A 144,179-nucleotide genomic window follows, 5' to 3' on the forward strand; every position below is an offset into this window, starting at 1 on the left:
ACTGAGCTTGTTGGGGAGGTATCAAAGGGGCGGTATTAATAGTGTGATCTGAGTACATTTTACTGAGAATGGGAGATTTGATCAAAGACTTAAAAATGAAGGAATGATCTGGGTGGAGGCAGGGAATATTTAAGGGAAGACCAAAGAAACATCTTAAGCTAAGGCCCTAAGAGGAGACAGTATAGGACATGCTTTAGGAACACTAAAGTAGGTCTGTACTTTGGTGAGGAATTAGTGAAGAGGAGAGTTGTTAAGGACAAGGTCAGAGAGAGGACCAAAGACCAGATGATGTTGAGCTTATAAACTTTATAAGAATCTCAGCTTTTACTCAGAATGAAATCATGTTTCATTTCAGGATTCTGAGCAGAGAAGTGATGTGATCTTATATTTTATGGGGATCTCCCTGGTTTCTGTTAATAGACTGTTTAGATGCAAGATTTCTGTCAGTCTTTCTGTAGGTTTTAGATTTAGGTAAGCTTCTTTTGTGTTTAGTGTAGACATAAGTATTGCTCAGAGCTACATGCGTCAGTTAAATACCTTTGTGCCCATCCACAAACATAAATTACAAACATAAATTCCATACTTATTGACTCACCTTTGAACCAGTCCCTGGATTCAATGGAGTGCCAAGCTTTGATTGACTTTAGGTCTATATTACCAGAAATTATTGTGATAGAAGGCAAAAGATTACATTAATTAGTCCCCTCAGGGAGGGGGGAAAGAGGGTCATACCTACCCAAATCCCATGGCTACTCAACAAGAGAAGAATAGAATGAACATTAAGCTGCCAATCACAATACCCTCCACAATTGTTCCTAGTATTATTATTTTCCTAACTGTTATTCTAACTCAACATAATCAGTGGGCAAAATTTGAATAGAGCTCAGTGGGCCTATGGTATCTTTAAATAAATATTTTAATATCATTGACAAAGTTTAATATTTTAATTGTTTTGGGTCAGTTGCTCATGACTTCTTCACAGGGACTGCAACCAACGCAAGCATTTCCTTTCATGTAGGATATTTTTGCTGCTGAAGTTTTTAAACTAAATGAGTCTATATATTTATATTCCTTTTTAATAGCATTTTGTCTGCTGATTCTATCTTCTCAGTATGCTATCCATCATTTGCAAAATTTGTTAAGCATATTTTATTGTAAATATTAAATAAGAACAAAATCACATTCCCTTCTGTCTTAAAAGGATATTTTATTTCTGTAGTTGAAAATGGATATAGAGGATGAGGAGATCATATATTGAAGTGAATCTATTGATGTCCTGAACAGAGACATCTATTACAAAACAAGAGACAACCAAATCAGAAGTATTTCCTATCTCATTTCTCAGTTCATCATTGCCATTGCTAAGGATTTGAACTTCTTTGAAGACTCCAATATATTCAAAGACTTTCAAAAGGCTAATGGCTTCCATTTGTTATGTGGTTCCTTTATTTCTAAAGTTGTCAAAGAACTTAGCTTGGAAGAGTTACTCATGCCAGGTATATGTTTAAACTTATATGGTGACTGAAATTGCAGTATTTTTGTTTACAAATCACATGTCCTTAGTTTTCACTTATATGGCTGTTTGCATAAAGCCACAGACATTATGATGTGGATTTTTGTAATATTTTTATTTCACAATGTTTAATATTATGAAGCAAAATGATGTTGTTTCCTTTGTATTAACCTTCCCCCCCCCATCTTTTACTTTTCTGTGTCTCTTTACTTTTCTCATTCTCTCCCCACTATAAGTCTTTATGTATGATCATTCTAAAAACTGCTGATCTACTCAAAACTATTGTGTTCTCCTCCAAGAATAATCTTCATTATGTGCGCAGTATAGAAAGGACAGCCAGCTATGCTGAGCTTTTTTCAGTAAACATGTAGATAAGCAGTCACTATTGCTGAATACAAAAGAGGCGATGTTTGTGCTAAAAATGTCCTTTGCTCCCTGCCATCTAATCCCATCTCTTTTTTAATGTAAAATTTATTTTTATCAAAGGAAAACATGCACAGTTTAAAAAGTAAAGAATTCTGCAAGATTTATCACGAAATAAAATCCCAGACTACACTCTTCTATCTCATTCTTTCTCATCCACAAGTCTCATGTCCCAGAAGCAACCACTTTTAATTCTCCTTTGATTCTCAGGCCACTGAATAATAAGTTCATCTGCTATCTTCTCATCTATCAATTATAGACCCTATCTGCTGACTTCCTACTCTGGAAGATAAAAATGTATAACCCCATTTCACATACATATACACACATTCATACTTCCCTTCTATCCTACTAAATGATTCACAATCTTAATTTTATTAATATTTAGTGGTTATATTTTTATAAAGATATAGCTTTTAAACAACTGAATCACAGGTATGACTATGATTATGACTATATTTCCAACTACTTTTTATTTGTTCTAGAGCTATTATATTTTTTAAAAAATCTAAAATTTTTAAATTAATGCTTTTCCTAAGCTTACCAATAGTCCTATAAACCTCTGTTCAATATATTTAGTGTTTTTTTTTTTTTTTAATCTGTATGTTCCATGTTTTTCCTGAAGATATCTTTCATGGAGCCCGCTAGCCCCACATTCCACAGGAACACAGGGCCTGCTATATGGCTCTTGGCTTAGGGCTTCTTTTACCAACATCCAATTTCCTTTTCCTCTCCTACATGTTGGATCTCAGATTTTCTTGGATCTTGTGATTGATAAACTTTTTTAAAAATTTAAATGTATTCTACCTAGTAATTTTGTTTATAGCATTTCTCCAGCAGATCTTTATGTGGAAAATTACTTAGAAATGAGATTATTCATTACAAAATCATTTGTAAAAAACAGGATTAGAGGCAACCTAAATTTCCATCAATATCATCTAGTTAAACAAATTCTGACTGACTAACTCAGTGGAATATTATGCAGCCATATATTAAAAAATAGGGTAGTTCTAAATATACAGATAAGGAAAAATCTCCAAGATACTTATTTCAAGATTACAAAATATATTGCAGAACAGTGTGCATAGTAGTGACCACTTTTTAATGAAAATAATAAATATATTTATGAACTATATAAATGGTAGAATATCTCCAAAAGGATATGCAGTAAGCTGATAAAATGGATTACTTCTGGAATAAGAAACTCAGTAGTTGGAGGGCAGGAGTACAAAGCTTATGCCTTTCCTTTTTGTAACAACTTTATTAATATATAATTTATATACTTTAAAATTCACAAATATTATGTGATTAATTCAATGAATTTGAATATATTTAAGTTACATAACTTCAATAGAATCTAGGTTTGGGTCATTTACATCATCCTATAAAAAAAATCTTTGTGTAAATTTACTTTTATTTCCACTCCCACTCCAAGTCCTAGGCAATCACTTAATTTACTTTCTGTCTCTACATTTTTACTTTTTCAGGATATTTTGTACACATTTATATTTTTTAAATTTGTTTTTCTCAATTTTGAAATTATACCACCTATTTGAAAATAAAACATTATTTAATTGACCCTGTTATTATTCCCTCTACTCATAAGAAGAAACTGACTCATGAAAAAAGTGATATATTTAGTACTATAAGCAGACAAGAGGCGGGGCTAGGAATTAAATTAGAGCATTATGAACATGATCCCATTTCCTATTTTTACTGCCTCAATATTAGACTTCACTTTGGCTTAGCATAAACTGAAATTTAGATTTAATCATTGTTCACATAAGTGTAAATCTCTGTAAAAGGTCAAAACATTTACCATTCAAATGGGAAAGAACAAATCATTGTGCTGAAAAAAGATATGGGTATGAAAATAATATTGCTTAAGCACTTCACTTTTTATTGCCTTATTTTGTTAGGAATCCATAAACACTAATATAATCTTGTCATCTATTAAAAAAGGTTGGCCATCTGCTAATGTTGAGATTAATAATCTACCCCATGGTTAACTCATAAAATCATACAAATTTAGATTCAAATGGGACTTCAGAAATTTATCTATGACATTTCCCCAGATTTATTCCTCTAGATACCAGCCAATCTAATTACTTTAGTGACATGTTTAACCTTTGTGAAAATCTTTATATAGATTTATTTATATGAACATTACTGACTGTTAAAATCTAAGAAGCAAATTTGTGGTTCATTCCTTCTCCAGTGAATAGTAATAGCAATAACAAAATAATAAGGATGATTGATAGCATCCTATATTAAGTAATTACTGTGGCCAGTCATTGAGCTTTGGGAGGTGCTTTACATATATTAAGTCATGTAGACCTTGAAACCATCTAGGATAAAGAACTTATTTTTAACCCCATTTTCAGTAAGGATACTTTTTCCTATGGAGGTTAAAGAAGATGCCTAATGTGTCATAGCTACTAAATGAAAGATCTCAAATGTGAATCCAGGATTTAATTAACAAGTTTTTGTAGTGCCCCTATCCACAGGGAATGTGTTCCAAGACCCTCAGCAAATGCCTGAAACTGTAGGTGGTACCAACCTCTCTATGTGTTGTTTCTCCTGGTACACCCACACCTATATTAAAATTTAGCTTACATATTAGGCACAATAAGAGATTAACAGCAATATTTTTAAAAGAACAATGGTAACAACATACTATAATGAAAGTTATATAAATGTTGTATCTCTCTCAAAATACTTCAACTATACTTTCATCTTTTTTATTCAAAGAAGCACTTTTTGGCTTCTCTTCGGCATCTGAATTGCCAGCATTACTACTCTTGGATTTGGGGGCCATTATTGAATAAAACAAGTATTATTCAAATAAAAAAGAACTGAGATTACATGATGATCAAATTGATTAGAGAGACAATGCTAAGTGATTGGTGGAGGGTAGAATGTATAACTTATATATATTGGACAAAGAGATGATTCACATCCTAGGTGAGATAGAGGCATGGCAAAGATTTCATCATCCCTTACTCGGAATGGGCACAATTTAAAACTTATAAATTGTTTATTTCTAAATTTTCCATTTAAAATTTCAAGATGTTTGTTAACCATCAAAACTGAAACCTTGGATAAGAGAGGGAAGGGATAATACTGCTGTATATTGCTGCATTCGCCTCATTCCTGACTCATGTTTGTTTTGTCTTAATTCTTAGTTCATTTTTTTAACCTAGTACTTTATGTTAGCTCAACTTGTAAACTACCTTAAATCCTTTCTAGAAAATGTTTGCTTAAATAATTAAGCCTATTGACTATTGTTTATTTGCCATCTTGTACTTTATTAGGAAGAAAAAGAAATTCTGTACCCCCTCATGGAAGAGTTTGTCTTAACAATATAAAGCAAGAACAAATTAATCAATATTGATTGAGCCAATGTGGGGAACTTAGAGAACTAATGTGATAGGTCTTGTCCCTTGGGAGCATATGTATTTAATTATTAAGTGAAAATGCATGTATAAAACCACAAATGTATGAAAAGTGATTATGAATTGCACTGATAATAGGTCCTTAATCATAAGTCAATGATTAAGGAGAAGAGGAGAAGATTGAAGAAATTAAATTCTAAGAAATTAAGAAATTAATTAAATAATAAATTCTAATAAATTAAAAATAATTCTTATAAATAAGATTAATTTCTAAGGAATTAAATTTTATTTTGTTTAGAAATGAAAATTCCTTAATGAAATCAAGACTATTTAAACATTCCAGTATTCTGAAGAGTTTTATGACAATAATTTTGTTTCTGTTTTGAAGCAGAGTCTAAGTTGCCCAGGCTGGTTTGGAACTCCTGGGCTTGAGTGATCTTCCTGCTCAAACTCTCTGGTAGGTGAGACTACAGGCATGAACTGCGCCATGACCAGTTCATGGTATTTGGATAAGATGCTCTATAAGGTTCTGTCCTATTTAAATAGTAATATTATTATTATTATTATTACTAAGTAGTAATAAAAATAATACAGAAATTACCATTTACTTAATATAGTGAATGAAATTCCAGTTAGTAAATGACATGAGGTTTTCTTGAAGGAGATATGGGAAAACCTAGAGTGAGTATTTACAGTAATTGGTGAAACGTAGGGAATATTTGTTATTCCCCAAGATGGTTGGTGTGTGTTGGGAGTTGGGGTGAATGGTGAGAGAAGATGGCTGGCAAAGGAGTCACCATTGACCAAATTTTCCAAATATGAGTGCCTTTTCAAACTCTGTTGGTTGTCTGATAAGAGTAAGTTAAATGAAATTGCCCACTGTGCCTTTTACAATTAAAATTTGAGACCATCCTGCAAATCTGGAGGCTGAAGCAGGAAGATTGCAAGGTCCAAGCCAACCAAGGCAACTTAGCAAGGGCTAAGTCGTTAAAAAAAGCTAGGGAAGTAGCACAGTGGTAAAGTTGCCCTGGATTCAGTCACCAGTGTAATACGTATGTTGTATATACCATACATGATAATTATCCATACTTATTACAACATACCATACATAATAAGTATGGATAATTATTATGTATGGTATATACATAATATACCAGGTGTGAGACACCTGGAAAACAATGTTTCTATCCTCTCTAACCAAAAGTGAATGAAGACTCATTTGTCCCTACTTACATCTCTACTTTCCCGTTTACACCCCCAAACGTTAGACCCTAACGATTGGTGGCATTTTTATACAAACACTAAGACTTGGCTCAACCTGTGTTTTCTACTCAGGACACTGATCATTTTCCACAGGTGCACGCTAATTATCAACTGAAATGAGAATCACTTGATGTGATTGATACCAGTTTTGCAAGTAACAGCTTCTAATGAGTTACTTGCTTTCGAAGTATTGCTTTTACTAAACAATGGTCTTGGTTCAGTGGAGTGAATTTTTGTTTCAGAGGATGAAGAGAGTCTGTAAATAAAAGATGGCATAGGAGGCAAGCAATAACATATTTTCCCGTTGGCCCGCAAAGGTAGAGGGTAGCCCAGCTGGAACTGGGATCAGAGGAAACATTGGAGGTAGTCCTGCAGCCCAGGGCCATCCTAGGGCAGATGGTACCGAGGGCCGGGAGGTGGCCGGTTCACACCGCCCAGGGAAGAAGCCAAGACGCTAAGCCCCGCAGCAGCAGCAGCAGCAGGCCAGGTCCCGGTGGGCGGAGGGAGCCCGGCGCGCGGCGTCGCGAAGGAGGCGACGGCTGCGGCGCCCACTCCCCCTTGTCCCCGCGCCGGGCCGCTCGTCTCCAGCGGCGGGGCGCCGGCGCGCTCGGCTCTTTCCGCCGCTGCCGCTGCCGCGCGCTGCCCGGTGCGCTCCGGCACCTTCGGCAATTTCCGTCGGGCTCTGGCCGCCATTTTCTCGCCGCTTGTGTGGCTCGCTGGCTGCGTGGCTCGGTTCTTGTGAGCGAAGCTTTGTCCGGTTCGGCAATGGACGGGTATGTAATGGGGTCGGTGAAAAGATGTGTGCGAGAGAGGAGTTGGACCGTCCTTCGGCCGGTGTCCGGGGTCGGGGAGAAACCCTCGGGCGGCCCCTCCCAGGGCTGGGCTGCCGTTACCCAACCCCCGCCCCATCGCACACACCCCTCCCCTTGCTTCCCCCGGCGGGTTCTGGTCGAGAAAATGGGAAGAAAGCGGGCTCCGAGGCCGGGGAAGCATTGGGGCGACGGCGGGGGGGCGGCCCCGGGGAGGGGGGCGGGCACCGGCGTGGCGGCGGGGGATGGGGAGGGAACCCCGGGACGTCGCACCCGCCCCTGCCCCCTCTAGGAGCCATTTCGATCGGTACCCCGGGACCCGAGCCCTGGGCTAGGGGTTCCCGTAGGAGCCAACGGCGTGGGCAGAGACGGGTCCGTGGTGCGGGATTCATGGGCATTCGAGAGGCACTCGCCGTGGACCTGGCCATCCCCGGCCTCCCCGGCCTCGCCCGCCCTGGCCGGGAGAGATGCCGGTGGCGGGAGCTCCGGGGAAAGCCGAGTGGGAGCCGCTGGGGAAGGGGGGAGGGCGTGCGGCGGAGGGGGAGGGCAGATGTCATACTCCTTTGTTTTCATCCGAGTCTGGGAGCGGGGGCAGGAGGCATTAAAAAAAAATGCCTTTTTGTGGGGCCTAAGAACATTCAAGGCTTGGCAAAAGGGCCTAGAAATTAAATCATGCAAAAAAAAAAAAACAAAAAACAAAACCCCGAAGTGTTTGAGGTCGACATCAGTCACATGGGCAAAGGCCAACAGCCATGGCAGAAACAAGAGCAGGTAGTCAACATTGGGCCACCTTTTTAGCTACTTGGGCTAGTTTCCGGAAAAAACAGAAACTACCAAAAGCTAGAACCGCGCTGCATCTTTGAGAGCCTAAGAGTGAAGATAGAATGGTGAGAGGTGAGAAACGGGCGGGCTTTGGGAAATGATATGGACCACTGTCTCTCTGGTACTAATAAGGCTCCACATCTGAAATGACTCAGTTTAATTCATTGTTAAAATGGGGGCAAAAATATAGCAGTCCACAGCCCCTTTGGCTGTGAAAAACCAGTGTCAATTAGCAGGTACATTTATTAAAATCAGTGACAGCGTCTGAAGAGTCAAAAGTAAAAACCTTAATTTATTTTGGTTAAGTGTAAGTTTCTAGAGTTTCATGTTTTTAAAGATACTAAATGAAAATCATGAGAGCTAACAGGCCCTGGAGCTTAAATCATCCAAGAAGTTATTTTAAAGATGATTTTCTAGATCAAACAGATGCAAAGAAGTACATTATTCACCCCCCTCTCCCCCAATCACCATGGGAAATTGATGGCAAAACTTGTGCTGGAATTCATGTTTTACAATTCCCAGATTCTACCTAGTATACTAAAAAGTTTTAAGAGTTAAATTATTAATATAGGACTGGCATTATAGTGTTTTTTGTTTTGGATTTTTTTCTTTGCTATTGAAAGTGTTGTTAAAAAATACCTTATATTTACTAAAGTGTGTCTTATGTTTGAAAGTTATTTGTAGATAACAGTTTAATAATATTATAAAGAAGTTTCATTGACCATCAGTCTATTTGTTTTCCATCTATATTATAAGTGTCTTGAGGAATTATGAATGATGAATTACTCTGAAAAGTTTGAGAGTCAAATGATGATCATTAGAAGAATAACAAGAAGTTGAAATTATTTATTTTTTTCTTACAGAATTGTCACTGAGGTTGCTGTTGGTGTGAAGGTAGGAGAAGATTGTTTGAAACTAACTTGAAAAATAGAGGATTTTTGAATCTACTATTATTGCAATTAATGGAGAATTTCATTTAGCTTTGAAAACTAAGACACAGCTAAAAAAAAAAAAAAAACCCAAGCGTAAAATTAATTTGTAAAGTCAGATTGTATGAATAATCAACCACCATAAAGTTGGTTAATCTTAATAAATAACCATATGCTTTTCTTGAACTGGAAGTTTGTAAGAATACAAACTTTCTTTTGTCTTATGAAAATATTTTTTATCAATAGTAAGACACACTAGAAATGAGTTGTCCTGACCCTTAAAAGGAAAGTTTTTAGGCAATTAGCTTTAAATTTGAGTCACATTTAAATTTGTCTATTAAAGGAAATTGAACTTCCTCACTTTTTGGCTAAAAATAATACTCATCTTTTATGCTTTGGTACTAATGGTTAGGTCTTTTTATTCTTTCAGTGATTAAACTTTCAAATGTCTTGGTGTTTTTGTTTCTAAACCTGTTAGGGCATGATTCTTGTCTTTTATTTATTTATTTTTCCTTTGGTCTTGGGTATTGAACCCAGGGCCTTGTACACACTAGTGTTCCTACTACTGAGATGTTCCCCTAGCCTAATCCTTGTTTTTTAACTTTATTTTCCCAAGCCTGGCACAATAATGAGATTCCCCCTACCCCTTCAACCACTGCCCTTGCCAGTGTGAGTAGTCTTGGGAATGCTGTTTAGTCCTTTGAAACTGACTGTTTATTATGTTTTTTGGAATTCTTAGAATTGCATCCACACAGTGTGATTTTTTTTTTTTTTTTTGTAGTTGTAAATGGACAGCATGTCTTTAATTTATTTATTTTTATGTGGTGCTGATGATCGAACCCAGTGCCTCACATGTGCTAGGCAACTTTTAACTCTGCCACTGAGCTACAGCCCCAGTCCAGTGTGATAATTCTTTAGAATATTTTTGCAGATGTTGCTCTTGTTTTTTAGTGAACTAGATATTTGTCCATGCCTTAATATTTAGGCTTATTTCTTGAGTTCATATTATATAGATTGGGGGAGAAATAATGAACTTGCATATTTAATTTGGATAATGATTTTTTCAAAATTGAAAGTTATGGGATTTAAAATAGGGAATAACTCAAAGAGTTCAAAATGTAGTTGTTGGAGTTAATATTCAACTAAATTTCTAATGTGAATTTTGTGAAATAATAAATGACACAAGTTTCTTTTGTAAAAAAATAAATTAATACAAGTGTGAGTTTTTCATCATTAGTGAAAGAGAAAAGAAAATTATAGACAAGACCTAGAATGAAAAGGAAGAAAAATGATATTTGGAATAGGATGTCCATATATGATGTATTGGTTATGTCAGTTTTTTTATATTAGTGATTTGAGGAGGAAACATTACAAAATGATATAAAAATAGTTACTAACAATTAAAACAGTTTTATATAAAAGTTGGAATAACTAAAGTTAGTTTTCTAGGATTATGGTTAAAAGACTTTTTGCTTTGATGTCAGACTGTACAATTAGGTTTCTTTAAAAAAAGTTCTTTAAAAAAATTTTTTTGGTAGTTGTAGATGGACAGCATGCCTTTATTATTTATTTTTATGTGGTGCTAAGGATTGAACCTAGTGCCTCATGGGTGTGAGGCAAGCACTCTGCTACTGAGCTATAGTTCCAGCCCTAAAAAAGTTATTTTTAAAGTAACACGTGCTTATTTTTTAAAAATGTAAAGTGAAACATTTCTTCCTGATTGAGTTCTTTTCTTTCGTTAGGTAATTATTTTAATTTTTTTTCCTGAAATTATTGATTTATATATTACTATGGCTATCTTTGTATACACAGATGGATTAAAAGTAGTACATGTTTTGGTCCACATCTTGCCTTTAAAAAAAATAACTTTATTGAGATGTAATTTAACATAAACCAACCCGTATCTACAGTGTATAATGCTTTCACGTGTATATGTGAAATCAGCAAGATAGTATCTATTGCTTTGAGAAATATCTTGCCCCTTTGTAATCCTCCCTTCTTCTTTTCTTCTCCCAAGTAGCCACTATTTTGCTGTCACTATAGTTTGCAGTTTTTAGACTTAAATAAATGGAATCATGCAATATGTATCTTTTTTTATGTGTGTGACTATTCCACACATCATAAATAATTTGAGATTTACTTGTGTATCAGTAGTCCATTTTTTTTTTTTTCTGTTGCTTAGTGGCATCCTGTATGGCTATATGGCAGTTTGTTTATTTAACTTTTTTTTTTTTTTTTGGCGGTACAAGGGCTTGAACCCAGGGATGCTCTACTACTAAGCGACGTCACCTACATCTCTACCCCTTTTTATTTTGGGATAGGTTCTTGCTTAGTTGTCCAGTCTGGCCTCAAACTGGGGACCCTTCTACCTCAGCCTGCTGTGTGGCTAGGATTGCAGGCATGCATCTCTGCTATTGATTAATTTCTGAGTGGACATTTGTGTTTCAAGTTTGGGGCTACTATAAATAAAGTTGTAAGCTTTCCTGTATGTCTTTGTGTGACTATATGCCCCCCCCCCCCCCATTGGCGCCCATAATCAAAATGGATAGGTCATATGATAGGCATATCTTTAAGAAAATGCATACTGTTTTCCATGGTGGTTGTACCGTTTTATAGTGCCGTCTGTAGGGTATGAGATTTCCAGTTTATTTTTTGATCATAGATATTCTAATGTCTACGAAGTGATAGTTACAGTTTAGTTTGTATTCCATATGATGTTGAACATCTTTTCGTCGGCTATTATGATCTTCTGTGAAGTGTCTGTTTAAATCTTTTGCCCAACTTTTAAAATTTTGATTATTTATTTTATGAGTTTTGAGAAGCCTTTACTCTAGATGAAAGTCCTTTATCAATTAATATGATTCACAAACATTTTCTGCTACTTTTCATTCTCTAAACGTATTTTGAAGAGCAGCAGTTACTAACTGACGAACTCCATTCAGTTTATTAGTTTATTCTTTTATGGACAGTGCTTTTTTGCTGTCATGAATCAGTCATCTTTTTTCTTTTTTTGTACTGTAGATTGAATCCAGAGAACACTTAACCACTGAGCCATTTCACAGCTCTTTATTTTTTATTTTGAGACAGGGTCTTGCTAAGTTGCTTAGAACCTCACTAAGTTGTTAAGGCTTACTTTGTACTTGGAGGATCCTCCTTCCTCAGCCTCCCAAGCCACTGGGATTACGAGTGTGCACTACTTTGTCCATCTATCAGTCAAATCTTTACCTAACTTTAAAAAATACTTTATTTGCTAACGGATATTTGATATTTTGGTTTAAAACTGATAATTTGAGTTAATTTTTTGAATATAGTACTAAGTATGGGTCAAGTTTTTGGATTTGGATGTGCCCATCCAGTTTTTCTGTTGCAAGTTGTTGAAAAGACTTTTTTTCTCCATTGAATTGGCTTTGTAGCTTTGTCAAAAATCAATTATCTATGTATGTGTGATTCTATTTCTGTACTCTGCTTTTTTCCATTGACCCATTTTTGTCTATCCAGATTCCAAAAACGTTGTCTTAATCGCTAGCTATGTATTGAGACTTGAAATTGGGTAGTCTTGGTCCTCCAACTTTGTTCTTTTTGAAAGTTGTTTTGGCTCTTCTGGATCACAGAAAATATGCTGAGATTTTACTGAATTTGAGTTGAATTTGTAGAGCAGTTCAGAGAAAATTGACATCTAAAGGTTTCATCCTTTGTACCCTCTTTGTTTACATAATATTTATAATTCAGTATTGTTTTTAGTTTTGAGTTTGCAGAATTTCTACATCTTTTGTTAGAGTCATCCTTAAATATTTCATATCTTTTGATGTTATTATAAATGATGTTTTTAAAAATGCAACTTCCAGGTGTTTGGTGCTAGTGTTTAGATACACAAATGATTATTGCATGATGCTGTTGTATCCAACACCTTGCTAAACTAATATCATTGATCTGATAGATTAAAAAATTTTTTTTTTTAGTTGAGGATGGACACAATACCTTTGTTTTACTCATTTATCTTTATGTGGTGCTGAGGATTGAACCCAGTGCCTCAGGTGCTAGGCAAGCACTCTACCACTACGCCACAACCCTAGCCTTTTATGTACGTTTTGTTGGATGTTCTGTATAGACTATTTACTTCCAATTGTTGGTAGACAGTTTTCTCCCTTTCCTATCTGGGTGTTTTTCTGCCTCCTTTTTCCCTTATGATGCCTAGTACAGTGTTCAAAAAAAGCAATGAGAGTGGGCATTTACTCACTTTACCTTGTTCATCATATTAGGGTGAATGCTCCACTTTGTATTCTTTCTTTCTTATCTTCCTTAACCATGACTGTGAAATGTGCAAACAGTTAAGGAAGGAATAATACCATTTTTAGTAATGTGAAAGTGAACTACATAGGCTTGTTTGTGGGGAAATTTTAAAATTATATATTCAAGGCTCTTCAGGTTACCTCGTTTTTCTTGGGTGAGCTTTAGTAAATTATGTATATAATGAGTCCATTTCCTCTAAGTTGCTGAATGATTATTTACATAGAGTTTATTATTTTGTATAGAATTGTATATATGATTGAATGCCTTTTGAATCTGTAGTGATATCAACATTCTCATTCCTATTAGTGATTATTTATAGGCTTTTTTCTCCCTTATCAGTCTTTATAGAAGTTTATTGGTTTTTATTAATCTTCTCCAAAAGATCAGCTGTTGGTTTCATTGGGTTTTTTTTTTTTGTTGTTGTTGTTGTTTCCTATTTTATTGATGGCTGTTTCTATTTTTTGTTTTATGTTTTTGCTGTTTTTTCTACTTAATTTTAACTTTGAAGCTAATGTCATTGACATGATATCTTTCTAATGTTGGGGTTCAGTGCTGTATATTTTTAGATAGTGCTTTCATAGCATTCCTCAAATTTTGATATGTATATGTTTTTCATTCATTTCAATTTTCTAAGAATTTAAAAAATTTCTTTGCTTTATGGCTACTCAGTATAATCAAATGTTGACTTTTTAGAGAAAGATTTTAAAAGTATGGTGAAATTTGTAGCAGTTCTTTTAATAAGTTGACTAAATCAAGATGTTGTAATTGGATAACTAATGAAGTATACCTATTTCTTAAAATAAGTTGGGTTTTTACTAGTATTTTGAAAGCACTGATTTTAAATTGCTCAACTTGCAATTTAAGTTGTAGTATTGGTTTGCTTAGATACTTGCAGCTAAGTAATACTGAATAATAATAATATTAAATAATATTTAACATGATTTTTTAATAATAGTTGAATATGACTGCTTTTTTATAATAGATATGGTTTTCAAAACTTTGTTGTTTGGATTTTTCTTAAAATGTTTTTCTTAAATGCTCCATAATTTGTGCTAATTATTTTTATTAAAATTTCAGTATATGAATATTAGCAATGTGTCTACTAAATGACAGCACTGTGTTAGTAACTAGTTTATTAAAAAAAATTGGAGCTAGAATATATGTTCCTTGAGGGCAGAGACCTTAAGTTTTTTGTTCCTCCATTATTTATTGTGCTATTTGAATAGTTTATTCTATTTAATGACTCTAGAAGTGTCTGGACTTCAATATGAATATAATCTGTGAGCCATTTATCAATAGGAAGGTAAACACTAATTGTGTTGCACTATATTCCTTTCATTGGAGATCCAAAAGAGACTCACTCTTTTAGGAGAACCTCCTCTAGTTGGAGAGATAAATAACCCAGGGTTTTAAGTAAGTGTCCTATAGCCACGGTAAGAGAGATTACTTTTGGTTGAGAGTATTAGAGGAGGTTTCATTTATTAGGCTAAGACCTGTACCTTGTAGATAGGTTGAAATAGGAGAGGGAGTAGAGATCAAAACATGTTGTGCCTGTAGGCTGTCATAAATTTACAGCCATTGAATAGTGAGTTGAATAATTTGCCTTTGTTTTCTTTTGGGGGGATGAATATTAACACTTTAAAAAAATGGAAAAAAGAATACTGATCAACTTTTTTTTTTTGCACAAAATCATGCTTAGCATAAATAAGGTGAAGCAGAAATACAAAAAATGTTCTTGGGAATAAACATTGCACATTTAACATCAGATACCAAGTTTTATAGTGTCAAAACGCACTACCACTTATAAAGTAGTATTATCAAAAAAACAAAACAAAAACAAAGAGTGTGATCAAGTCTTTGGATCCAACTGAATTTACTGGGAGACTATGTTAAACTACATCATCAGAATACTCTCTGTGAGCAAATCTGTAAAACCGAAAACCAGTTCTTTGCAACAAATAAAAAAAAAAAAATGGAAAAATGGGGGAAGAGTGGAGAAAGAACTTGTAAGTTGAAAGGTATTGAAAAGACAAAATTGACCAGTCCAGCGTTTTGCATTAGATTCTAATCCTCTCCCCAACTAATACACCCTGTAAAAATACTATGACTTTTATAAGAAGTAAGAAATTTTTACACAAATTTGATATTTGATAATAGTAAATAATTATTAAGATTTTTGGTTGCCTAATAGTATTATAGAAAGAGTTCTTATCTTTTAAGGATGTCCACTGAAATATGAAACAATATGGATATCTGGAATTTGTCACAGTAACAGGAAGAGAAAATTTATGGGTGACTGTTGGAACTGATTGATAGATGCATAATGGTTTGATATTATTGTATCTAAATTTTGCTACAATAGTTATACAAAAAGGAATAGCTGCTCAAAAATATCTTGTGATAACTAGTGATACTTAACTGCTTTAAAGTAAAAATATTACTTAACCACCTTATTTCCTAATGTAGTATGTTTAAAACTAAATTAAGAATGCTCTTACAGTTTAGCTACACAAATAGACCAACAGTTTTGTTCACTTTAAATTGATCTTGAACTCTTTTTATGTTCTTGTTAAAAATGTATTAAAAGGATAATCTAATGGAAAAACAAAAGACCCAGAATAGTAAAAGCAATTCTAAGCAGGAAGTGTGAATCTGGAGATATAGCGATACCAGATTTCAAACTGTACTACAGAGCAATAGTAACAAAAACAGCATGGTACTGGTACCAAAACAGGCAGGTGGACCAATGGTACAGAATAGAGGACACAGAGACCAATCCACAAAATTACAACTTTCTTATATTTGATAAAGGGGCTAAAAGCATGCAATGGAGAAAGGATAGCATCTTCAACAAATGGTGCTGGGAAAACTGGAAATCCATATGCAACAAAATGAAGCTGAACCCCTTTCTCTCCCCATGCACAAAAGTTAATTCAAAATGGATCAAAGAGCTTGATATCAAATCAGAGACTCTGCGCCTGATAGAAGAAAAAGTTGGCTCCGATCTACATAATGTGGGGTCGGGCTCCAAATTCCTTAATAGGACACCCATAGCCCAAGAGTTAACAACAAGAATAAACAAATGGGACTTACTTAAACTAAAAAGTTTTTTCTCAGCAAGAGAAACAATAAGAGAGGTAAATAAGGAACCTACATCCTGGGAACAAATTTTTACTCCTCACACTTCAGATAGAGCCCTAATATCCAGAATATACAAAGAACTCAAAAAATTAAACAACAAGATAACAAATAACCCTATCAACAAATGGGCCAAGGACCTGAACAGACACTTCTCAGAGGAGGACATACAATCAGTCAATAAGTACATGAAAAAATGCTCACCATCTCTAGCAGTCAGAGAAATGCAAATCAAAACCACCCTAAGATACCATCTCACTCCAGTAAGATTGGCAGCCATTATGAAGTCAAACAACAATAAGTGCTGGCGAGGATGTGGGGAAAAGGTTACACTTGTACATTGCTGGTGGGACTGCAAACTGGTGCGGCCAATTTGGAAAGCAGTATGGAGATTCCTGGGAAAGCTGGGAATGGAACCACCATTTGACCCAGCTATTGTTGTATTCCCTGAGGACCTTAAAAGAGCATACTATAGGGATACTGCCACATCAATGATCATAGAAGCACAATTCACAATAGCTAGACTGTGGAACCAACCCAGATGCCCTTCAATAGATGAATGGATAAAAAAAATGTGGCATTTATACACAATGGAGTATTACGCAGCACTAAAAAAACGACAAAATCATGGATTTTGCAGGTAAATGGATGGCATTAGAGCAGATTATGCTAAGTGAAGCTAGCCAATCCTTAAAAAACAAATGCCAAATGTCTTCTTTGATATAAAGAGAGCAACTAAGAACAGAACAGGGAAGAAGAGCATGAGGAAAAGATTAACATTAAACAGAGACGAGTGGGGGGAGAGAAAGGGAGAGAGAAGGGAAACTGTATGGAAATGGAAGGAGACCCTCATTGTTATACAAAATTACATATAAGAGTTTGTGAGGGGAAAGGGGAAAAAAAAACAAGGGAGAGAATTGAATAACAGCAGATGAGTTAGGGAAGATGAGCGGGAAGGGGAGGGGAGATAGTAGGGGATAGAAAAGGTAGCAGAATACAACAGTCACTAATATGGTATTACGTAAAAATGTGGATGTGTAACTGATGTGATTCTGCAACTTGTATTTGGGGTAAAAATGGGAGTTCATAACCCACTTGAATCAAATGTATGAAAGATGATATGTCATGAGTTTTGTAATGTTTTGAACAACCAATTTAAAAAAAAGAAGAAGAAGAATCTATTGATAGTTTTCAAAGAATAATCTATTGGTAGTTTTGGCAATAAATTTTGACTTTGAGAATCTTTTATTTTTTTAAATTTCATTATAAAAGCTGTAATATGTTTCAAAAATAGAGGGAATGTTGTATTACACTTCTTTTTCTTTTTTTGTTGGAGAGAATGTTAAAGCATATCTCAGATCATTTCTTATCCTCCCCAGATACCGAGTACATATCTTCCAGATATACTCTCTCTCTTAATGGTGACATTGATGCCAATACAATACCTGGTAAAATGTAGAATAATTTCTTTAATATAATCGTCTAATCGCCAACAGTATTCAAAAATACTTTTTCCCCCTTTCATATCAGGAACCAAGGAAAGTTAATATGTTCATTTGGTTAATGTCTAAAATCTCTTAATCAGTAAATGACTTTACCTTACCCCTCCTCTTTTCTTTGCTTATTTATTTATTTATTTATTTGTTATTGTTGTTAGAGAAATTGGGTCACCTGGACAATTTCAATTTTCTGAATTTTTCTGATTATACCTTGTTTCATGTCACATGTTCTTCATATCCTTTCCATTTTCTGTAAATTTATAGTTAGATGAACCTTGGTCAGATACAGGTTTAATTTTTAGCAGGAATATTTTGTAGATGTGCTTTATGTAATTCCTGTTGTATTACTGCAAGAGGAACAGAACAGAATGTCTGGTTATCTTTGTGACGTTGACATTCATCAGTAGGTTGAGTTTCTGTAAGCTTGAGGCATCCAATGAAGAGTGTTCTCATTATCCTTTTATTTTATTTTTTTTAAGACAGAGCCTCAGGAAGTTGCTTAGGACCTAAGTTGCTGAGACTGGCCCCAAACTTTGAATCCTGCCTTAGCCTGCAAGCCACTTCACCTGTCAAAAATGATGAAATTCTTTTCTCTCCAAATACTAGATAGAATTCCGCCATTAAAAACTTTGTCCATGAAATAGTTGGTCACATTGAAGTACCCTTTTTATAAGAAAAGCAGGATAGATTTTGACTTAAAAAATATTTTTCCTGATGAGTTTGTACTCTTTTAAATGTAAAATTTTCCACTCTTTTGCAGTCATCATTCTTTAAAATACTTAAATTATTTCATTTTGAGCCAGGTAGAGCTTATAATACCAATTATTTTGATACTTGCTTGAAGTAGCATTTCTTGCTTCTGATCTTTAATCAGTCACTGATTTCTTTAAAAAATCCTGGTTCCTATGAATGGAAGATGATCCTTAGAAACCACAATAATGTGCCTGCCAGGGTGTGAATTGCTTTTAGATGTTAATGCTTAGGGCCCTTTCAGTGGACAAAGACAGCATTTTTTTTTTTCCTTTCTGAGCAACATCAGTATTGCATTAACATTATTGAATGTAATTTTTTGTAATCATTTTTGTCTTTTTGAGTATATTCCACAGAGAATGTATAGTACAATCATATAATGGTAAAGTTTATTGAAATAATTCTCTTTGTGGTTTTACCACCAGTTGGTTTTAATTTTTAGGAATTTTTTCCCCACTTTTAACTGAATTTCCAAAATCAAAACTAATATTACTTACATTGAGAGAAGTCTAGCCAAACACTCTTATCTAGTCTGCTTTGTTTTTTCTCTCCACTTTTAGGTATTTGTTTTAATCAGTTTTTCGTTTATCACTTTTTTGATACTGTAAACAAATGTGAACTTTTTCCTACCTTCTTTATGCAGTAGATAAAAGGTAGCATAGTATACAATGTTTTATATTTTGACTTTTAAACTTAATGGTAAATACATCCTGGAGATCACTCCATGTTATATATGGAAAAAAAAATTTTTCTTTATATTGTTTCATAGCTTTGTAGACTAATAGATATTTGGGTGTTTTCCTCCGGTCTTTTAGTATTACAGATTATGTTATAGTGAATAGCTTCATGTATATATACTCTTCCAGTATATTAAAAAAAAAAAAAAAGCCAGAATGTTTTTTCAGAGTAGCTCCTAGATGTGAATTGCTGGGTCAGTGTGTAAATACAAATGTAATATTGCTAGATATTGCTGAATTACTTTTAGTGTAGAGTTGTATTTTGTTATACGAAAAGTGTAAGTGGCTGTTTCCCATAACTTGCCCAACAGAGTGTATAGTCAAAAGTTGCGAGTTTTTCCATTCTAATAGGTGAAATGGCACCTAAATGTAGTATTAATTTGGATTTGTCTTACTGTAAGCAAGATTTTAAATCTAAGCATAATTTCTACTTCCTATACTGAGAACTTGTCTTATTTCTGTTAACCCCTTTTCTGTAACTGGTTTTGCCATTTCTGTTTCAGGTTTTATAATTCTGAATTTGAAGTTTAGATTCCCTTTTTGATCCAGTTATTTAAAAAAACTTATTTCAAAATTTAATTTGATTAAACTTGCTGTATTTGACCCAATATGATGGATTTTACTGAGGTATTCGTTATATAAGATCTGCTTTTGTGATTTTTATAGACATTTAAATAAAAATGAGTTACCAAAATATACTGCAATATGTGATTTTAAAGACTGGCATAGCAAAATTAGTAGAGTATTAGCTGGGCATGGTGGCACTCGCCTGTAATCCCAGCAGCTCAGGAGACTGAAGCAGGAGGATCCCAAATTCAAAGCTAGCTTCAGCAATTTAGCAAGACCCTCAAGCAATTTAGTGTGATTCTGTCTCAAAATAAATAAAGGGGTCTAGGGGTTTGGCTCCATGGTTAAGTGCCTCTGGGTTCATCCACCTCCCCCCCCCCCCAAAATAATATATGTATGTGTATGTATTAGTGAAATGTTGTTCAGCTGTTGAGAGAATAAAGCAGATTTTCATGTGCTGATTTTTTTGTTTGTTTGTTTTAAAAGAGAACAATGCTAGTCAGCTTGTGTGATGTGATCTGTTTTTGATTTCTTTTTGTCTGAATTTTTTAGAGAAAGAATTATAGAAAATTTACGGATAGTAGATTTTGAAGTAGGGGAAAACTTTCACTTGATATTTTCTATTTTTTTAAAATTTGAATTTCCTAAGTTAAAAAGTTTGAAAATTTAAAAAAGAATTTTTGTTTTTAACTTCAACAGAGTTATCTGACCAGAAAGATCATGGTCCATGTTTTCTTCCTGTGTATGTCTATATTTTAAAAATGCAGTGTATGTATTTTTAAAAGCTTTACTTGGTATTGGAGAGATGGCCAAAATATGAGACAAAATTTTTTAATGAGTTTTTTAGGTCTCATATTTTGGTCAGTGAAGATTAGAAAGAGAAAGCACATTTAGGGGTGGCTTTACTTGTGGGAGATGTCATGTAGTCTTCCCTGGTTCAGTAAATATTAAGTCATTTTTATATACTTAGTGTCTTCAGTTTATTACCCTTATTCTCACTGTTTTTTGTTTACATTGCTTATAAAATAATTTGTATGTTATATTAATCTTCCATTCTGATTGTAGTTTAATTAAATTCTTCCACTATTTATATCTGATAGTGAGGCCTTCATAATTATTAAATTTTGATAAATGTGAGTAATATAACACACATGTGATGTTTTACTTGAGGGTCTTATTTAAACGTTTTGATTGTTTGTTACTCTTTCTTGCTTAGATTTCTTATTGTTTATATTTTCTTTCATTGAAGTGTCCCATTTCTGGTGATAAAATATATTGTCACCCTGTCCTAATTTGTTATTTTCCCCTAGAATCTTTTATTATTCAAGATTTATTTTTGAGAATATTATTAACAACATGAATATGCCACTTAAAAAAAAAACAGCTTGAATGTTACCAGTATTGTTATACATATCCATGTGCTCCTTTTTTTATCCCCCTCCTTACCCTGACACAGATATGTACTACTGCAAATTTTTTTCTTCCCCTTTCCATTATGGCCTGTATATGTGTGTGTGTGGGGGGGTGTGAGAGAGAGAGAGAGAGAGAGAGAGAGAGAGAAAGAAAGAAAGAAAGAAAGAAATACGCTTCAGCTCTCCCAATCCATGGGTTCTGCATCCAGTCAACCTCAGAATGAAACTATTTGTGAAAACAATTGCTTCTGTACTGTGGGCAGACTTCCTTTTCTTACTATTCCCTAAACAATGCAATGTAACAACTATTTACATACCATTTACATTGTGTGAAGTATTGTAAGTAATTTAGTGATGATTTAAAATATGGTGAAGGATGTTCCTAGTTTATATGCAAATATCCCATTTTATACAGGAGACTTAGTGATCATGCAGTTTTTGTTAGCCCTAGGAATTCTAAAACCAGCCCCCCTCATACTGAAGGAGTATTTTTTTTTAATTTTATGAAAATAATATACCCATGTAATGTTTTATGATGTGTTTTAATTAAATAAGGATTTTAATAGCCATATTTTTGTATGTATTTGTATAATACCCATTGCTGGGAACAACTCTTGGTAAAAATTTCTCTCTTTTTCTGGATATTTCAGTTGGTAGATGTTTGGATTAAGGTTTTTGACTTTAAGAACAATGTTGCTCTGAACCTTTTTGTGTTTGTTTTCTAGTTCATTTATATTAAAGCTTTCGAGAGTATATATCTAAGGATATATATTGCTAGGGGGTAGAGTACAGTAAATTTGATAAGATATTACTAGATTATTTTCCCATACATTGTTCTAACTTATGCCTCACCAGTAGAGCATGTGTTCTTTTTTTAAAAATATTTTATTAGTTGTTGATGGGCCTTTATTTATTTATATGTGGTCCTGAGACTCGAACCCAGTGCTTCACACACTCTAGGCAAGTGCTCTACCACTGATCCACAACCCCAGCCCTGCATGTGTTCTTATGTGTTCTTACTGTTTCAAATTGTTACCAGCTGTTAAGTATTTAATTTCTTGATTTTTGACACTGTGGTATGTTAAATCTTTGGTCTTTGTATTTCCCTAATTATTAAAGAGGTATACATGTTTTTCATTTTATGGTCATTAGTGTTTCTTTTATGAAATTGTATGAGATGCCTATGTATCTTTTGCTCAATAAAATTTTGTATTTAATTTTGTATATTTTAAAGAATACATTGTGGCTACTGATTGTTGATTGTGTGTGTTGCTAATATTTTTTCCCAGTTTGTAGCTAGCCTTGTCATTTGCTTATACTGTCTTGGTGACTAGAAGTTACTAATTTTATTAGTATGTCACAGATTCCCTTAGAATTCTTAAAAAAAAAAAAAAACAAACCTATATGATCCTAATTCCAGACGTTTTAAGTTTTTTCCTGTTTGTCTGGATGTCGTCTGTTGATAAGATAGAAACTTAAAACAATTTTGTTGGGAAAAACAAACTGCTTTTCCTCTTTCTTACACATACCCCACAACTTTCAACAAGAAGACTTTCTGTGACCCTCCCCCAAAAAACAATTAAGAAGATTTCTTCCCACCAACAAGCAAGCAGTTAATTTGAGAGCAGCAGACACCAGCTAGGTGTCCTCTACTTCATTTCTGACACATTTACCTGGAGAGAGCTTCCTATCCCATAGTTTGAAAGCTTAGTCCTCAAGACTTCCCCCAATTTCAGATCCCAGTCACAAGCCCTAGGTTGTTTAACTTGTGTTGCTGATGAATGGCTATAAATTGGAATTACCACAATCCCCTCCTCAGGTTCAGTAAATTTTATTGCAAGGACTCAGAAACACATTTATTGGCTTATAAAGGATTTTACAAAGAATAGAATGAAGTAATGTGTAAGGCCAGTTAGGAGAGAAGGGGTATTGAGATTGTGTGCCCTCTATGGGTGTGCCACCTTCCAGGAACCTCCACATGTTCAGCTATTTGGAAGGTTTGTGAACCCTACCCTTCGGAGTTTTATGTAGACTTCATTATATAGGCACAATTGGTTATATCTTTGACCATTAGTAATGAATTTAACTAACATCACCTCTCCCTTCCCTGAACATTGTAGGATGAGACAGAAAGTCCAGCCTTCTAATCCTGCCTTAGTTTTCTTCAATTGTTAACCACCACCCCCAGGTTACCAGAGGCTGCCAGCAATCAGTGAAATCATTTTGGAGATTCCAAGGATTTTAGGAGTTTGTATGCAAGACCAAATATATATTTTACAATACCATACAATCCTTAATTACAGTTTTTAGGGTTTTTTTAATTATTATTTTTACCATATGGTTTCTTTTGTGTATCAGGAATTGAACCCCAGGGGTTATTAACTTATGAGCTATATCCCCAGTCCTTTTTTATTTCTTATATTGAGACAGGATCTTGTTGAGCTGCTTAGGGTCTTGCTGAGTTGCTTAGGGTCTTACTGAGTTGCTTAGGGTCTTGCTGATTTGCTTAAGGCCTTGCTGAATTGCTTAGGGTCTTGCTGAGTTGCTTAAGGCCTTGCTGAATTGCTGAGGCTGGCTTTGAACTTGGGATGATCCTGTCTCATCCCCACTAGCTGCTGGGATTACAGGTGTGTGCCACCACACTGGGCTCATACAGTTTCTTAATAGAGATTTTTGTGGCTACTTTATGGAAGAATTTATTAGTATTTCCTTTTATGTTTGCTTTCTTTCTGTTTGAAAGTCTTTACAAAGAGCTTCTAAAGATATATTCTAAATTTTTTGAAGCTTCTCTTTTTACATTTGGTACTCAAATTATCTTTTGTTTGCATATTGGGTAGGGATCCATTGCTCACCACTGCCCCGCCCCATAGTTGGGCAATTAACGTAAAATCCAGAATCCAGAGTGCAACCTCTACCCGCCCCACACACATTCTGTGTATGTGTATGTGTATATATATCTTAGGATAAAGGATAAGCTACAAGATAGCAGAATGTAGCAAGACATTTCTTTCATGAGAAAAGATCTGATGTAGGAAGAGAGAGCAATCTGCTCCATAATGTTATACACCAAAGCAAGTTTCTTTCATCTCCAAGCTTTTGTTTTTGGCTGCTTGTTCTGATGATGTATTAATTGTGCTCTTTTTTCCCCTTTTGGTTATTCTCCCTGGCAGTCCCTCTCTTTGTTGTTGTTGTTTTTAATCAGCTTTTGGTTTCATTGATCCTCTTTAGTATATGATTGTTTTATGTATTTTTACTGGTTTTATGAGTTACTTCTTCACTAGTCTCTGATAGTGTAGCATACTCCTACCTATTCATTTCTTTGCCCTGTTTGAGAACACATATACTTGCTTGAACATGGACCTTCCTTCTCTGAAAATCTAGTTTGCCTTAGGAACTTGATATTTCTGTCCTCTATCCGTGTCTTTCTGCCATTATTCCCTAGGTAGTCATCTCCAGAAGAGAAAGCTTTTGGCCAGATCTCAGTTCTGAATTCTGGCACAGCCCAGGGGCTCTTACAAGCTTCAACCTACAGTTTTTGATTAATTTCTTGCAGCCTAATAGCTCTAATACTTGGGAGTGGTAGATGGTAGTTGAATTGAGCTATTAGTATGAACAAAAATGTCCAGTAACCATGAGAAGAAAAATCAAATTTTTGTCATTGAAATTAATACCAAATAGTCTCTCTTCTGTGTCTAGTTATGAAATTACCTTTTTAAAAACCTTCTGATTGACCAATGGATTTTTTTTCTTCTGTGAACATTCTCCTAATTGTTTCTGTGGGATGCTAATTTTTTTATTTTTACTTTTTTTTAAATGGTAATTGATATTACACAGGAAGATTGTTTCTTTGTCAAAACATTTATTGCCAATCTTAACATTTATTTTTTTTAGTTGAATCTAAAATCAATTGACTTCTTTCTTAGATGAATTAAAAATTTTCAAGAGTTACATATTCTTAGTAGATATTTTTTATTCCAAGTTTAGTACTAATTTCATTTGTTTTAATGTGGAACAGCTACCACTCATTACCATTTTATAAAATTTATGTATATTCCAAGGTAAACAAGTAGGCTGAGAAATTTTATGTAAAAATTTCCATCAGTGTGATAATGTTAATGTTTGCCAGTATTGCACATCACTTCTTTTGAGCATAATGGTAGTAAACCCTTGACTCAGTGGAAAGGCAAACATAATTGCTTTTTTAATGAAAATATAATTTTTAAAAATACTCAAATTTATAAGTTCTCAAAATTGCAAATAATGATATTTACTCTTCAGATTCAGTTATGATGCCTATTAAATGTATTGTCTTACCAGCAGGTATGAAATCCTTTAATGAAGAGAAATGACCACACACAATTTTTAAAAAGTTAAAAAGACTTTGTCAGGCATAAAGATTCATTGCAGAAAGGAAGAAAAGAGCATTCTGCATACCATAAGTTAGAATTATAAGCTTTCTTTACTCTCATAGACTTTAAGATTTCCTGAACCCATCATCTTCCAGAATTACTTGTGATGCACTAGGTTGGAATGTTTTCATTCACAACAATTAAAGAATGATACAGTGAGGAAAGTATTTTGGGTCTCTGCAGAATTTTTTTCTTTCTTCTTCTTTTTTGTTTTTTAAAGAATATCTGGTGACACTGGGCTCTCTGTCAGCAACCTATAAACCAGTGAGGCCCTAAGCAACAAAGCAAGACCCTGTCTCAAAATTACAAATAATTTTAAAGAAAGGTCTGAGGATGTGGCTCAGTAGTTAAGAGCCCTAGGTTTAATCCCTGGTACCAAAAACAAAACAAAACAAAACAAAAACTGATCTTCAGTTTCGTTGATTAATGGAAGGGCTGATTTTATTTGCTCTGTGTAAGGTACCTCCTATGGTTGGAGGCCACCCTTTCTTTGTTTATGGTTAACATGTTTTCATTTATTTAATCCAAGAAAAAAGGCTTCTCTAAAATACATTTATTCTCCTTTATCCATGGTTTCACTTTCGGTGTAGTTTCATTTACCTTCAGTTAGCCTCAATTTGAAAATATTAAATGAATATTCCAGAAATAATCCATCAGTTTTAAATTGTGTGCTATTCTGAGCAGTGTGATAAAATCTCATGCTGCTTCATCTTGCCTGGGAACATGAATCATCCCTTTGTCTAGCCTATCCTCATTGTATATATTGCTCACCCATTAGCCCGTTAGTAACCAGCTTAGATGACAAATATCAGATGGACTGTTGTGGCATCACAGTGCTTGGGTTCAAGTAACTCTTATTTTACTTAATAATGGCTTCACAGTCAAGAGTAGTGATGCAAAGGAAGCACTAGAGCATAAAGCTTGTAAGGACAGACTAACTGGTACCATGTGGCAGTACTGTAGCACAAATAGGAAAAATCATAATATATGCAGGGTTTAGTACTGCCTGAGATTTCAGACATCCACTGGAGGTATTGGGACACTCCCCTTCCCTCAAATAAAGGGTACTGAAATATGTACCAGGTTTTAATGATAATATTCCTTCACTATTTGTATTTTTCAGTTTTCTGATAACTGTAACACATGCCTGAGGTAAATCAACTTAAAAATAAAAGATTTATTTTGGCTTGCAGTTTTAGACATTTCAGAACATGACCAATTGATCCCCTTGGTTTGGGTCTGCGGTGATACAGTATATCATAGCAGGAGTACACAGTGGTAGTGGTCCATTCATCTCATGACTGGAAATTAAATGAGAGGAAGAAAAAGAATCTAGAGTCCTGGTATCCCCTTCAAGGGCATGTTCATAATGACCAGAATACCTCTTGTTAGTCCCCACCTTCTAAAGGTTCAGCCACCTTCTAATAGTGCCATAGGCTGGGACCAGGTCTTTACCACAAGGGCCTTAGTGGGGACATTTATCCAAACCATAGCATTATCTGTGTGGACCTTGTCTATGGTTGATTCTTGGGAATGTTGCAGTGAACACTACTGATGGGGGTCAGGCACTTTGCCTGGTAATCACTGTGTGTATTATCACATTTAATTCTAAGGGCTCTGATGTAGATGTTATAAATGAATAATTTAAGGCTTAGCATGATTAACAGAATTACATAGTTAATAAGTGGAACCTAAGGTCCAGAGTTGATTTTTTAACACTATGGTTGAATACTTGTCATGAAAACATAAAGAAATATAGGCAGCATTTTTAAATTTTTGGTAATGAACCAGGCTGCATAAAGAAATAAAACAAAGAAATATATGTAACATTTAAAAAATTTTTGGTAATATAACCATATTTTATTATAATACAAATATATGTTCAATATGAATATATACTTATAAAATATTTTTATCTTTGTAGCAGAAACATCTAGAGATTTTGTTATATTTGGGTTGCTGGGTCCCACCCTCAGAGTTTATTTAGTAGGTCTGGATTAGACTTGGGAAATACACATTGCCAGCAAGCTTCTGAGTCTACTGCTGGTCTTAGGGACCATACTTTGAAAATTTCTGTCCTTTCCATTTCTGCTCATCATGTTCTTGTAGATACTAACTATGCCATGACAGATCTTCCATACCTTGATTAGAAATTAGATTTGGTATAAATATGGCATTAATGTGCCCTGAAATCATGTTTTTATTTTTCTCCTACTTGTGTTTTTATGAGCAATTTGAGGCTATGTAGAAGGTTTTGAAAACATTTAAGAAATATGACCTAAGTATTTTTTTAACATTTTTATATCCTAATACAGCTTATGAGTTTAAATACAAATTTGCAGAAATTTCTGGGTTAGTTTTATTTTCTTTTTGAACTTTTTAAAATGCTTTAATAAATTATCTTTTAAACATTTTTTTCATTATCACAGTACCATTCAGCTTCTTTATGCTGATTATTTAAATCAGCCAGTATTTTTATTATTAATACCCTTGTGTGTAATATACACATACTTAAAATAGGCACAACAGTTGATTTAACTATTTTAAATATTCTGTTCATGCATGTTTCTGTAAATACAAGGATTTTCAAAATAGTTAAAACATTGCTGGCAGTTTCTGAACATAAAAAGGTATAACCTTTTCATTAAAGGATTTAAGGACATGATTCAGTTTCTTTTTAATTTTTACAGAAAAAAATTTCTTATTTCAAAGATTCTGCTTTTGTTTTCAGTGTTTTAGTCATGATGTTTATACATAAGTATTTAATTTTGTTGTTGAAGATTATGTTCAGAAGAATAGATGTGTGAATAGAGGGATGAAGTTAATTTTTAATTTTTTAAAAGGGATTAAAAATTTTTAACTATTGCCATAGTGTAATATTTATAATATTTTTAAAGTGAATATTTGAAGAATTGCAGGTAAGTGATATTTTCATATTAATATTTTAAAATTTAAAGATGTCTTATGTTAATTTTTTTTGTTTTTATAGAGAGGATCTGACGAACTACTCTCAGGAAGTGTTCTCAGTAGTCCAAACTCTAATATGAGTGGCATGGTTGTTACAGGTAACTGTTATTCTCTTAATAAGCCTGTCATTTACTATTTTATGGAGTAGAATGTTAAAACTAAAATTTACTCTGTACTCTTAGTCTTTACTTTTAAATGCTGTGTTAAAACATTTTAAAGGAAATTTTATTGGAGTATTTATGTTCTTTTAATTTTTAAATGCCTTATTGAAATGTTTTAGAGAAAATTTTATTAGAGTATTTATGTTTCAAGTCAGAAATTCTGAAGTTGGTGACTTTATGGGCAAGTAACTTTAAGTCTTTTTTAAAAATTAAGTCTCCTTTTTCCCTGTGGTCCTGGAACTTAAACATAAGTCCTTGCACACCTTAGGCAAGCATTCTACCACAATAAATTTGTTTAAGACCTAAAGTCTTAAACAAATTTATTGTTTTTGATTATATATCATGATTTAATTTTTTAATTTTTTTTTAAATTTAAATTTACATATAGTAATTCAAATATGTACTGTGTGTAATTAGATTAGGGAATTGACATTTCTATCATCCCAGACATTATTACATCATTTATCATTTCAATGTGTTGAGATTACCTTGAAATCCTTGATTATTTATTTATTATTTATTGAGATGAGGTCTTGTTATGTTGCCCATGTTATCCTAGAATGCAGTAGCCTTCTGTGATCCTCCGTCCTGCCTCAGCTTCTCAGACTCCTGAATAGCTGGGACTAAAGACATTGTCACTGCTCCTGGTTCTTGATTGCTTTTTTTTTTTAAACCACCAAAGTATAACCATTCCTCTTTCCTGTTATAATCTCAGATGCCCCTTTTATATTCTTCTTGTATTTTTATTTTTTTTGTGTCATCTGTTTTGAAGTATTTCTTCTTTATTCCGTGAATTCTAAAGCCTAAAGTATAAATAAAGACCAGACAATTAAGGTACATCATTTTCTTTTTGTGGCATCATCCTTTTTTATTTGTGCCAATATTTTAATTCTTTGAATTGATTTTCCTTAGGTTATCTAGTTGGAAATTTAACATGATTTATTTAGTCTTGTTTTTCCTGAATTCTGTATATCTTATATTATATTGTTGATTAATGTCCATCTGTAAATAAATTTGAGACCTTAGTTTTATGGCTAAAAGACCAAAGTCAATACATATTTTTACTAATTTTTCTGTGCAGTGATTACACAGCAAAACCACAAGGCCATGGTTTTGTTAACCAAAGTGTCATGTGCAGATAATTGAAAAAAGTCTCAATTGTCTGTAACTCTTGCTTTGTCTTTTTTTTTTTTGACACAATACATAATACTGTTTGAATGGTTTTTTATTTTTATTTCTTAGTTGTCAGTGGACCTTTATTTAATTTATTTATATGCAGAGATTTGAACCTAGGCCCTCACACATGCCAGGCAAGTGCTCTGCCACTGAGACACAACCCCAGCCCCTCTGTTTGAATGTTTTAAAAGTTAATATTCAGGATCATGAGAGAGTAAATGATAGCAGCCTTGGCCTCTTTTTTTCCAGTGTACCCCCCAAACCAAAAGCTGTGTAACAGAATAAAATACTTAGGACAGCTGCTGTCTGGAATTGATGAACAGAAGTACAAGATCACTATCTTGAGTGAAAGGATACACATGAGGAGAATCTATTAACTTTCAACTTTGGAGTACCTTTCTGCTTTAGCACAGGGAAATAGAGCCTGAGTAAAGCATAGAAGTCTCACTGAAGAGACTGAGATTGGAATTTAGAGGAGCTCAAACATCTGAGATTTGTGGGAAAGGGTTCTGAAGAAAAGAAATTGTTAAGAGGTTTAAGCATTGGGCAGTGGGCAGAATTTGGTGTAGTTCACTTCATTTATAATTTTGGATAATGGCTAGGTTTCATATGTGCGGGCAGAGACTTCGCTAAATGTATCAGAAATTGCCTGCTCTGGGCCTGGCAGCTACATGGTGATTCTGTAGGTTGAACAGTGCTCAGAAACATTGGAGTTTTGGAAAGTTAGAATGCATATACCTTGCAGAGTATCTTAAGCACCCACTTTAGAATACAGAAAGCCCATGACATAAAAGAATCATATTCTAGGAAGTGCCATGCATCAAAGAAACTTGAAAGTCTAACCTGACAGGATGTGAAGGATTCATCAGTAATTTAATTGCCTGCCAAAATAAAACAGCAGTCTTTATGGAAGACAACAAGATTCAGGCTTACAACTGTTGTCCATTGGTAGCATGCCATCAAAAAATACAAGTTGTACTTGGATGTGGTGGCACACGCCTGTCATCCTAGCGACTCAGGAGGCTGAGGCAGGAGGATCGCAAATTCAAATCGAACCTTAGTGAGCTAAGCAACTCAGTGAAACTCTGTCTCTAAATAAAATACAAAAAAAAATAGGGCTGGGGATGTGACTCAGTAGTCAGGTGCTCCAGAGTTCAATCCCCGATACTGCCCCCCCCCCAAAATACAAGTTGTGAAAAAGCAGAAAAGCAAAACCTATAAACCAGAGAAGAAACATTCAATAGGAGCAGATTCTTATAATGACCTAGTTATTAGAATTAGCAGACAAGGACTCTAAATATTTTCAAACTATAAAGGAAAAATTTGACATAATGAGTGAACAGATGGAGTAATGTGTTGAGAACTATAAAGAAAGCATATAAAAAAAGTCTAATGGAAAACTAGAAAATTTACTGGTTAGGATTAATAGAATGGAGACAACAGAAGAAAGGTTAGAACTTGAATTCAGATGGATATAGTTCATTCAGTATTCACCCAAAGAAGACAAAATATACCTGTGAGACATTCAAGCAGTCTTAACATATATATAATTGGAATTCCAGAGAATGAACAGACAAATTAGGGCAAAAAAATGTGTCTTTTGCATATATGTGTTTATATTGTGTTCAGAAAATGGAGCAAAAAATGTATTCTATAAAAAGTATATCTTATATATGTGTGCATGGAACTAGAATGACCAAAAACTTGTAAAATATTAGAAGAAATATCAACAACATAGTTCTAAGAAACTCAGTAAGCCTCGTGTGTAGATGTATGCTTAGATACATAATATTGAAAACTAATTATTATAATAGTTACAATATTGAAAACTAATCATAAAGAATACCTCTTAAAAACAGCTAGGAAAAAGACATTTAACAGGAAATCAACACCTGTACTAAAATAACAGCTGATATCTTTAGACTGTGTGGCATTGTAGAGCTGCAGGAAGGTAGAGAGGAGTATTGGTAATGGTAAAGATGTTAGAAAACAAAACCTGCTCTCAATTTTGTTGAAATTCCATGTATTGTCTCTAAAAATAACAAAAGAAGTATAGATAGCGAAAAGCTATAGTGAAAAAATTGGAACATTGACTGCCTATCAAGAATTACTGTTAAACTACAGTAATTAAAACAGTATTTTGTTGGTGCAAAGAAAGATGAACAGATCAGTGGAACAGAATCGAGAGTTCAGAAGTAAACTCATGCAATTATGGACAACTGATTTTTGATAAAAGTGCAAAGTCAGTTCAGTAGAGAAACAGTTTATTTGAATGCTGAAAAAATTGGGTATAGCCATATGCAAAAACAACAACAACAACAACAAAAAAAAAAACCTAACTGGACCTGTATCTTCCAGTTCATATGAAAGTTAGCTTCAGATGGACCATGACCTAAATGTAATACCTAAAATAAAACTGCTATATGAAAAATAGAAGATGTGACTTAAGGTTAAGCAGAAATTTCTTAGACATGACTCTAAAAGCACAGTCTATTAAAAAAACAAATGGAACTCGACATCAAAATTAAACATTTCTGTTCTTTAAAAGATACTTTTTTTAAAAAAATATGTTTTTAGTTGTTTATGGACCTTTATTTTACTTATTTATATGTGGTGCTGAGAATCGAACCCAGTGCCTCACACATGTGAGGCAAATGCTCTACCACTTAGCCATGATCCCAGCCCAAAAGACACTGTATTAATTTTTTTTGTAGTTGTAGATGAACAGCATGCCTTTATTTTGTTTGTTTATATGTGGTACTAAGGATAAAACCCAGTGCTGCACACATGCTAGGCAAGCGTTCTGCTACTGAGCTATAGCCACAGCCCCAAAAGACAGTAAGAGAATGAAAAGATAAGCCATCAGGTGGCAGTACATCTCTACAAAGAAGTAGTTGATAAAGGACTTATATTCAGAATGTATATGTAAATTCAGAGTAAGTAAACTCAATAATGTGACTATTTTAACCAGTTGGCCAAAATATTTGAACAGGTAGTTCAGCAATATGTTGAGACATAAACACATGCACAGTGTCTTATTACTGTTCAGATAAATGTAGATTAAAGCTACAGTCAGATAACATTACATACCTGTCAGAATGACTAAAATTTAAAAAGACTGACCTTACCAAATGTTGGAAAGAATGTGGAGGAACTATGACACTCATAAAGCTGATACAAGTTTAAAATTATAGGGCTATTTTGGATAACAATTTGTCAGTTTTTTAAAAAGTTAAATATTATTACTTTCTCTGTGATCCTCCTGTTTGCTAGGCATTTATCTAAGAAAAATGAAGAAGATATATGTTCATTAAAAAACTTGTATGTGAATGTTCATGGCAGCTTCATTTGTAATAACCCCAAACTAAAACTATACAATTGTCCATCAGCAGAGGATGGATAGACGGGTGGTTGTTTTGGCATTATGTGTTGTTTCATACTATGGAAAATTGCTCAGCCATGTTGAGTGAGTTATTGATTGTAACAGTAGGGTGAATTTCCAAATTACATTGTGGGAAATATGGGAGAAAATCATCCTGTGTGATTATATTAATTTGAAACTCTACGAGATTTAAACTAAAGCAAATTGGTGTTTGCAAGGAGTACTGAGGATGGTAAGGGTGGTAGGAATACGGTGGCAAGGGGACACAAGGAAACTTGGGAGTGATGGATATATACACAGTCATATCTTGGTGTCTGTGAGATTAGTTATAGACACCTGCCCCCACTCTCACTCCCCATACCAAAATCCAAGAATTCTCAAATCCGGTTATGTAAAATGTCAGAGTATTTGTATATAACCTACACACATCTTCCTGTATGTTTAAGTTATGTCCAAATTAATAATAATATCTAATTCATTGGCTATACATTATTTCTTTTGGGTGGATATAGTCTTGGATACAGTTGACGTGAAACTGAAGGTAAAAGCCAGTGGAAAACAAAGATGTTCATTTGAGGATTTGAAGTCCATAAATCTCCTCCTTAAGCTTGAGTCTTTAAAATAACTGAGTAGTATATGAAAATGTTATTACTTTGTATCTCCAACTTATATGCATGAGTAAAAGCATTACTATATTCTTTGTTAATTGAATATAAAATTTTACTTTCCAAACTATTCTGGGTTTACCAGAATGGAAGAGAAAGGATCATGCGTAGAAGTCTAAATTATTCTGTTTTTCTAAGGAATCATAGATCTGAAGTCCAGACAGACCTAATTCTTTCTCTCTCATAGGGTATATGTAGATGTTTCATAAGCTGAGGCCCTGCATTTTCTTTTGCCTTTTTATTAAGAATTCTCATTTCCCATTTTCACATTGTTACAGTATAAGTTACTTAAAACAAAGACTTTCATAGCACCAACATATGAATACTAGGTGGCTACTCTCTTGATACTGTTAACTGAGAGAATATCAGATAGTGGGAAGAGAGAGAGTAAATTTTGATGACTACCTGATAGCTGGCTTGGTCTTTGGGAAAAAAAGGAAAGATCTTTTTAGGTCATCATCTGTAATGTGAAATTTGTCTTTGGGATTATTTTGTAGCATAGTAGTTAGAACATAGGCCATAGAACCCATACTCTCTGGTTTTTAATACTTTTTTTACTACATCTGTCTTTACCACTTAGTACCCATTTTAGTAATTGAGCATTTAACCAGCTTTTACCTATAAATAGGATTGATGGGTCATAATAACAGCAATCTTAAGAGTTTTAAATTGCACAACCTGTTAACTTTTTGAATGTTATTATTGATGTAAAGGACAATTGCATCTTTCTATATTTTTTCAAGAAACCAAGATTTTTATCTTATTCTTTGTCAATAGTATTCTACCTTCATCTGCTGCCACTGTCCAGAAAATGTACAACACAAATCCAAAGCAATAAATTATTCTCTTAGTAGATTTAGGCAGGCTTTTGTATTGTGGGGATTATATTCTGAAAATCATTTGAAAGAAAAAGCCTTTTTTCCTTATAGGAATAACTATAGGTAGAATCTTTATTGTTGGTTTTCTCCCCTTGACTTACTCTCAGAAGGAAAAGGACAGACAAAAGTAAGTGAAACTGAAATTTGCTGGTTTGAGTATCCTGAAATCATAACTCATGGGGTTCAGCTTATGAAGTATTTGCCCTTGCTATTCAAACTAATGAAGAAGAATAAACTACAGATTTTCTATTCTTGAGACTGTTTTATCAGGAAAAGACCTTAGTCCTACATCAGAGGAATATGTGTATGTGCTAATTATATGTTTTAAGATACCTGTGTATGTTTCGATTCCCTGCTTTAACTTACACAGACCTAATGATAATTTGTTAGATAAAATGATATAAAATAGAAAGTTGGGGAGCCTGTGTGTGCACAAATCTTCCTCAGTAATGAAAGGAGGTGTGAATAGCTTCCTTTAGTTGCTCATATTTCTGGAGTGTAGAAGAGCTAGCAAGCCAAGATTTTCAGAATAATATATTCAGAAGCCTGAGCTCACTACTTTTCCTGTACAAAGGCAGCATAGGGTAATTATTAAATACATTGGCCAGCCATTCAAGTATATATGCCTAGGTGAAACTCTTAGTAAAATGATGGCTTTAAGTATAGCTTGACATAATGAGTTCACATCTTATCTCATAGAGATACTTTCTATGGTCATACAATAAAGTCATTACTACCATCCTCTAGTAGTCCTCAGATAAATCACTTTTAATCATATCACTCTGTTTTAGTTGATTTATAGCATTTATTATTACACAAGAAATTACTTGGTTTATGTACTAGTTAGTCTACCTCTCCTTCTATAGGAATTGTAATCATCTTTTATACAGCTGTATTTCCATAGCTTAAAGCAGTTCTAAACACATTTTTATACTCAGCAAATGTTTGAAGAATCAGTATGTAAATGAATTTTGAGGACAGATCAAGGTAATCTCAGAATTTTATTGATAACTTCTGAATGTACATTATATTGTTTTAGATGGTATTACAAGTTTGGGAGGAGTTTGATGAAATACATAAAATTTGATACAAAATAGAGTATGCATGTATGTTTCTGAATGGAGACAGTTTCTCAAAAAATAAAAAGGGCCAGGCATGTGGCAAGTGATCCTGGGTTCAATGCCTAATACAAAAAAAAAAAAAAAAAAAATGCTAGGGGGTTGTGTCCTTAATTTTGGTTAGAGTCTCAAATGTCAATTATTCTTGAGTACCTAGAAGATATGATTAATGATTGATCTGCTTTAGTGGATAAAGTGGACATCTTTTCAGATGATTCTGCATAAAACCTAGCCTATTTTATAGGCATCTTAATTAGAGATTTTTACTTTTTGTGAGCTTTAGAATGAAGGCAAGGAAATAATTTATTGATTGAGATATTAGTTTACTTTAAAGTTTAGTTACTGAGTTCATGAATGATTTATAGTATGTTGATATTTGAGTTCATGAGTAATTTACAGTATGTTGATATTAATAGTCACAAAGTAGTTAAATACATAGATTGTATGGTGATAATAACAAATTAGGAGAGTCTCATGGTATGAATGGATTACATAATAATTTTTATTTTATTCTCTTCTTTCATCCTGTTATTTAGTAGGACATTTTCTAAGTTTAACAGTGTATAATTTCTCAGGTAAAATTATGAACTTCCTGATTTTTATTAACCCAATTTTTTCACATTTTTTTTTCACATTTATCTGTTCCCCATGTAGAGTTTTGCTTTATTTACTGGCTTCAGCCTCAGCTGAAAATATTGAATAGAAAATTCCAGAAATAAAAAATTCATAGGTTATTAGTGTTGTACTGTTCTGAGTTCTGTGATGAAATCTCTTGTCCTACTCCCCCAAAATGTGAATTATCCCTTTGTTCAGTGTATCTACATTGTATGAGCTAATCCCCTGACACTTAGTAGCCATCTTGGTCATAAGATTGTCTAGGTACCCAGTGTTTGTGTTCTAGTAACAATTTACTTGGCCCTAAAGTTCAAATTTTCATTTCAGTTTGTTACAGTTGTTCTCTTATCTCTTATCTCTTATCATGTCTAATTTATAAATGAAATTTCATCATAGGTTAGTATGCATAGGAAAAAAAACATGATATATGTAGAATTTGGTATTATCCATGATTTCAGACATACTCTGGGAATCTGGGAATGTATTCAGATAAGGGGGACCTGATATATTTGTGTTGGTCTGCAAAAGGATGGCTAAATTGCAATAATTGTTTTTTAGTTATTGTATGGTTTCTTTATGAAATTGCATTTTTATATTTTGGCTAATCACTTTATTACTATGTATATCAGAAATATTACTTGATAGCAATCATAACTTAATGGCTAACGTAATTTTATTTAATAATAATTGATGGATATGGTTTTCTCCATTTTATTGAAAGCCCAATTTTTGAATTTTTAGGAATCACTTAAGTGTAAAGACTGTGTTTTTAAATATCTTTCAGCCAATGGTAATGATAGTAAGAAATTTAAAGGAGAAGATAAAATGGATGGTGCTCCTTCTCGTGTACTTCATATTCGAAAATTACCTGGTGAAGTGACAGAAACTGAAGTTATTGCTTTAGGCTTACCTTTTGGTAAGGTAACCAACATCCTTATGCTGAAAGGAAAAAACCAGGTATATTTCTTTCAAGGTTTATGAAATGTAAAACCACAAACTATTCAGCAAACTAGTTTACTTAACAGTGGCCCTACAGTTCAAATTTTTATTTCATTATATTGTTATAATTTTGATTAACTGTCACTTAGTAAAAGGATTAGTTTTCTGAAAAAAAATATTTTAAATGTATTCCTCTAACTTTTCCTGGTAGTTGCATATGGGAAACTACTGATAGATAGCAAAAATGAATGAGTCACAGCCGTTTTCAGATTTTATCTTTTGAACTCATTTTATCACTTTGGTTTTGAGGAAGAGTCAGAATGATGTTGTGGCAGTATTTCTTTTATTGTATGGTATTTTTTTCTTTGTGATTTCAGAAATCAGTAGGGATGCTGGTAGCGTTTTAACCTTAAGTTTATCCAATGAAAATATTTATCTGGTAGCATTTAGCGGAAATTAGTCATTAAATCTGGATATTCTTCATTTAGCATGTGTAACAGCATTAGGGGTCAGGTATAATAAATAGGAAATCTTGTCTTAAAATTTCTAATAATACTATTTAGATGAATTTATAAAATTAATATTCTCCTGTCTATAGCTGATGTTAATCTAACCTTCAATATTTAATGACTTTGAGACCTCTTATATTTTCTAGGTTAGGAGCATTAGAATTCTGATGCTGGGAAATGTTTATATTTTCTTTAGTTTTTAGTTGATAGAAATAGATTTGTGAGCTATGGAAAGTAGAATGCAGCAGCAGAGTGTATGCAAATGCTTTCTTAGGTTAGCTTTAATTGTATACCGAAACTTCAGTAACACACTTCTAATTTTTCTTCTTAGAGCATGTAAATTAACACCAAGGCTATATTTTAGATTGCATAGATATTTGAATTATAATTCATTATTTATTTGAGTTTAATTTAATAGTATTTTATATATATATATTTATTTATTTTTTGCTATTTAAATTATCAGGCATTTTTGGAACTGGCAACAGAGGAAGCAGCTATTACTATGGTTAATTACTATTCTGCTGTGACACCTCATCTTCGTAACCAACCAATTTATATCCAGTACTCCAATCACAAAGAACTAAAGACAGATAATACATTAAACCAAGTGAGTATGTGTGGGTACATAAATAAAATGGCTTCAAATGTATTAAGAATCTCATAAGTAAAAGAAGATAAAATGTTTAGCCATTCAGAAGATATTTCTGTAGGTATTTTCTTATTATTTTTAAGGTGTTTTTATGCATAATATCATATTCTTATTTAAATTCCTTTAATGCCCTGGTTAGAAGTTTGTTTTGTTTTGTTTTGTTTTTGTTGCAAGTTAAAATTTTGTGTAGATACAAATGTTCTGTTTATGATATAGAACTTACTATTAGCATAAACTGTACTGCTGCTTAGATTTTAAGTTGGGATGTTCAGTGCCTTTGGTGATTTGATTCTTTATAGTACACCTTCATTTCTTATAGAAAAAAATCCTTTTTAAGATCTGTTCATAATTTTCCTGGAATATAAAACATAAGAAGGAAAAATATATGAATGTATTATTGGTTTTATAAAAATATGGTACAGAAAATGTTATTTAAAATTATGTTCAAAAATAGCATACAAATGTGTTTAGAGCTAAATATGTAGGATTGCTGTAAAAACTTCTCTTTTTTAATATTTTTCAGTCAATTATACTTTTGTGTTGAGTAATATAAATATAGTAATATAAACTATGTCTTATTTTATTGAAAATTTAACAGGAAATAATTCCTGATAAATTTTCATCACTTTGTAAAAAGTGACCTGAGATCCCCTTGTTAGTTTTCAAAAAGTAAGCTTGTAATGTTTTTGCCTGAAAGGGCCAATATTTCAGCTGTTTTTGTTGGTTTAATTTTCAGTATAAACTCTTAATTCCTTCTGATGAAGTGAACTTCTAAAATACCGTGAAATATACCAAAAAGAATATCTGTTCTTTATTTTTTTAACTTAGATTTTACATTTGTTTTTACTATTTATTTTAAATTGATAAATAATAATTGTGTAGTGTTTATGGAGTATAATGTGAGATTCAATATATGTATACCTTTTAGGATGATCAGATCAGACTAACTTATCTACCATCTCAAATATTTTCCATTTTTTTTTTGTGCTGAAAACATTTAAAATTGATTCATTTACTATTTTGAAACATAAAATATGTTATTATTAACTGTAGTTTTCAAGCTGTACAGTAGATCACCAGAACCTGTTCCTTCTGAGACCTTGTATCCTTAGACAAACCTCCCCACACCCTCCCATACCATTGCTGTCTTGGTAGCACTGTTGGCTCTATATTTGTGAATTGTTTTTTCAGAGTCTACATTTAAGTAAGATCATGTGGTATTTGTGTCTCTGTGTCTGTTTTATTTCATTTAATATACTCTGAAAATGGAATTTATTATCCTAATTTAATTATTAGTATTTTTATTAAAGTAATTTGTGAACACATTTTTATTTTTATTTTACTTTTGCTGTGCTGGGTATCATATTTAGGACCTTGCACATACTAGCCAAGCTATCTATCTACCCCTTAGTTATACCACCAGCACCACATTCTTGCTTTAAAAAAATAAAATAAAAAATCGAAAGAAAGCAATGAACAAAGAATAAAAATAAAGAGTCTGTAGAAGGATGTATGTGGGAGAGAGGGAATTGTAATTTAAAATAGGATGACCACTGAAAGCCCATTGAGAAGGAACATTGGATACTGAATTACAAAGTGGTTAAGGAGTAAGCCACTTATTCCAGTCAGAGTTATTTTAGACTGAACAAAGAATGCAAAGTTCTTTCTGTTCAGGGGAGTGGGAAAAAAAAAACTGTTTTGAAGTCATAGTTTTAATTTTAAATGTCCTTCAATCTTTTTTATATTGTAGTTGTCACATCTTACGACTTATTCTTTGAGAATTTCAATTACAATATTTTTTTAAAACCTTAGTATACACTGAATTGTCTTTTTTGTTCAGTGTTAGCTGTTTATCTTGTTCTAACTCTCCTTCTAAACCTTTTGTTTGTTCATATTTCAGAATGCATAATTAGATTTTGTTGTACTCTCATGCTTTCCCCATAGGGTAAAGTAATGAGGAGTTGAATACTAAGCTGGTTCCCCCATCCCCACCACCATTAGTGCTAAAGAGGCATCATTTAATCTGAGCCAACAAAACTTCCTTTAGAACTTCTGATGACTTTAAGGGAGGGTGTGTTATTATTTTTGTTTTTCAGTTGTAGGGGCTGTCAAAGAGGAAAGAGGAGTTTAACTGTTTGTACATTGGCTAGATGTTCCATTAATCTTTTTGTATTCATTCTCTTCCCTTCTCCTGCAAACCTGTCTGGTTTTAATCTGATTTCTGTAATTGTCATCCCTTCATTGCTATGTTTTTACTATGTCTTCTGCTCCTTTTGGTTCCATTCATTTTTCTCTTTCTGGGGAATTTAATTTTCAGCTAATGATGACCTTCTTTGCCTTTAGTGATTGCATTTGTTTCATTTGCTATATACTTATAGGAATTAGAGCTTCCTAATAGAAGAGAGACAAAATGAAATATGTTTTAACCATAAATTCTCCTACAGTCCTTCATTAATCACCAAATCCTATCAATTCATTATTAATTTTCTACCTACTGTATTTCACTGCATAATCATTGCCAATTTTATGCCAAATTATTTTCGAATAAGAGAGGGGTGTGACAGTTAGGTGAAGCATTTTTTAAATTGTGCCAGTATTACTTCAGAATTATTTATTATTAAACTGGCTTTGCAAGATTAGGGTGTACGCAGTATTCATGAATATATGTCCAAACTGGTGCACATCATTTCTTTGTGATAGTTTAGCAAACATTTTTCCAATGTGGGAAAAAGAAAGTTAACACATAGTTGTTACTGATTTGTGCATTACAGTCTAAATATTACACTTGATAAAATTTACTACAGTGTTGCAAAGTATGTACTTAACAAAATTTAATCTCTTGTGTCTGAAGATTCTGCACTGCTGATTGGTTTCATTAATTGATGTGCTGTTCTCAATGCCACTTATATAAAATTTATTTACTGTTAGTAGTGCAGCATTGTAAACAAACCACACAAGTCAGCTTTCAGAATATACTGAAAACATGTGTGCATTGAGAATTCTGGGCTTGTGGCTCACAGTGCGCAAGAAGACAAATGCACATCCATATGCCACTGGTGAATACGCTGCTGCTCTATTTACGTTTTAATCAGAGTGACCAACAGAGTTATACCATGCAACGAGTATGCAATGAAAGGTTATAGTGGCAACAATTGGGCCGTAAAATATGGTAGTTTTTGCCATCTCTCCTGCTACATATATTGCTCAGACACTATTGTCTCTTGGCTATATTACAACAGTTTCTTTACCAATCTACTGTCTTTTCCTCCTTGAATTTTTTTTTCTAGTACAACCAAGTCCATATCTTTCTAAAGCACACAAGCCCAACTAAGTTATTCCCCTGCAGCAGGTCCTTTTCATGAATAAAGATCTATTCCAAGGTGACTATATATTTTTTGTCTTGTGGCCATCTGTTTTCATATACTTCTGTCTTGAAAGTAATGATAGGTCCTCTAACATGACATGGTTTCTCTTCATTTTAGTCTTTTACTACCACTGTGCTCTCACTTATACATGGAATATTGTGCTCTGCTTGCCTTTGTACCAATTTTTCATTCCTTACTTTACATGGCCAGTTGTTAAATCTAGCTGTTTCTTTTTCTAGAAAGCTGTCCCTGATCCACAAATAGTGGATTGGGTTTGAGGGCTTTTAATGCAGATTAAAATCACAGTAAGATACTACCATAAACATACCAGATTGGCTAAAATTTTTTAAATATGTATTATCAAGTGTTTGGTGTTAATGTAGAGAAGCTAATATACAAGAGGTGGGAGTATAAATTGATAGAAAACCTGGAGTACCCACTAAAGTTGGACATAGGCATGTCTTTGACTTAGTAAATCTAATCCTAGTATGTATTTGAGAGAACCTATTATATATGTGAAACAAAAGGTTAATTCAAGAAAGTTTATATAACTATATATAATACCCCAAAGGTGGAAGTGATCCAAGTATCCAGTAACAATAGAATAAATTTTGGTGTATTTATTCATTGAAATACTGTGTGGCAATAAGAATGATAAGCTATTACCACCTGCAAAACATAGGTGTTTATCATAAAATAATTTTTATTGAAAGAGGCCAGATGAAAACAGAATATATATGGTATTATTCCATTTATATAACTGTGACTAGGCATGAGTTAGACTTCTAGAGCATTAATAATGTCCCTTTTTTAAAATAGGGGTAATTATTTTACAGAGATGTGCAGTTTGTGATATTTTATTGAACACCATTCGTAGGATTGGTGTCCTTGTCTCTGTATATGATTTTTCCCCCCTCCACTACTGGGAACTGGAGCAAGGGGTACTTTCCCACTGAGCTATATCCTCAGCCCTTTTAATTTTTAATTTCAAGACAGAGTCTCTAAGTTGCTAAGGCAAATCTCAAACTTGGAAACCTCTTGGTCATCCTTCTGTGTTGCTGGGATTATAGGCATGTGCCATCACACCTAGTTTCTGTGTATATGTAGTGTTTTGATAAGTTCATTTAAATCTAGATTAGCCATCTTAATTGCATGAATAGAAAAATAAACATCTAATAAGTCATTTGTTACTGATAGAAGAGAACACAGTTGTTAGGCTAAAAAAGGAAGATGGAGAACAATGAATAATATTAGGGAAAAAAGTATGAAGTAGTTGCGTGCATATATGTCTATATATGTAGATAGCCATCTCTGGAGTAATACCCAAGATCATTTTGGTATTGGGATGATAAGGGAAAACAGACTTGTGAGTCGGAAGAGAAACTTCACCTTTTATTTTAGTTCAATTGTATATCATGAGCATTTGATTCCTATTTTTTAAAAAGCATTTCATTATTTGTAGCAGTATATGTTAGTGCTTTTCTAAGTTGTGGTATTTTGTGCTCGTTATTGTAGATAAATATATGTTAAGAACGTGATCACTAAAGAGGAAAATAATATTGCAGTGAACTACTTAAAATAATTAGAAAAATTAAGTACTCTAGAAACCTTTTAAAATATATTTTCCATAGTAGCATTAGGGTGTCTATTATAAATATTCACCATGCCTCAAAATAACAGGTTTTAATTGAGTTACTTGAGCTAATATATATATACATATATATAAGTTCACAGTTCATTATTTAATTTAAATGATGAGGCTTGTCTAGATGAGATTTTGTACTTCTTAAATCTCAAGCAACATGATCCCTGGTAGTATTTCAGGGATTCTTACTTATTTTTATTAGTGAACATTCTTATTTATTCTTATTGGTGTCCTAATTCTTTTGTATTCTCCTTCCATTTCATCTATCACTATAGTATGTTTGTATTCTAATTTATCTGCAAATGTAGATTTTTCAAACCATAAATTAATGTAAAGAGATTTGTCATTGTTATGTGTAATAATTATTTACTTTGGTGTGTGTTTTCTAACATTGGATAAGGTAGGAAGAAATTATTTTCTTATCAGAAATCTGTTAGAGTAATAGAAAAAGGTATATTAGTGATAATATACAGTTTTTTTAGTGCATTGAACAAGATTTCCTAAAACTACTATATTTTTTCAATTTTATGTTAATCTTTCACACTTAAAGCTCAGAGTCTTATAATAATCTATCAGTTAGGACAATTTTTTTTGAATAATCCAGTAGTTTTCTTGTTGAGATTTGCTGTATACCTATTTTATGGAATGAATAATGTTAGATTAAACTTTTCCTAAAGAAAAGTTTTTGTTAACCAATATAACAGATCACATCCTGTTATATTGTCTATTTTTGATTGTTTGTCCAATGTAGGTGCCAAAACCTAAGTAACATTTTTTAAATAATACCAGTAGAATATGTGAATTACAGACAGACCGTAGTATAACATGTGACAAAGTATGAGTGAAAATGATAGGTGTATTTTTAAAACTACTTTCTTTTTACATTTTCAGCGTGCACAAGCAGTGCTTCAGGCTGTGACAGCTGTCCAGACAGCAAACACTCCTCTTAGTGGCACCACAGTTAGTGAGAGCGCAGTGACTCCAGCCCAGAGTCCAGTACTTAGAATAATTATTGACAATATGTACTACCCTGTAACACTTGATGTTCTTCACCAAGTAAGTTTAATTTACATACTTATCTATAAAGAGAAGAAATAGTAATACAATAGAGAAGAAATGTTTTGCTTTTAATGTTTTAACAGATATTTTCGAAGTTTGGTGCTGTATTGAAGATAATCACATTTACAAAAAACAACCAGTTTCAAGCTTTGCTCCAGTATGGTGATCCAGTAAATGCTCAACAAGCAAAACTAGTAAGTCTAGAGCTTCTTTTGAGTTAGTGGTATTTTTTCATTTATTTTTATATATATAAAATATGTATATATTATATATATAATGTACCCCTATGTATATTTATTATTTACATATACATAAAATATGTATATGCTTTATATATATATAATGTACCTATGTATAGTGTTATAGATATTTGTGATATATACCTATGCATATATAACATAATATATTGATCCTTATGTAACTTAATAATGCATATAGCATTATAGATAGTAAAAATATTAACATAATTTAGGATACCTTAATAATTATAAAAATGTATATTTTAAGGATAATCATGACTGTAGTTACATAGACTTGAATTATTTTACATTTAAAAAAATTTTTTTTATTGCATTTTTAAGTGCAAAGTTTTGGGCTATTGAGAAGATAGGAGTGTATTGTGCATGCACACCTTTATCAGGATTTTTTGTAGTTTCCAATGGGAGTTTCAAAGTAATTTTGAGATAGTTTGGATTAAATATATAATGTAAATGTAGTTCAAATGCTGTGATAAGTTTTGATTTAAGATTATATCTTAATATTCTTTTAATGATTTCCTTTTTTAATAAAGACAGATTTCTTAAATAGATTCTGCTCTTTAATTCATATCTTTTGTTTGTTTGTTTGTTTGGCATTGTTAGATATGGAGGGGAAGAGATTTACTAATAGAAGTAAATTTCTGCATGTTACCTGCCATTGAAAACTACCATGCTAGTATATTTTGCTTCCAAATGGCTAAATCTTCTTTTTTGTGTATCTTACTTAATTCTATTTTATTGTCTGTTTAACTTCCTGTGCCATATTTTCTCATTATTATTATTCCATTAATTAAACCATTAAAAATACATTATGAAACCATTAAATCTTTATATACCTTTGTCTTAGCTCATTTTCTTTCTTTCCCTTATTTTTAAACTAATTATGGTTTCTAGTATTACAGTGCTTCTCTTGATCAAGGTTATTTATTTGGAACTCAGACCATTTTTGACTTTTGCTTCATTGTATTTTCATCCTCAGTGTCTCATTTGGGGAGATGCTTTAGGTAGCAGAAACTCTGTACTACTAATGATAGCATAATGATAATAGTTTACCAAGTACTCTTATTCCATTTTTTTCTCACCATTAATCTGTATTTTAAATAGAATAGGGATTTTTCCCCTTCCTTTGTTACAGAATGATCCTAAGATGTAAAAAAGGTGTATTGCTTATAATACACACAATCTGTAAGGTAGACATTTTTCAGATAGTCTTTTTATTCAATATGTTGCTACTCGCTCAGTGGTTCCCAGGTTATGTGAACTCATCTTACTATGCTTTCCTTTTAAGGCATACGTTAACTATGATCATTCTTTTTTCCCCAAAATAATGGTTCTTGGCATGCACTGACCCCGCCCCCAACATTGTATATTGTATATAAAAAATATAATATTTTGTATACATCGAGTTACCAAAATCAGTGTTATATGAGTTTTTATTAAGAGACAATGTAGAAGCCATGGTTTTAACAGCATTTTTTGCAACTTTAATTATATTTTAAAATGGTATACATTTTTTTGATGTAGAATATTTTATTTGCCATTCTCTTCTGATCCTAGAGGAAAAGTATTTGGTAAAGAAACAGTGAAGAAGGGGATAGGAAGGGCAGCAGAATACAACAGACACTAGTATGACAGTATGTAAAAACGTGGATGTGTAACCGATGTGATTCTACAATCTGTATACATCTGTATACGGGGTAAATATGGGAGTTCATAATCCACTTGAATCAAATGTATGAAATATGATATGTCAAGAGCTTTGTAATGTTTTGAACAACTAACAATAAAAAAGAATAAAATTTAAACAAACAAACAAAATAAACAGTGAAATAGGATTTGATTAGAAGTTTTAGTGCATTGGGCTGTAATTCTTACAGGAAAAATATGTGTGCATCTTGTCTGAAGTAATCTGTAGTTACATTTAATTTCATGATAAAAGAGTGCCTCAATTATGTTATATGTTTGAGATTTTCATTTAACCAGTCTTTGGTGTGCTGATAAGAAGCATTAAACCACAGGTGTTTGTGTATGTTTATCTTCACTCACTTATATCTTCTCTACAAAGATTTAAAATTATAATTAATTCTAAGAGAGGAGATGAGTATGTTATTAAGTATGTATTCTATATTCTGGTAATTGAACTTAATTTCATGGCACTTACTCAAGAAGGGAAAAGGTCTTTATTTTCTAAGCTTCCTTGCCCCATTGTTATATGATCTAGACCTCTTGGTAAAATTTTTGATGACTTCACTTCTGCACATTCTTCATAGCTGCATCAAGGCTGTACTCAAAGAACATTGGATATCATATTATCTGATAATTGTTATCAGTTAAACTCATGAGCATCATCTACAAAGAGACCTTCTATTCTTGCTTGAAAAATCTCTTTCCTTCAAGGAGAATGTTGTCTTTCACAGTGACCATATCAGATAGAAATTTCCCCTTCCACTGTGTCTTTACTCACTCTTACTTATTTGTAGAAAAGCATCTGATGGAAACTCCATTAATTAATTTTTTTAAAAATCTATATGTGCACCAATCTTTCTCTTTGAATAAAAGGTATAGATATTTCTTTACCTAAGATCAGTAAAAAACAGATCCCATAATCTACTGCCTCCTAAGACACTTGGCACTGTCATCTCTTCTTTCCCTTTTATTTTCTCTATATTGGCTACTTTTATCCAGTAGGTTCAAACCTCTTCTATTTTAAATTTAACTCAACTTCAGGTAACTCTCCATCTATAATTCTAGATACCTTTCCAACTATCACCCTGCTTCTCCTCTCCCTTTTGATTTATATAACCAGACTTCTTAAATAAGCTGTCTTTAACTTTAATATCCTCTTTATTTTTCTAGTGTAATTTTATTTCAGCCCTGTTTACCCAAATTAGTCTTCTGAGTATCACCAGAAGTAAGAGTACCTAAATCCCTATAGTAATATTCAGTATTAAACTAGTGTAACATTTGACACAGTAAACCACTGTCTTTAATATTTTCTCTACTGGTCTCTCAATACTTCTCACCTAGATTTATCCTCTTTGGGTATTTCTTGTTACATCCTTCTGACTTGGAAGCCTTATCTATTCTCGCAGCTCATTCTTGGTTATGCATAGTATATCATTTTCTCTAGCTCAGACCTTTTCTCATTGACTCCAGACTAAGAATGCAGTAGACCATTAGACCCTTTCAAATGAGTATATTCAGCTTCTGCTTCTGGCATTCCCTATGTCACAGCATAAAGTACCAACTTGAGTCTCTTCAGCAATCTAGAAAACGGAATTATTCTTCTTTCTTCCAGTCTAGCACCAAATATTGATTCTAACTCCTAAATTTCTGTTTGAATCTGATCAGTTGTCTCCAGCTCTCCTGTTACCTAAACAGGTATTTTTCAGAGAACTGATATCTGAGGCTTTTAAGGGCTTTTGCCTAAGTACAAATCAGCATACTTCTAGCTACCGTATGCCAACTATTGATGTTGATATAAATTATAACACAGTTTCTTATCTTCATGCAGAGTGGCTTGGGCTGCTGGTTCATGGACTTTTTTTTTTTTTTTTTTGAGTAGCCCTGGTCTTAGCCATCCTCTCAGAAATCTCTGCTTATTGGTCTTTTGACGAAACTCACCACTTTGACATCTTCCCCTACACCCATTATTTTTCCACAGAGTACTGAGAATAGTCTCAAATTTTTATTTCTTCTATTCTCAGTGCCTTTTAGTGATTGACTTTTGTCCTTTAGGATAAAGTCTAAAGTCAATGACTTATGAGATTATAAATCATTCCTTAACTTGCCTCTCCTGTCTTATCTCCCATCTCTTTGGCTCTGTTGAACTTTAAGTAGCTTGCATATGCTGTTTTTTCGGATCCTTTAGGTTTACAAGTTGCTATTTCACTTACTTTTTTTTGGGGGGGGGGCAGTGCTAATAGTGCTTTTTTATCTCCTTATGCTTAACTTCTGCTCATCTTCCTCTTTCAAGTATCAGGTTAGAAGCCTTGTCTCAGAAAGTTCTTCTTTTTCACCTGGATTAGATTTTTATAATTATTTGTTAAATGTCTGTGTATTTTCTGTCAGATTATATATTAGGGTGGATACCATGTCAGCTTTGTATCTGTTAAATTTATTGAACATTGATATTTAAGTTGGTAATCAAAAGCCATACTAACAATCCAGTTATCAAAAAGAAACTGATCTTGCGCACACCTGTAATCCCAGAGGCTCTGGAAGCTGAGGTAGAAGGATCTTGATCAAGTTCAAAGCCAGCCTCAGCAATTTAGTGAGGCCCTGAGCAACTCACCAAGACCCTGTGTCTAAATAAGATATAAAAACGGTCGGGGATGTGGCTTTGGTACCAGGTTCAATGCCTGTACCAAAAAAAAAAAAAAAAAGTGGCAAACCATACACTTACTGATTTAAGGTCAGTGAACCCAATAAAGGTAAAACAGCAAATCATTATTAGGTTGCAATTTAGTCACCTTGCTGAAAAAACAAATCAAGACAAATAGAATATTTTTGATCAGAAGAACAAATCACATGCAGGAGAACAATTATCTATGAATGATAATAGGACATTCAGAAAGAAAAGAATTAAAAGTCAAGGAAACATCTTCAAAATACTTAAAAGGAAAATGGGGCAGAGTTTCTTAAAATATGCTATATTCATACAATAGAGTACTATTTGGCATTATAAAATGATGTGGAACTGAGACATTTAGCAACATTATTTGGCTGAGTAAAAGATACTGGATACAAAGGAGTACTTTCTATAAGATTCTGTTTATGATGAAAACTATCAGATCTGTCATCGTTTGTAGGTGGTTCACTGGCTGGGAAGGGATATTAGGGTCTTTGCATGAAGATAATATACTATACATATAGAGTATCATGGATTACAGAGATATACATTTCTCAAAGTTAATTGCACAGATTACAAGACCCAGGAAGAGTGTCAGACCCAAGTCTGAGTTAGAGATGAGTTGGTGGGTGCAGAATGATCTGCAGGCTCAACCCTTTTCCACACTAACAGGACCAGCCAGAGGATCCACTTCCGTGTGCATTCTGATGGGGAAGTTATAGCACATAGACCTCATTAAAAATTGACATGTCTTCTCTAGTTGATCACTCTATTGATTAAATTAATACATATTTTATTATATTTTATCATGTGGGTGTATATTAAATATAAAATTATTTTTATGTTTTATAAATAAATATCTAAATCAATAAAAATGTAACTGATCTTCACATTTATGTATTATCTTTTAGAAAAGTCTTGTTGCTGTTTTGTAGTATGAAGTATAAACACATAGGCTTTCCCTTGGCTTTATTTTTTTGTGATACTGGGGATTGAACCCAGGGGCGCTACCACTGAGCTATACCCTCAGTCCTTTTTAAGAATTTTTATTTTTAGACAAGATCTTGGTAAGATCCCGAGTACCTCCAACTTGTGATCCTCCTGCTTCAGCCACCTGAGTTGGTGGGATAATGTGTGCACCACCACATACAGCTTCTTTGACTTTAAAAAGTGCAACTTTCATGGTTGGTTTGTTTGTTTTTTGATACTGGGATTGAACTCAGGGACATTTGACCACAGAGCCACACTCCCCGCCCTATTTTATATTTATTTAGAGACAGGGTCTCACTGAGTTGCTTAGCACCTCAGTAAATTGCTGAGGTTGGCTTTGAACTTGCCATTGTCCTGCTTCAGCTTCCCAAGCCACTGGGATTAAAGGTGTGCACCACTATGCCTGGCTAGCTTTTATGTTTTTGAGGAATAAAATTAATACATAAAAATAGCCCAGTTTTTTGAAATAGACATGATATAGTTTCCTTTTCTCTTGGACCTTATAAAGTTTTTTATGTGGCTAAATTGTAGTACACATGAGTAGGAAATGAATTTTTTTGATTGTTTTTGTTTTGGTTATGAGAATCAGCTTTTCATGAGCATTACCTCTTTCAGTTAGGAATATCTCTAATAGTATTCCTAACTGAAAGAGGTAATGCATTTGTTCATTTTAGCATACTTCTGGATTCTTTTAAACTATTCCTTTTGGAGATTACACATCTTCGGTTACTAATAGTTAAAAATAGAGTGAAATGTTTGCAGAAGTAAAAGCATATCATTCATTTAAATTTTTTTGAGAGACCTAATGGAATTATCTTTTTTTTTAATCTTTTTTCCTAGTTTTTAAGACAAACATTCTCTCTGACATCTGTTTAATTCTATTTCACCCTTTTAGCATTTACTATTTATGTATTCCACATTCATACTAATGAAGGGTTTATTATGAAACTCATGGTTTTAGAATATTTAGGGAACTCCTGCATAATCTGTTAAGAGTTTTATGTTGGTAAATAAAAGGTCTTAAGTATTTTATCAGTGTTATAAGCCAAATATTCTTGATTTTGATTTTTTTTTCCTGACTTGCTAAAAACTAGTTATTAAGATAGTTAAACAATTTGGAACTTAAGGTTTCCCTGAGCATTTGTTAAATTCCCCCAAGAATCATCCTCATAAAAATAAGTTAGGCAAATAAATAGTAAACATTGAAACAAAATGGAAATATTATTGGGACTTTTCATATTTTTAAACTATATGCAGTGTTTCATTGTGTTGTTTCAAATGCATTCAGTGTCTTAACATCTTTCTTGCATTTTGATGACCATGTTTTAATCAAATTTTAAATTCACTATGAAATTTTGTTCCTGATAGTTTCATTTCATTGTCAAAGCTGTCATTGTGAGTTGGTACATTTGAAAGATCTTATTGCAGAGTATCTTGCTTTTATTATCAAAAAATCTTTGCTGCAGCAAGATCACTGAATTTCCTGTCGCTAAACCACAGGACTTACTTGTGTGCTATTCTTTCCTGGATATTGTAAATACGTGAGCTTGAAGTGAGATTGCATATTTTTTTTAACTTGATTTTTCTTTCTATTTTGTTTATGATTACTTCAGCTAGCTACTGAAAATTCCTGGATTGCTGTGTACGGGCATCCTTATTTTTCTCTGTTGCAGACAGTTTTAATTTAGTTCTTGTTTGTGTTTTTCCCCAACTCTTATACCTTAGGTATGATTGTGTAATTTCCACCTACATAAAGATTTTTCTAAAAGTTTAAAAGGAAAATGTCAAAAGTTTCTAGAAGACTTTCTAACACTTGGCAAAATTATTGTTGACAATTTGGTAGTATAATTCCATGTTGCTTGGAAATAGCTCTCAAAAGACTTTGTTTGAATTCAGTAAATTTTTGTCATTACTTACTTTTAACATTAATCTAGATAACTCAAAGCTAAATCTTACAAGATCTCATTTTCTCTTTGATATTGTTGAACTAGTAACCTGAGAGTAATTTCTTATTTATTTTATTTTTTACATATTGTATGGAAATATACATTCTAGAATTTATTTGATTGATATTTTCTTTATATGAATACTACATAAGTAAATTTTCAGTATTTGCCTTTACAGCAGGGTATTGGAATAATTTATATTATAATGACTGGTAAAATTGACACTTGGCTTCTACTTTTATGTGATGGTAGGTGCCTTAACCCAAATGGAGTTTAAATGCTAACGTGTATAAAGTCCCTTTAAGATGAATTTTCACCATTGGTTTATAATGGATGAATTTCTGTTGAATTAGTTTTTAGGTTTTTAACTTGGCAAATATAATCATATAGAACTCAATCTTGTTATTAAGGGAAGATTTGTTTTTTGAGAGAATGAGAATATGTGAATGAATTAAAGATTTATGTACTTAAGCAGCTGTAGAGGTTTACTCTTTCTGTTACAGGACATGTGTATTCTAGTGAAAATATTCTATTTAAAGAAAATAGTGCTTGGTGGAAATTAATACATTTACTGTGAGAACAGCACAGTATGATGTTTGAAATTTGCATCTTTTTCCTGTTTTGCTAATTTCCAAATGTTATTAAAGATCACTGATGTATTTTATTCACTTTTACAGGCCCTAGATGGTCAGAATATTTATAATGCTTGCTGTACCCTAAGGATTGATTTTTCCAAACTTGTGAATTTGAATGTAAAATACAACAATGATAAAAGTAGGGATTATACTCGACCTGATCTTCCATCTGGAGATGGGCAGCCTGCCTTGGACCCAGCTATTGCTGCAGCATTTGCCAAGGAAACATCTCTTTTAGGTATGATTTTTATTGTCTCTTCCACTTTCTCCCATTTGTTAAATGGGACAGTGCCTCTTAAATTCCAGTAAGTATAATGAATCCCTCATTTTGGACTTTTAACAAATTATGTCAGGTTTCATGACCTATTGTTTTTCTTACGTGAAAAGGCATATGAATGCTGTTAGAAAAAGTATTCTTCATTTGTTTAATATAGTGTTAGTTTGTTCTCCCAAAACAAAAGTAGAAAAGTTTTATTTAAAAATATCATAGAGTTTTAATAATATGTTTATGCTTCAAATTTGATGTCATACTTTCTGTATCTAAGTCTAGGCCTAAGACCCTTGTTCCTATTCTTATTGTTTTACTTTAGTGCTGCATAGAAACAGTGATGTGTTAATAAACAAAGCATGTAACTAGAGTAGGTGTATGGGTTTTTTGAAGCATATTTTAAAAATGATGATTTTTGATAAAATATATATTTGCATTTTCTCTTATTTACATTTTATCTTGTCTACCATGGATTTAAGCCATCTACTACAGTATGAAAATATGCAACTGATAGTCTATGGGGTCGAAGAAAAAAATAAGGGAAAATGCTATTTTTGTAAGTAAGATGAACATAGTGATTTACAGCTCAGATGGAATTTTAGCTGTTTGGAAAATTGATTGTTTTGGTATTTGTAACATTACTTTAAATCACTTTTTTTTGGATGACATACTGACTCTTGAGTTTAGTTTATGTCCATCATTTTACAAAGTCATTTTAAAGAATATTATAATGAAGTGATTTTTGGAAATATTTATTTGCTATGGAGCTGTAATAATAATGCTGTTCATTTATAAGTATGTATGCATAAATGTTAGGTATGTGAAGTGAGAAACTAGAATGTGCAAATGAGCAATTGATATTTGAAAGTGATTCTGATGACTTCAAACAAAAATGACCCTTGCAGTTTTCTGATGTGTCTGGCATAGGCCACAGTATTTATCATGGCTGTAATAGAAACTTTAGGTTGCTAACACTCTTTCCATACAGAATCTCTCTTACTATATGGGCCTAGTTAAATTGAAGCCTTCAGTTTGGCTTGCAAGTTAATAACATGACTATTTTGGAGTATACAGTTTTTAAAGACAAGGTCAAGATTGAGACGACAGTGAATGATACATGACTCTTGCTTTTAATTCTTACTATCTGTTATTAAATTCTACTGATATAATTTATATTAACTTACAGAAGAAAATAGAATCAATCAACATTTACTTACTGAGTAGTTTCTAGGTCTTAGGCATTCTGCCAGGCACTTGGCAGCTATATTATTGAATCCTTACAATAGTCAAATAAAGGAGATGTTAGCACTAAGATTTTGTGGTTTCTGAAAATTTTAAAAATTCACGTGCAACTCATTAAAGAAACAATTTAAGGATAAAATACCAAGAAACTCCCATCTAGCATCAAGCATGAACCATAGTAATCATTTCCTTGGAGTCTTAAAAATCTATGTGTTTGCTCATTTGGTTATACTGGATGTGTTTGGTTTCTGAGTAAGTTGTATTTAGAAGTTACCTGGTTGTTCTCCTAGGGAATTCATCAACCCCTGCCCTCCACCCCTGTGATCTTGAGAGTTGGGTGAAATTTTTAAAGAAATAATAAATATTTTTTATAGAAGATATCAAAACCCTAGCACAATTTACCTTCTATCTTACTTCATACCTCATGCTCATATTCATTTTTTTAGTGTATTACATTTTTGCATTAAATGCATGTAAACGTCTCAGGTTTTTTGATTTGCACACAGTGCCTTGGATCAAACCCAGGGCCTTAAGCATAATACGCAGACACTCTACCATTGAGCTAAGTTGCTTAGTTCTTTTTTTGTTGCTGCTGTTATTGTTGTTTTGTTTTTTCCTTTTTTTATTTTGGAATGCAAGGCCTTGAATATTGTACACATGTGCTCTGCCACTGAGCCCCATTGCTTAGTTCTTAATAAATTCGTCTAGTGTCTTCCAGTCCTATGTTGAATTTTTTTATAGCATAATTTGTTTTGGCATTTCTGCATGATAAGAAAAAGGAAAACATTTGGTGGTGAAAAAATGGTGAATTCACCTTTCCTAAATACCTTCATGTTTTGCCTATTTTAATGGTTTTGTATCTTTTTATAACAGGAGTTTTTATTGTAAGCATTCTCAAATTGCTTTGAAAGTAAGTGACTGTACTTTAAAAATCAAATCATAGACTCTTTAGTATTGATGTTTATAAGATATAACCACTCATATTTTGATATTACCTGTGAAAATACTTTTTTATAGAAAATTGAAGTCATACTGTAGTTGTAGTTTTGTGTTATTTTTTAGAAATTGTAATTTTAGTTAGAACTTCTAACAATAAAAATTTTATATCTATACATTATGGTATTGAATATGTCATACTTTTGAAAGTTAATTAGTCTACTTTTGTACTTTACTAAAACAACCTGTATAGGACTTTTTGCCCTCCGAATTATTTCCTTAGATTGGATTTTTAGAATAAGAACTATTAAGTCAAAGAAACTGTTAAAATCTATTGATGGTGTTGGAAAGTTCTTCCCAGAAGGACAGTATTAATCTAAGCTAAAATGAATGGTTATTCTGTTTCCATATTATATTAATTTGATTGGAAAGTGTCTGTTTAATTTGTATTATGAACTAGTTTGTTTCTTTTTTGTGCTGAGGCTCAAACCCAGAACCACCTAACATATGCTAGGCGAGCACTCTACTACTGAGGTACACCCCCAGCCCATGTTTGCAAATTTTAGATACTTATTTGATATTTACAATTCCTGAATGAGTTGTCTGGACTCTTCCTGTTAGAATATGATGTAGTTCTTACAAAGTGCATTAAGGATTTACATTCATTGTTGTTATCTCCTTAAATACTTCATATCAACAGAAAATTGTCCATTTGCAGGACACAAATATAAATTGATAACTCTTTTGTTAAATATTTAGAAGCAGATTCACTGTGTGTATTTGTGTGTGTTTCTAGCCTCTTGACTGTATTTCCTTACTTTCAAATCAGTATTACAAATTTTATTTTAAACAGTTATTTCTTAAAGCTACTATTTATACCTAGTTTGCATTTTTTCTTTAATGCTAGGATCACAGTAACTCAGAAAATGTAATTTATCCAAAGAATGGAGACAGTGCTCTATAATTAGTTAGAAATCTGACATCTAAATGCATAATCACAAATCTGGCAGACTATTAGTCATTCACATATTCTATTTCAAAGAACAAGGTGGTCAAAAGTCCTTGAGATTATAAATTAAGACATCGTTAGTTATAATGATCATTTTGTCATGTTAAAAAGTGTAGTTAATTTATTAGGGGGTGGATCACTTTTAGGAAAATTGCCAGAAGTAATTTTTCATGATCATGTTGTCTACATTTAAAAATTAGGGTATATAAAACATCAAAAGAATACTTCCTTTAGCATTTTCTATGTACTTTAAATAATAGCCATTATTATCATATAGTCTTAAAGATAAAGCAAACTTTTTTGGCGATCTGATGACAGTTGTAAAGAGATAAAGTAAACCTTTTTAAATTAAAGTAAATAGCCCTTAATTAGTGTTAATCAAACTTTTGCTGAATATTAAGATCACTAGGCCCTGTCCCACACACTGAGAATCACTGGGAGGCATTGGTCCAGGACATTAGTATTTTTAAGATCCCAAGACTGTTTTCCTGTGTAGTGAGAGTTGCAAATTACTGCTATAGAAAAAAGTTTTTCATTTTTTTAGTCATAATATGACCATTACACTTAACAAAATTGACAAATGACTTCTTAATATTACCAAATACCTAGCCATATTAAAATTTTCTGTTTTTAAGTCTTCTGCTTCAAACTCAGATCCATTGATTTAATGAAATAACTTAGTTACTGTTCTGGAAGTTCCACAGTTTAAATTGGTCTCTTTCTTTGTAATATCATGTTAATTTGTTTCTCTGTTTGCTGAAGTGGGTAAACTGGGAGTTAGCTCCAAAAACTATGTTACATTCAGATTCTGGTAAAAATTCTAGCAAAAATGGTAAGTGTTTGTGGTTCATCATATTTGTCTCAGTAAGTGGCATATAACAGCTGGTTACCTACGTTTAGCAATTTTAGTGATGCATTAAGATTGGTTGTGGTACTGGATGTGGCAATACACACTTGTAATCTCAGCTACTCAGGAGGCCCAGGCAGAGAATTGCAAGTTCAAAGCCAGCCTCAGAAACCTAGTTAGACCCTGTCTCAAAATTTTAAAAAATAAGTAAAAAGAGCTGGGGATGTAGCTTAGTGGTTAAGTGCCCCTGGATTCAACCCACCCCCACCCCTAAAGAAAAACAAATATTGTAGTTTCCAGTAGTCACATTGATCCTTCCATTATTTTTTCTGCTAATGCTTTTAGTGTTCACTAATGGTTTCTGCCTTAATTTATTATACTAAAAAGCAAGTGTGAAGATTTTTCGCTCTACTATATGTATTCTTTCTAGATTAATTGAAAATATAAAATAAAACCCTCCTTCATAAGCTATAACTATTTACCTTAACAGTTTGTGCAACACAGTTAAATTCTTACATTTATTTGCTAATTTCAAATGGAACAAATTGTGTCCAGCTTTTATTTTTGGTTAAATATTTAAAACAGTTTATGATGGGTAAAGCATTGATTCTTTCCCATGTCTGCTTTAAATTTCATAATCTGTTCATTGTTCCCAGGTTCTGGTAGCCCCAGAGTGGTTGAGATGGTGATCTTAGCCTAGAAGTGAACAATTTTATTTTTTCATTTATTATTTTAAAATTTTATTATTATTGTATGTAATTATCCTACCTCAGCTGCCCATAAATGGAAGGTAAGAGGATAAAGGACTAAACAGAGTTAATTAAAATTTAGACAGGTTTCTCAAAGAAATTCATTCCCTTTAAATAAAAAAACAGAAAGTATGAAATTTTCTTAGTAAACACCAGTAGGTTATTTCTTAACAGCTAATTATGAAAAGAAAATAGCCTCCCTCTATGACTGAATTATTCAATAAGAGTTAACATCCTTTAGATCTTCTTTTTTTTCCATATAGGTATATATGTGTAGTCTGTGCATATTTAGTCATTTTGAGTATGATTCTATAAGATGTACAGAAAAACACCTTTTTGTTGAACATTGTTGTATGTGTGCTTTTATATTTCCTCATTTTGGAATAATGAGAAGAACTACTACAATGCTAGACAAATGCTAGAACTACAAATGCTAGAATGTAGCAGTTAGGTAATAGTACCATATATGCTTTTGAAATGGATATAGGTAAAGCTTATATATTTTAAGGAAATAAGGTTCATTGTTGTCTTTTAGATATTAATAAATTTGAGGCTATGCAGAGTTTCACTATTCATCAATGATTCTGTTGCTAATTTTTTTTTTTTTTTTTTTTACTGAACCTTTCAGTAGCTTCAGAGCTTAGAAAGAATGGAAATACTGGTTGGTGTTTTCATAAATTTTAGTTAAGGCTATTTTCAGTTAACTAATGTGATGTAGGCAATTAAGTACTTTCTTAAAAGGAAACCCCAATGGAAAGAGTCATGAGGATATGTATATACCAGTTTCTAAGAAGTGGGGTAGTTGAGCACTTACGAAGTATTATGGACTGCAGCCATAATGTAAACAATAGAAGATAGAAGTTATTACATCAATTCGGTCTTACTTATTGACCGTGTTCTGAATAAATTGCCATTACTATATGACAAAAATGTTATTCATAAGCATTCTTTTGACTATCCCACGTAGAATTTTTTCATGAAGTTCTTAATGGTCTTTCTTTTATTTATTTCATTTTTTTTATTTTTTAGATTCTCGGATTTTTTAAATTTTATTTTTAGTTGTAGATGGAGCACAATACCTTTATTTTATTTATTTTTATGTGGTGCTAAGGATCAAATCCAGTGCTTTACATGTGCTAGGCAGGTGCTTTACCACTGAACAACCCCAGCCCTTAATGATCTTTCTTAAACTAAGTCATTGTGTTACTTATTATATTGTTCTCAGCTATAATTTTAAGAAATTTCTTCTATTTATTAATCTTGTATCTACCTTCCTTTACTTTGCCCATGACAGTCTTGTCAGATATTTGAAAATCCTCTCTTATATTCACCCTACACTTAGTACTTTAAGACCAAATACCTTGAATTCTGAGATAATCAACTTTAGCCCTTGGATACAGAAGATAGCTTTAAATATAATCAGATTGTAGATTTTATTTTGAAAAAATTTGTTTTTAAGGGTTGACAATTTTATATGGGATGGCTAAATCAAAGAAAAAAATTCTAAAGAAGTAAATTACTGCTGTTTCTGCATTTAGTAGAAGTAAAACTGTGTTTATGACTTCAGTATAAAATGGGTCTCTATCCAAAGAAGTAAAAACTATACATGAGGTTTTCACTATCAACTCTAAAGATACTCCACGAAATTATAAGATACAGATAGGGCATTTTATTTGGATGACATTCTTGATTTTTTTCTCCCTGAGATTTTTTTTACCTTTTATTTCTAATCCTTTTTATTTATTTCACTTGTTGGTCTTGTTTTTAATTTAGAAGAGACATTGTTTCCCCCACTCCTTCCGTGAATACCCTTCCTGTTTTCCCCACTTTTCCAGATTTTCTCATGCCCTTCTTAAGTAATTGCCATGTATATTTCATATTTCTAGAAGGATTCTGCTTCTCCTCATTGGCATCCTGAATAATTCATTCATTACACTATTTGAACACTTCTAGGTACTGCAGGGACACAGAATAATAATAATGCTTCTGTTTTCAAAACTTGCATTCTGGTGAAAGCATTAAATGAGTGTAGCAGAGGCAAACTGAAATAATACATAGTATAAGTATGGTATTAGAACACAATGAGTGTTTTTTCCATCGAAAGGAGAAATTGTGAGGGTTTTGTGGGTCAGAAACGCATCATATGTAACAGTATAGGTCATATTTTAGGACTGGCAAATGTTATGAGTGATGCATAGGATAATTGGAAAAATGTGAAAGGTAGTGATGCTACAAAGAATTATGTGGGACAAGTTCTTAGAAACAATGTTATCCAAGAAATGTGAATTTTATACTGGAATTACTAGTGTCTTTAAAGATCAAATGATGAGAGCTTCAGCATATCTGTAAACATCTCATGACACTATGTACCAAGTCTAAGGTATTTGGCCTTCACCAGATCAGAGGAGTAACTGACGAAAAAAATTGGTTAAGAACTTTTGCTATGAATAATCATCAGCTGTTTTTAAGCAGTTGAGTAAAACTGATCAGTTCAGTTTTAATACATCAACAGTGATTCCAGGCTGTTAGTTGAAAATGAGACTGGGATTACTAGATCAGAGATTACTGGTCTAAGTAAGATATAATTGTGAATCTAAAGTAGAAGTAGGAAATGAGAAAACAATGTTGCTATAAATATGGGCAACATTAAATATAAAAGTACCACCATATGGCATTTGATATGATTATTTATGAAATGTAGAGAACTCCACCAGACCATATGAAATTTTGTTTAGGATTTAAGAGTTCTGTGAGGTTATCAATTCAGAGGCCACAGGTATGATATTGAAGGCTCAAACAAATATGATTAAAATTAGAAGTGACCATTTAATCCAGTAATTATCATAAGATTATTGACAAGAGTGGGTATCAAATTGCAAGAGAGTAAGGATATAAATATGATTTTTAAAAAGTACCTAGTATTGTATGAAGAAATATGCCACAGAAAAGAAGGAGAAATGAGTTGGTAGTTTCGGAATTAAGTGTTACCCAAAGGGAAATGTTTCTAGCAAGGCCGTATGCATAATAATAGGCTTCAGTTTCAACTTTCCTGAGTTCAAAATCTGGTTTGCCTTCATTATCTCAACTTTCACATTTGTAATAGATAGGATCATAATCCCTGTCATCTAAGGTTGTTGTGGGAATTAAATGTGTTAATATGTGCAAAGAATTTTGCACAGTGCTTGGCTTGTAATGATGCTTGCAACATGATAGCCAGTATTTGTTTCTGAAGCTAACTTAAGTCCTTGAATTTATTTTAGTAGATTGGATCAAAAATACAGTAGAAATTTTGAGGATTAGAAAATAAGAGATACTCTTAAGGACCATTGTGAGTCTTAGTGGGATTTTTTTTAATCATGTTTATATAGACAAAGTTATCTTATTGATGATTATAGAATAGCAGTTCTGAAAGTAATATTGGTTGGTAATATTGATGAATAAAGCATTCTTTTTCTTCCCTTTGGGGAAAGGTTTAGGGAGATAAATTGATTTTGAGGGGTTATTGAAGTTTTTTCATTATGACAAATTTTACTGTATTTTGAATTACAAAGCAAACTTGTAAAATATAGTTAGTAATGATAGAAAATAGAGTGGATTTCAGAGAACAAAATAGGTATTGATGGGAAGGTTGTGGAAAATGAGGAATGGATTGTTTCAGGAAATAATCAAAATTATCATTTTTTAAAAAACAAATTTTTACTTCCAATACATGAAATGTCATAAGAATTGCCTTTCATATACAGGACTCCATACTTAAAAGAGTTAGATGGGGCTTTTGGAGTTCCACCACCAGTGGTGTTCTGGACAGAAGTAATAAAGATTATTAACTACCAGATGTCTTGATCAGGGAAGAGAAGAATGATTAAAAGAAATTGTAATTAACTTTGGATGGAAGTTTTAGAATGGCAAGTGCAAGGATTAAAAATAAAATTCTGCATCTTTAAAAATCACAGGGTAAACATTTATTAGTTAAGAGTTGCTTAAGGAAACATAACAAAATATGATATGGAATTTTAGAAAAACAAGAAGAATATTAGGTGTAAAGTAAGGAAATGTGAATGAAGTGTAGACTTCAGTAAATATATATTGGTTGATTAATTATACCAACTATTCCATGCTATGATGTTTTAAGGGAAAATTTGATGCTCAAATTCTATAGAAACTTCATAATGTCTTTAATTTTTCTGTAAATATAATACTTTCAAATAAAGTTAATTAGAAATCACAAAAATTGTCAATGGTTTGAAATAAATTAGTAAAACTCATTTAATTCTTTAGTTAAAATTTGTAGACTTAAGGATGCTTATGTGTTTCAGTGAAATATGACTTGAAATAAAGAGGGATAGCTAAATTATATCCCTTCTGTCCAATGTATGACTGTGTGGCTATAATTTTATTTTTAGTTGCCAATGGATCTCTATTTAATTTATTTATTAACATGAGGTGCTGAGAATTAAACCCAGTGCCTTACACATACTAGGCAGTTGCTCTACCACAGAGTTGCTCTACCAGCCCCTATCATCAGTTTTGAGTGGAAGAAAGGTTAGTAATGATACAATGTCAGAACTCACATGAAAACTATAAATTTTTACGTCACTCAGAATAACTGGGTGGCCTAGCTAATGAAGATCATTTTATGTGGAAAAGGTCCCTGTGGTACTTTTTTCTTCAGCATGTGGCAGTTTACAAAAAAAGCTCTTCAATGTTATTTTGTCCTTATAACAGTCCTGGGAGTAGAACAGGCATTTTGATCTCTCATCATCAATATATGTAAATAGTGGTTTTTCCAGCATACCTTCTGCCTTAGTGATGGTTGGATATGATTTGTCTACCAAGGGTTTGTGTGTTGGAAATTTGGTCCCCAATGATGGGAATGTTAACAGGTGGTATTACCTTTGAGAGAGAGAGATTAGTGGAGGTTGTTGTGTCAGTGAAGGTATTGCCCTCTGAAGAAATTGATGTAGTTCTTATGGTACTATGATTCTTAAGAGATGAACCATGGACTGGCTACTTCCCAGTTGCTGACTTTTGGCTTCATTAGTATCTTGCCATGTGATATCTCCTTGCATGCACTCTCATCTTAATGCCATTCACCATGTTATAACACGGCTAGGGGAGCTATAACCAGAGGCCAGACAGATGGAGCTTGCTTGATATGTGACTTTCACCTTCCAAAACTGAACTAAAAAAATGTAAGTACCTAGTTTCAGGTACTTGATTATAGTAACAGAAAACGGATTAATACTTAGCTACAAGTGCAAATCATTGCAATTATGATTTTTGTAGCTAAAAATACTATATTGGGAGCCAGCCTCTGTGTGTGTACGTGTATGATGTTTTATACAGCTTTGACAAAGTGAAAATGGTAAAATTATTATGTTATACTTAGAAGTTCACATTTACATGAAAAATACAGTGCAGAATTCTTTGCAGAATTTATTATAATAAGAATAGAACATCATGAAGTATTTTGTAGGTTTTTATATCCCCCACCCCCAGTACTGGGGATTAAATTCAGGAGTACTCTACAACTGAGTGATTCCCAGCACTTTTTAAAAAATTTTTGAGACAGGGACTCACTAAGTTGACAATGTTGGCCTTGGACTGAGTTGCTGGGATTACATACTGGTTGGTTTTTATATTTTCATTGCAACAAACATAATTTAGATTAAGTATAATGTATTTTATTTATCTGATTAACAGTAATTTTTCAGAGAAGAGTATATTACTTATCCTCAGAGGCTTTAAAAGTCCAGTAAAATTTTAAACTACCCTAGTGATTTAAAACTTTATAAAGGTAGTGTATGTTTTCTTCTAAGTTACCAGCTCAGAGAAGGAAATAATAAAGAAAAAAACCATATTACTGGCATTAAGAGCAGATGCTGGGGGAAAAAAGCAGATGGTAACTGCCCCTTGTCTCTTAAAGAACACTCTAGTACAGACTGTTTGAAATATAGAAAGATCCTTTGATGTAACAGATCACCTTACATAGTAGCATGGTGGGCAAGAAAGGTAATAAAGAAAAAAGTGGGGGACTATGAATTAGCGTTTGTAACAACAGTGGGAGTGTCCCAGCTTAATTCCACTTTTTGATTAAGATTTTTATTACCTCCTTATTAGAGGGAAGTAAATTGCATCTGTTGAGTCTCAGCTTTTCTATATTGGATAGTTGCCAGTCTTTTTGCTAAAGAACATTATCATTTATTAGAATACAGCTTTTCTGCATTTTTTTTACTTTTGGCAAGAATGTTTTGTTTTTTTTAATCTTTTATGTCTTCCATACTAAAAAAGGGGGTTCCTACTTGCCATGTTAAATTCATTTTAATTATTAATTCTTTTCATCCCAATAATAATTTTGTCATGTTAAGACTTGATATTCTAAATAATACTATACCACCAAGTTATCTCCATTAAAACAACCCATATCGCAAGACAGAAACACATTTTAAGAAAGTGTTTTTTAAATATTAAGTGTTTTTAGCAAGTTTTCTACCATATTTGAATTTATTGGTAAATTAAATAATCTCTAATTAGATTATTTAATTTGATTGACATGATAGAAATGTATCAGTTTTTCACAAAAATTATATATTTAGATGATTGAATGTTTATAGAATTTTGTATGTTTTATGTATTTATGATTTTGTTTTGAAAAGTCAACAAGGAAAAAAGAGTAATTGGTGACTTTGAACTATAAATTTTGCAAGTGCCAGTAATGTATAATTTAAGTATGTACCTTAACATTTTTAAAAATTTCATGTATTACAGCATTTTCTTTTCTTTGAAGTGAGTTAAATTCATTTTAAAAATTTGTTTGTATTTTTTTTAGGAATTCTTTTATACAAAGCACCTTGCCAAGTATACCAATATTTTCAAAATGTTATCTAGAGATCCTTGGAAGTCCCTGATGCCTTCTCATAGGGTCCACTAAGTCAAAACTATTTTCATAGTACAAAATGTATCTGGCATTTTTCACTTTTATTTTCTTGCTCGTGGTGGAATATTCTCTATTACCCAGAAGGTCAATAGGATGTGTGATCTTTAAAAAGAAGTTCTTGGTTTTAATTTTTAATTTCTATTTTGATAGGTGTCACTAGATATAACCCCAATAAACAAAAGCTCTTTGTGATCCTCAGTAATTTTTAAAAGTGTAGAAGGGCTTCTGACAAAAAAAAGTTTCCAAACTTCTTCACTGTGGGATACAAAGTTCAAAACAATTCCAGTAAATAAACAGGAGATAGAGTATTCTAAATAAATAGGAAATAGTATGAGTCAAGAGTCAAGAAAATTCTAGGAATTCAGAAGTTATTTTAATCTGCGTACCCATCTGTCTAATTAATTCTTTGGTTAAGTTTTTCTGGGTTAGTGGACCCTGTGAAACATGTCATGTCTGTCCAAAATGAAATAGATTTTTTTTTTTAATCATAGGAAAGGGGTTATAGGTAGAGCACTTGCCTCACACATGTGAGGCAGAGAGAATTTGAGATTTGATACTGAACTTTTTTTTTTTTTTGCATGCCATGTATTGCAGTTGGTGGTTTTGTTTTTTGATTTTTTTTGCTATCAACTTTGAATCTCATAAAGACCATAGAATTTAACTGAATTTTAAGTCACTTTTTTTTTCCTACTAAGAGCCAATTAAAGGCAGGAAAACAAAGAAATGATTTGACAATATAATGACTACATCTGGAATTTCCACTACTATTAAATAATTGTGTTGTCAACTTAAGTTGAATACTGTGTGCATTTGGCCAGAGCTGTCTGAAGTACCAAAATAGTGTTTAAAAAAAAGTGTGGAGAGGTCCTTTTCCAAGAGAATGCAAGAAAAAGATTACTAAGTGTGAGTGTTTACTTAAGAATTAGAAGTGTTTCTTTATATGTATGTATCTTGGCAAAAAATGAAAATATTGTTAAGTGGAAACTGCTTGTGAAATTTAATAATAACTATAGTGTTTAATATGGAGAATTTAGTAATATAATACAGTAGTTGATTAAAAGGATCCTCACTCACGGATCCAGAAAAGCACTGAGGACTGATGGTGCATTAGTAAATATTAATCATGAGAATTATCTGTTTTTATTTATTTTTTCCCACCATCCAAATCTTGACTTTACTTTTAATATAAAAATGTGAATTTTCTATTTTAAAATAAGATTCATATCTCTGGGATTTACTTTAAAAAAATAGGTGAGTAGGTGAAACAAGATCGTCCCTGAAGTGATAATTGTTAAACTTGGGAGATGGTACATAGGGATTCATTCTAGTCTCTCTTCACTTATATATGTTGGAAAATTTTCAAAATAGAAAAGAAAGTCAAAAGAAGAAAACAAGAAGGAAAGGGAGTTCTAAAAATGCTGTGGGCAAAAACTATAAAATATACTCATCTAGAGCAAGAGTATAAATTGAGAAACATCTTTCCACTTACAGAGTACTTAGGAGGGATAGAGGTGGAATTAAGAGATAACTAGAGGGAAAAAAATTTGTCAGAAACTTAGGTAAGAATTGTGAATCTCAAAGAACTCTTCACACTGCCAGTGAAAGGTCATACTAGTTTCTGTAAAATGATCTAAAACTTGAATAAGATCTCCGAACTAAAGGTAACAGCAGATCCTTATGAAATGCACAGAAGTCTGGAAAAAGAAGAAGGAATAAAAGGTGAACTAATGGAACGACCGTGCTAAGGGCCAGTTCCACCCAGGTATGTCATGAGGTCAACATCATTTGGAATGTCCCTTTATCATGGGGAGGTAAAAAAAAAAAAAAAAAAAAAAAAAGTAGTGAATTTCTTTGTAAATTTGATATGTAAGAATTTAAGGATGAAAGTATTCTTCAAAGGGTACTGAAGGGAATTCTTAAAAAATCAAAAGGGATGACTTTTAAAAAAGACAACAGATGGGAAACTAGGACCATAGAAATTAGGAACTAGGACCATAGAAATTAGGTTAGAAGCAAAGTCTATAATAGAATGAAATTTGTTCTCTCTACAGGGAGAGTCTTGTTTGAGAAACTTATATTTATTATAACTACTTGAGTGTGAAATGAAGACAAGTTTGCTAAGATTTTCTTTTAAGTCATTTGGATGAATTAAATGCTTAGGGTAACATTGTCTTTAGGAACTGAAGAACTTACTACATTTGTGTTGTAGGCAGAAACTGATTTCAGGTGTGAGTTTATGAAGGCAGTAGCTCTTGTAGAAAAAGGATAGGTGTTATATTGAGAACAGTATTTTTTATACTTCTCACTATAAACCAGGGAAGTGAATTTTTCAAGTCTCCGACTTGAAAATACATTCCTCATACTTTGTTTGCTTTTCCATAGGACGGTGGAATGTTATATATTTAATTTTTTAACAATACAGGTATGTACCCTAGTTCTAGTAATGAGGATGTTGAAATCAGTTACTTTACTACATATCACCACACCATTTTGCTAAACATGAAAATTAACTTTCAGGAACCTTTTGGAACGGTCAGCTGCCATAAGCCATGCAGCCATCGTGCTTAAATTGGTTTTTGTAAACGACTTGTGTGTGTTTCGTAAAATATGCTTTATTTTAAAATTAGGGCTTCCTGTTGCAGCTGTTCCAGGAGCTCTGAGTCCTTTGGCTATTCCAAATGCTGCTGCAGCAGCTGCAGCTGCTGCTGCTGGCCGAGTGGGTATGCCTGGAGTCTCAGCTGGTGGCAATACAGTCCTGTTGGTTAGCAATTTAAATGAAGAGGTTAGTAAAATAATTTTCTAATGTTTATTCTTTAACTCCATTTCATTTGTGAAAGTTTTTCATGTTTATTTCATTTTGCACTTGCCTTTCTTTTTATGTACATTCATTAGCCAAAAAATATTTTCTGTGTTTCTATTTCTGAATAAAATCTATGTATTTGTTTAGGTAATACTTATTTCCTTAGACAGTCATATCTCTTTATATATGTATATATTTTTAACCTAACTACCTATTTTTCCTAAGAAAAATATGGTGAAGTACCGTAGTTTGGCTTTTTATCTTTTTGTTGTTCTCAAATGCAAATATGATCTAATTTGCAAATTTAACTGTAAAACAATTTTGCTCTTTGCCTTTTCTAATTATTTGCTTGTTCATTTCATGCTTATGTGTCATTGCATTTTTTTTAAATCTTATTTTATGTGAACTACTCTAATACATTTTTCTTTGAAGGTTCTTCCAAAGATCTTGACGAGGCACTCTTCCAGTCTTTCTTAGTAATTTTTTCTTTGCAGTTATTAGTCATTGTCTTCTAAAAATATTTTCAGCTTTTATCCCCCACCCCTTTCTTGTTAAATAAAATTGCTGTTATTTTCTGTAGTTGTACATTTTATGTCTGGTATATTTTATTTTGATTGCTATGAGAGCTGGTATGAAATGTGGGAAGCTAAGTGTTATCAGTTTATGATGTCTAATTTGAATACTTTTTCATTTTTAATTGGCCTCTGTTAATATGAACATTAAGCTTATTTTATCATTTAATACTGTTATCATTCACAGTTCTGCATGCTAAAATGTTTGAATCAGAGTACCTTTGTTTTTATTTTAAGACCTTTGCCTGCATTTCATAACCAGCCATGCTTATGCAGTTAAAGTTCAAAGTTTAAAATTCCTATGCATGCTCTCCTTCCCTATGTTGAGATGAAATGCTGTAATTTACTCTTTGATATAGATGTACTTTACCCATATTTGTCTTGGATGACTACATTTTACTCAGTTTTTCTTGTACAGTACATAAACCAACCATTTTCTGACCAAATTCCTGCATTTCCTATGTACTGACCTATATTTTATTTTTTTTTTGTTCCCCAATTCCTTATTTTTTTCTTCTGCATTGCTGTTTCCCTTCCCCATTTCATCCTTTTCCCTGTGTGTTCACCTTCCCTTTCCTTGTCTTTTCCCAAATGCCCATTCCCTTCCCTGTCTTATCCTTTATTTTCCTTGTCCTTGTCTTCATTCCCTGTCTCCATTCCCTATGTTCATGCTTCTGTGCTTGAACAAATGTTCCTCGGACCAACTTGCCCCAATTAACCGCCTTGAACCATGATCCATGACCACCTCACCATTCTGCGGGAACCACCCTTCGTTATGGATGATCTGTTCATCTCCGCTCTTCCTCGACTCTTCTCTCTTCTTGTCTTACGCTGCTTGCTCTTCTCTCCTTCTAAAGATGGTTACGCCCCAAAGTCTGTTTACCCTCTTCGGTATGTTATTGTTAGCACTATACTTTTATTATTGATTTGATTTTTGTTTCACCTTAATTCTTATTTGTAGCTAGCACTTTGGCTTAAAGTTGAATAGTAAATCTTTTGCTATTTTTCTTTGCTATTTAAAACTCTCCATAGACACAAAATTTGTTTTAATGCATGCTGATTTATTTTGCATGGTCTTTAATTTAATATCATTCACATAGCTTTGAGGGTTTATCAAAAATTATTCTTTTCAAAATTCACTGTTCAAAATCTTGATCTTCTTTATTCATTTGTGAGAATGATGAGATTGAATGAGTGATCATGTTGATGTCTGAATGTTTCATTGATATGTCAGAAAGATTAGTTGTTAGCTGCCTTGCACGTAAAATTAATTCCATTTTTGGATTACCTCTCTGTGGCTCCAAAAAAGGTGTTTATGGAGATGTGCAGCGCGTGAAGATTTTGTACAATAAGAAAGACAGTGCTCTAATACAGATGGCTGATGGAAACCAATCACAACTTGGTAAGATTAAACTACATGTTTATATGTTTTCAATTCCAAATTAAAACATTTAATTTTACGAATCAGAGTAAAATTAAATGCCTTTACATCAGTAAGAAATCGTTGTTGTTGTTTTTTGTTTGTTTGTTTTTTAATGGCCAAGGCTCAAAATGTCATTTTAATTTTCATATTTTAATGTGATTATTTGTACATAATGAGTATATTTGTATTTGTCTGTTTTCCTCCTAGCATTTCTCAAGCAGTTTTATTGGGAAAATATTTTAGCTCCAAAATTGCAAGAATTATTTAACACTCTTCTACTCTCTTTATGTGGTGCTGGCTGGGGATTGAACCCAGACCCTTGCACATTGTAGACAACTATTTTTCCACTGAGCTACATCCCCAGCCCAAGAATTGCAACTTTTATATTGATGATCCTTCTTAGTAGTTTTTATTTCTGGCTATTCTGTTTATTAGAAGCTGTATTTGGCTAAACTTAGAAATGGAAAAGGTCACCTGGAATGTGTCTTTTAGGGATACCAAGTTCTTACCAAATGAAAAACCTCTGTCAATGGGAATATTAAATCTGTGTCTTTGGGAATATTAAATTGTACTTTAGTCAAATTACATGTACATCATTGCTTAGATAATAATTTATTTTAATTTAAATTATATTTTTTTGGACTTCACACACAAATCAAATCACATAAATCTGAAATACAACTACATATTCAAAATGTGATTGACTATAAATTTTACCAAGTTTTTAGTTTATAATTGGATTTATTGAGTTTCAGGGACATTGCTGCCTCAGACTGGTTATGTTTACATTGTTAATTTTTGAAATTACTATTTTGGAAGTAAGGAATAGTGTGTTTTTGTTGTTATATTTGTGTGACACTTGGGGGTGAATATGATACACTTGACCAATTTCAGCCATTAAAATCAGAAAAGTTTGAATTTCAAACAGGTTAAGTTTGAACTTAGTGTTTCTTGGCAGTGGTTTTGGTGTTTCATATAAGATATAAAATTATCCATCTGGCTCTCCAGTTTTAAAATCACAATATCTGTCTTAAAGGAAAGATATAAAAAAGAGCTGTTTATGTCATAGGTGTTTAGTATATTGTTTCCCCCTGCTCAGTTTGTGTATACTTCTATATTCTGGTGAGAGGGTGGTCATTACCATTTGTTTAATATATACTTGTAAGTAGCATTTGACAGTGCTTCATAATCAACATGGCATTCTCAAATATTTCATGTTTTTAAAATTACTATTTGAGGTTTGGGTGGCATTAAATTCACTTACATAAAGAATGCCAAATCATGGTTGAGAATCATCTGAGGGAGAATTTAAAGAAATAACTTCTGAATTTGTTGTTGTTGTTGTTGTTTAAAGAAATAACTTCTGAATTTGTTGTTGTTGTTGTTGGTGGTGGTGGTGGTGGTAGTGCTGGGAATTGAAACCAGGGCCTTGTGCTTGCAAGGCAAGCACTCTACCAACTGAGCTATATCCCCAGCCCTTTGTTGTTGTTGTTTTTTTTTTTATGTGTAGATTTTAATTTTTATCATACTTACAGAACAAAATAATATGCTTTGTAGCTTAAACAAATTTATTTCCTCATGAATTTTAAATACTAAAGTTTCAGATCTCGAGGTGCTAGCAGATTTGGAGTTTGAAGACTCTCTCTTGGCTTGTAGCTCTCTGCCTGTGTTCTTACATGGACTTTTCATTGTGTAAGCATAATGAGAGTTCTCCTTCTCTTGTGAGGATACCAGTCCTATTGAATTAGGACCCCACCATGATGACCTCATTTAACCTTCATAACTTCCTTAAAGGTCCTGCCTTTATAGATTGTCATAAGAAATTAGGGCTTCGACATATGCATTGACTGGGAATGGGGGCCACATTTTAGTCCGTTTAGTACTTACATATGTAAATCATTTATCCCCAATGTTACCAGATGTTGACAGTAAAGTTTTGACTTATAATTTTTGGACTATAAGTATTGATAAATAATTTCTTATTCTCATTGCTGCTAGGATAAATTTTACTTTCTCTAGGTATATGACAACAAAAATATGTGCTTATATCATCAGTGCCTATAAAACACACTCAAATTCCAAACAAAAAAATAGGGTGTGCCACGGAAGTGAGAAATTAAAGACTAGAAAGTAGTAGTGTAGATGACAGCAAAGCAAAACCATAAATTGTCTTTGAAAAGACTAATAAAATAGACAAGTGTCTGTAAACAGCAACAACAAAATGAGAGCAGCAATACATATTTTATTTTGAATTATAAAGGGAGAACTCTTAATAAGCTCTATGTAAACTCCTATTATCTATGAATTTGTCTTAAATTTTCATTATTCCCTAACATCTTCTTCAGACTTGTAAGGGAAAGGTAAAAAACTATATTCAGTCAATAATCCATTCTCAGCCAGGTGCAGTGGCACATACCTGTAATCCCAGTGGCTCGGGAAGCTGAGGCAGGAGGATTGTGAGTTCAAAGCCAGCCTTAGAAATTGAGCCACGTGCTAAGCAACTCAAGACCTGTCCCTAAATAAAATACAAAATGAGGCTGGGGATGTGGCTCAGTGGTTGACTGCCTAATCCCAGGTACTTACCAGAGAGGAAAAAAAAAAAATGCCATTCTCTGAAACACATTACTTTATCTATTTATGCCATATTTTTTGCAAGTAGACTTTTATAAGATTCCCATTGTTAAAAACAAAAAGAGTAGAGATTCTGTTCTCGTTTTCCTACTCTTTTTCATTGCCTTTGTCTCTGCTATTCATACAGTGTGGTTATAGTCAGACCTTTAATTTGAATTTTAAAAAAATTATAACTTTTTTTAAATATCAGACCAATTCATTTCTTTTAAAAATAACCCAACAGCTATGTTAAGAAGTAGTCATATTGTTACAGAGTTGAGGTCTTCTGGGAAACTGAGGTAGCACAAAGATGATCCCCCTTTAAACCCCAGTTCTTGCGATCAAGTCAGGAAGATTTTAGACCTGTTGCTCAGAGTAATAGTCATGAGTTTATTGAAGGTATAGGAAAAGGGAAGGGGAGGACCCTATCAAGGGGGAAAGTGGGTCTTCTTCTCTCTTCCAGTTTATTGAGGATCACAGTGAAGTTTCTACAGGGTCCCACTTAGGTCCACTTGCTGACTTTTGACTGGCAACAGGATGACATTAGCCTTTCGGGTCCCCACTGCCATGACAACTCTAGGTTATCTTGGTCCATGTTGACCAGTTTCTAAGTAGAATCTTCATCATAAGTTCTTAGAGATTTTATGATTAAGAAGAATTATCTCCTGAGTTTCTGGATCTAATCTGTGAAAAGGGTCACAAAAATCTCCCCTGTCAGAGTAATGTGGGTTCCTCTTATCAACATTATTTCAGGCCTGCATTTCTTCTGCAGATAATAGGTAGTTTGCTAAGGAATAGGGTGTAGCCTATCCACTTAAGCCAGGCAGGGCTGCAAGTAAATTGCTTCTTTGAAAATAAAGCTTGTGGGGGTCAACGCAGTGGACCCATTTTATAAAATTATTCTCTTTAACCTCACATTCCCACCATTCACACCTACCTAACAATATAATATTCTGTGTTCACATACTGCTGTGTGCTAGGGTAAGACAGAGTCCTGTCTTTGTGTACCTTAGAGTCTGAAGGAGGAAAATATATGTAATTGCAATAAATTATGATGATCTTTAAAAAAGGTACAAGGTACTACCTAGTACCTGGGGAATATCTAGTGAGTTTCTGGATCTTTTCGAAGGATGAAGAAAAACCCTTTTTGGAAAAGTGAGTTTGAAGAATGAGTAGACTAAGACGGATAGTAAAAAGTATAGGAAATTGTTACAAAATAAAACAGCATGTATACAAGAATAAAGGTGAGGAAAAACTAGCACTTAGTGTCAGGATATATGTTTTCTGTATTTATAGCATAAAGTACAAGGAATGTAATATTAAGGTATAACACAAGTTCCATGATGATTGTGATGGTTTCTTAATACTTTATTCCCAGTACCACTATAGTTATTAGAATTGCATAGATTAAAAAAACTACCTATTCATAGAGGCTAGAAGACATAAGGGTCAGACTGGGAAAGATACAGGCTATGTTAAAGGATGAGTTTATATTTTGTTCCTAAGGGTTTTAAGCTGATAATGCTGGGATCACATTTGTAATTTGTGAAGGTCATTTAGCTGCCTTGTGTATAGAATGAATTGGAGAAAAGTAGAGAGATATTCAACAGGAAAGCAATTGGAGATGAAGTTTAAATGGCAGTATAAGTAGAAAGTGGATAGAAAATGAATTTGAGAGATAATTGGAGAAAGAATATCATAGAAGCGGGGCATGGTGGCACATGCCTGTAATCTTAGTGGCTCAGGCAGCTGAGGCAGGAGGATTGCAGGCTCAGAGCTAGCCTCAGCAACTTAGCAAGGCCCTAAGAAACTAAGCAAAACCCTGTCTCAGTGGTCCCTGGTACCAAAGGGGTGGGGGGGAAGACCTTAGTAAAGGATTTAGTAATTAGGATAGCAGAAGGAACAAAAAGTCAAGAATGGCTACTAAATTTCTTTCTTGGGAGGCTAAAAATGTAATTTATCATCAGGATGTTGGTGGGTAGTGGGTATTGAACCCAGTGACACTGTGATATATCCTTGGTTCTTTTTGTTAGTTTCTTTCTTTGGTGGTGGTGGTTTTATTTTTTGCATTTTGGGGTTTGTCTGGTTTTGTTTTTTTGTTGTTGTTGTTGTTTTGTTGTTGTTGTTGTTTTGTTTTGTTTTTTGGAGGTAGAGTCTTACTAAGTTGCTAAGACTAGCCTTGAACTCATAATCCTCCTGAGCATCCTGAGTTTCTGAGATTATAGGCTACACCACTACTCCTAGCTAGCATCAGCAGGATTCTTGAGGAAGATAGATATTTATAATCTTGATATTTGTTCTATGAAAGAAACTTTTTTTTTGCCACGTATCTTGTCTAGTAGAGATTAAAATGGAATTTGTCTTAATCACTGGTAGCTATGGTAAATACCATATTTTCTTATTTTAAAACAATAAGAAAATAGTTGTAAATTATTATTTTAAATTTAGAATTGTTTTCATTTTGAACTTTGAAAATGTTTTTTTTAATAGGAATGCTTTCTTTTTTAGCCATGAATCATCTTAATGGACAGAAAATGTATGGAAAAATTATTCGTGTTACTCTCTCTAAACATCAGACTGTACAACTACCTCGAGAGGGACTTGATGATCAAGGGCTAACAAAAGATTTTGGTAATTCCCCATTGCATCGTTTTAAGAAACCTGGATCGAAAAATTTTCAGAATATATTTCCTCCTTCTGCAACCCTTCACCTATCTAATATCCCGTAAGTATTTAAGCCAGCGTTTATTAAGGATGTACATTTTGTTTTAATAAAAACATCGAATTTATTATTAATGTTTACTTTTTTCCCCCATTTAATTTTCCTAGTCCTTCAGTAGCAGAAGAGGATCTGCGAACACTGTTTGCTAACACTGGGGGCACTGTGAAGGCATTTAAGTTTTTTCAGTAAGCAAGCTTTCCTTGTTTTTAAATTAGTGACTTGATAGAAGTAAAAATTTTGTTCAAGTAGTTTTTAGTCTGCTTTTAGAAATTTTTATCTGGAATGGGCAGAATTTAAGTATTCTGACTTTTTATGAGGTATCTAATTTCATAATTTCGTTTCAGAAGAGATCACAAAATGGCTCTTCTTCAGATGGCAACGGTGGAAGAAGCTATTCAGGCCTTGATTGATCTTCATAATTATAACCTTGGTGAAAACCATCATCTGAGAGTGTCTTTCTCCAAGTCAACAATTTAAAGGGGAGATGAAGATTGGGGGTGAATCACATTGTTCAGTGTCATCACCTATTGACTGTTCAGAAAAGTGGGGACCAGAGTTTGATTTTTTTTTTTCATTTTTTCTTTTTTCTTTTTTTTTTTTCATGCTGTTATCATTCCTTGGTTATAAAATGAAATGGCATATGTAAAGGCAGAGTTATTAACTGCTGTATTTCATCTGTTCTATAGGGAAGCCATTTTTATTGTCTGTTTAAAATTTTAGTTTAATTTTGCTTTATTTTTTCAACTTAGTTGACATACGTGCCTTAAAAAGGAAAACTAGTGTTGCTATTGTGCATTTACTAGAAAAAAGGAATTGGTTGTCTAGGGCACATTGTTATATGGGAATTAAAATATGTTTAGGCAGGGGTGTGTAAAAAGGTTAAGTTTTTGTTTCTCCTGCTTGGAACTTATTTTGAATTATTGGCTTATCACATTTCTTTCTATTTAATCAAATAAGATTCTTGATATTGAATGAATAAAGCAGCATTTTTAGTTTTTACTATTTTAGGCTTTATTGCTTTTTAAAAAAAACATTGGCCTTTTTTATCACAATTCTGGTCTAGATTCAGTTATGAATGTAGGCATTAGTTAAAATTAACAAGATGCAGAGTATTAATTTCTTAAGACAACAAAGTGATTTCTGTAAGTTTGAGCCCTATGTGGAAAGCATTGTGGAATCTTAACCTTTTTGTACACACTCTTGTGGGACGTATCATATAAATGTCAGCACTAAGTAATGTCTTGTTTGTGGCTGAATATTTTTCGTAGATGTTTTTGAAGTTGACATGACTTACGTGCATTTAAATATATATTGCCATCCTTAGTTTGTAATTAAGATTTGGAATATGGTTGTGGATTTCTGAGCATGTGCAGACTGGTCTAGCTAGTTCAGGAACTGGTGCATGTATTTTTCAAAGACAAAGAAAGTGTACTGCGAAAATTTGCAGGAAGATTAATTTTGTGGCAGTTTTTTAAAACTGACAACCAGGTGGGACCAAAGTTTATGTGCCTTTAGTCTTAATTTACCTTGCATTGTAATATTGAGTTTTAATAAATCTTCAAAATATTTTGTATTTAGGAATAGATCTGACTTTAATAAAAACATGGCTCAGAATCTACAGGTCAAATTAATTTGAACAGTTCTTGTCAATCTGAATTGTTGATTCTGTTAAATGACCAATACTTTTTGAAATTGATGTACTTAGTTTCAAGATTCATAGATTCTGTTATCTATGTAGACAGAATGGTCATGTATATTTTCTATTAGTTGAGTTTTTACATCTTTAGAAATGTAAAATTCAGTATAGTTTGAAAGCGGCACAATTAAAAATTAATTTTCTAACAAAGTTGGGAGGTTTGATGGTTGTTTAATTTCATTTTGTGTGTACTCTGCTTACCTCTGTAGCATGCTCAATAAACACTTCTGTAGCTCTGTATTCACCTTTTCTGTCTTTCTCTGCTGCCTTTTCTCTCTTTTCTTCTTTGTTTTCACTCCACTGTGCTTCTGAATTCATGTTTATTCTCTGCCAGGGTGGGAAAGGAGTAATAATATTACAATTCTATGGCTTTAAACCATAAATAAATCTAGATGCTGTGAAAATATACCAGCTGGTTTTTTTTTTTTTTTTCCATGTAAAAGATGGTAAATACTTTTCAGGAGGACACATATTAAACATTTCCCACCCTGATTATAATCTACTGCTTTAAAGACATAACTTCTATTGTAGCTTGTTAATTCTTTCTATCTCTTTTGTTGTTGTTGTTGTTGTTTTTCCAGTAGATTTATGCACTAAATAGATCTTTTGGATTTGCCATGCTCTCTCGCTGCAGTTTCATCTTTCATCTTCTATGTCTGCTAAAGATTTCTAACTAATCTTAGAATAGCTTGTAATTTTTAACAAAGAGTACTTGAGAAAGAGTAGCATGTTATCTGCTTTCACTGTATGTGAGAAGAAAGATACATTCAGGTATTTAAAAATGTGTAATTTACATTGAACAAGTGCAGGTGTTAGTTACTACTTTCACTTTTTATTCAGCTGCAATTAGGGTGCTATTTATATTACTTAAAACATTTTTGGTCACTTTATAAACAGGTATATCGGTGACAAATAATTTTAGAATTATACATTTTTATTAGGTTTATTCTTATAAAATATATCAAAATCATGCAAATTTTATACATTAGAATGATAAAAAATGAAGGAGCAAATATACTAAATACAAAAATTCAAGTCACCCCCCCAACAAAGAATATAGTAAATAAAAATAGTTTTGTTTATAGTAGAGTCAACAATTTGTGGGTGATTTGGAAGCTAGGTGATCTCCCTTTTTCTTAAAATACAATCTAGCAATATCAAATATGTCTGAAGTCTATCAAAAACCAATACCATATACAATTAATGAATAATATTCAAAACTTAAGTGGAGTTTTTCTCGGTATTGTGTTGTGGTTATGATACTTGAAAGTAGGTTTTATCCCCTTTTTAGTTAGTTCCTTGTGGATAGAATTGAAGAAATAAAGTCCTCAACTTTATTTATTTGCTGGACTAGGAAGAGTTCTCAGTGTCTCCTTGCTAAGGGTTGATAGGAAAACAAAGTTTCTCCTACCTCTGGACCTGTCAGGTTTTACAATATCTTATGCTCACATCCAATCTTAGTTTCAAAGCCCCACACTGAAGTGGGAGTTTCAACATTCTAGAATGCTTTTCAGTTTAGTACATTAAATTATATTACCCCAAACCTTGGCATATACTGAATTATATAATGTTAGGTATATGCTTTGTTGTTATGACTGCTCAGTCCTTATGTGAACTAGCTAATTTTGAAGTATTCTTAGTATCAAGCTGCTTTGTTAATAGAGCTTTTAGAAGTGTTTCAAAGCATCTGCTTAAGGAATAGAGTCATATAGTTTATAGTTTATATTTAGCCTGTTTTAGCATTTGAAAACTGGCTAAGAATGGAAAACTCTTGCTTTATGAGGAACCAAACCACCCTATAAGTTGCCCTAGGAATGATCATAATACTTTTGAGGCATTTTAGCTTAAAAATTTATAGTTAATAAAAGTTACGGTAATTAGCTTAATTTGTTGGTATAATTCTAGTTGTGTCATGTAGTTTATAGGGAGAGGACAAGTCACTTTTCTAAGCCTCGGTTTCTTTATTTGTAAAAGGGAGACAATAAACTCTGCTCTGTTGTGAGGTCCAAATAGGATAAGTGCAGGGATGCTATTTTAAATGAAAAAGTTATGTCAAAGTTCCTGGACTGCCAGATTTGCCCAAAGGTAGGCTAGTTATCCACAATAAATATCCTAGAATATCTCTTCTTGTTATAAAGAAATATTTACTAAATGTTTTTAAATTATTTAAATTTTACTCTGGTAAAGCAAAAAGATGCAGAATACAGTTTTGTAGTGCATTCCAAGGCCAAATGAAGAGAGCATCCTTGGATTTAGCCTTATATTTCTGTTTAAAATGTTTGCTAGTTAAATAATAAAATGTGGATTTTTTTAAAATTATAGACTCCAAATAAAAATGGAATTTTTTATGTCTAAGCCTTTAAAATTTCTGAAATTTGAAAGACATAAGAAAGGAAGAAATTTTTTTTTTCTTGTGTAGCTGAGGACTTCAAACAAGAATTCCTGGCTACTTTATATTAAAAAGCTAAAATCTGAAAACATGTTGCTTTCATTCAGTTGAAGGAGAGTAGAGATATATTTGGTGAAATTGAGTATACATAGGTTTCGATTTTAGCTAAATATTTTCTAGATTATTGGCAAGAATTCAGGAAAATTTTAAACAATTTTAGAATATATTCACTAGTCATCAAAATCTTAACTTTATAGTTGTTTATTATTCTGAATACATTCCCCTTAAATTATTCTTTTCAGTTTTAGGTTTCGATAGTACAAATTTCATAGTTAATAGTATCAGTTAGTTACTCAAAGGACAAAATGAAGTCTTAACGTGTATAGAAAATTTTTTAAAAACTCATAACCAACACCTATATACCTATTTCACTACCTAACATTTTCCATGTTTAAAGGTAATATTTATATATGACGCTAACATTTCAGATTGAATCAAAATTCCATATTCACTTTTTTCTGATCTTGATCCCTACCTCATTCTTACCTTGGAGGTAATTACCTTGAATTTAGTATTTTACTGTTCAGTGGTTGCTTTTCAAGGGAAAATTTATCCTATACTCTATAGTCTTAAGTTTTTCATCTGTCTAGTTAACAAAAATACTGCAAATACTTTAATACTTATGCTGTTAAGTATAATATTTTATTATCTTATACTTTGTTAAGGTTAAGATGTGTAGGTAACTGATAATCTCCTCATCAAACCTCATGATGTAACTGATTTTTTTAAGGAGGTTTTCAAATCCTTTTCAATAAATATTGAGTCTCAGGGTTCTTTTAAAGATGTATGAAGTAAATAAGGAGGTAGTATTTTAAAAGCTGGAGTTGCGTGCAAGTTCCTTACAGACAACCATACCTTTTCTGACTATATCACCCCCACCTCTACCCTCACCCCACCCCCCACAACTTCTTGCAACTTTTTGCCTTCAGTCCTTTCCTTTCTTTCTCTCTCCCATGTCATTGGACAGAAAGAGCATTTGGCATCTCTGTTGTCATCCCCTTAACCTGGTGTTAGTGTTGTGTAGGATTTTGGCATCAAAGATATTTATTTTTTTTATGAGAGCTTTCGATTACACAAAAAAACAGAAGAATATAACTTACCCCTATCACTCAGCTTTAGTTACCAACAGCATTCTGATTTCCTCCATTCACTTGTCTTCGGTAGTATTTCTTCCAGACATTTATCATGAAACTTTGTGGCATTTTTTTCTCCATAATGTTTTATTCTTGGCCATAGTCTATTCTAATAAAATAATGGACTAGTCTAGTTTTCTAATATGTTCTTCAAATCTTAGAACCTTACTATTCAAAAAGGAGCAATTAGTATCATCTGGGGGCTTATTAGAAACTCAATCTCTGATCTACATTAGAACAAGATTGCCAGGGGGTGTATTTGGATGCATAAGTTTCTTTCAAACTTCTTGGCACTGCTTCTTGCAGTGTAAGTTTCCCCACCCTCAACACCAAAAATTGTTATATTTCACTGGTAATCTTAAGTTACTTAAAGATATGTATTGTTAACACTAAGAAAAAAGGACTCCAGATATCTAGTTATCTATTTTAAGCAAATGGTTCTAGAGAGGTCAAATGAATATTTACCGGCATATTTATAGTGACACAGGTCCCTGGGGTTCCAGTGTTCAATGAATTAAACTGTTGAAAATAAGTAAGAGGCCTGCTGTTAGTACACATAAATTGAAACCACTGTTATGTACAAGGTGATAGGTAAATAGTTAATAATCAAAATCATTTTGGGGGTCTGTGTGTGAGATTTTTTTTGTTTAATACATCAAATTCAGCCTAACAGGAAAGGAATTCCCATGTGAATTGACTTTTTAAAATGACTACAAATTAACACTCTTAAGCTCTGATTCATTTATTATATTATGCCCTTGGGTCATTTTAGCAAATAAAGTTTTTTCTTTTCACTTAACACTACTCCAATTGGATAGCACCATCTTTTAGTTGAAATAGCTAAGCTTCATAGAGTAATGACTGATCTCTCTGTGTGAGATATTTTGCAATAAATACAGATTTAGCTGTGTAATAGTATGCCTTCAGAAGCCATTCCCAATACCTTTAGCACAGTCTTTAAAAATATTCTTGGGGCTAGCAAATTTCTCTGTTACGTCTTGCTGTTTCCTGCTCACCACCTCCATTGCTATGTCTAAACTTTGTTGCTGCTTTAGCTGTCCATTTTATGCTTTTTATTCATTTTTTTCTATCATCTCTTTGCAATTAAATTTTGTGCTCCTATGAAATTTTTGTAATCATAACCAACCAATTTTATTATTCCTTTTTATTTCTGGTTAATGCATTGACAAATTATAGTACATAATATGTATGTAATAATCAGGTGTTTTGCTATATTTTTGTCGGGTTCACCTTAAAAATTTTTTTTCTAACTTTTTTTGCTTTTTTATTTTTATCTCTGGGATTGTAACAGTTCAGAATTTTCCGGAAACGTGAAGCATTCATGTATTTTATTACTAGTATACTCAATTTTAATGGAAAGAAGTTGGTCAAACAGTTGTAGTTAAAGATCTTAAAGATGAGCAGAATTCCAAGAGGTGATTTTAATTTACATAAGCACAGTTCCTAGACAATTAGCTGCAGAGAGAGCATACTAACATTGCTATAGTTGTCTCAACCCTTCCCAGAGTCTGGAATTTTCTAAAGTAAAACGTTACAACTAAATATGTGACATTTTCTGGAAAAAGCATAAGCACTGACATGAGACTAAACATGGACTTCTACCTTATTTTTCTCCTTAGTAGCTATCAGGTCTTTACGAGCCTTTTCTCACAAGATGGAGATACCCACTTTCTATGTTTATATATGAAGATATATGTGAAGTATATAGTTCTGTTCCATGGAGGATATTTTTCCCTACTTGGGGGGAAATTTGGGGCATTTTATTTATGAAAGTATACTTTTTTCCCCCTAAAAACTAAATTGGGCTTGTTTTTAGATGATTTTCTGTTTTGGGTGGTGCTGGGGATTGAACCCATGGCCTTGTGCATGTGAGGCAAACACTCTACCAACTGAACTATATTCCTAGCTCTAAATTGGGCTTGTTTACAACTTCAAGGCATTTATTAGACATTTGCTGTGTGCCTGGTAGGAAATGCAGAAATAAATAGGACCATGGTACAGTTTTCTATAACACTTCAAAAATGTGAATTTGTTCCAACTTATTACGGAACAATTAAGCCTGATGTAAATTTCATATTTACCCACATTTCAGTTTCTAGATGAGGAGATGTAGATAAAAACAAAACTGGACCCAACTGAACTGCAATATGTAGAAATATACAGAGTGTACCCCTGTGCACCTCAGTTCTGTCAACTCCTTCAGTTCTATGTGTGTTGACAACATTCATCTGCCTCTAACGTTACCAACTTTTCCACCTACTTTTAGAGAACCCTCCCTCCAATGCTTTGTAGTAACTCAAGCAGCAACCTTCCTGTTACCCTCAGGTATAAGTCAGGTCTTTTTAAAAATGAAGGGTCATATTTATAGAATTATATATTCCTTTGTGTGTCATAAAGATTTTGATTTTTGTGCCCTTAACCTGACCATTTTTTTCCCCAAAAGTTCTGTTTTCTTAATGATGTGATTTTGCACAGTGTGGCAATTTTTGGAAATGCTTGTGTTATAGTAAAATTGACAATTCTACATTCAAAGACCTCCTACTATAGTTCACATTAAGACAGGAAATGATAAAATAATAAGCATTGGACTCAGAAAACAGGAATTTAAGTTGGTCTATTACCATTTGCTAATCATAATAGCTTGCCTAAGGCCCGTGTAAGTTATCTGAGCCCAAATTGTTGTCTGTAAATTGGAGCTGATGGTAATTGATGTCCTTTTAGGGTTATTCTTACTTTCAAACAAGACAGTTTGTGCAAACACTTTGTAAAATTATCACTGTAGAAATAAAGTTTGGAAATGTCAATAGTGGTAAAAAGACCCCTTTTGGACCAATTTTAAGATAATGATTATGACATTTTTCTGAGTGAAGGACACTTTTTTTTTTTTTTTTTGCCTGAAAGCCCATCGTGCTCCAGAATTCTGTACCACATTAACAGTGTACATGAGCAGTGATTAATGTCATTGTGACATTTGTTGAAAGCAACTGAGTCTTAATTTACATGTTTATAAAATTAACTGCAAGAGAACATCAGAAGAGGAAGAGTTTAGTTCTGAAGTTTTTTTGTCAGTGTAAAACAATCAGTATTATGTTTTCAAATTAAATAGCCCATACAAACGGATTTCTCCTAACTAGAAACCTAAATCATAGTTTTATAATAAATTTTAAACTTTATTTACTAACTTCAATTTTTAACTTCTTTATTTAGAAAATACTACCCACTATGTTCTAGCTTAGATACTGGGGGGATAAAACAGCCACTAAGACACAATTTCTTCCCGTGATGGGATTTTGGGTTCAGTAAACAATCACATAGTTTCATACATTTTGTGGAGGAAACTACTAGATATTACAGTATGCCAGTCCATTGGCAGGTAGGGAAGGATTCTTGGGAGTTATTTATATAAGAATTACCTGGGCTTAAGGGAAGGGTGAGGGATATAAATTGTAGACAGAGTAGTTGGTATGGGGGAGAAAACACATTTAATTAAGACTGTAGCATCCTGGAGAAACCAAAGTTTCAGAATGGGTAAGTCATGAATTATTAGACAAGAAATGAATAGAGGCATAGGAAGAAGTCAGGTTATAGGTCATGCTGAAAAGTTTTTAGTATTCTGAAAAGAGCAAATACCCAGTAGGGATTTTAAACATAATTATTGGTAAATTGGATTTAGAAAAATGGACAGAGTTTGAAGAGAGAACAGTGGTGAATTTAGCGTGTTCATTGAAATATTCCTTTTGATTTTTTTTTCTAACTAAAAAAAAGTGTGAACCATTCTAAGAACTGCATGCAAAACTGGGTACTCTCTTTTAAAGTACACAAAATAAGACTTCCAAAAGAATCTTGTAGAAACCCATTAAAAGGGAGATGCTTATCTGATAAGGCTGCATTATTCATCCCCAGGAGTTTAAATCCCATAACCATGCTTTTCTCTATGATAAGGATGAGACAAAGCCATGGAGCAAGCATGTGTGTTTTTGGATTGTCTTTATGGTAATTTAAAAAAACACTGCTTTTAAATATGGTTTAAATATATATTTTGGTTTTAAAAACAAACCAATATATCAAGAGATTACAAAGCAGAGATTGCAAATTACAGCCAAAGATTTAAGATGAAATTAAGTTATATAAGCTGCTCTTTGAAAGCTATTTTAGGCTTGTGAATTCTGAGAACCATTAAGTAATATAGAAATTTTAAATCTGAAATTTTTTGAGTCGAAAGAATTTAAAAGTGAGCAAAAATTCCTTTGTAAAAAATGTTTTACAATTTTAAAAAGTTTGAAGCCTCATAGTAAGATTAAATATTACTTGTAAAAGTACATGTTAACAATAATATATCAAATCAAGTAGAATTGTACATTCAATGTATTTGTGAGTTCATGTTCACATACAAAACCCATTTATCGAAAATTAAATGCTTGACCATCTGTGCCTCTCATTTTGCTATCTCTAACTCAACTTACCATTTTGTATATAAAAGTGATAGGTAATTGAGATTAATGAAAATTATTTGAAATCAAGTAGACAACATGTATAATAGATAAATAGAATTTCCAAAAATGTGTGTGTGAGCATTTGCTTTTTTGTCGTCACTGAATCCCGTAGTTAACCTAGAACTCTAGATTCCTTACCAATATCATATTCTCTCTGAAGTATTTTTTTCTTTGTTTTATTAATCATTCAATCCTAATATGATGTATGGAGTTGATGTAGGTCAAATCCCTGTTCAGGAACTATAAAAGATTCGAATTTTGGCATTTCAAAATAATTGTTACCTAGATAACAAATTAGTTGTAATTAGTTTGGTTTGATCAAGCCAAGCAAATCAAAGAACTCCCATTTTATTTATTCCATATTTATTGCATAAATCCCAGACCATATTAGTTTATAAATAGCCCTATAAATGCAAAATAAATAGCAAAAATTTGTTCCATTTGCCATATCACATTTCCACTAAATTCTGAATCTGAACACAATGTATATGTACTAATACACTAGCACATGAGGGTTTTCAATGTTCAAAGGTAGATTGTTGTCTTCCATTGGCATTGGACAGTGTAAGGATATAATTTAATGTAATGATAGGAAATAATTCAGGTGATAAGAGTAGTGAAGTCAATGTGGAACAGTTTCTATAAGAACACAAGCATGGTTCTTCATGCTTGTACTACACTCTACTTCATTCATCAGCTTTTCATAATATTGGGATCTGAAATCCTGAGGACTTAATAAGAAAAGCTAAAGATCCAATAGCTGTTTGACAATTTATTGAAAATTTGAGATTCAGCACAAGAAGCTAAGTTTATACTGTTCAATTGCTGTGATAAAGTCATAACCAAAATCAATTATGGTATCTGCCCATGGATGTGATCTGGCTTTGTTAAGTTTGTAGTACAAGAATAATACTTCAGAAGAGTTCATCCGTGTTTTAAACACTAATACACTGTATCAACCTAGCCCACAGACTTTTAATAACACATTATTGTTTATCTCCCTATATTTGCATGATTTTTTGACACATTTATTTTTTATCCTCTTTGCCCTACCTTCTCCAGGTTCAGAGTCAAGTGATGAGACAAATAAGCAAAGTTAGGATTATTTATTTTAGTATGTATGGGTTAGTTGCTATTGACAAAAGTTGGGCAGCCACATTCAAAATCTTGACCTTGACTTGTGCCTATAATGGATGTGTATGTATACGAAATAATTATAATCTGTTTTAGCCAGACTGCTTTCTAACATATATGCAGTTTTTTTTCTTGGAGTTAGATTTTTGTTTCTCCACTAAGCTTTCTTCTTCTAGCTCTAATATCTTTTCAGCATCATTATTAAATGATGACTCTCTTTGGTCACCTTCTCTGATGTCTAGAGATCACAAGCATTTGTACTATTTACTTGATTGTTCCTTCAAAACAGGCCTTTTATTATTGACTTCAAATTGCCAGGGATGCATCTGTATTTAGGGCCTAAGTTGATGGTTCTTTCAATTGTAGCCCCTGGGCCAGCATTCGCATTACCTCAGAATTTGACATAAGTGCATATTCTTGAGACTCATCATCTGCTGAATTAGAAATAGGAAGCGAAGCGCGAGCCTCAACCATCTAGGTTTTGTGGTGTTTTGTTGTTTGTTTTAATAAGCCCTCTAGATGACTCTGATGGATACTAAAGTTTGAGACCCAATGGCCTGAAAGCTAGGGCACTGATTACCCCAACACCTGTGCCCATGCAGCAGGCCTCTGATTCCTCACTGTTTGTATTGAATTCAATGTACTGAGATCGCAGTCCAGAGTTTCTTAATACATTGGCCTTCATTTCCATGGAGAACATAATCTTGCAACTAGCTTCAGCATCTACAAATCAGACCTCTGATTCTCCTTGGGCTTTAGCATTGATAGTTAATATTAATGGCTAATATTTAAAAACCACTATGCAAATTCTACGTGAAGTACTTTATACAATTTTCAAAGTCACAGAGTCTGTTAAGTGGCAAAGCTACAATTTTACCTTAGGTTCTAGAGACAGACAGGAAGTCAGTGCTCTGTCTGCTGCACTGTGCTCTTGGTAGCACTTGTGTAGGCTAAGTGCATTCATCACTGTTCATAATGTCATTTCCTCAAGTCATTTATCATCTTTTGCCTGTGGTCACCTCCATACTTTTCTGTGCTCTTTTCTGAATCAAACTTTCCATTCTCACTCCCGCCCTGACATTTGTACCAGGCCTATGGCACCCTCACTCCTTACCCATATACAAAATTTTCTGTATCCTCGAGTTCATATAATGCCCTTTTCACCCCGGGATCCTAACTAAAACCTCCTTCTTCTTTTACATGCATTGCAGAGAGACCAGAAAGTAGTGCATACTCTTCTCTCAGTGGCTGCTTCTCAGGAACTTCTACTTCGGAAAAAAAAAAAAGAAAACTACCACTTCAATGAAATAGTCACATCTAATTATTTCTTCCTCTGCCCATTTTCAGCTTATCAATCTCGAAATCTTCTGCTCATTCTTTCATGTTCTTGAAAGACTTTTGCACTTGACTTTTTTTCCTAATCATTTAAGTCTTGATGTCCTGATTAAATTCTTGTTGTGGTTGTGATTTCTGTATTTATGGACTATGCTGTCGTTAGAGCTTCTTATTCTAAACTCAAGAGATCAGGACCTCTACTACTCTTGTCACACTTTCCCATAGCAATGCATGGACTTTGTGTTTTCCAGAACTGCTTTATCTCTGAAAATTTGAACTTCAAAAAACATCTTGGAACTTTTGTCTCCCACCGCCCCCAGCTCCCCTTTCACTGCATCTTCAGTAGCTAAAACAGTTATTTGGCACATAGTAAATGCTTAGTGAATACTTACTGAATTTATGAATAACACTTTTTAATTTCTCAATCCCAGTATATCTGGTTTTAGAAAAAAAGCTTGTGTCCCTGAAAACATGGTTTGTCTATAAATTCTGGGACCAGGACTGGTCATCTGAACGGCACTCCCACTAAAATAATTTTTCTTGTACCTGTCTGCTTATGCTGTACCTGTCCAATAAATCTAAACCCAAAACAGTATCAAAATCTATATTCTTTACTTGAATTCCTAAGTATAGTTGAATAATATCTTAGATGCTTGAAGATAAGCTCAACTCATCTGAGACCTTAGCAACATCTTTTAATCATTTGGGGGATCAAATTCTATTTTCTTCTCCCATTTTCCTTAGCCTGCACAAATGGTTTTCAACTTTATCACTAGCAAATACTCAGATTACTGAACATAACTTTTTGCACGTTTGTCTCTCTGCCCAGAATGTTCCTACATCTTTCCTACCCTGCTGATTTGTATTTATCCCTAGGGTTGACTTGTGTTACTGATTTGTACTCTGCTAATAAAAACTTTGTATCACTTTTACCACATTTGTTCAAGCAAAAATTGCAAAAATGGCCAATAAAGGGTCTAGCAAAGCAATCATAACACAACCATATCACAATGGTTAGAATTGAGATGTATATATATAATTGTGCTACGTGTACACATGAAGGATAATTAGTGCTATCAGAAAGGAAGTGGCATTTGACTAGAGTAAGTAGGCATGTACCAATAGACATGAAAAGGTACAGTAAAAGATTTGTGCAGAGGTGTAGAATAATGATTTTGTTTAGCTCATATGAATAGTTCAACATGGCAGGTGAGAAGTGGCAAGAAACAAAACTGAAGAAGTTGGTAGGTTGTGTCTGTCAGGCTGAAGATTTTAGTCTACTAATAGAATGAATATTTACATAGGGCTTCTTGTGAGCAGATGAAGATGCACTGCAGGAAGATGCACTGCAGATCCCAGAATAATTGAGATCATTTGGAGAAATTCTTGATAAGTATAGGACAAAGATACTGCTATGAGCTCAGGAAGCACAAATGGAGAGAATTAGAGGGATATTTCATAGATGGATTAAGGGTTGGACTAAGTGAGAGAATGTGAAGGAAAAGGAGGAGCTGACCAGAGATGTAAGCTATTAATGTGCTAGGAAAAAAATAGAAAAAGTAGTTTTTATACTATGGTATGAGACAGTCGAAGATTGGTGTACATCAGTTAAAAATTTGAGTTAAATCCCCACTACTGCCCTCCCTCTTAAATTGTTGTCACATGTTGTGAAAGCATATATGAATCACAGAAAAGAGATGGAGATTATACTTGGGGAGTGTTTTGGCCATATCATATAGATAATTGTTTAAACAGTGAGAATGGATAAGATTATCTATTGAGATTGTATTTTTGCCTGTTTCACATTCTGTCTCTTCTGTTCCATTAGACTGCGTGTTCCTTGAGGATGGGATTGAGTCACATTTTATAGACCTGGGAAAGCCCAGTAGCAGAAGATGATACTTTAAACACCAATGGAAGAATTTTTGCTGAAGAACTTCCCCCCACTCCTCTTTACTCTTTTTTTTTTTTAAAGAACTTTCCTTTCTTTGCTCACACACACTCTCTGTTCAATTCAGCACAGAGAGTAATTTAGAAAGTAATTTCTGGCAAGGTGCATAATGTAATGAAATTCTACCACAGGGAAAGAATCTGAATGCTCTGTGGAACTTACTTGAGAACTCTAGACAGTTTCTTTTCACCTTAGAGACTTTTCAAGAACATAGAAAAGCCTCTCTCTCTCTCCCTCCCTGCCTCCAAAGTGATTTGATGATGTAACTTCTATTGTTCTGCTTTGGAGTTTGAAGATATGCTAATCAGAAAGGCCAGGACATACCCATGCTTGGGATCTGTATGGTTTTCACCATGTGTATGAAAAAAGAGCTTAGAATATCATTGATTATACTATAATGACATAAATTACAGATATACTATTATAGAGAAAATATATAATCCTATGTCTACATATACTCCGTTGATGAACTGAATATTTGTAGATACTTTTTAAATTTTTATTTTTATTTTTATTTAACATTTTTTCTTAATAATTTCCTCTATCTGGCTTAGCAAGTCTCCCTATCCACCCCACCCCCTTTTTTTTCTCTCTCTCTCTCTCTACACACTCCTTGTTCCATTAAAATCTCAGAGTTAAATAAGCAATTTTCTAAGATGTCCTTGTCAGGCAACGTTATGGAAATTATTTGAATATCATTGCGAAGCCAGGTGAGCCATTTAAAAATGTAAATAATTTGCAATACCATGAATCTAGCTGATGAAGAGCAACCTTAATGCTGATTGATTTATTAGAATCTTTTCCTGATTAGTAATTGCTTCAACATCTCTTTTCTATGGTTCAGTTTATCATTTTAGTGCCAGTTCTTAATATATGGCAGTATAACTATCAAACCTGTATCTAATAAGCATTTCATGTCATTAGATACCCTCTACTTTTCCAGCCAGTAGTAGAAGGCCAGTAACTGTAGATTTCTTATAGCTATTGACTGCTTCTACTTCATGCTGGGTTGATAGTATTAATGATCTGATTCATAAATATTTAAATCTTTGTACTGGTCCTATTCAGCACTATGTTTTTTCCCCCAGGGCATTCTATTTTGAAGTATATATTACGGCCACAAAACAACATTCAAGTCACAAACTTTCTTTACAATTACTTTAAAGAAAAGCTATAATCAGGACCTTGAGGCATTTTGAACTTGAGCTTTGCTCGAAATTCACAAACATGATTATAATTTCAAGAAGCACTGTCTTAAAGTTGTCTTATTGCTGTAATGAAGCTGCTAGAAATTTCATTTATTCTCAAGTTAAATCTCAGGAAACCTATTTTATCATAGGAAATCAGTCAGTCCTAAAATACTGCTTTGACTCTGGAGTTCAAATTTATTCATATAACTCCTGAGAAATGCCTATCAGTCAATCACAGAAATTTTATTGCCTATCATATTTATTTTTTAATATAAATTTCAATTTAGCATTCTCTGAGGGTAAGTACTCTGGGTATTGCTACTTTTATCACATGTATATCTCCCTTTTTTTAACTATGGTGCATCAGGGAGTTTGCCATACTCTACACATCATGGATTTTGGTTGTGTTGTGATAGTAGGATTTAAGTATTATATACATTAACTCTAAAATCTGTGATTATTACTGATTTTCAGTCTTTCACTTAACAGAGATACAATATGTGCTATGTAAGAATGTTTTCACTTTGGAAATGAGCATGACCATGAAGTCATTTTGGCAGCTATGATTATCATAACAACTATGACTTACTGATGCCAACTAATACTTGCTATATCCCCCAGATGTGAGGATACTAAGGATAAAATACTAAAATAAGGATAAAATACTAAAATAAGAACAAATGCATATCTCTTAAAATGTTCATTTGTAGCTCAGTCTTATATATTTGTACTGTTTTGTTCCAAAAATATCCCTCCATAAAAACAAAAATCCTTGCATTTTATTAACTTCTCAAAATATAACTACTTTTCTAAAAAAGAAAAAAAAAGCCCTTAGTTATATAAACAGTTTGTTTGCTAGTATCTATTATTTTCAAAATAATTATTCTTAAATCAAGGAATTCAGCATGTTTCAAAAAATCTGAAGACAATATATACCACAGTAGTGTGGGTAAAATATGATTACTCTTTATGTATTCATGTAAATATTAAATTATTTTTGTACCTAGAGGCATATATAAGTTTTATTTTTAGACTCCATGTCCTTTCTTATGAAGTACAGGTTAATTTCAGTCCATTTGTGTTTGACCTGGCAAGAATTTGTGAGTCTTAAGTAAACCACTTGTTTGAAATAATATAATATCAAAATTTAAGATAAATATCATTTCTGAAGTCAACAGAGGAGAAATGACAAACTGGAAAGATCCTAACTATAGTAAAAATTTAGAACTTATTTTTTCCCTCAGATAATTTTATTAAACTGTTTCTTCTTTCAATTGATTAAATAAAATACGGTTTTAAAAGGCTTAATGAGAACTTAAAAGTAAATAAGTATATCTTAGATAAAAATAAAATTTTATGGGCTGCGGTTGTGGCTCAGTGGTAGAGCACTCGCCTCACATGTGTGAGGCACTGGGTTCAGTTCTCAGCACCACATAAAAATAAATAAAATAAAGGTATTGTGTCCAACTACAACTAAAAAAAATTAATTTAAAAAAATAAATTAAAAAATCTTATTTATTTTACTTATTATGAAGCATATTTGTATAACCTAAAGACTTTGTAGACCTGACTTATTACATCTATTTAGTTCAGTTATATTTTCATTCTACTGGGATTTTTAAATTTAAAATTTAACATATAAGGGAACACATCAAAAAGTTCAGGAAGAGTGAGCCAGTATTGACACTGATTGAAATCTGAACTTGAATTTAACTATTTAGTAAATAAGTTTTCCTCATAAATAAATTCAATATGATTATTAATGCAATTTCAGAGAAACCAAAATTTTTTTTTATCTAGGAAAAATGTCTTTCTATCTGTCTTTTCATTTCCACAGGAAATTCTGTACCTTAAAAAGAAAAAAAAAAAACTGTTGACAATAAATTATGCTTTTAATTGTGAAGTAATTGGAGATTTGATCTCTAGAAAGAAAGCGCACTAAGAAGATTCAGAAGAAAAAAACTAAAGTGTAGTTGGAAAAACATTGATTTAGACAAGCTGGGTTTCTTTTTCTTTTCTTTTTTTTTTTAGTTGTCAATGGACCTTTATTTTATTTATTGATACGTGGTGCTGAGAATTGAACCCCGTGCCTCACACATGCTAGGCAAGCCCTCTGCCACTGAGCCACAACCCCAGCCCACTAGCTGGGTTTCTAAAAGAGTCTCTTCCTCTAACACAGACTCAGCACCAGTGCTTTTGTCCTGAAGATCATGGTTGGCTTGGAAAAGCTCTAAAGGACTTTAAAAATATAACATCTATGATATAAGATCATAATAGGCTTAGAGTACGTAAAATATGAAATGCTGATGGAGAGCTCCTTGGAACACTACTGTGGTTGTTTTAGAAGAATGAGATTCTTTAAAGAATATGTCTGGTAGGATCAAATGACAAAACTTAACATTAATGTCAGTTGTTTGGTAGTGTGTTTGCCTATACTGTTAATATAGTCTTATAATCAGACTTCATTTCCAATCTGGACTGAAGATCCAATGATGAAGATAGGCTCACAATTTTCAGATTGAGACAATCATAAATTTGGGCTTCCCTTTTTTTTTTTTTTGGTTCTGGATGCTCACTACCATTTTTTTTTTTTTTCCCACCAGGGATTGAACTCAGAGGCACCTGATCACTGAGCCACATCCCCAGACCTATTTTGCACTTTATTTAGAGACAAGGTTTCACTGTGTTGCTCAGCACCTTGCTTTTGCTGAGGCTGGCTGTGAACTCACAATCCTCCTGCCTCAGTCTCCCGAACCACTGGGATTACTCCCAGCTTCTACCAGTCATTTTAATTTACCTCAGGAAACCCCTAATCCCCTTCTTACCAACACATTACCCGAAACTGCCCCCTCTTTTTACCTTTATTTTATTTATTTTTATGTGTGCTGCCTCACGCATGCTAGTAAGTGCTGTATCACTGAGCTACAGCCCTGGAACACTCTTCTCTTTTTTCCTTTAATTTTTAAAAATTTTACTTATTTATTTATTCTGGTTAGGTATGTATGACAGCAGAATTCATTTTGATTCACTGTAACAATTGCAGCACAACTTTTTATTTCCCTGGTTGTACATGATGTAACATCACACCATATGTGCAAGTCATACATGTACCTAGGGTAAAGATGTCCATCTCATTCCACCATCTTTCCTGCTCCCATACCCTCTCCCCTTCCCTTTCTCCCCTTTGCCCAATTGCAGTTTCTATATTTTTCCCATGCCCCCCCCCCATTATGGATCAGCATCCACTTATCAGAGAGAACATTCAGCCTTTGATTTTGGGGGATTAGCTTACTTCACTTAGCATGATATTCTCCAACTCCATCCATTTTCCTGAAAATGCCATAATTTTATTCTCTTTTAATGCTGAGTAATATTCCATTGTGGAACACCTTTTTTTTTTTTTTTTTTTAACTTAAGCACAGACATACACATACCCAGCCCTAAGACACTTGCACACATGCAGTTCCACTCAGTAGATGATCCTGGGATATCTCCTCCCCTCTTCCTGCCCAATCAAACTAGAAACCATCAAGTCAGTTTTCTCAGCTTCTCTCTAGCAATACAACTGTCCCCCCATCTCTGCTCTTTCAGAGAAAGAGCTGATTCTCTTCTAGGATAATTCCCCTCAATTCTCTTCTTCCTACCTTTTCAAGAACTCCTCTTTGAATTACTCTTTCTTGTCTCTTTGGATTCTGTTTCAAGCTATAAAACTTGTTCAATTTCCTAAAATTATCATACACTTGAAACATACAGACATATTTGATCTTGGCTATTTTTGAACGGTACTAGAAATAGAACCCAGGAACTCAAGGGCCTCATGTGCTATAGGCAAGCACTCTACCATTTAACTATACCCCAACCCCCTTTTTAAAATTTCATATCTTCTTCTCAGTAAAATTCAATATCATCTTCCCTTCTCGTTCAAGCTGCATATAGGTGTAACCTGTACTCAATACTCCAGAGGCCATATTATTTTTCAGTGAACTGCAGTCTGACTTCAGCCACCAAAATGTCACAGAAGCGTCTGTTCAGTTCCTTAGCTCATTTATTGATTGGGTTATTTAGTTTTTTGGTGTTAAGTTTTTTAAGTTCTTTATATATCCTGGCTATTAATGTTCTGATATGTGTGTGGTAAGAATTTGTTCCCATTCTGTAGGCTCTCTATTCAACTGACTGATTGTTTCTTTTGCTAAGAAGAAGCTTTTCAGTTTGAATCCATCCCATTTATTGATCCTTGGTTTTATTTCTTATGCTTTAGGAGTCTTGTTAAGGAAGTTGGAGCCTAATCTGACATGATGAAGATTTGACCCTACTTTTTCTTCTATTAGGTGTAGAGTCTCTGGTCTAATTCCTAGGTCCTTAATCCACTTTGAGTTGAGTTTTATGCATGATGAGAGACAAGGACTTAATTTCATTTTGCTGTGTATGGATTTCCAGTTTTTCCAGCACCATTTGTTGAAGAGGCTAATTTTTTCTCCAATGTATGTTTTTAGCACCTTTGTCTAGTATGAGATAACTGTATTTCTGTGGGTTTGACTCTGTGTCCTATATTCTGTATCATTGGTCTACAGGTCTATTTTAGTGCCAATACCATGCTGTTTTTGTTACTATTGCTCTGTAGTATAGTTTAAGCTCTGGTATTGTGATGCCACCTGATTCACTCTTCTTGCTAAGGATTAGGAAAGATGGTGGAAAGAGATAGACATCACTACCATAGGTACATGTATAAAGACATGAATGGTGTGATTCTACTTTGTGTACAGAGAAATGAAAAATCATGCTTCATTTGTGTACTATGAGTTGAAATGTATTCTGCTGTCATGTATAACAAATTAGCACAAATAAATAAATAAATAGAAAAAAAGTCACAAAAACTGCTTCTACCAAATTAATGATCTTCTAATTGCTAAATTTACTATGTGAGTGATTTATATATATATTACTACATGTTTTCCTCTAACATCCTATTATGTGTATATTCTTACCTAGTATTGGAGATGAAGAACTCTATTTCCTAGTAACTCCTCAAATCCCAGAAGTTATCCCGATGGGATCAACATATGTCATGTGCTAATTCTTGAGTTAGTCACTATGGCCAGGACATACACCTTCACCAACTGGGTAAGTTTGGGTCATGTGCCTCATTGAGCCAATCAGATTAGCTAGGGGAATTTGATGTTGGGTTGGGAAAGACTGGTTCCTTTCTCTACCCCACCAGGTCAAAGCACATAACTAATAGGGGAAAGGTGCATGCACAAAGGAAATCTTTTCTACCCATCTTTATATCTCTTTTGATTTTTTTCTATCAAAAAGCTATTCTCTACCTCCTTTATGTTAGCAGATCTTCGGTAAAAATAATCTTCCTTAATTCCATAAATGTATTAAAGTCAAACTATGTCTTAGGTGTTACAGTAAGTTCTATGGGTACAATATTTAACATTATATACACAGCCCTTAAATTATAAAAAAGCTTACACTATACAACTATGATTTTCAATAGTTCAATATTTTTTGCTTATGTACTTCCCAAAAGAACTTTGAAAGGTATGTACTTCTTAGTATATTTTAAGCTGTTACCTAAAATTCCTCATTAGAAATTGGAATAAACATAAATGATTTAATTTTCATAATATTATATATATTAAGAACAAAATCATTGAGATTTACCCTCTTTTTCCTTTTCATGGGATAGAAGACGCACACATCTGGATTCAGTGTATTCCAACAGGGTCCAAAATTCCACATTTGTAATCTAAGCTTTATCCTTAATAAGAATACACAATGATAAGAAAATACAAAAATGTTTATGGGTCTATGAAATCTCTATTAATTATTGAAAGCATCATCTGCACATTTTAGCAATCTGGAGGCTTTCAAACTTTCAGCAATAAAACATAGTAAGATTGAATATGTAGGAGAGGTATGCCTTCCTTAGTAGAGAGGAAGAGGTCCGTTTCCAGGCAGTCCTCAAGAAAACTAGTTTTTAAATGAATGCTATGGGGGGCTGCGGTTGTGGCTCAGTGGCAGAGTGTTTGCCTAGTACATGTGAGACACTGGGTATAAAGGCATTGTGTCCATCTACAACTAAAATAATAATAATAATAATGATAATAATAATAATAATGGAGTCAAGGGTCTGGAGGCTGATTGCCTGAAGACCATCCATGTTCATTTCCTCTGGACCATCTTGGCATACTCTGAATGTTCATGGCCAAGGCCAAACTGATTGGTGGAAAGATTTTACATCTTAAGATTTTTTAGAAGGCACAGGAAATAGTGTGCTGAAAAGGAATCTATGACTAATCAAGGGAAGGGTTGTGACTCTCATTGTTTGAGAAGGGGAAGATAGCAAGTGGATCCGTGCTCAACAATGTTAGGAGATTCTTGTCCTGATATACTTACTCTTTTCCTTTAGATATCATTGTTAGCATACCCTGTTGCATTGTCCATCATTTCACCCTTTCATATGACAATTGATATGATAGCATAAGGTTAGTCTACATGTGCTTCAGAAATCTTGTGTTATTTACTCATAAGATGCTGTCAGAATTGGAGGCTCTTTTGGCAGTGATGGTTTCATTAGGTATAGCCTTTGATCTAAAATTTCACATAGATACATGTACAGAGACTTTTTTGCATTCTAGATTTTAATAGCAAAAATGTAAGTATCCCTCAACAAAAAATTGATTCAATTATGGTGCATATCATAACATGATAGAATACTACGTAGCTGTTAAAAAGGACATGAGTTTGCTTAAACAGTTTTTGTACCCCTGGACAAAATAGCAGCAAGCAGACTTCTTGCTCTCCAAATCACCATTCAATGTAAGTTTTTCGTGAAAGAAAAAGAGTTTCTTTTGTACTTAGACACTGGAATTTCTGGCTGTATCTTCTTCAACAGCCTATCATTGCTGTTAACAAATACACATTACATTATCCATGTAGCATTTCCATTCCATGGCTCCCTTTTTGCTTATTAGCCTTTAAACCTTCTCTCCTATTAGATAGAATCCTGCTAAAACTGGCGGCTTTGCCACTGCCTTTATTTCCTGAGTCTCACACAGGCAAGAAAGTATCCTACCCTCCAACACGACGTTAAAAGAACTTTTAATATACCAAATCTACTTCAACTGTTGTTCTTCAAATATTCTTCAATAGAAACCAAGATGTGCTTGTCTGACAGGACTACACGTTCTGTAAACATTTCTCCAATCTTTTCTGGGGGTTTGAGGATTTTTTTCATCACATCAAAAAATAATTATGACTTCACAAAAATTCTTAGTACTTTTTGATTGAGAGAGTACAGAGAAAAACTATAATTTTAAGTGGATCTTCTATTTTTATTAAACACACACGATTAAAACATTTCAAGGGCTGGGGGTGTGGCTCAAGCGGTAGCGTGCTCGCCTGGCATGCGTGCGGCCCGGGTTCGATCCTCAGCACCACATACCAACAAAGATGTTGTGTCCGCCGAGAACTAAAAAATAAATATTAAAAATTCTCTCTCTCTCTCTCTCTCTCTCTCTCTCTCTCTCTCTCTCTCTCTTTAAAAAAAAGAACTCAGAAGATAATTTAAAATAAATAAATAAATGAATAAATAAATAAATAAATAAAACGTTTCAATATAGACTCAGTCAGTGCTTGTGTGCTCTCAGCTTGTAGATCCCTTGCAACAACCATCAGGACTCTGTAGGGCATGGGTGGCAACAAGTGATTTCTTAGTGGGTGTTATACTCACTTCCAAAGAATTCAACACAAATGAGCAACATCATTTTGGTTACTACCAAACAAAGAGCATATTGTTCATATTGACTAAATCCTGCTCCAGAAAGACTTAAAATCAGTATACAAGTAAAAGTGGAGAAAAATAAAACCTGAGGCAGGACAACATGGGAGTAGGATAAGAGACTGCATTGTCCATATACGTATTTCCGTCTCTAGCTCCTCTTGTTTCTGGCATTATTTCTTTTTTTCTTTTAATTTTTAACATTTCTTTTTAGTTCTCGGCGGACACAACATCTTTGGTGGTATGTGGTGCTGAGGATCGAACCCGGGCCGCACGCATGCCAGGCGAGCGCGCTATCGCTTGAGCCGCATCCCCAGCCTGGCATTACTTCTTGGTGTAAGTTTGTGCTAATTTTCTTTTCTAATAGTTGTTTTTTGTTTGTTTGTTTTACTTTTGCTCCTGTCATCCCTCCAAAATCCATCTCTTTCATTACGTCTTTCTAAATTTCTCACTCTTAGCTCTCTCTCCTTGCTACATCCCCAACCTTTCCAGTGGCTTCTGTAACATTTGTTTGGGAACATACTACCCACTTGAATATTTTTTCTTTTTTTTTTTTTTTCTTTCTATCCCAGAACCTTTCACCTACTTGCCTGTGTCTTTCTCTCTCCTGTTATGAGAAATTTGGGGGCAGGGCCATAGATAAGGAAGCATACTGGAAGTCATAAAATACCCTACAAATGCAAGGTTGGTTCTCTGCCCTAGTCACTTATAGGGAAGGCACTGAGGTGACCATTTCCACATGGGAGCCACTCTCTGTGATATGTAACATTAAACTGTGAATCTCCAGGCTTGCTTATTATTTTTTTTTTTGAGATCTCATTAGAATGTCCCAGGCCCACCACACTGCTTATTTTATTGAGCTGTTGGTCTGTCACCGTCATTTCCAGTCTTGAAAGGAATGAGCAGAGGCTCCAGGTGGTTTCATCTCTGAGTGCCTATCGCCACCCCCCCCCCTTCTTCTGTACCATCCCCAACACAAGTTGTCTTCGGTGGATAGCTCACACCTCGCTTATTCCTTCAGTTTGAATGGTACAAAGTCTACCTGTTGGCTCTGACTTTATTGAATGAATGAAAGAAAGTTCTGCTCTGTGATGCTTCACAATAGATGGTGTGAAAGTTACCAGCATCGAAAGAGACTCATTTCAGACTCATTTACATCAAATCATAATAAAATGGAATTGGGGAGGTCATCGGGGGATGCCCTCATGCGTATCTGCCCGATAACAAACTATTGCAAGAGATTCGCCACGATCATAACCTTGCTGTTTAAGGCCACCTCTGTGAGGACCCCTTCCCAGGAACAGCCCGTCCTAACTGCAGTTTTGCGTGTAAGCCACTACCTGCCTTCTGAATGGCCTTTGTGAAGAGTAACAGCCAGGGGCAAAGTGTCACTGCCTGTGATAATCTTCTGAACCAATAAAATTTTGTTTCAAAACAACCTGGGTATATTTCTTCTTTTTATCTTTAAAAGTTTCCCTTTGCCTTAACCTCCCCAGAGGTGCCTGTCCTCTGTGATAGCACACATAGTCTAGGTTGTAATCCCTGCTATATTACCCAATAAACCCATCTCCTTAAGTAGTCACTCTCTCTGTTTGGCACTTCTGTCCCACAGGAGGCAGAGACCCCAAGGGACTTCTTGCTGCACAGGGCACTCCCCACTTCTCCTCTGACAGCCTGCCTGCACTGTATGCCCCTTGACCCCAGGAGCCATATTATAATAAATGCCAACAAGATCTTGAAATGCTAGCCGATACTTGCCTTGGAATATTCTTTCGTTATATCTTTACCTTTTTCCAGTTGGACAAGTGAGGTGTATTTTCCTCAAGAAGAATAAAGAGTTAAAATTATTATTATTATTATTATTATTATTATTATTATTATTATTATTATTGGCATTGGAGTTTGAACTCAGAATCTCACATACGCTTTTGCTCCACAACTGAGTTACATCCCCAATTTTTTCTTCAATATTTTATCTTGAGAAAGTGTTTTGCTATGTTACCGAGCCTGGCCTAGAACTTGGGGTCCTCCTATGCCAGCCTCTTGCGTGGCTGGGATGACAAGCATACACCACGTCATCGGCCAGTTCTTGTCATTTCAAAACATTGGAGTACAAGGATAAAATCATCGTTTTGGAAGAAAAACATAAATGTTTTGGTCAAAGCTAGTTTTTATTGTTGTTATTGTTTTGTCCCTAAGATTTTATTTAGGGAAAAAGAAATAGTTAATGGAAAAGTCAAACCATAGAGTGTTGGAAGGACTGAGAAGGAGTTATATATCCTGCTCCCAAAAAGTGGGTGGAATCCTGGGGAGAAGCGCTCAATCCTAGATAAATGTGTGGATTCAAGGAGTCAAACATTGGCTGGTCCACAGATGAGCTGCCTGCTTCTGTAAATATGTGCTCATTTATTTATATATTGTCCACAGCTGCTTTTCTGCTACCGTGGGAGAGTTGAACAGATTCAACAGGGACCTCAGGACTTGTACAGAGCTTTGCGGAAACATCTGCCAACCCCCTGACCAGGGCATTGGCAGAATCTAGTTTCCTCAGCTTAGTGTTGTATGGCAGATGAAATGGCTACTGTGCTTAGGAAGATGATCTTGAAACAATAATAGCCAAATGATTTCTCCTTCATTCAATGGGGCAAAAAGGTGGAGAAAAGTCTAAGACAGTCTGGTGATGTTTTTCATGGCATGTGTGGCATGGAAGCAGCAGAATAATGACTGTAAAGGAAAAACCAAAAATGCCACTGGAGCTTGGAGGAGCTAGCATACATAAGACTAAAAGGATAATCCATTGGTGTCCCTTGTGATCCAATGGCTAATGACCCACAGGATGACTGAGGTCATGTCAGACACTCGTTTGCTCTAAGAACCTATAGCAGAGACCAGGTGCTTCCCACTTTCCATGCCAGGACATAAACTGCCTTCAGTGAACATCAGGGAGGGGAGAGTGGAGACCCTATATCCATTCATTTGTTTATTCAACCACTTAACAACAACTCAGAGAAATCTGTTATTTTCCTAGTATTGATTCAGGAATGGGAGACACAAAATTAACAACAACCACCACAAAAACTTTTTTGCATAATTATTTTCACTATTAAAGACAGTGTAACAAGTTCAAAGAATGTGAAATTCCCCCAAAGAAAGACAACATGTCCACAAAGCAAAGGTAAATTTCTAGAACTTACTTGCAATAAAGGGAGAATCCCATCTTGAACAGTGACTTCCCAGAAAGGAAAAGTCAAAAGTCAAATGTTATATGACTTTGGGGTTTGAACTTGAGTTGGCCATGGCAGAGCTCTTCCAGAGCCAGGAAGTGAAGGGAATTGAACTGAGAGAGGGACATAAACTTTAAGGATTGGTGAACACGGAAGGGTGGGTCTGTTGAATCTTGTTAAGTCCACTGTGGTTGTTGGGTGAACTCTTTGTGCAGGTGAGCTGTTGGTTACCTCTGAATGATTTTTTCTCAGGGGATTTCCTAGAGAAAACTCTGAAGTTATTTATTGGTTTACAACTTTGCCTTTTTTCCCCACAAAGCTTTTCTGAAACAATCGGTTTGTGCTGACATAGGTGATCGACTGTCACCTAAGTCATATTAGCACACGTGCTCTCAGGTCTCAATGAAGTCTTCAAGCAGCTGCCATTCTAGTGGGGAAAGTCTGACAATAATCAGATTGTCTCTTTTTGAACCTTTATCTAGATATCTAAATCTATATCATCTACCTACCTATCATCTATTTCAATAAATGCTATGTAGGAAAAAAAAATAAAGCAGAACGAGGAGGAGAGATGGGGGTAGAGTAGGGTGCTATTTTCTATAAAGTGATTTGGAAGATTTCACTGATAAGGGAACATTGGAGCAGTCTCCCAAAGGCAGTGTGAGAGAGCAACAAGGACCAAGACAAGAATTACCTGAGAGCACCCACCACTTTAAAAGTAAGGTCTCAATAATTAGTTCAATCAGATAAAAATGCAGTTACATTTCTTCCGCTCTTGAGTCTAAATTTTGTACCTTTTCCCTGCCCTTCCCGTTCTTGGCCCACCATGCTATGTCAACTGTTGACCTCTGTTGGGGGCATATTACATCTGCCCTGGGCCTGCTGCAGGGAAAGCACTTTGGATTTTCCAATCTCCAAGTTTCTCTTCCACATTTCGCCATGCTTCAGTCTCCTTTTCTACTTGCTGAACTTTCTAGGGGGTCCACTGCCTAGAAAACACTCCTCTCCTCGGTGCCCCAGAGCCTCCTGCCCTGTGCTCACCACTAGGGGAGCTGGGAAGGCCAGGCACACAGAGATGTTTTGCTGAAGAGAAAACTGAGGCATCCATTGTGAAAGGATTTCTCCAGCCTACAACCTGAAGGCTGTAAAAAGCAGCTGAGATTTTCTGACACCTTGCTGTGATCTGCTGAATAAGTCTCCCAAGCCCTGTTTGGAACATGCTACCTGGCTCTGAAAGCAGCTTATTAAGGTTTTACATTGCCTGGCAGATCTCAGACTCTTAGGTCTGGACTTTTTGTTTAAAATAATTATGCATTACATGTAGCACTCTGTAGTTTGGAATGCCTTTTTAAATTCATTTGCGCTTGACTTAACACTCTCTGAGGTATTCTAAGTAATGACAGGGATGATGATGATGATGATGATGATGATGATGATGATGATGATAGCAACTTTTAGTGGATCATTGTGACCTTCTATCCGTCCTAGAGATTTGCATGTATTATCATTTCACCCTCACAAAATCCCCTGTGATTACCATTCCTGCTTTACTGTTTGGGAAACTGAGCCAAGCTAAGCCCGGTGGCACATGCCTGTAATTTCATGATTCAAGGGGCTAAGGCAGGAGGATTACAAGTTTGAGGCCAGCCTCAGCAGCTCTGCAAGGCCCTAAGCAATTTAAACCCTCTAAATAAAGAAAGAAAGAAAGAACTGGGGATGTATCTCAGTGGTAAAGCCTCCCTGAGTTCAATCCCCAGTACAAATAAATAAATAAATAAGCAGACTGAGCCCAGTAACTTGTCGCATGAGTGTGGTTTGTAGGTGATTGAGTCTTGAATTAAAACCAGGTGGTCAGCTCTAGAGCCTGTTCCCTCAACACCCTACCTACCATAGGCCTACCGAGTTCCCCTATTTTAGAGACATGCAAGCAGAGGTCTTGACATTGACATTTCTGTTTGTAGAAATAGAACCCACAGTTTAGTCATTTTTTACTCCGTAAAAGCTCCCTTGTAAATAGCACTTTTGACTCAAAATGGAAGCCAGAGGAAGTGACTTTGTTTAACCTGGAGAAGATAAAATTAGGCTAAGAATAGGGGTAGCTTTTTAAAGTCGGTCTAAGAAAATCCAAATTTTACAATCTAACCCTTTCCTTCTTCCCATAGCCTATGGTAATGGGTCCTTGCTCACAAAAATCACTGCCTTACACAAGCTCAATGTAAAGGCCAGAGGTCCCCTGAAATGAAGACCAGCCTCCACGCAGGATTGTCAAGATATTTTAAAACTCCATTCTCCTATCCTGAACATGAGCCCTAGTGCTCCCCTTGAGGACTGCTTGCTCTGTGACACTTAGAATACTTATTTTCTGTAGTTTCTCTTTTCCTGGCTTGTAAACAGTTTGCAGCTAGACATTAAAGCAAAAGAGCCTGGGTGGATATATTTAATGGATTCATCTGGGCATTAGCTACAGCTCAAAATAAACAGCTGCTCAATGAATGACTTTATTTTTAGAATATTCTGGTTTATTCTTTTAAATATTCTGTTGCTCACCCGGGTCTCTACAAGTGCACATACTTATTATGCAGCACCCCCAGCAGCTAAAACACAGTGAATGCAAAGTACAGAGATTAATTTTGGTATACAGTTCCACATGTTTTTCTGTTCTCTGCTGGGTTCTTCAGCTCACCAGTAGGAGTACTGTATTCGTCCATTTTCCTCTCCAAAGAATATTTTTAGACAGTTGGTCTGTTAGTCAACTTTTGGTCACTTTGATAAAATATCTAAGATAATCAACTTTTAAAGAGGGAAAGTTCATTTTGGCTCATGGCTTCAGAGGTTTCAGTCCATGGTCAGCTGGCTCTGTTGTTTTGGGCCTGTGGTGAGGCAGAGTTCCATGGCTGGGGGTTCATGGTGGGGCAAAGATGCTTACCTCATGATGGCCAGGAAACACAGAGAAAAATAGGAAGGGGCCAAGGTCACAAAACCCCCTTCAAAGACCTGCCCCTAGGGGCCTAACTTCCTTCCACTAGCCCCACCTCTGAAAGCTTCCACCATCTCTCAATAGCACCATGGTCTGTTGGCCAAACCTTGAACATGTGGGCCTCTTGCAAGCCAAAGCAATGGGTGATTTATCTTTGTAACTTTATTATCTGTCTTTTATAGGTGAATAAATGGAGGTAGAAAAGTCAACAAGTTAAGACACTTGCTAAAAGTTAAGGAGGGTGTTTTATGAGACCTGAGATTAAGATGAGGCCAAATCTTTGTCTCAGTATTTGTTCTCACAGTTTTCCTGCTCCATGAAAAAAAAAAAATGCCATTTAAATATTTACATGTTGCTACTAGTAGAAGAAATAATGCCAGCAAATTAAGCAGTCATAAGGTGATTAGAACACTCACCCAGGCCTCCCCAGTAAATCTATTAGCATTTTCTTATTGACTCTCAGATACCTGTGATCTGTCTTCATGGACTACTCATCCCATGACTGGCAGGGAGTGGATGCTTATCTTAGGGCAGCCAGAGATGGCAGCATGACTCTTAGAAAGGTTTTGCCATAAAAAAAAAAAAAAAAAAAAATCACTCTCTGGGGGTCTGGTGTGAACCAGAATTTAGCTCCTGTTGTTTCTTGCTTCTACTATTTCTTGAATGAAGGGTTGCGTCTGCTCCCTGTTTCATTAAATGAATTCCTATAGCTACAAGTAGGATTGTATTCCTTACTAGCCCCCAGGTTCTATAGCCACTAACCCAGGTGAGCTTATGTATGACTGTGTGTTTCTCCCCAACCCAGCAAGTTCTTTCTCTGAGGCAGGCTGAGTACACTCAGTTTCCTGATTAGGAATTGTTCCCTAGCCCTTTCCTTTGCACTTTAGCAGGTTATATTGGTCTTTCTGCTACTCTCACTGGCAAAGGAGTCACAGGGATTCTTCCTTTTTTACATTAAGGCAATTCTTGTGAACTTTGCTGGATGAGATTCCTTTATTGGTCAGCCTTCCCCCCAACTCTGGGCTCTCTCTTTCTATTAATTTTCTTTCTTTTCTTTTCTGCTCTTCTTTTTTCTTCTTTTCTCTCTCCTCCTCCTCCTCCTCCTCCTCCTTCTTCTTCCTCCTCCTCCTCCTCCTCCTCTCCTCCTCCTCCTCCTCCTCCTTCCTCCCTCCTCCTTCTTTGCTACCCCGCTTCTTCTAGTCCCCTATTTGTGACTTTGTCACTACCACTGAGAATTTTGGTCTGTGTTCTGGAGACAGGATTAGGATATGGCTCCTGGTTTGCATGCAGACAGAAGTTGACTTAAAGCCTAGCTTTCTGGCATTCCCTAAGGCCACAGACTTTTGTCAATTAAAAGGATGGGGAGACTTTTCTACCAGAAAATAATTCAGTTGCAGGCAAGTATTTATAGTAAGAAGAATCCTCAAACCAGAAACACCTCATTCATTCTATTTGAAAATGTTCTCATGAGTTCTGATACTATATACTCATGATGCCTGTCCTCCAGGAACTCATAAAATAATGGAGGAGATGGAAGGTCATCAGTGTTCAACAGGTGAGATACGTACCCTGACAGGTGTGTACCTGTGGAGCACCAAAGTTATTTAACTGTTAGCCTAATGGAAGAAATGATGCCAAAGTTTAATCGTGATGCATAGAGAGTAGCTGCAGATAAGACAGTAGTTAGGAGGTTGTTGCAATTGTGAGGTAAAGAGAAGGAATTTACAGGACCTGGCAAGACACTGGCTTAGGGTTGCAGGATTGGTAGTGAGAGGAACAAATTTAGGAACAACTGTTAGATTTCTCTTTGGAGTGTATGGCTGGACAGGAAGGGCTAGTCATTGAGATGGGAATGCAAGAAGGGATGGGGTTTGTCAGACAGGAAATGAACTTGTTTCTAGACATGTTGCTTTTGAGGTGCTTGCAGGTCATCCAAATGAAGATGACATTCCACTTGCCTGTGTTTCACTGTCCTATCTGAACACTCCAAGCAATGGACGCATCCCGAGGCCCAGCAGGGTGATTTCCAATTAGTAAGAAGTCTTTTGTTTTCTGAGCTGCAGAAAACTTGCTCAAGTGTTTCATGGACTCTTAGAAATAGAAGTGCCCTTAGAGAACAATGACTGCCCCTATTTGAAGATTCTCATCTAGCCTTACAAGCAAGCTTTCGGTACCTTTAGAAGAAACAAGTACCACATTTGGAAGGACAAAAGAGGCTGCCCTGACACAGAATGCTATGGATTATGAGGCTCTTCTCTGCACTAATTCTAAGCCTAATTTTTTCACAGATGAATAAGAATCTAGAAGGTACATACTTACCAAATCAGCTGCAAATCAGCAACTTTATCTGAGAAAGACAACCTTCTTCCCCTCAAAACTCAAAAATTCTTAGTGATTTAGGATATATCTGTTCCTTTAAATCTTCCTGCTAAGGTCTAGGAGGACCGGAATTAGAATCAAATGGCAAGTAAAATTTCTCTCGACATTTCCCTCTCATACTCAATTCTATAAAATAGAAAAATCCAGCCAGGTGCAATGGTGCATGCCTACAATTCCTGCTACTCAGGAGGCTGAGGCAGGAAGATGACAAGTTTGAGGCCAGCCTCAGCAACTTGGCGAGAATCAATCTCAAATAAAACATAAAAAAGAGCTTGTGGGAATAGCTCAGAGTAAATTTCCCTGGGTTCAATCCCCAATACTGGAAAAATAAATAAATAAGTTGATATTTCTTGAGTTTTCTGCACCAAATACTGCTAAGTACTAAATCAGAAACAGAAAGAGAAGTAAGGTATGACTTCAACCTCAGAGTGCTTATGGCCTAGCAAAAGAAATGTGTGTTTAAAGGAAACATTATAACATAAATTCTTGACTTGTTCTCCTGACAGCTCTGTCTCTCAAAGAGTTAAGAAAGCAATGAGAAGAACCCATGTTTCGGATCTGAGAAAAATACAGGGAAGAATCATTAAAGGCACATTTTATTTTCCTCTTAAAAACTTATCTATAGAAAAAATACGAAATTAGACATTAGCCAAGAGAATTAAGGCCTGAGAGAGGAGGTAGATGACCTGCAATCTAGGTAGCTTTCAGAACGCTGGTAGATGAACTGCCATCTAGGTTGCGCTCAGAACTTCCTGTGCACTCTAATGATGATTAGTGAGATTTTAGTAAATGAGGAGTCGTCAGGAGGTAGCTCCAAATGGAAGGCAATGGTCTCCTGGTTAAAAAAAAGAAAAAGAAAAAGAGAGAAAGAGAAACTTACATTTTAACTACAAACAAATGAGTTTAATGACAATACAGGGCAATGTTCTAGACTGGATTTGCTGTAATAAAAAATTTACAAATACTTAGAAAACGAAGCACAATGAACTGTATCAACCTTGTTAATGAAGAGAAAATCATGCCAAACTTGCCCTGCTTCCCCTTTCCAAATGACCCTCGCACCCACACATCTTGAAAACATGGTTGACATGGTGTATCCAATTTATTTGGGGACACCACATATGATTTTAGAGCCACAATTTCAAAGATGTTGCCAGAACATTAAAAATTCTCAGAACATAGGCTTTTAGCCTGTACTTTAGGTGTAATTAAATTCCCGTGTATTTGCAATGTCCTCGTGCCCAATGAACTGAAAGCCTTTGTGCAGCCCAGGAGGCTGTTAGAGAGAACCAATGGTTACATTTTAGTTATTTATTCACTTTATCTCATGCTCTACTCGCTCTCAACTCTTGAACCTTTCCATTAATCTGTTAGCCTGTCTCCAGACTCTGTTTGCTTTAAGTTGCTTTTTTCAGGCCCTGGGACTTGATTAAGGAAAATATCTATGCGATTCATCAAAGCCAGAGGAAAACCCCAAGCAGTCTTTCAAGTTTCGAGTGTAATGTAACCTTTCGCTTTGACCCTGTATTTATTAACTAGGTCAAGTAGTGGACATGGGCCCCTGAGGGTCTCTGTTTGACCTTGATTTGGGCCTGGCTGCCTGGAGAAAACCAGCATGGACTATTTCTTATTTTGCTGACACTAGATCAATGGCTTTCCAGTCTTTTCTACTGTGACTCACATTACAGATGGCCGTACATGTGCACCACACCCTCATGGTTATACCTGCTTAAAAGTTGAGACAAGGATCAGACAGGATGCAGATGATGTGCGATCGTTGGCAGCCTGGTTCTAAGTCCATGTTTTCCTTTGTCACTTAAAAGAACACACTCACTGAGCTGTGAGTGAAATTCATGCTATTACAGTGACGTAATCTTGACTCTGGCCTAATGTTCATGAAAAATCCATCTGTCCCTGTATCTTGGTATTTATTAAAGATGACAAGTTACTTATAATGTTTCCTGACTGTCTAGCACCAGTGGGTTGTGACTCTAGTACCAAGAACTGGACTGGATCATAGGGGATGCCACCCATGGCTTAACACTTCAACACAAATTACTCACTATATTGAGGAAAAATACAGTTTGGTAGGACCTTTTCCTTGTAAGTGAGTAGGTTCCAGGCAGGTCAGTCTTTGTTCTTCATGTTTTAGCTAATTGTTCTTTAGATTAGAACAACGACAACAGCAAAATGCAAAAAGAATCCTCCATTGCTAAGCTTTTCCTCCTCTATGTGTATAATGTCTTGGTTCGTTTTTCTATCCTACCTATCAAAATCTGCACTTATGTAAAGGTATAGCATCCGTCATTAATGTCAAAGTATATATTTAAGTCAGAGCACTTTGTATTTCCATGAGATGTATATGGTTTGCATTGGGGGGGGGGTTCTTATTTCAAGTGTGAAGTTCAAAGTATTTCTATCCATAGATGTAATTTTAAGAACCTGCCCTAAAACCAGCTTGACTCTGAAATCTGTTGGTAAGATGAGTTACCGTTTTCTGAAGTCAGAAAAAAAGGCAGTTGCAAATAGAGGCAATGTTGATTCATAGCTTCCTCTGCTGGGTGCCTGCAGAGCTTAGGGCCAACATTAGTTATTCCTCTCCACAGCCATGACTGGCCATCCACAAAGGGCCCATTTCACTGAAATTTTAAAATTGCCTTTTTTTTAAAGTAGGAAGAATAATTTAAAACAAACTCTTTCAGATAAGACTCTTATAAGTTGCATAATAAAGCCCAATGTCAAAAGAGAAGGCAGAAAAGACAATCATGTCTTCATATCAACCATAACCCAGAGATAGTACTAGGATGTGTGTCCTCAGTAATTCTTTTATAATTCTCTCTACATCCTTTCTGAGTTAGTTAAATATACATGGTAGGCAACAAATCAGGGTTTGTTTTTTCTTTTTTAATTAAAAATTAGGGCTCAATACTGGGAGGAAAAAAGTTCTATCAACTAATCTGAGTGCTTCGGGCATTTAAGTTCAGTTTTAAACAACCATATGTCTGATTAGGTATTTGATACATTTTAATTTTTGTAATTTAAAAAGTCAAACTGAGAATAATAATTGCCATTTATCCCATTTTGTCTTATCATTCCAGATGTGGAACACTTATAAAAACTTAAATGTAGTGTATAACTATAAAAATATAATTATATGATAATAAGAATATAATTATACTATAATAATATTAATATTAATTAATATAATGATACATATATACTCTAGATTATGATTTCCAACCTGTCTTAATGCACCTGTGTTAATTTCATTGAAATATTTGCAGAATTGAAAACTTGGGACTTAATAGTGTCAAAATAAAAGAATCTAAAAAAATGCCACAAACACTTGCAAGGAAGACAGACACATGGAATTTGAGGAAATGAGTAATAAGGTTTCCTTCTGGCGTGTTACTGTATTACTTTTCACAATCAGGTTAAAGTAAATAAGGGATCAGTTTCCTGCCAGTGTTTCCAAACTATAAAACTCTACCCTCTCTTCATGGCAGTTTCTGAGCATCTCTTCTATACTTGAGCATCATGGTTGTGAAGAACCCTAAAGAGACTGCAAGTGTGGTGTGGTTTCTGTTCTCAGTGTCACTGTGAGCTACCCAAGGCACAAGTTCACTGTCCTTGTTAGCTGAGGCTGCTGAGACAAAGCTTTCGACTGGGTGGCTTCAGCCACTTAACTCCTCATAGTTCTGGAGGCTGGAAGAGAGGTCAGGGTGACAGCATGGTTGGGGGCTGGACAGGGTCATCCTCCAGGTTTGCAGATGGTGGCCTCTTCCTTATCCTGACGTGGCAGCGATGCTCTAGTGTCTCTTTCTCTTCTTATTAAAGGCACAGTTTTCATCAAGAGGGCCTCGCCTTCATACCCATGGAACCCCAGTTCCCTCCCAGAGGCCCCCCCTCCTAACACCACCACATTAGGGGTAGGCCTTCAACAGGTGAATGCGGGGGCCCAGAGATATTCAGTGATTCCACATAACAAGTCGATTACTTAAAAGCCCTTTAAAGTATTCCCACCTGAGTTAGAATCCTTTCACACCCTGCCCCCTGCCTGTTTCATCTCTCACCTACAGGCTGACCCTCACCTACTGCATGTCACCTGCCCTGTGCTTTCTGATGACTTTTTGCACGTCAAGTGGATTTGCCTGAGTTCCTTCCCTAATTGCCTTCCTGTTTCCACCACAGCCTGTGTAGTCTTCTCTCCTCTCCCACATTTACCCTGTGGCTTTCCCTCTTTCAGTCACCTAGGGCATTTGTTCTCTCTGTATTGTTTCAGGGAAAGCAGAAAGCAGAAGACAAAGAATTCCATCTCTGACTTTTGATTTTGAAAAGCTTTAGGCCCTCAGGGAAAGATGGGCCATGGGTTTGAGAAAATAATGAAGCATAAAAAAGCAGCTTTCCCCCTACAACAGACAGAAGCACTGGAGATGAATCCCCTCTGCCCCTCAGCTGGTGTAGGGAAGGAGGAGCAGGAGGAGAGGGGAGCCTGAGTGAGCTGATGGGGCAGGGAGAGGCCTGACATACTCTCCCTGCAAAGCACAGCCCCAGAGAGGGGACAGCTGTGGGGGACCCATCTAAGCTTAGGGCCCTGGAGCTCTGAGATAGACTAGGGGCAGGAGCATCGCACAGAGATGTTAAGAAGCTGTGGTGGAGGGTTGCAGTACCGTGGTTTTTCAATGTGCAGCAGCAGAAAGGAAATTGCAAAGGTTTGATCTTGCCTTTTGCTGGATGTGAGGAATGACTGGTTGTGAACTGTGTGGACCACCCTGAGGAGTAGAAGGGATACTGGATGTGATTGTAGACGACCACCTCCCACCCCTGCTACTACGTGCACGCCACCTAAGCACAGCAGCACCCCCAAAATGTGTGTGTATTCCAAATGGACTGAGGTGAAAAGTCCACCATCTGGCAGAATGGGCGTACAAGAGAGAAATTAAGTTGAATTAAAAAAATACAATAAAATTCAACATAGGGCACATTAGAATTGGTAGATTTAAACGCCACAAATGTTTACATCTTACCTTAAACATCATTGTTATGGACCTTCTGATGTTCCTCCTAGGACAGTTAGGGATTCCCTCTTTTTAAAAAAAAATGGGGCGGGGGGGAAGGGGAACCTGCATAAGGTAAATATAAGGCTTTAAGATAGAATGTTTATAAAAGATTCAGCACAGTGCCCGACTCATAGAAAACTCTTGATAACTTGTGGTTTTTACTCCAATTTATCTTGTTCACCTTTGTTTGCATGGTACCTGGCACAAAGCAGACGCTCATATATATGATCCCTGCATCGAACCCTGATCTGTAATCTAGGTAATAGAAAAGTCTCACACTTGTAAAATGTGAATATTTATGAATTATGTAGCACTCTATATTTGGTAGATGTAATCTATCAAAACAATAACTGTACAGGAGAGAGGAAGGAATATTATTTTTGTTATTAGTCCCGCTTCCTGAAATCTGAACTGAAGAGAAAAAGAACGTTTGCTTAGCAAAGAAATCGGGTGCCTTTATCCAGTACATAAGATCAATTATCTGCCATCTCCTGGACCACATATTTTGTCCCTGATTCCAGCTAAAGGAAAGGTGGTGCATATGCATAATAACTTTAGCAGCACTTTGTCCACTTATACATCAATTGACCCATAAAAATTCTTTGCAGGATTTGATTAAATTTGAGAATAGTAAAGAGGCCAGTAGGAAGGACAGGGCTGCCTTGCAGTGGGGACATGCCAGAGGCTGTGACAAGATGACAGGAAAGAACAGGGAAAACTGAGGATTGCAGAAAGAGGAAGCATCAAGCAGCACCCCTCCTGGCTGAGTCCCAGGGCACCCCACCTTCTAGACCCTTCCCTGGGCATCAGGTCACAGCATGGATTTTTCCACCTCTGGGAGGTCGGTGGCTGTGACTACTTGGCAGCATTAAGGAAGATGACACCAGCATCACTAATCAGATACCTGGTAAGTGTCTTTATCTGCATGAGGTAGAAAATTAATTGGAGAACAGACCTACCATGAAGGCGTGAGGCAACCAGGAGGGTGACTTGATATATGCTGCGCTTGGCTGGAAAGAAAGAAATTCTGTAAATTAATTGCCAGATAAAAATGAAATGAAGTGTTCTGTTGGATCCAGCAGGCCTTCCCTTTCCTTTCTACCTACGCTTCCCTCCCCACCTCCTTCTCCTCCCTCTTTTTTTCTCTCTGTACCCATATCCATTCATCAGGGGAACAGCCTTGGGGCAGCCACAGGGGAGAGAATTTTTTCCAAGTAAGACATAAAAATCCCAAACCCTCAAAGAGGATCCAGAAGGGAACAGAATTATTTTTTTTAAGAAGTTCTACATCCAGAAAAATGGAACAGAGGGACTATGGATGAGGCTTTGGTGTTAGCACAGGTTTGGCTTGTGGAGAGGGTTGGCATCTGTCGTCTTCCACTGAGGTCAGACTGGTATTAACAGCCAAACTGGAGTAGGGATGGGAACACGGTATTAGGGACAATGCCTTGGGTTTATTGGGAAGGTGCTGAGACCTAGGGAGCCCAGATATATAGATTCACTTCAGCTAGCTTAATGGGTATAATATCATAAAGACGTTAGATTCAACCAAGGTTTCTCCTCCTGTCCTTGTTGACATTTTGCACTGGGGGACCATCCTGGGCAGTGGAAGATATTTAGCAGGACTCCTGGCTTCTATCCACTAGGTGCAGTTTGCACTCTCCCAGGATGCAACAACCAAAAATGTCTCCAGATGTTGCCAAATGTTCCCTTGGAGGGGTACATCTGTTTCTGACTGAGAACCACTGCATTAGAAGGTAGGCTAGCTGGATGCTCACAAATTATTTTAGCCCTAAGATTTCAGTAGAAAGTAGAGCAGACAGTGAACTGATCATGATTCCAGGACAACCCAAGTTTCTGAGTAGAGTGAATTGAAGTCAAGGAATTCCTTGACTTCTCTGGGTATAACTGGCCTATGGATAGCATTCATTTGGGGATGTGTGTCTATCTAAAGCAATCCTTTAAAAAGCCTAAGGAAAAGAGTGTGCAATGTGAAAGAGGTGGATATCAAAGGAAGAATAAAGTTAGAAATAAGAGGTATTTTACTTCTGTTGTCTAAAATTTTAAATCAATCCATAGAGATTAAAAATGACATCTTAATGACAAACTACACCAAATGCTCCCATGGCAGGGGAGAACGAAAATGATGAAGTGACACCAACCAAAAAGCTGGTCATCTTTATCCACCCAGTCACTGGTCCACGACCAGAGCTCTGCTTACCACTCAGGGAATTCAGACTTGCTCATTAGCTGCTCCTCTTTGAAGTCTAGACACAGGGGAAGAGCATTTGAACTGGGTTTGAATATTTAAAACAATGTGAAATATACCCTAGATAAAGTGGTGCTCTGAGATAGGTGAACACATCTGGGGAGCAAGGCATGCTTAAGTGTTCAACTGTAAGTACATAAAAGGCTGTGTGAGGGGGGAAAAAAAAGTACAGATGTTGGGTTACAAAAGCAGAAACCTCCAACACAGGAAGCAGTCAATAAAAGAGCCTTCGACTCTTAACTAATAGTGTTAGCTCTTATAATACCTGCATTTGAGAGGTTAAAAAAAGTTTGGATGCTGTATTCCACTTTGCCCTTTTCTACCCAGGTGCTTACAATAATCCTGATGCTTTTCTATTTTTCCCAAGGAACTTGACCCTGATCACACAAAACTCGCTGAGAGATTAGAAAAAGTATTGTCCAGAGAATAATGGGAGCTGTGGATAAACCAGGATGACTTACAAAAAGGATACAAAGACTGGTTATCGTGGGCATGCTATAGGACTGGGATGTGGGTTGCTGCTCCGTCAGTCCACCACACCATCCAGGCCCTTTTCACCTTGAAAAGAAGGTTAATGTGATATTGACCAAATTTGCAAATAGCACAAAGCTTGCAGGTAGGAGAGATAAAGAGGATGACATATTACAAACCCAGAAGGATAGAGATAATTCAGGGCACTGGTGAACAAAAGTGAGATGAGGTTTAATATAAAGACATGCAAGATAATATATGCACCTGAGAGAAAATAACTCTCAGCACAGATTCAAATTATGGGGATATTACTCAGGAAGCTGTCATGCTGGGTGAGATTTGGGGAGGATGGAGGATAACAAATTGAATAGGAGTTCATAGTGCCATGCCACAGCAGAAGAAGGGCAGTGCTGTTTGGAGATGGATAGACAATATAAAGTGATCTTTGAAAATACAAGAGAGAATGGAGTGTTGCTTTACACTGTGTCGCTAACATCTCACCTTGAACTCCCTGGTGCCCTGTCTTTAACAAAGATGTAATAAGAGGGAAGATTTAGCAAAGATAGTCATTTGAATGCTATTCAACATGATGCACAGGTCTCCCTAGGAGAAGGAGAATTGTCTTCTCATGCCAGACAGGCACACATTTATAAAAGAGGGTTTTTTTGTGTGTGTGTATGATAAGGTCTTCCTGCTATTACATTTTCTTTTTGACTTTCAGGAAGGGGAAAATAATTATGAAGCAAGGGGAAAAAGAATATAGAAGGAAACACCCTATAATTTTTTTTTAGGCTGCTGAAGAAAAAGAGCATGTTTAATATATTCACAGCAATACTTATTAGGTCCTGCCTACTAAAATCTTTGCCTATTCGAAAAGAAATGGCAAAATTATCACACAAGACAAATGTAGCAAAAACAATGTTACTTTACAGAGAATATAAGCTAGAATGATTCGAAGGAGAGAACTTGTCATGTGAGCCTGTTAGGGGGTTTTGCAAAGAGTTCTCTCCCATTCATACTACTGAAGGATCAGTAAGGTGGGACTGGGGAAATGATCTGGAACCCAAGAGGCTGGTGAGAGGGCATGGCATGACAGGTACTTGGGATAGTTATGGGAGCATTGGGAATGCAAAGGATCCGAAAAATAAGAGGGTTTAGGTGAAGGAAAAATCAGTAATACTTGGGAAGATCAAGGCTTTGGAATCAGACACACTGAATGATAATCTGGGCACTAGTATATTGTAGATATATTCATGCAATTTATTTAATGTTTCCAAAAAGGAGATTATTTTAATCAGTTAAACTTTAGAAACCGCTCTGCAAGATCACTATGAGAATCAAAGATAATATGTGTGAAGCACTTAGAAGTTAAAACCCGTAGAATGGCCACGATAGGTGTTTACAATTTTAGTCACTGTTTAGTTGTTGAAGCCACGGGGGGAAAAAGAATAAAAGACTATAAGGCTTTGTTCCTGGAGTGGACTTTGGTAGTATTTTTAGAAATACAGAAGATAGGAGGAGGAGTGATTAGCTTGGCAAGATGCTTGAACTGAATTTTACCCATGTTGAGTTTGAAGAGAAGATAAAACACTCTGGCTTTTAACTTTGCCAGAAATTGCCTCTTCAGATCTTTTGTTGTTGTTGTTGTTTCTGAATATGGTGAGAGTAGAGTCCTATAATAGTACAGTTTGATAAAAATTGTGGACATGGTTTTCAGCACTTAGAGAAAATAACGAAGTGTTAGTATTTCTATAGAATAGATTTGGAACATTTTGATGAGTCCGGGTTAAATTAAAAAAGAATTCTGGGCTAAGAACCCTTGACTCAGTGGAACACACATTATTTTTAAAACACATAAGTACCTAGAAAAGTTATAGGAATTATTTGTACTCAATTTCTCATTCACATATAATGTTGCATAAATAATTGGTGTTATGATTTGGATATAGATATGTCCCCTGAAAACCTTACGCTTTGAAAACATGGTCTCTAATGCATAAAGGTTCAGAAGTGGGGATTTGGGGCAATGATCAAAGCTCTAACCACATCTGTGGATTACTCACTCAGTGAAATAATAATTTGAATGAAGTGATGGATGGTAACTGTAGGTAGGTAGGATGTGCCTGGAAGAAATAGAATCCTTGACCCCTTCCTCATTCTCTCTTTCTGCTTCCTGACTTCCATAAACTGAGACGCTTTCCTCCACCACTGCCTTCTGCCACAATGTTCTCAAGAGAAATGGAGTGGGCTGACTGTGGACTGAAACTTTGAAACTGTAAGTCCAGAGTAAACTTTTTCTCCTCTAAGTCATTCTTGTCAGGTATTTATATCACAGCAACAGAAAGCTGACTAACACAATTGGTGATTTTTTTCCCCCATGAAAATCAAGAATATGGTTGGTGATTAAGAGTTCATATGGGGAAATTCAGATAAATAAATAAGCAAACCAATAAATTAACAATAATACAAATTCCTTTATATATGGCCAGAATATTTACTGTGGATTTGCAGCACTTTGCTCTAGAAATGATATTAACTTTAACTTCTATATCTATAAAATGCTACCAGTTCCATTGATCCATGGCCACAGAACAAAATATGAATATCTGGTTAAAACAGTCACTGTATGATGCTTCTTTGCATGCTTATTTATTCAATTTTGTTTTTATTCAAAAGACATTTTTACTCCTGTCATTCAAACAACAATCACTTCTTAAAACTTAAAATAATGTATTAAAATTTAAAATACAATTAGCATTGTAATGGCTGAAGTGTGTCTAATTTTACTGATGATAACTTGCTAACAGGGAGAGAAAGGTTAATATTAATGGTTACAATCATCTTTCCAATCATCTAAATTTATTTTCACACTCTTAGCATGCTAGAGAAAGGGTCAGCAAACGTGTCCTGTAAAATACCAAATATTAGGTGTCTTGGATTTTGTGGTTGCACAGACAAAGTCTAAGCTATCATATAAGTACTTATAGATGAGAGAGAAAACATATGACTACAAACAAATAAGACTATCTGATTTACAGGGCTATTGTAGAAATGAAATGAGTTATTAAATGGAGAGGTTTTTGAAAGTACATGACATATTATAAAACACTCAAAATAAATATTGTTCTTATTTTTGTTTATTTATTTTTTATTTTTAGTTAAACCCAGAGGCGCTTTACATTTCAGCCCTTTTTATGTTTTATTTTCAGATAGGATCCAACTAAGTTGCTTAGGGCCTCATCAAGTTGCTAAGGTTGGTTTCAAACTTGTGAACCTCCTGCATCAGTCTCTTCAGCCATTGGGATTAGGGATTTGATTTTTTAAATACCATATAATCATTCATTTGCCCATTTATTGGTTGGGATATTTGATTACTTGGTGGGTTTTTTGTTTGTTTGTTTATGTATTCTGGATAATAATTATATAAAAAATGTTCAATATCTTTACTCATCAAAGAAATGAAAATCAAAACTGCATTGAGACTCCATCTCACCCCAGTTCAGAATGGCTATTATCGAGAATACAAATAGCAAATGATGGTGAAGACGTGGGAAAAAGGAACCTCATACAATGCAGGAATGTAAATTAATATGACCACTATGGTAATCATAATGGAGGTTCATCAAAAAAACTAAAATCAGAACCACCTTTATGATCCAACTGTACCACTCCTTGGTATATATTCAAAGGAATTCAAGTCAGCATACTATAGAGCTACCTGTATGCCCATGTTCATTGCAGCACATTTCATAATAGTCAAGTTATGGGAATAGCCTAGGTGCCTGTCAACAGATGAGCAGATAAAGAAAAGTGGTAATATACACAATGGAGTTTTATTGATCCCTAAATAAGAACAAAATCATGTCACTGGCAGGAAAAATTGAGATCATTATATTTAAAAAAGTAAGCCAGACTCAGGAAAGCAAGTATCTTATGTTTCCTCTCACATGTGGAGAATATATTGAAGAAGGAGGAAGAAGAGGAAGAGGAGGAGGAAGAGGAGAAGAAGTGTAAGAAAGAGAGGGAGAGGAGGAGGAGGAAGAAGAAGAAAGACTGAAAGTAGAAGGGAGACTATTAGAGAAAAGAGATGGGACCAGAGGAAGGGTATAGGAGAGTAATGGGAGTTGGAAATTATCAAAATATGTTGCATGCATGTATGGAATATGCCACAACAAAACCCATTATTCTGTATAATTAATGTGCACTAAAAAAATCCTATAATTATGCAACACTGTCCTTAGCTCATGGTTGGATCAGAGACTGTGCTTTGGCAATATTTCTTTTCTCCTTAAATGATCATTATCAAAATTTAAGATCCACAATGGATCTTAAGCTATCCCTCTCCTTTGAAAACTGTCTTACTCAATGCTCAAAGTCACTAAGACCCGATGGTTAATTAACTTGCCCTCACCATCTGGTTGGTTTCTAATAGGACCTATATTAAAACGCAAGTTTCTGGGACTTCCTACAATTCAAACGAAAAAGTGCAGCTTAAGTTGGTGCTGGAAACAGACTGGCAGGAGTTGCCCTAGGTCAGAATTGATGAATTCACATATTTAAATCTCACTATTCTGACCTCCTTCTCAAGTCATAGTGGTTGTGAGGAGTTGGGAAATATTCCTCAAGAGTATGAGAGTCCAAGGAAAAGGTAGAATTTGCCATATATACCTGGTCTAGGATTCAAACTCTCATGGGACCCATATTAGTTGGCTAGGACTGGTGAAACCAAGTACCATTGACTGGATGGCTTGAACCATACTAATTTATTTCCTTACAGGTTTGGAGGCTAGAAGTCCAAGATCAAGAAGGTTGATTCTTCTGAGGCCTTTCTCTGTGGCCATCTTCTCCCTGTATCTTCATACACTTTTTCCTCTGTACATATCCATCCTAATCTCTTCTTGTTAAGACACCAGACATACTAAATTCAGGCCCACTTGAGTAACCTCATTTCAATTAAATTGCTTCTTTAAAGTCCCTCTGTCCAAATAATCACATTCTGAAATACTGAGTGTCAGAACCTCAACATGTGAATTTTGGGAGACATCCTTCAGCTAGCTCATAATAGGATCCCAACCCTGACACTTTAGGAAAGTATGTAGTGCCTACCCAACTCTATAAGATTCAGAGTGGGCACAGGAGGGAGATTGGGATGAGATGGATGGCAAGAAACTCAAATAATCTTTCCCCTTTCAGAGTTGGAAGTATGGTGAACTTTCATGGACAAGTCTCCCAGATACTCCATGAATCTTAATTTCCTCACCCATGAAACAAAAATTCTAACCTGACTCACAGAGACCAAGCAGAAGTGAATAGATGTTTGCTAAGTATCCCGGGATCCTAGAGGAAGGTAATTCCATCTTCCCAAAGCATCCAGGTTATATGCTGCAGTTCTTAGATATACTTTTAATCAAGTAATGTTTCACAGGGATGGCATACTCCCCTAATCAAGCCCTCTTGAATGTTAATTGAAGGGAGATAAGAAAATGTACCAACAAGATTTATTTTATCCAAAATATCCCTGACTTTTCCACACAATGTAAGCTATAGAATACTAGGCCTTTGGCACTACCCTCAAGGTCACCTTGCCCCTTTCTATACATTTAAATTACAGGGTATCGTACTTACCTTATAGAAGTTTTTGAGCATTTCTGTTTAGAAATATGGACAAGAAAAACAGTTTCTAAGAAGAGTGTCAAAGGTAAAATTTATCTACATTACTGTGTATTCCTGTTTTAATGATAAACCCTTATTTTTGGTAAAGCACCATTATTTTCCTTTGAGATAGACAGGAGAGATATCGTTTTTTTTTTTTAATTTTTATTTTCTTTTTTTCTTTTTTTAATTTTTATTGGTTGTTCACAACATTACAAAGCTCTTGACATATCATATTTCATACATTAGATTGAAGTGGGTTATGAACTCCCAATTTTACCCCAAATGCAGATTGCAGAATCACGTCGGTTACACATCCACAATTTTACATAATGCCCAATTAGTAATTGTTGTATTCTGCTACCTTTCCTATCCCCTACTATCCCCCCTCCCCTCCCCTCCCATCTTCTCTCTGAGGAGAGATATCTTATAGATGAGGGAACTGACAAAGAGGTTTGGTAATTTGCCCCAGGTCACCGTTATAAGTAGTGGAGTCAAGACTAGTGTACAAATGAGTCCAACTCTATTCTAATATTATAGCATATTTCTTTCTCTGTCAGAATCCCTTTCACCGAAGGAGCCTAGTAACCTGAAGTGAAAAGAGTTTTGGACAACATACTTTGTGTACTAACTAGTCAATCCCCCCCCCCTTTTTTTTTGTCTTTAAGTATAATAAAATGAACTCAAACTGATTTAGCCCCTTCCCATTATGGAAGCTGTATGGTTGCCAATAGCAATGGCAGCAGAGAGATGGCTCTTTTTAGAGAAAGGGAAAACTGTTTCTGAAGATCCCACCATAGTCTTCCTTTTGACTTACTGGCTGTAATAACTCACAGGTCCATTCCTGAAATGGTCAAGGGGATGGGGTTCAGCTGAGCCAGCCAAGCCCAATCTTTGAGTTGAGGTTAATTCCCTAATGGGCACTCCTGTTGTCACTCTGTGGAGAAGTGGTGAAAGAAAGATTAGGACCTGGACTGCAGTTCTACTCCCTCCCTAGTGACAGAGGGCGCAAGCTCTGAATCTTTTCACATTCCCTCATCACATTGGAATGTATGGAATCTGTATTGTATGAATGTATTGGAATCTGCAGTCTAGTTTTCTCTGGAGTCTGTGATTTTTAAAGGACAGTGAGTTCTGATTTATTACCTGTCAGGTGGACCCATCCCTTTGCCAAAGATGCTCCCAGTGAAAAGAATTCCTTAGCCCAGCCAAAAAGTGGGGAGCCAACACCAGGACAGCCTGGCGCTAAGGCCATTCCCACGGGGAGTGTCTTTCCAAACAGACCACCTCTGTGGGCAGTTATCCGGGCCACTGAAGAGGAAACAAGGGAGACAGAGATGCTCATGTTTTATTATAATTCTTAAAAGATACAACTTATTGGAGTTTTTAAAGGCAAATACTTTCTCTTTTGACTAATTATATTTTTAAAAACTTTTTAAAGTTTGTAAGGGAAGTATTTGCACTTCTTTGGAAAGGTATTTTGCTATAGATAATGTTCTGTATATTTAAAAGGATAAGAAATTTGTATCACTGGATCGTGAAGACAAACTACAAAATGTGCCTGTTGCAGTGTCCTTGGCATTAATATAACTAAATGGAAAAAAATAATAATCCTGGAAAAAGAAAATTGAAATTGGAAACATGTTTTGAAAGGAAACTTAGGAATCTCTTGGATCATTTACAAAGATTTATTTATTTATGTTGGCGCTGTGAATTAAACCCAGGAACCCTCTACCACTTAGCTTTTTATTTTATATTTTATTTTATTTTAATTTTTATTTTGAGACAGGGTCTCACTAAATTGCTGAGGCTAGACTTGAACTTCTATTCCTCCTGCCTCAGCCTCCTGAGTTGCTGGGATTGCAAATGTGAGAAAGGGAAAACTGTTTCTGAAGATCCCACCATAGTCTTCCTTTTGACTTACTGGCTGTAATAACTCACAGGTCCAGCGCAAAGTTATTTTTAGAATGGTAGATCTTAGTGATAGAATATCATTTGCTATAATTATAAAAATTCAGAGATTAATTAATAGAGTTATGATAACAAATATTTAAAAATTTGTAAGATACCAAATAATAGCTAGTATTTAACTGAGTTTTTAAAAATAACTTTAGATATAGAAACTCATTTAATCTTCATTTTAATTGTCTTTGTTTCTTCACATTACAAATGAGGAAAGTGGAATCAGGGGAATCATGTTACAGTAATAAGATCAAAACTCAAAAACTCTGGTCCAAAGGGTTGCTCTTATTTACAATGCTACATTATGTTTCCAGTTTGTAGGATCTTTCCAGAAGTATTTCAAAGATTTTCTCCACTCAACAATCCTTACCTCAGTAAGTTAATTTTCCTGAGCATGTCCTCATATTTTCTCCCTTCATCTCATAATCTGTGCTTCCTACTCATTAATAAAAGCCAATGCTTGAATTACATTCAATAGTTTACTAAACATGCTTATAACATTTTAATTACAAAGTGGCCATTTATATATAAAAGCCATTTATATCCCCCTTTTGCAGAAAAGAAACTGAGGTTCTGAAGGTAAACTCTTTTGGGTCCAAAGTCTTTCAGATATGAGGAGGTACAGACAAGACAACTCTTTCTTTTTTTTTTTTCCTTTAATGACTTTACTTCTGCAGCAGAGCATATTCTTCAATAGAGAAAATTGTTCTCTGGGCTCTCATAGTTGAAAGATATGAGATAGAGCAAATGTCACAATCAAAGGAAATTATAACTGCAAGGTGGTTCATGGCACCCCTGGTTTTTATACTCTTCTCGGGTGAGCTCTAGGTGACTGCAGGCACCCTCAGGAGCCAGGAGTAGAGGACAAGCCAGAGAGCCTTGGAGTTTTATCATCATCCTCGAAAGACCCTCTTTCATCTCTTTATACATTGCACTCTACATTATTTTAGATAACGGTATTCTCCAGCTTAAAAGCCACTGCTAAAACCACCGAGCAAAAGGAAAACAAATGAGAAACCTCTATTTTCTTCCAGACCTCAAACAAGGTAAATAATTTCCCCCAAATCACACAGCTCATAGAAGCATAGGACCTGTAAAGCCATAACCCAGTTCTCCCAAGTCCCATCCCTGGGCTCTTTCTACCACACCATGATAAATGCTACCTTCCTGAAGAAAAAAGTCATTTAAAAGCCCATTACAGAAATGACAAACTGGGAGCCAGAAACAAAATCTTAAGAAAAAAAGTAGGCCAAGTGCTGTATTGAGGTCTGAGAAGGCCATTTTAGTCGACTCAGGCACTGATTCAATTTTTCATTTTGGCATGATTTGAGCTTTCTTCTTTCTCATGTCCAGGTACAACTCTTTTTCAAGAAATTCACTGTGGACAATTATCTACTTGGGGAAATAAATGAGACTTTTTTTAATGGTGCTCCTTGTCCTGCTATGCAGAAAGATAAATAAGAATTTATCCCCAAACAACTTACCAAAGACATGAAAAATACCCTTTAACATTCACACATAGCCCTGGGTAAATGAAAAATAAAACATACACATGATAAGTATGGGAAATACAAATGATCAGATGTTTAAAAACATAATGGAATAAAACATATAATTTATCAGAGTATCCAGGTAATGGAACACGTATCAAAATATAATTTTTTTACTCACCTGAACCAACCAAAAAGTGATTATTTTAGCCCTCACAAAAATGTTTAAATATAATATTACTCCTCCTTAAAAATAACTATAATATCCTTAATGTAGATTACTTGATAATTTAGAATATCACAGTGCTTCCTGAAGATCATTCTGAATATGAGTTCTTACTGAGTTAGATAAGGCAAAGAAAGGCGAAGGAAAATGGATTTAATGAAGCTCACTACAAAAGACTTTTTTATTTAAAAAAATTCTCAAAAATTTCTCTTTAAAAAGTTTGATGATTTCCATGTCTGGTTATCACTGAATAATTGGTACTTGAAGAACAATCCTCTCACCCCCACCACTGACCCCACAGTGAAAAGTCATGAAACTGGACAAAAATCTATTGAGCACACAGGTGGTTAACCCCTAGAGTAGGACTATGACCCCTAAAAAAAAAGAAAAATGTATGAGTTTATCACTATAATTGTTCTAAATTTTTGCCTATAGTCACTTTCCAAACTGGCCAAAAGAAGGTGAATCTAGAGCATAAAGCTGTCACTGAAATTATTACTATTTTATTAAATTCTGAAAATGGTAAATATTTGAGAAAACAAAAACAACTTTTTGTTCTTTTGTTTCTTCAAAGGCTAGGGTTCAGGAAGGCTGAAGAAGTTAGAATTTGGGAACAGAGTACTAGTAAGGAAAAAGTCACCCAGAGTAAGAGTTACAGGAATTTGCATAGAAATCTATGTCTTTGAATAGTAAGCAGAATGTACAAATGATGAAAATGCACTAGATTAGGCAAAAGAGCTATAGGCCCCATAACACAAATAATTCTCAGACTTCAAGCAGGGCTGGGGAATGTTCAGTCTCCTACCGGTTTGTAGAGAGGCCTTTTTAAACACCTGAAGTATTCAGTATAGAGCCAGAAAGATCAGTCATCAAATAGCAGGGCTAACTCAGACCAGAAGTAATTGCTGTTCTAGACCTGCCACGACAGAACTTCAGAACGAGCTTCAAAATGATCAAGCTGATTTATGTAACGGAACTGCCTATTAAACACTATTAATTCAACACTTCAAAAGGAAAAAAAAAGTCAAGACATTTAATAAAATAACATTTTATGATGTCCAGCATCTAATCAAAATTTAACTTTCACACAAAGAAGCAGAAAATTATGACCCATAATCAGAAGAAAAATCAGAGGATTGAAACCCACTCAGAAGTGACAAAGATGTTGCAATCAGTAAACAAGGATTTAAAAATAGCTCCTATTAGTAGCCTCACGGAATTAAAGGAAAATGTGAGTATAATGAGATGAGAGATTTTAAAATAGGAAATTCTAGAGCTGAAAAACAGATTTGTCTTTGGTGAAAAATTGGCTGGATGAGCTTATTGGAAACTTAGGCGTTGTAGGAGAAAAGATCAGTGAACATAGTGATATAGAAGGGAAACTAGCAAACTCAAGCTCACAGAAAAATATACTGAAAAAATTTGAACACAGCCCAGTGATTTCTGAGACGATGTCAAGATATCTAATATACATGAAATGGAGTCCCAGGAAGAGTGGGATATGCAGAAAAAAGTAAATAAATGATCTTAAAGTTTACAAATATGATAAAACTAAATTCACAGATCTAAGAGGCTCCAATAAATCTCAAACAAGGTAAATACAGAGGAGCACACATCAAGATATTGAGACTACTGAAGAGTAGTAATAAAACATGTTCTTAACGTATATTATACAATGGAACAAAGATTCCACAGCCCAATAATGGCTCTTGACTTTTCAGTAGAAAGAAGGTAAACCTGGAAGACAATGGAAAAGTGTAATTAAAGTTCTGAAAGGAAAACCTGGCTGAGAATTCTACTTATAGTAAAAATACCCTTCAGAAATGAAGGTGAAAAAAAATCTCAAGATAAACAAAACCTGAAAGAATTTAATTAATTGTGAGCTGACCTGAACTATTAAAAGAAAAAGGTGATTTTTCAAGTGGGATAAAAATGATAGAAGATGGCAACTTGGATATATAAAAAGCAATGGATATTTCCGGAAATGGTGCATATTTGAGAAAACAAAAATGACTTGTGTTGTTTTGTTTCTTAATTAAAAAATAATTGACTAAGAGCAAAACTAATGTTTTGTGGGATTTATAGCATTGTGAAAGTAAAATGTATAATAATATCATAAAGATCTAGAACTTTCATACATTTTGAGGTTGAATATAAAGTGCTATAACCACTTGGGGAATTTGTTTGGCAATGCTCATAGAATTAAACATACACTTCCATTATGACTCCGAAATTCTGATCCCCATTGGTTATCCAATAGCAATGAAAATGTGTGCCTCAGAAAGACTTTTAATGCAAATATTCTTGGTGGTCACACACTGGAACACATCAATGGTATATCAACTGATGAAAAATTTAAAAATTTTGTTATATACTACTTAGGGGTAAAGAAATGAACTACTGATACATGCAACAATGTAAGTGAATTTCCAAAACATTTTGTTGAGTGCAATCAGCAGACAAAAAAAGAGTAAATTCCATTAGTTTCATTTATGAGATATTTGGACAGAAAAAACTAATTAATTAATATTGATAGAAAGTAGACCAGAGTTGTATGGGGTCAGAGTTGGTAGAAAATTAACTAAAAAGGGGCATGGAAGAACTTTTGAAGTGATGAAAATATTCTATTTTTTGGCTAGTTACATGGTTAAAGGGTTTATACATTTTTCAAAAAATGTAGTTAAAATGAGATCTTTCTATGACATGCAAGTTATGAACAACAAAATTTACTAAAACCTAATAAAGAAAGCAGTAGAAAAATCAGTCATTTCTATTTAGTGCACAATTTTCTTTAAAACAAGTTTGTATTATAAAATAGTAGATACAGAAGCTTTACATTTAAGTTAAATGAAAAACTCTCTTTAGTATTCTTGCCTTCTTCACGAATGGATTTGATGTCTAAAATGACTGATTTTGACTTGATTGTATATCTCTTGTTTACTCAGTGAGGTATGATTTTCTGATTTATAAAGGAATTTTAAGTGAAAGTTAGAAAATAAATTTATCTATTCCATGTCCCCTTTTTGGTAATACTAATTTCATTGATTGATTGATTCATTCAATCATTCACTGTTTGAACTTTTGAATGAGACAGTGCCATATAAGCTTTGGATCAGTAGAATTGGGCTCCTGTGCTGTTCAGTTATTATTTACATGACCCTGGGAACCTCAATTTTACATATTTTTGTTTATATACTATGCAATCAATAAACAGAAGAATTAATGAGCTATTAACAGACATTAACTTTCCCTGCCTCCAAGAAGCTTACTTTTGGTAGGGAGATAGGTGAATAAACACTGTGACCTACCGTGGGAATGTGTGTGAGCAATGGAGATTCAGTGAAGGGCCATTTGGGTGGGCTGACACTGTGTAGAGAAGGTGTCAGAGAAATTCATATTTGGACTCAGAGTTAAAGAACAATGAGGAATTTACCTAGTTGACAAGCAAGCTGAGGCCATTGTAGGTAAAGGAGAACCAAGTGAAGATGTAGTAGGTTTTAAGAAATGTGATGTTTTCATTGGTAGGAGTATAGGATGTTAGGGCTGTGGGTGGAATACTGGTAAAGAACTTTGGATGTGTTATTTAAAGTTCTTAAAAGTTGCAGTTAATTTTTGTAATTTATTTAAATGGTGTTAACATTTTATCAATATATCCACTTTGCTTTTCAATGTGTGATTTTTTGAATTTTCTCTATCATTATATAAGTGACTCCATTTTCCACTTTATTGAGAGTAAGTTCACCAATTTTGAAGTGATGGCTGATGAAAAAATAATTTCATAAATTAAAATGTAATTATATAAAATCATATGTACTTAATAAAATTGAACTCCTATTTAAAGTGACTTTGAAGCATTCTCTTCCTCCTACCTTTTCCCCAAACATTTTAAAATTTAGTGGACCATACACACTGAAATTAAGCCCACTGAATTGTATATCTCAAATGGAAAAAAATAGGCTCAAAATTCTGTTTTATTCTCTCTTTGTGTCTGTGTAGTGGTGGGTGAGGGCTACCAGGGATTGAACCCAGAGCAAGCACCATACCACTGAGCAATATGCCCAACCCTCAAAACTTGGTTGTAAAAAAACTTCAGTAGGCCAAGAACTTGATGATTATAGCTATATCTAGAAACAATGTTTTCCAATGAACATTCAGGTCAGGAAATAATACTATGTATTTCAAACAGCAAAGGAGTATAATATAGAGTATTGGGGATAAATCAGTTGGAAAAGTTAAAGGAGTGGGAGTCAGGAAGTGACTATTCAACCAAAGGGTTTCAAATACATCCTCAAAGCTATAATCCACTAGTCAGGGAGATGCTGCTATCCAAACCCCAGAACCGCAACCAAGGTGGCTTCTATGACTGCCACTGCAGCCTTCTAGAGTTGAAGAGAGACCAGGGCTGCAAAGCTGGGTACTAGCTCCACACAGCCTGATGGTTGACATCAGCTAACAGGAAGTGCTCTCCAATTCTGTTCCACCTTCCAGACTTCTGAGAGCGCTTCCAACTGGCAGAAATTAATTTGAATTTATAACTCTAATACAAGAATATGTGAGGAGGGCTGGAGTTGTGGCTCAGTGGTAGAGGGCTCACCTAGCACATGTGAGGCCCTGGGTTCGATCCTCAGCAGCACATAAAAATAAATAAAGATATTGTGATCAACTACATCTAAAAAAATAAATATTTTTTTTTAAAGAATATGTGAGGAATGAAGATTGTAGTTTTCTTTTCCTTAGGGGAAGCTCATGAAAGGGTAAGGGTGCTGAGCACTACTTGATCATAGCCAGCACATCCTTTTGTCTTGGAATTTTGTTTCATTCAAGAAAATGTGATCACTCAATATTACAACACACTATAAAGCAGCACGGTATTGGAGGTCAATGTCCTATAAAGTGAACTAGAAAGTAATCTCTCCATCAAACTGTGTGTGAGCACCTTGAGGGCAGGATTAGTATCTTAAGGATTAGTATCTCAATGTGGTTAGTACTTGATGTATGATTGCCGCAGTCTGGCTGGGCACAATTCAGGAACCACTTGTCAAAAGAAACGAACTTTATTTTTAGAACCACACACCGCACCACACAGCTCCTCAGGAAAAACCCTCAGAGCCCAACTGCCACCACCGGCTTCTCACCAGCCTCTCAACCTCCCCCACTCCTCCTGCTCTTGAGACCGATTGGCTGGGTCATATGGGCGGAGCCAAAAATGTCCCCCAATGAGCATCACCGCAGAGGAGCCAATCAGCTAGAAGTTGCTGGGGCCGCTGTGAGCCAATCATCAGCTGGCAGTCTGAAGTTTGCTGGCAGCTAGAAGTTTGCTGGGGCCCCTTCAGCTGTGGCTCTCAACAAATGATGAATGCTCAATAAAAATTTATTGACTAAGTGAGTTGAAGGAAATAAATTATTCCAACATAGATGTCAAAGGCCACTTGTGTATGTATTAATATTAAAATTTGGCTAAAGTAAAAACATTATTTTTATTATTTCCCCAAATTACATATGTAATACATACACACATGCACACAGAAACACCCATACCCCACTGGAGAGTTACTGAAATCCTGCTACATTATATCCTAAGAATAGTATATTAAGCATAAGCAAATTTCAGCTATCATATTCAAGAAATTGGACTCCAATATAGCACTATTATCTAAAATCTAGTGCATATTCTAGGATTTAGTCAAGAATCCCATTGTACTTAGCTGTCATTTTAATCTGTAGGTCTCCCAATCATTATTGAATTATATGTTATGTATCTGTCTGTCTTTAACTAAAACTTTCATTTTTCATAACATGGGAATTTATCTGAGTCCAGACCAGTTGGTTAGCAGAATGTCCTTCAGTGTGCATTGCTCTGTCAGTGTATGTTTAACACTTTGGTCAGCAGCACTCTTTGAGTGTTGCTGCATCCTCACTGCATAACATCAAAAGGCACTAGATATCAGTTTATCCCATTATCAGTGATGTTATGTTTGATAGGTTAATTTGTTATTAATAAATTTATTTTGAGGTTTACATGGTGTACATTCCTTGTGCTGAATGTCTCCTGACATCTAGATACTTTAAGTGTACAAGAGGCATAAATTTTACCACCCAGGAATATTAGGAAGTGTTTTAAAAAAACTGGACAAAATAAATTTGGGAGTTTATTTAAGCAAAGAATTGACAACCAGAAGAGGTTCAGAGAGCTCAGCCCTTCTCTAGCAGCATGAGAGGGAGGTTTTTTTTTTTTTTTTTTTTTTTAATATGCTAAACAGAGAAGCAAAGTAATCTCCTGATTGGCTTCAGCTATTCATTTGTCTTGTTTGGGCATAATACATGCTTATTTGTACCATGGTATATGGGGCATCCCTATATGACCAATTGTCTGGTTGATTGACACTGGATACAAAATTAATCAGTTATAAAGAATGCTCCTAAGTTAAGTTTCATTTGCTTTTTAAAATGTTCTGCATATAGAAACAACCCAGGCTAATGGCTTCCTGCTTATGTTGTTTAAACAGAAGTCAATCAAAAATTTTCCTCTTCAGCTATTTTCTCTAGGGAGTTTTTCAGCCACTGATCTGTGGTAATTATTATAAACTCAACAGAGAGGATTGAGTAAAGCCCAGAACACTTCCTCTTGAGTATAAAAATTCTTGGCGATGCTTGAAAAGTCAATTCTGTGAACAGACTTGAGTAAAGTTATGCTTTTCTGGAAGCTTGTTTCTTTACCATGAATCCTGCTACTTGCTTCACTATATAAAGAGAAGTGGTGGAAACAAAACTTAAGGGATGCAGCAAATGCAGTTCTAAGAGGGAAATCTATAGTGATAAACACCTACAATTAAGATGGAAGAATGACCCCATATAAAGAACTTCACATCTCAAGGAAACAAATATGAAAGCCAAGGTCAAAGTTAGCAGAAGAAACAATGTAATAAAAATCAGAGCAGAGATAAATAAAATAGAGACTAGAAAAAAAAAACAGAAAAATATCAACAAAATTAAGAATTGTTTTTTGGAAAAGATAAACAAAATTGGTAAATCTTCAGCTAGACCAACTCAGGAAAAAAAAAAGAGAATCCAAATAAATATTATAAATGATACAACTGATTCTACAGAAATACAAAGGATCATGAACAATTATACATGAACAATTATATATGAAGTGAACAATTATACATGAAGAAATCATACATATACAACATATACATATATAAAAATATCACATTGTACACCATTTTTTATCTGTCAATTATGTCTCAATATAGGTGCCTTGCAGGGGAGTTCAGTTTATGATTCTTGTACACATAGAAATCTTAGGCTTTCCATTTCACTACTTGTGAGCTTGAGCTTCCTCATCTCTAACATGGAGGTTATATGTACTTTTCTCATGGATCATGAAGATTACGTAGATGGTGTCTTTGAAGCATGAAGAATACTTCTAACCACTCTCAGTGTCGAGCATGTGGACACCAAGGGTTCAGTAACAATTTTATTATCCTGATCACCTTCCATTTAGATTAGATTTCACAAGGATATGGATGAGGGCATTTCAAATTAAGAGCATTTAGTCCTCTGTTTAAAAATGCTTCCAAGTACAGTAAACATCAGAAAATCCCATGATTTCTAAGGGATCAGAATGTGATTGGAGGAAAAATTAGCAGATTTTAGAATTTAGCAGGTTTTCGAATTTGACAATTTTAGGTACACTAGTCACCAGTGATGTATTTGGGCACATTATTTAATGCTCAACCTTAGTTTCTAAACTCTACATTTTACAGGGTTGTTATGAAGATTTGAGCCAATGAATTCGGAGGTAAAAGGAAGGGCAACTTTTAGAATTCTTATTTCCACCCCATAGGATATATTATTCAGCTTTTTGCCTGGTGTGACAAATACATGAGAAAAACAACTTAGAGGAGGAAAGATTTATCATTGTTCGTGGTTTCAGAAGTTTCAGTCTGTGGTTAACTGACTCCATAGCCAGGCCTGAGAAAGTCAGAACATGGCAGAAGGGGGTGGAGAAAGAAAGAGGTCAGCTCACAGCAGTTGGAATGGAGAGGGAAGAGGGGGAGGGGGTAAGGAGGGGAGAGGGAGGGAGAGGGACAAGACATAGTCCCTAGGGGCACATCCCCAGTGATCCACTTCCTCCAACCACACCCTACCTGTGGACAGTTTCCTGTCTCCCAATACTCCATACAGCTATCAAGGGATTAACTCACTGATGTTACAGCCCTCAGGACCCAATCAATTCCCAAAAGCCTCCCCTCTGAACATGGTTACACTGAGGATAAAGCCTTCAACATATGAGTCTTTGGGGGACACTTCATATACAGACTATAACAGGGTAACAGAACTTCAGACTTCCAAGTCTTCTGACCCTTCCTCACCCTCTAGACTTCCATCCTTCAGACTCTGAGATGAAGAGTGTACAGGGCTCCTCAGCATCGCCCTCTCAGTCCCAGTCCTGTGCCAGTTCAAGAGAGACAGACTGATTTAGACAAGATAGTACCCAACTGATCTTTAGATCTTTATGTATCACTAGATCTCCTATGAAATTAATGCCTTCTCTCAAAAATTTTCAATGATGGAAGAGACTCCGCAAAAATATATTGCTATTCTCAGTGGATAAAGATTAATTCAGGTAGTACTTATAAGAAGCGTTCAAGAAGAAAATAAGATTTAAAGCTCGTTTCTCTGATTTTCTGGGCTGTGGTTAGCTCCTAGTGGTTCAGTGATCTGAGAATATATATACCCATATATATATTCATACACATTTCATCCTCACAAATCCATCCATCCTGGTTCTTATTTTGTAAGCATTAATTATATTTCATTTCTGAACATTTGAATAATAGGACTCCTAGGTGTTCAAGAGTCTTTGTATACAAAAAAATTATATAGAATCAGGTCCCTAATAAAATCTCTTTTTGAATTTTAAAGGAGTTTTTGATATAAATATGTCATTTAAGTATTTTAAGCATTTGTGTATCACAAAATGCATTATGACATATGGCCACTCTCCAATTAAAAAGAGAAAGCAGACAAAGGCAAGTGGAATGATAATGGACCACAGCTTTTGGAAGAAACCTCAATAGGTATTTGGTGCATTTCATCATCTGGCTGCCCCATAGGCACATCACTTTTCTCCATATATTCAGTTCCAAAGATGGCACCTGATTCTTCTGAGTACATAATTTATACACTACTTTAAAAGTTTCAATTGACAAACTGGACTATATTAATATTTAAAGTGTCTTCTCTGTGAAGGATAGTGTTAAGAGAAATGAGAGGACTGGCCACAGACTGGGAGAACATATTTGCCAAAGACACATTTGATAAAAGACTATTATCCAAAATATATAAAAACTTGTAGAATTCAACAATAAGTGAACAAATAATCTAATTTTAATAAATGGGCCAAAAATCTTAATAGACGACTCACCGAAGAAGACATATAGAGGACAAGCTTATGAAAAGACACTCCACATCATATGTCATCAGGGAAATGCAAATTAAAAAGAGTAATGAGATTTTACTACACACCTCGTAGAATGGCCAAAGTCCAGAGCACTGACAACATCAAGAGCTGTGAGGGTGTGGGACAACACGAATTCTCATTTTGTTGTTGGTGAGAATGCAGAATGGTACAGCCACTTGGAAGACAGCTTGGTCATTTCTTACCAAAGTAAACACTCCCGCCATAAGATCCAGTGATCATGCTTCTGGGTATTTATTTGAAGAAAAAGAATTAGAAAAATTATATGTACTCAAAAACCTGCATACCTATGTTTATGGCAGGTATTTTCAAACTTAAAGCAATCAAGATGTCCTCCCATGGATAGATCTAGAAATAAAATGTTGTACTTCCAGATAATCAAATATTATTCAGAACTGAAAAGAAATGAACTACCAAGTCATGAGAAGACATGGGGGAACCCTTAATGCATATAACTAAGTCACTCTGGAAGGGCTATATTCTGCGATTCCAATGATCTGACATTCTGCAAAGGTTAAACCATGGAGACAGCAAAAGTATCAGTGTTGGCCAGGGGTGGACGTGAGGGAGAGAGGAAAGTGTTAAAATGGAAATGGAAACCATGTTAAAATAAAGCAAAACATGATACACATAAGAGAAAAAAAAGTGGCCACAAACACACCATGTGGACACACCACCTGAATTTAACCCAGACACAATATTCAATAGTAGAAGAAACACAAGCCAATTAAAACAATCTCACTTACTAAGGGACATAAAAGTAAGGAAACTGCAGGTCAACACCATATATTGATCATATCCTTCATTCTCTGAATATGACAGTCAAATACTAAGAAGTAAAATACTAGGATACTATTTGCCAGATCCCCTTCTTGGAATTAGAATACCTCCCTTGGCCAGGAACTATCTTCCTTCCCAGGCCGACTGGGTAATTTTCTCTAGAACAGTATTGTCTACAGATCCCTCTTCATTAGAGCACTAGGGTAATTTTTCAGTGTGTACGCGTGTGTCTGAATTTTCGAAGTAGTTCAGTTCTTGGTGGTGCCAATATTCATTGCACTTTGTCCTTGTTTTAGCCTGGGTGACACTCCTGGTCAGTTTCAATCAATCATCGGCCACTACTCTCTAAGCTTAGGGTTTTTCCTGATGCTTCAATCCCCTCCAAACCTCTCCATTCACTTTAGAAACTCTATTTAATTTGTTAAAAGCCAATTCGAGGGATCTCTGCCTCTCAAGCCATCCTCCCCCCAAACCCTGTTTACCAAGCTAATTTGTTTGCCTATTTTAAGGATCAAGCCCATTTGCACAGGATTAATCTCTGCTATTTGGGACCTGTTCATCCACAATGCATGTTGTTCTGTGCTTAATGGTCCTTGTCTCAGGACAGGGATGAAGAAAAATGGATTGAGAAGAAGCAGATGGAGCTTTCTCTCGCCTAATCTGCTTCTGTCATATTACCAAGTAACTGCACTGAAAATTCCAGATCTAGAGATACAACCAGGAGGTAGATGATTCCTGCAGATCTTCCACTTTCTCTTTCCTGCTCACAGGACACATTGGGTAGAAAGAAAGGGGAGAAAAGTTTAATTTGGCTCTTTTGAATTTGAGCTTGTGAATGAGATGTTTTGAAGACAGGTTGAAATAAGCAAAAGTAGAGATAGGAAACTTGGCCTGGAGAGTAGTTTTGGAATCTACACTGAACAGTTTTATGCTGCAAATCCTGAATGCACATAAGCTCAGTGAGGAAATAAAGCAATGATTATGAGGAGTGTTGGAGAAGGAAATAAAACAAGTCAGTCAGTACGCATCATCCACACCCAAATGCAATGAAACGTCCATTTTAACTTTTATAATTGTCATAATAACCATTCCTATTGAAAGGAGGTTACACAAATGGACTATTTATAGAAGAGGAGGAGGATAAGGAAACCTAAAAACCCAGGGGAGAGAACATTTGCTATCTCTAGTGCTTTAGAAAGTCCAGGATTCTGACTGACCAACAGGTATGGGATTTGGTAACCAGGAGAGGTCTTAGGCAAGAAGGTAGGGAGAAGGGGCCAGTTAAAGTCACAATGAGAAAGAAGGTGAGGAATGGGAGTGTTTGTTTAGATTGTTGTCATACAAGGAGAAAGTACTCCTGATTCCTAAATAAAAAAGACATTAAAATATAATGGACAAAAAACTTAGAAACTAGGGGAAATGAATATGATTTAGTTTGGAAGGGAAAGGAGAGAAATGGATACAATCTGTGGGAGGTAACATTACAGAGAAAATAGAGAGGGTTGGAGGGTTCTCTCAAGGATTGTTTTTTGTTGTCAGCCAGGCATGGTGTGGAGTCTGCTGTAGTGTGCAAGAGCTTGCTCTCTCATAGTTATTCCTAGCTGATATACATTTTCGAACACCACTGGATATATATTTTTTTTCTCCTTTTCACTATCAGTTGAAACTTTCCACCTTGCTTTGGGACTCTACCTCCATTCTTTTTGCCTCCTCACATCACAGTGCAACTTACTTGTGCTTCACCACGTGACCTTGTGACACCACACACGTAAAGTGGTATGAAGCAGCTGTGGAAACCACATCCCACACCACAAGTGCTGCAGGAATGGAACGGCTTCTCCTATTCAACTCCTACAGGCACAGAAGGATGGTTCTTTTCATAGCTGACTATGGTCTTCATGATAAAGTACTCCCAAATTACAAGTGGGTAAAAGGAAAAGCCACATTTTTTTAAGATAAAGATTTTTAAAGCAAGATTATTTTTCTGAATTGCACTATCATGTGAAGTGGTTTTTTGCTTGGATTCAATAGATTCCACAAAATCAACTTCAAATTCAATTATTGTCCTCCTTCATCTCCAGTATCAAAAGATGTGATGAGAGCTGAAATTTTGCTTTAAAAATACAGAATTTACAATTAAAACATCTATAGAAATTATCAAAGGAGAGTCCACTTTAGAAAACCTCTCTGACTTTTTTATTATTATTTTTTTTTGCATATATTGTGGACATAGGGAATTCAAACTTGGTTCAAGTACCTTTCCAATTAAAATTAGAATTGAACAAAAACACTAGTCAATAGATTTTTTTTTCCTCCTTGGGGCTATGAGAAGTCTGCAACAGGAATTTCACCCTGGGAAAAGAGTACAAGGAATTTATTTGGAAAAAAAGAATTAATCATAGCTATTACAATAATTTGATATGGGAAAAAGCAGTCTTTCAAATAAGCTTTTACTTAATTCCCTGAACCCAGACTTCTTTTGTGTAAGTCCCATAGGGATGTTTTGATACCGTTTGTTATTTTCTACTGTTTGTTGCTTCATGACTTTGTGATATTTATGTCAGTGCCAATGACTAGAGAGAATTTGTTCACTCTATTCTTTCTCACACTCTGGATTGATTCATACAAATTGAGGCAGCATGTAGAAAAGGTTTCATTAATTTTAGACAGGTCATGGATTGAAGAAACACATGGGGTGTTAATTGAAAATACTAGGTTGTATGCTATCTCCTTCTTAATTTCCCAGGCTAAAAGCTTGCTGGGTCATTCTCTTTTGTCACATAATACATGTCATATGTGTGTGCATGTGTGTGTGTGTGTGCGTGTGTGTGTGTGTGTGTGAAATTAGCTCTGGGTTACTGCATAGTTGAAACATCATATTGCACTGTCTTAAGCCAAATAATTATAAAGTGTTTGATTGTGTAAATGTTTCATTTCTCTTCCACATCTTTCTCTAGGTTATTTAAGCCGAAAACTCTGAGGGTAATACAGTTAATGGAATGTCATAGTGTGTTTCACAATTCTCTTGTACAATTTCATGAGGACAGATGTCTGTAATTCTCCATTTTATAGAACTGCGTCCTATTTTCTGCAGACATAAGGTTTAAAATATAGCACTTCTTGACCAAGTGGCAGTTGTATTCACAGAACTAGTACCTAATAAATCATTTGAAAAGATGAGAACATATACGTTAACTTTAAAGATATTTATGTAAAGGGGTATGAAGGCAGGTTCTTAAAATGGTTTTATTTTATTTGTTAGTCTCCAAAGGCTTCTCAATGGGTCTATCATATATTTCCCAGAAAATAGAAATTTTGACAAACTTTGTGATGATATAAACTGTAAAATGTACAGTGACCACTAAGTTTGCTCATTATTCATCTTTTGAAAGTAAATAATTGAAACTGCTGCAGATTCAGTGAAGTTTGAATTGACTTGAACCCCTCAGGAAGTCAGGAACTGGGGCTCCTGAGGTCTCCTGTTTGCATTCCAGTTTGTGGAACTAAAGTTTTCTTTTCAACCAAATAGAAGGTTGAAACCTTCTAGAAACCTGAGAGAACCCTCTTAGTCTGTAGAACATGTGACCCATTCAGGGAAGTGGACTCCAGGGAGGATCCAATTCCGCCATCTCCTCTGCCAGTGCAGGTCCCTAGAGAAGTACCTTGCCTCAGTCTTGTCTGTCCACCTTCTGTCCTTTCTCTCACCTGCCTGTTTCCTCTTCTCTGGATCTCTTCTACCTTTATTAGTATTCAAAGAAGCAATTCTATTTTCTCATTTACCCTTAAGCTTCTGCTTAATATCTAGGTCTTCATATCTATCTTAATAGATGTTATACTGTATTGTTTAGGGAATATGTATACGTTCAGAGAGATGAGTTTTTCCCTTAGTATTTTTGACTCACGGTTGATGGCACAGATGTAGATATGGTACGCGTGGATACAGAGGGCTGGTTATAACTACTTTTTGTTGGTTTTGTTTGCCATCCTGGCAATTGAATCCAGGGGTACTTTACCATTGAGCTACATACCCAACCCTTTTAATTTTTATTTCAAGATAAGGTTTGCTAAGTTGCCCAGGCTGGCTTCAAACTGTGATCTTCCTGTCTCAGCCTCTTGAGTAGTTGTGATAGTTTTTGATTTCTACATAGGATTCAAAAACACTGACATCCCATACTTCATTTAACTGAGCAAGAGTAAGATTATTTACAGCGTTCTCTATTACAAACGATGCTGCAGGACCTACTCTTGTGTAGACAACTGTGTTCACATGTATGATCATTTCTACAAAACACATTTCTACAGAGGGAATTTTCATGAAAAAGGGAGTACTTAGGAGAATATTACATTTGTGTGTATAAGAAAAGACATGTAAGCAGTATTTATTCAAGTAAATTATTTGTCGTGCTCATAAAAAAAAAAAAAACAGTCTGGAGGCTGAAGTTTAGGTCTGGAGCAGATATTCGAAGAAACAGAGTAGTATTTTCCTTCTTATTCCATCATCATACTGTACCATTTTTCCTTGTAGTCACAGAAGGGCTTCTTGATCTTGGAGTATTGTACTCTATTTCAGACAGGAAAACAGTGGTAGGAGGTAACAAGGAGAAGAAGCATTTTTGATACCAAGAAAATAAAACTCTCAGAAATCCCCTATAGATTTCTCTGTTTATGAATCATGGACAAGAATTGTCTTGCAAGGAAAGCACTAACAGAAAGGGAGAGTGAATTTCTTTTTTCTCTCAGCATATTATCACTCTAAAAATCAAAACAAAATACTGAGGGTTCTATTAGCTAAGGAGGATGGATACTAGTAGGTAGTTGTGCTTAAAAAGATACTGTTAATAAAGGCTCTGCTTGTTAACTACATTCAACAGTCAATTGCCTTCCCCAAAGAGTGTTCCAGTTCACCTTGCTCATGTGCTAGAGCAAGTGTCTACTATGTTTGACAGGGTGGAAGTAAGCACAGAGTTCTCTACTGACTTTTATTTTTCTACTCAGGAAGAAACATTTTTATCCCTTCCAGCAAAAAGAATCATTTGTGATCAGACACAGAAGTTGGTCTGTTTTCATGTTCTATAACATTTTCTTTTTAAACTTTTGGTTATTTGCACCTAAAATAATGGCACTATAGTCTCTTGATTCTAAAGATTAGCATCCTTGGTGCAGACTCTGGAAGAACCCTAAAGTGGAGTTGAGGCAGAATGAGGATGGCACAGGCTCCTAGGAAGTGACTTCCTGTGCACATGGTGGAAAAGTTTCAGGTAGGAGAAAATACATGGAGACAGTTGAAAAGTGTTCCTGGGATCAGCAAGTTTGCCCTTTTCATTAATGCTAAACATTATTTATAGGCTCTCATTCATCTCCACCTGGAAACAAAGAAGATGGTGGACTAAAGGAAGGATGTGTTTTCAAGTTGCCCTATGGTTCAACTGAAGCAAAGGGAATATTGCTTCTCAACAAGTTGCTGAAGTTAAAAGATACCAACCACATAGGATTTATTATAAAGTAAATAACTGCACACCAAAGGATATACTCATAAAAGAGGAAGAGGAGTCTATCTCAACAGTCGTGTAATTCCAAGACCTGAAAAAATATGAGAAAACAGGCAAACAAGTCTCACCCAAACCAAATTTATAATCCCCCAACAAAGGAACCCATATATGGAAGTGGATGAGATTCTAGAGAAAGCCACAAACAATAATTGATTATTAAACTGTTAAATGAGCTAAAAGAAGATTTTTGAAATATATCTAGTGAATAAATAAGGGAGGTGAAAGACTATTTCAATAAAGAGAGAGATTCTGAAAAGAAATCAATCAGAATTCCCAGAAGATAAAGACAAAATGAATCAAATAAACAAATCCTCTTGAAAGTATCACCAACAGATTAGATTATTTAGAAAATAGAACTTCAAACCTTGTAGATGGAACTTCAGGCCTCAAAGACAAGGATATATGATTTTACTCAATATGCAATAAAGGAAAAGAAAAAAAAATGACCATGATCAGAATATACAGGAACTCTAGGACAACATCAAAAGACCAAACTTAAGAATCACTGGTATAGAAATACATGTATGGAAATACAGGCTGATAATATTAAAAACATTTTACAAACCTTAGAACTGAGATAGACATCCATATACAGGAAGTATATAGGACATCAAATAGATAAGATTAAAAAAAACCCTCTTCAAGACACATAAAAATCAAAAGCCTAACAGAGAGAGTAAGGAAAGAATATTAAAAACTGTAGAAGAAAAATGTCAGGTCAAACTTAGAGGGAAACCAATAAGGCTTCTTTCTGACTTTTCAGCTTAGACTCTAAAATTAAAGAGGGCATGGAATGAGATGTTCCAACTTTGGAAAGAAAACAATTGTCAGCCAAGGTTGTTATATTCAGTAAAACTATCTTTCAGAATCAAAGAAAAAATAAAAACATTCCACAATAAGAATAAACTAAAATGATTTATAAAAACTAAGCCAGTTCTGCAAAAAAAATATTTAAAGATATACTACACACAGAACAACTCAAAATCAAATCCCAAAGCTCTCAAATGGATGAAGCTCTCTGGGAAAGCAATTAAGTAAATGAAAATTAAGGTCAAATTAAACATAGAGAAAAAAAAAACAGAATAACAGGAAACAACAAACATAATCCACAGAAATGCTAAATATAAATTATTTTTAACCCTTCAGTTAAAAGACAAAGATTGACAGAATGGGTTAAAAAATAAGATCCAACTATGTACTGTTTGTAAGAGACTTGTAAGCAAAAACATTCACAGACTGAAAGTAAAAGGATGGAAAAAGATATTTCATGCAAATGGATTCGGAAAACAAGCAGGAGTAGCTATTCTTATACCTGAAAAAGCATATTTCAAGGAAAAATTAATCAGAAGAGATAAGGAAGGCCACTATATGCTGATAAAGGGGACAATTCATCAAGAAGATAAAATGATAACAAATATCTGTACCCCAAGTGTCAGTGCACCTAATTACATCAAACTAACAATTGTTGACATTGTATCTCAGGCAGACCATAATACAATAATAGTGAGTCATTTCAACACACCCCTCTCACTATAGGCAAGTCATTCATAATAAAATAATTTTTTCCACCCATTGAAGTGGTTTACATATATGATCTATTTGTTTATATCATATGTCTGTTTGCATGTAAAAGAATAAGTTTACATAATATAAAATATAAAGAATGACAGAATAATCACCCATAACCACTTTAATATTTTGGTCAATTTTTTCATAAGTGTATAAATAAATCTGCACACATACATACACAAATATAGAATACCATGCATTTAATTTTGATTTTGCACTTCATATTAATGAGAATTTTCCCCAGGTATTAATCACACTTTGAAAACATGATTCTAATGTTTTCATAATATTAGATTGTTAGGTAACTCATTGATTATTTTCCTATTGGTTTTTAGTTTTCCTTCCCAATTATTTTCACATCATTTAAAATCCAATGTTAAGTATTATTAAATTATAAAAGCTATTGTTTTTAGTCAGATTTTTCACTACTGTGACTAAATGACCCGACCAGAACAACTGTAAAGGAGGAAAGGTTTTATTTGGGGGCTCACAGTTTTAGAGGTCTTAGTCCATAGAAGGCAGTCTCCATTCTTTGGAACTCCAGATGAGGTTGCATATCATGTTGAAAGAGTGTGGCAGAGGGAAGCAGCTCACATGTTGATTAGGAAGCAGAGAGAGAGAATTCTCCACTTGTCAGATACAAATATGTGCCCCAAAGTCATGCCCCCTATTTCCACCTCCTCCAGCCACACCCTCCCACTTTAGTTGCCACGTGGTTAATCCCTATTAGGGGATTTTTTCACTAATTGGGTTAAGACTCTCACAACCCAATCATTTCTTTGCTGAACCTTCTTACATTATCTAACACATGAGCTTTTGGGGGACACTTCACATCCAAACCATAACAGCCATTTTGCACATGAATTATTGTATCAAAAAGTAGAAAATATTTTGAAATTGTATGTGAGTATAGTTATAAATTATTATGTATACACAGAGATTGCCAAATCTTTCAGAAATTCTGTCCCAATGTACTTTTTAAATGGTAATGCAAGTTCCTCTTGTTTTGCACTTTTGGACACAAACCTATCAGTTTTAAACATTTGCCTAATTTGATACCTTACCATTTTTCAGATTTGAAATTCTACTTGTTAACCAATGAGTAGGGCTTTTATCTTTTCTTTTTCTTTCTTTCCATTGTGTGTGGTGTATTGACAATACCTCTACATAGTTTTGAAAATGTATTAGCCCAGAGTACAGGCTCATTAAATTATTATACACATACCTGCATGTTCACACACATGCATGTGCATATGACTAATATCTAATGGATTGAAACTTTATATATATATATATATATATATATATATATATATATATATATAAACTATACACACACACACACACATACACACACATAGAACATGGTCTTCTATAGCTCTTCTTTGAAACTCTTCAGGGTCTACATAGAACCATGTGTGTGTGTGTGTGTGTGTGTGTGTGTGTGTGTGTATTTGCATTTAAGTTTGAACTGGCTCCATAATATTCTTGTACTTGATTTTTTTTTTTTGGTGGGGGGACGGGTTGGGGAAGTACCAGGAATTGAAGTCAGGAGGACTCAACTACTGAGTCATAACCCCAGCCCTATTTTGTATTTCATTTAGAAATAGGGTCTAACTCACTGAGTTGCTTAGTGCCTTTTACTGAGGCTGGCTTTGAATTTGTAATCCTCCTGCCTCAGCCTCCAGAGATGTTGGGATTACCAGTGTGTGCCACTATGCCTGGAAATTTGATTGTTTTAACCGCATCATCTTTGTTATCCTTTTAGGTCATTTAAAGTTTTTCCAAATAACATCATGAAACATCTTGGAATATAGTATCTGTTAATTCTCTACCTCTCATTACTCAGAAGTTCAACCCATGGGACATTTACTGGTAGGCTATATAAATGTGGACACTGAACAGGTTCCTGCAATTTTCTAAGCAAAATCACTAGCCCAGGAAACCTGGGAAGGAAGCCAGAACATGCAGCACAGGCCTAGACCATGTTCTATAAAAATAGCTCTTCTTTGAAACTCTTCAGGATCTACATAGAACCAGTCACTGAGCAGAGACTGGAGAAAGATATTGGCAAAGATCAGAGGATATGGAGCAATGGCTAAGAGGGGCCTATTGGGGATATATCATCTCTCTGGAAAGGTTTGAAAAAGCAAATAAAGAAATAGTTATTTTCAATTAGATTTAGTATTGCCTTAGTTTCTAATAAAATTGAAACCACCAATATTGCTCAGAAGTTTACTGATGTCCTGAGATTTTTCATTTCCTGATACTACATGAATTAGGCAATATCACATCTACTAAGCTTCCCTGGTATGAACCTGTGAACCACATAATCTTTCCAACTAATCCAACAAGAGGACTTCATTGTATTTCCTATATGAAATACAATCCAGGAATGGATAGAGGTGACACAAGACTCTGTGCAAGTCAATCAAGCAGAAGCCTGGCTGGTGAAAACTGAGCCCTTGGGCAAGAAAAGTAGTAAGACTGAAAATCCCACTTGGGCCTAGAGACT

General features: G+C 34.6%; 1 protein-coding gene across 3 annotated transcripts; it reads left to right on the top strand.

Moving 5' to 3' along the window:
* The first annotated feature begins 7,303 nt into the window (after positions 1-7,303).
* Ptbp2 (polypyrimidine tract binding protein 2) lies at positions 7,304-77,405 on the top strand. 3 transcript variants are annotated; one of them, XM_026401399.2, is made up of 14 exons: positions 7,304-7,367; positions 9,089-9,119; positions 28,946-29,021; positions 37,703-37,875; positions 38,833-38,976; positions 44,920-45,084; positions 45,171-45,281; positions 53,309-53,504; positions 67,882-68,036; positions 69,484-69,517; positions 69,936-70,028; positions 75,168-75,384; positions 75,489-75,566; positions 75,726-77,405. In XM_026401399.2, exons 1-14 carry the CDS (start codon positions 7,360-7,362, stop codon positions 75,856-75,858), a joined length of 1,614 nt encoding a protein of 537 aa, XP_026257184.1. In that variant the 5' UTR covers positions 7,304-7,359; the 3' UTR covers positions 75,859-77,405. The 3 variants fall into 3 exon arrangements, with proteins under 3 accessions (XP_026257184.1, XP_026257186.1, XP_026257187.1); XM_026401401.2 differs by having other exon boundaries at positions 67,897-68,036; XM_026401402.2 differs by having other exon boundaries at positions 67,897-68,036; positions 75,729-77,405.
* Positions 77,406-144,179: the final 66,774 nt, after the last annotated feature.

Source organism: Urocitellus parryii, chromosome 11 (genome assembly GCF_045843805.1).
Source record: "Urocitellus parryii isolate mUroPar1 chromosome 11, mUroPar1.hap1, whole genome shotgun sequence".
Lineage (NCBI taxonomy): Eukaryota > Metazoa > Chordata > Mammalia > Rodentia > Sciuridae > Urocitellus > Urocitellus parryii.

What these genes read in the sequence shown, in the direction of transcription:
- Ptbp2 (XM_026401399.2), top strand. An exon ending in GAGTGGCATGGTTGTTACAG is followed by an intron (nt 29,022 to 37,702) that starts GTAACTGTTATT and finishes AATATCTTTCAG; the next exon opens with CCAATGGTAATGATAGTAAG. An exon ending in AAGTCTGTTTACCCTCTTCG is followed by an intron (nt 69,518 to 69,935) that starts GTATGTTATTGT and finishes GCTCCAAAAAAG; the next exon opens with GTGTTTATGGAGATGTGCAG.